General features: G+C 41.1%; 5 protein-coding genes across 16 annotated transcripts; 3 read left to right on the forward strand and 2 right to left on the reverse strand.

Moving 5' to 3' along the window:
• Nucleotides 1–2,952: 2,952 nt before the first annotated feature.
• NMU (neuromedin U) lies at nt 2,953–17,608 on the forward strand. 6 transcript variants are annotated; one of them, XM_033061018.2, is made up of 10 exons: nt 2,954–3,138; nt 5,882–5,940; nt 9,139–9,186; nt 9,285–9,344; nt 9,876–9,905; nt 10,015–10,065; nt 12,928–13,002; nt 15,123–15,176; nt 16,524–16,563; nt 17,155–17,608. In XM_033061018.2, exons 1-9 carry the CDS (start codon nt 3,003–3,005, stop codon nt 16,557–16,559), a joined length of 549 nt encoding a protein of 182 aa, XP_032916909.1. In that variant the 5' UTR covers nt 2,954–3,002; the 3' UTR covers nt 16,560–16,563; nt 17,155–17,608. The 6 variants fall into 6 exon arrangements, with proteins under 6 accessions (XP_032916912.1, XP_032916914.1, XP_032916909.1 ...); XM_033061021.2 differs by lacking the exon at nt 12,928–13,002 and having other exon boundaries at nt 2,953–3,138; XM_033061020.2 differs by lacking the exon at nt 10,015–10,065.
• A 2,236-nt stretch (nt 17,609–19,844) lies between these two features.
• PDCL2 (phosducin like 2) lies at nt 19,845–24,513 on the forward strand. Its single transcript, XM_042779308.1, is given in 6 exon segments — nt 19,845–19,870; nt 22,027–22,132; nt 22,134–22,183; nt 23,719–23,894; nt 23,897–23,962; nt 24,407–24,513. Coding segments are annotated over 6 exon segments (531 nt in total).
• A 2,502-nt stretch (nt 24,514–27,015) lies between these two features.
• CLOCK (clock circadian regulator) lies at nt 27,016–96,820 on the forward strand. 5 transcript variants are annotated; one of them, XM_033060004.2, is made up of 24 exons: nt 27,016–27,158; nt 36,932–37,030; nt 39,609–39,695; nt 58,764–58,874; nt 61,109–61,199; nt 62,828–62,887; nt 63,292–63,440; nt 67,528–67,619; nt 68,934–69,023; nt 71,259–71,379; nt 72,945–73,058; nt 75,627–75,745; nt 80,714–80,796; nt 81,016–81,122; nt 81,539–81,686; nt 81,891–81,966; nt 82,822–82,963; nt 83,342–83,442; nt 84,317–84,406; nt 86,301–86,459; nt 87,703–87,861; nt 88,859–89,067; nt 89,353–89,629; nt 91,160–96,820. In XM_033060004.2, exons 5-24 carry the CDS (start codon nt 61,153–61,155, stop codon nt 91,334–91,336), a joined length of 2,520 nt encoding a protein of 839 aa, XP_032915895.1. In that variant the 5' UTR covers nt 27,016–27,158; nt 36,932–37,030; nt 39,609–39,695; nt 58,764–58,874; nt 61,109–61,152; the 3' UTR covers nt 91,337–96,820. The 5 variants fall into 5 exon arrangements, with proteins under 5 accessions (XP_032915895.1, XP_032915894.1, XP_032915891.1 ...); XM_033060003.2 differs by having other exon boundaries at nt 86,313–86,459; nt 87,655–87,861; XM_033060000.2 differs by having other exon boundaries at nt 27,017–27,158; nt 87,655–87,861.
• A 2,918-nt stretch (nt 96,821–99,738) lies between these two features.
• TMEM165 (transmembrane protein 165) lies at nt 99,739–110,409 on the reverse strand. The gene is made up of 6 exons (XM_033060859.1): nt 110,245–110,409; nt 108,445–108,670; nt 105,923–106,098; nt 105,142–105,324; nt 102,944–103,049; nt 99,739–100,644 (listed from the first exon to the last, which is right to left on the reverse strand). The coding sequence occupies exons 1-6, from the start codon at nt 110,407–110,409 to the stop codon at nt 100,568–100,570; spliced, it is 933 nt and encodes a 310-aa protein (XP_032916750.1). The 3' UTR covers nt 99,739–100,567.
• Nucleotides 110,410–111,990: 1,581 nt separating this feature from the next.
• SRD5A3 (steroid 5 alpha-reductase 3) lies at nt 111,991–120,849 on the reverse strand. Of its 3 annotated transcripts, XM_033060132.1 has the most exons (6): nt 120,784–120,849; nt 119,704–120,726; nt 116,865–117,016; nt 116,270–116,464; nt 113,912–114,034; nt 111,991–113,500 (listed from the first exon to the last, which is right to left on the reverse strand). In XM_033060132.1, exons 2-6 carry the CDS (start codon nt 120,048–120,050, stop codon nt 113,241–113,243), a joined length of 1,077 nt encoding a protein of 358 aa, XP_032916023.1. In that variant the 5' UTR covers nt 120,051–120,726; nt 120,784–120,849; the 3' UTR covers nt 111,991–113,240. The 3 variants fall into 3 exon arrangements, with proteins under 3 accessions (XP_032916023.1, XP_032916024.1, XP_032916022.1); XM_033060133.2 differs by having other exon boundaries at nt 119,764–120,833; XM_033060131.2 differs by having other exon boundaries at nt 119,704–120,833.
• Between the last annotated feature and the right edge of the window lie 22,650 nt (nt 120,850–143,499).

Genomic DNA, 143,499 nt, shown 5'->3' on the forward strand with positions numbered 1-143,499 from the left:
GTTTTGTTCCTGCAATAGTGTAACATTAATTTCATCAAGCAATTAAACAAAACAAAACCAGATACAATAGAGAAAGACATATTTTTCTCCTCTTTACAAGAATGCTTACTTGAATTTCAGTGAGTTCCTTGAATAAAGATGACTGTCATAAACCGTACAAGCTTACTATAAATTCAGATATAAACTTGGTGAACTTGCTCTGTCAAAATTTGAGCCAATTTCAGTAGAAATATAATCTTAGTATAATATATAGCCTGAGCTTAATGCAAATGTACATTTTTGTTAGAAGTTACATTGTTTTTTCTAATATATTACAAGGAGGATTATAACTATGCCCAAATCAGTTTCTCTTACCTTACCTTCTCTTACCTACTTCTCAGTATCAGGATGTGCAAAACTACACTGATATTTTTAGTAAAAAGGCATGGTCTAAAAAGAAATGGAGTTCATAACTGGGTTGGAAATACTGGAGGAGTGTAGAATGTTAGGATTCAGACACTGTAACTCATGGCACAAATAGGATTGAGTGTGTAATGGCTACTGCTTTTGCTCATCTGCTGAATCTGGAATCTGCTAAAAACAAAATTCATATTTCAGATTGAAGGATTATCAAGCAATACAAGTCCAAGCAAGAGAGAAATATTAGATTTTTTTTTATGATAAATGGAAGACCAGAAATTTTCTATCCACAAATTTTTTCTCATTATCTTAAAAATCTCCTGACACGTTTTTGTACAAGTGGACTCACTAAAATTTTTCGGTTTGCACTACTAAAATACACTGTGCGAAATTGCAACTTCTGGGCTAATCAGAGCCCTTTCACCTGAAACTAAAGTTTAATTGAAGATGTATCTTTTTTTCAGTATTCTTAAAACACTCTGCACCATTCAACAGGTCCAGAATATTTACAGGTATCCTGTGCTCAAATCATAATAGACTGTAATTTATTTTAGTTCACAATCTATTAAATATTTAACAAGACTGTAAAAATTAAAATGCATAACAAATTAAATCTTTCCTAAGGCTAAAGCTTGGGACACTGATTCATGCAGTTAAATCAAGATCGATTAGGGAGGTACCTTTCAACACTGATGACTCCCCATTTATGATAATTTCTCCAAATAAATGTGCTCTGCTTGTATTAATGAAAACCTAGAAATAAATGCAACCCCTGATCAAGATTTTTTTTTTTTTAAATCTTTTAATTAGGTAGATAGAAATACAGTCATAGGTACAAAACACAAGCTTCTTCAATTAATGTACTAGTGTGACAACTGGCTCTCCATTGATATGAGGATTAGCTCTGTCCCCAGACATATAAAGGAAAGCTTTGCTACTGAATCTTATAGAGAAGATGCTTCTATTACTAAAAGAATTTTATAGCATCTTAGCATGCTGCTTGGCAAAGCTTTTGCAATTTTGATGGCCTGTCAAAGTGTCCAGGGTGGCAGAGCCCACTTTGTTTCACATAAAACTGATAAAAGTGAAGGCAAAGAGCAGACGTCAACACCATGGCTATGAATCTAAGGTTTGTTTGGTTTCACAGTAACAGCCACTGCTCTTGTCAGGCAGATTTACACCAGCATATACTATTTAACCCTCAGTCAAAACCCACTGAAGTGGTAGGAAAGTGCAAGTTGTTTTGGAAAATGACAATCTCAACATTGTCTCATTGCTGGACTGTGATGTACTAATTTCCTTTGACAGAAAAAAAAGCAACCAAGCAAAAAAATACGAGTGAATGGAAAAAGAAGGGGGAAAAAAAATCCTAAAGATAGGCTCTAAACTGGGATCTTCTGTCCTGAAACCATCTCTGGAGCAGCACCTCAGGATCTTCCTGGAGCAAATGGTGAGAAGGCAGTCAGACATGCACCATGTGTCAAAGTCAGACCTTGCTGCTGGGCTCGCTGTGAGGAACAGGTCAGCACCAGCCTGAGCATCCCGCTCACCCTTGGCCGTGGCGATCATCATTTGTTGGATCTGATAGCAGGAGAATGGTAGACTTGGGTAGCCAAGGTAAGGCAGACCTTGCTGTGCTCCAGGCTGGACTAAACTGCCCTAGTGCCTTAACAGATCTGGAGTTCGTGTACTTTTGGCTGCCATATAATGTACTTGTTTTCATTATCTTCAGGCATAAATAACAACTGGGACCAAGGTCTGCAGCTATATTATAAGCGAAATACCTTGCTAAGCACAATGTTAGGATTTTAATCGCTAAATGCTACCGTATGGCTGAGCTCTGTTTCGTGGTGCGGCACTGTGCGTGTATTTGAGGCACAGGAGAAGTCAGGAGTTACACCCCTACAGCCGGGGAGTCCTCAGAGAATTCAGTGCCAAGGCAGAGGGGTGCCCGTCCCCAGAGCCCCGCATCTCCAGAGCCCCCCAGAGCCCCTCATAGAGCCCTGCATCCCAGAGCCCCGCGTCCCCAGAGCCCCGCGTCCCCAGAGCCCCCCAGAGCCCCTCATAGAGCCCTGCATCCCAGAGCCCCGCGTCCCCAGAGCCCCGCGTCCATGAGATTTACTCTCACGTTCAGCTGGGGGCAAATCAGCTCGTGGGTCCGATCTACCCGTTTTAAATCACGGCTCTTCTCCCCGGTACCCCGGGCTGGGGCGGTGTCCGAGCACCCCCTTGTCCTCATTCCATCCCTGCGAGCACCCACTGCAGCGAAGGAGCAGCCAGAGCCTTCCGCTCCTGCAGGGCTCCGGGGGATTCAAACAGGGATCTTTATTTTTATTTTATATTTTTTATTTTTATTTTAAGGAGGGGGTTCAATAACGGGCCGGAGCCCGGCCAGCGCCTGTCCCCGGTGCCGAGCGAGGCACCCCCGCCCCACGCCGGGCTCCGGGGCGGAGCGGGCTGAGTCACTGCCGGCCCCCGGGGCGAGCGGGGCAGCCCTCCCGAGCCGGCCGGGGCTCGTCCACGTGTCGGGGGATTTAAAGAGTTGTGGCAGGGAGCGGGGACATGGCCAGAAGAGCGGCGGGCAGCGCAGGAGCTCAGCGGCCATGGGACAGCGGTGCCAGCAGCAGCAGCGCCCCGCCGCCAGCCCCGAGCCCAGCAAGGCAGGGCACGGCAGGGCGCTGCCCCCGCTCCTCCTCCTCCTCATCCTCCTCCTCGCCTCCTCCGTTTCTGCTGGCCAAGGTGAGTATCATCCCGCCCGCATCACCCTGCGCCGGCGGCTCTGCACATTGTCGGGGAGCAGGGAGCCCGCAGCTGCCGGGCACGGCTTGGGGAATGGCTGGGGGTTCTTCCCGTGACCCGCCAGGACTGCTCTGTCCTGGCAAAACACTCCAGCAACTCGGGAACAGGCTTTTGTTGAAAGAGATTTAAGTGCCACTTACTCTGATTTTAAAAATACATGAAACAACACGCGTCACAAAATTGCAGGACAAATTAGGACCCTCTGGCGAATATTTATCAGGTGAGGAATCCTGAAAGATGCCGTCTTTGTAGCAGGGCACTCTTGTGAAACATGACTGTTTAACAAACCATACTCTCTTTTCTACTCTATTTTCCCATCTCCGATAGATTAACTGCTATTTACTCTTATAAAGTAAGGTTACAAAATGCCGTGGAAGGACTATTTATACTTTGTTTGTATTATATTTGTATGATTTGCTTTAGTTGTGAGTTTTTGTTCTGCTTTGTTGTGGTTTTTAATATCAATAACCAAAGAAATCTAATTGCAGCATACTTACTATTATGTTAAGAATAAGTTCAGAAGATGTGGAAGGGGGAGGGAAGGAAGAGGAGCGCAATGGAGGGCAGTGGTACACGGTATTTCACCATTGTTCTTACACAAATGATTGCCGGGAGCTTGTTTAGGGATGCAGTAGAGGCCCGAGAAGGTGTAAGCAGTAAGCCCCAGGCTGTGCATCTGGCATTCTATTGCCTTGAAAGAAGTTTAATTTCTTAAAGATGCCAGAATTGAAGGATAGGAGAGCAAATGTGCTGTGGACAATGTTGATTTTGTAGAATAATTTTCTCCTCCACGTTCCCTTTAAACAGGACTCTTCATGCTTCTTTCTTTCTCATCCTCCTCTCCCTCTCCTCCCTCCTCTCTCTCTTCTCTCTCTTGCCTTCCGTTTTTTTTTTCCCTTCCCCTATGGTTATTTTGTGTATGTTACAGAAAACCTTAACGTGTCACTGTGTGTGCTGTTGTGTAAATGAATGAAGTCCTGTAGGTACTGCAGCCCTGTTCTGGGTGGGGTGGTGGAGGAACACTGCTCAGTCTTTGGAGGAGCACAGTCCTAGGTGCACAAAACAGATGGGATTGCTCATGAAATAAAAATTTCTTAATATATAGAGAATGGTAAAGGAAAGTGAGGAATGGGTGAAATAATTTATCTTTTCTCTCCAGAAGTTTATGCTACAGGCCAAAAACATAGGAGAAAGTTATAAAATCCAGGCTTTCCTGCCTATTGCCTTGAGGTTTACTAATTCATGCTAATGAATTTCTTTAGCTCTCCCTGAAAAGCTTTGGGAATCAGTCAATGGCAGAAGCAGTGTTCAGAGACAGGCAGGTAATGCTTTGATGGGAAGGTGTGCTAATTTGAAGTGTTGCCCTGTTCCACTCTTTGAACCAGGATACTAATCCCAGGTAGTCCTCCAGTTTGAATACACTAATTTAAGATCAGAAGACAACATAAGACAACTACAGCACCTTTAATATATTTGGCATTTTTCTTTGAAATGAAACAAATAATTGGAAATCAGATGCCTTTTTATGTGAACAACTCAGAGATTTAAAAAATAATCCCACTTCTATATAGTGTGAAATTAAGATGCCTCTAATTCTTTTTTGGGGCAAAGCAACCATCCATAATAATTAGTGACTCTAAATCCATGCCAATACAAAAATGTGGTTTTGAAATCCATCCCATTCCATTAATGCCTGGAACTAACTACTATTGTTATTATTCTTATTAGGGTTAAATGTAAAACAAATAACATGATGGGCATTTATTCCCTGCTCACTGGACATTCTAGCTAGGTCTAGAGGTCTAGCACTAGTTTTCCTCCCACGGGAGTTACAGCACATCCCCTCACTGATACCGTTGCGTGCTGTCTGACGTAGTCACAATTAAGTGATGCTCATTTCTGTGATTTACAGAGACTCTAAAAATACACTGCTATCAGAAATACACTGCCAGGTAAAATAACAGTGTGATAAGAGGGATATTCTGGACACTGAGCTGGAAGGGACCCTGGGGCAGTGACTTCCATGCCAGCAGCCCGGGTGGGTAGAGACAGAGAAAGGAGCTGCCCCAAGTTAAGCACAGCTTCACTGCATCATTATGCAATTAAGAACACATTTAATCTACTGAGGGACAAGCTTTTCCACATCACACATATGAGACAGGGGAAACAAATCCAGTTACACAGGTACTGTCTATCAGCTTCTCAAAAAATGTTCAAAATAACATGGGCACTATTTAAATGCAATCGTATATTGCATAGTGCATGTTCAATTCTACAGCTGTAGCATACAGGCAGGGAATAATTAGACTCCAGAACCTCAACTCACAGTGTGTGCACTGGAGGTGAGCAGAGTCCTCAGAAAGCTTGAGGTTGTAGGACCTGGAATGTGATTTTCTGAGCAGGTCTCAGTGACAGCTAAGTAACTTCCACACTGTTTATTGCTCAGACATGTGAGTGTCCATACCTGCTGTGAATTTGTGAAAATGTGTCCTGCTGTGTTGCTGAAATAAAGCAGGCAAAAACTACTGGACAAACTACAGAGCATCCAGGGTCACCGACTCCCTTGGACCAAGCAGCTCTCAGACTTTGCAGTTAGTAGTTGTGCTGGGTATGTTCTGACACGGGACACTTATACAAATGACTTTTGCTGTACAGCATTGCTAAACACAGTTTGTGCTTCCAGGTGCACCGGTGCCATCCCAAGCACTTGTATCAGATGAGGATTTGCAGCTGTTGAAAGAGGTAAGCATTATCTGCCATGTGGTACCTTCCCTTTTCTTCTGTGCCCATCCTTGCTACAGTCCCACCTCACTATCCAGTATTTCTCTTGCACAAAGTTCAGCTGTGTTTTCCTCTAGCACGACTTCCTGTATGTCTCCTATCGTGGCATCAGCAAAGAGGTGAAATATCTAATTTTGCAGATATTCTGAACAGTTGCTTCAGGAGGATGTTGGGACTAAGTGTTGAGATGTCATTCTGAGAAGAGATTGTCTTGCCTCAGTAGACAGCTATGTTTGATGACTGTCAATGACCAGGCAGACTGTCCCTGGAAGCATCACAGTGTCCCTCTCATTTGGTAGTTTTGTACTCTGTGCATGATACTCAGGAATTGTTTCAACTTATCCAGTCTTGCTTCTAGCATCCTCTGTTCTGCACACAAGGCTGGGACTGTTTAATCCTATCCCACCCTCTAATTTACTGGGTAAAGGACAATGTACTGTGTCAATTGGCCCCTCTAACATTTGGCTGCTGATTGGTATCATAACTTCCGCTCTCATCTCTGAAACGAGCCTTTGTTTTGACTCTGGAGTGTGACGCATGTGTTACCACAGGCTCTCCCCTGCCCTTTTGGAACAGATGGAGTGGCAGGGCATAACATGTGGAGAGGGTTTATCCTGCAACTTGCATGCCCTGGTGTAGCTGCAACTGTCAACTATTGTGTTGACATTTAATTTAGTAGCTTTTGATAACACTGGAAAATAAGTGACTCATCAGGGGGGTAGATGCAGAGCAGTAAATTTCTTCTGATTGAGACCATTACAGGAGACATTCTGCTTACTGTCATCCCCCCACAGTTCATATTGGACATAGTGACTCAAAACATAGCGTATTCCAAACTGGCACTTGAATGAGCCCTAGTGCTGTTTATCACCCAGGAAAGAATGGTCTCTTGGGAAGTAAGATCCTGAAAACTATAAGGAGCTTTTGAAAATGAGTTATTTACATTCCGGATTTTAAAAGCTGTTTTATACATTTCTTCATATCTTGATAAGGTTTTCTAGCTGTAAGATTTGTCCCTGTGGTGACTGAAAACCAAGACAAAAGTCCTGTTGATTACAATGAAGAAAATAGTATGCACAAGATGCTAAATTTTGTAAAATTTTGTAATATAAGCAATATAAAAGTTAACCATTAGAATAGAATTATGCTGGACGGGAAAGGGTCTGAAGAAACAGATATATAGCTATATACCCTAAATCAACCTAACTTCTCACTTTTACTAGTTCACTGGGGTTTCATAAAGTGCAAATAATAATTCTTCCCTCTTTGCTACTTTACTAGTGGATCATTCAGGAGAAATCCTGCCTGTAAATGAACCCAGTATGTTCCAGGAATGGCTCTGAGTTTATAAATTTGAGAACTTTGTAACTAAGTATTTTGTTTCTTTACTCATCTCTTACTTCCTTTTGTTTCTTTATGTTATTTAACCAACCCCAAGCAACTTGAGGTCTTCTACCTGCAGGCCACATTTCTGAGACAGGAGAGAAAATTTTGGAGAGATGCATAACAGATAGAAACTATTAATTTTTTTAAAAGGAATTAATAGAAAATGTGGCTTTTCCTCAGCCCTTGCTTTGTCTGCAAAGATTTTAGCTGAAAGATACCATTGTGTTGAGCAGTCTCTGCTGCTGAATTATGGTAGTTCTCTGCATCAAGTAAATAAAACAAATAAAACCCAAACACAAACAATCCCCAAGAGAAAACAGCCCCTTTATAAACATAAGCTTCCAAAATTACTTCAGTTTGTTTTTATCTCATTCATTGCTGACTTCTTCCTCTATACTTTCTTACTCTGAAAGTAGTGGAGCTGAACTAATACACTCAAACACACACAAGAAGGAAAAAGAGAACAGAGAGGATGTGTTACCAACAAAACCTATTTGAAAAGGGAATCCTGTGAGCTATTAGTTTTCCCACTATGTCTGCCAATGCTTTCTCATAGATTGTCTCTGGAGAAATGAATCATCTCCTGTCCTGAAGTGCTCAGATATGCATTATTTTCTTTTATTTCTTTTTTTCCTTTAATGTTTTCATTGCTAATGCATGTCACTTAGAGCTTCTTATCTATAAAAAATTTGCAAGAACAATTGCATTGCCTGCTCTATCAAAAAAACCCCCAAGCCCACGATGTTTTTTATGTAGTCTGTGAACACCAAGAGTGGCAAAGATTTTTTTTTTTATCTAACACTACCAAATATACATGGGAAAAAATAGCATATTCTGATTGAGGTTACTATTGATACAACTTTGAAGTTTCTTTTTGTCATCGTTATTAAACTGAAACTTCAGTTGCAGTGCTGGAGACTTTTCCTTACAGAATACTCAGAGCTTTCAGTGCTGGTACTATTATTTCTCTGAACTCAAAGACCTTTTATTCCATTTCTTATTCTTTCTCCATTAATAACTCCCTAAAAATTAGTCAGTATTACATTATTCTTTCATCTTGGAAAAGAGACAGGAGGAGGATGCAATTATTACAAGGTTATGAATTGTAGGGAGAGGAATCACTGCTAGGAATCACTTGTTCTTCCAAGACAAGACCATGACAGCACTGGATGAAGACAGCTTTGAAAGGACTGGTGAAGGCAAACAGAAGTGGTGTTTCACACAATGTTTAGGAAACTTCTTGCACAAATCAACTGGTGTTCATAAGATGTGCCACCACATATCACTTGAGGGATGCACAAGTCGTACACCTGTAGGGATGCCATAATCCAACTGAAGGAGTTGTGTTGGAGGATTGATCCTTGAATCCCTCGCTTTACTTTTGTCATTTTCTTCAGTTTTCTATAATTCAAAGATATTGGAGGAGAGATTCAAATTCATAGTTCGTGCCCCAGATGCTTGCAATTATAACTTAAAATATGACTTAGTCTGAGAAGTTTCAGTTAAGAGGGTTTGTGGTGGGTAGAGAATAAAGGTCACTGATACATATGTTTATTTAGATCAAGCAAGTATAAGTTGTTGTTGTTGTTGTTTTTATGTGGTTAAGGCCCTTTCCCCCTTTGAATGCAAAGTATTTAATGAATGGACCTAAAAGGATGCTTTACAGTAGGCAAGCTTGCCATGCCATTAGCTGCACCTACCTTTTTCTGAAAATATGCATATTGCACTTGTTTTTATTACTCTAACTTCCTAAAAAAGTGTAAACTCTTACAGATAGATGATGCATGCTCTGCTTACCTGTCCACAGATTCTCAGCCTCAGGTGAGTCAGACAGAGGTAACTCTACTATTTTGATACTGTTTGCTATGTGTAGTAGCATTGGAAATGTGATACCCGAGTTCCTGTTTTCTTTGCATTAGGTGTCCAGTACACTAGAAGAACTTTGTTTTTTGGTCATGGGATTTCTCCAGAAAGCACAGGTAACACACACAAAAGACTGCTTAGCATTTTTGAAGCCTGATCTGTGCCATTGTCTGCAATGAATTCTGAGGACCCAGTATGCAAAGTGTCATTCAGCACTGGAAGCACTTCCATCAGTTTTTACTCTGAAATGCCATGTGCCAGAATGTAACACCTCATAAAGATAACAGGGATATGTCAATGTTTGAAAAATTATCTCCAGGCTGGGTACAAGGTGTTAGGTGATTTTATTGCTCTAGATTAGAAAAGTTATGAATTCTCATCAGACAAAGAAATCGACTTAGGAGAGTCTGGAGATGAACAAGGGAACATCAGCTAAACTCATCTAAACTTCTAGGGAAGAGTAATCAGTGCTCTCTACAGAGTCTGAAATGATTAGTTATATTGATTAGCAAAGACATATAATAAATCTGCCAAGGAAGAAGGATATTTCAACCCAGTGCTGAAAAGATTATGTATTTAATCAAATTATTCATTGCTCTTTATCTTTTAATGAATAAAAGCCTTTCTACCAACTATTATTCCCACAGGGTTTAGATGAGAAAGAGAACACCAAAAGGGTAAGATGTCTATGTATGTCCTACAATAACACCAAAAAAAAGGGCAAGAAAGGAATTAAATTCTTGCCCTTTTTTGTAGTAATACCCACTTTTTAATTTTTTTGAACAGTTCTTATTTCATTATTCTAAGACTCATGACTCAGGCAACTCGGACATCATGGTAAGTGGCATAGCACCTCCTTATGAGTGAGTACCTCTATACTCACTTCTATATAAAACCAAGGCTTCTATATAAAATCAAGGCAATATTCCTTTCTGCAGTAGTCTCTCCAAATGTATGACAAGCTCAAGACTGGGAGTTGCATGTTTATAGTACAGAAGGTGTTTAAATAATAAGGGAGTGATGATCAGAACTGTACAGGCATGGACAAAAAAAATCTAACAAACTCAACCAAACATTCATGGAATCCCAACTGAATCTTAATCTTGCAATTTCAAATTTTAAGAATGAGATCAAATACTTTTTTCAGGCATTGAAACATAGCACATGCAGTGAAACAATATGGATTTACAGGACCTGAGAACATGACCATAATTATTAGGTAGTCTTGAAGCATTTTAATTAATTATTAATTTAACTGTATTAATTCATTTGCATGTCATAAATATGTATCAGGAAAAATACTATTTTAGTCTCACTTGGACTTTGGATTATATTTTGAATGAAAAATACTGTTTAAACCATGGCCAAGAATTGTTGCTCTGAAAGTATTGTCATAAACCAACAAGCCAAGCATGTGATCCATTCTTGCTTTTGAAGTGCAAACATACTGTGTTATCCATGTGCTTCTATGCACCACAGGATTTTAAGAGTTAAGCATATTCATATTTTCGTGTTTTTTAACAATCACTTTTACATGCCAATGTCCATTTTTGCCTTGTTCTTTACATTTCTCCAGAAATATGTGCTGTGTTTCCTAGAAAGTGATATCGCTCATATTGGTGTCAATGTTTTTGTGCTACAGCTGCTTTGGAGGCTTTAATGATAATTAAGGCACAGTGAAATGACCTATTTCTGCTGCTGCTCCTGCTTAAAAGTTACTGCATCCCACTGCACCACGATCCTGAATACCTTTGCCACTGCCCTCGGAGATTACTGCTTTCTCACTTCTTTTGGTTTAGCTGTTCAGATGACAATTTTCTAGTCAATCTCAGAGATACTAACTTAGGTGAGATCCATCATTCCTTGGCTTTATAAGCTCTCTACACTGGCTGCAAGACAGAGCCCAAGTGGACAGCTGAGATGTTCATTAATTACTTCAATCACATCAGACTCATACTTTTTTTAGGTATTATGATCCCATATTGCCTGCCTTAGGCAGATAGCACAAAATTGGCTACAAATAAGCAAGTTCTTTTTACCTATTAAGTACAATAACACTTTGGTAACTCTGGTTACTCCGTATGTTACAGTGTTCTTAACTGCATTTCTATTCTAAGAAGTATTGTAGCAAAAATGCATTGTTTTTTAAATTGCTTTTGTATGAGTTGAAGGCTTAAATTGGTTAACGGAACACAGATTTTTTATACTTTATTTCTTCCCATGGACCTCTCTTCAAAATCACACATAGTTTTGTTTTTCAAGGGTAAGCACTTGGCTGCACACAATGACACTGTGTAAAATTAGGCTGTCTGCAAGATTAAGGTCTTGTTGAACATAAGGAATTTCATGACTGGAGCTTAGAGTGACCAGTCTCATGTTTACAAACATCCCTTGAAAGTGGATTTCTACAGTACACTGTTCTTTAGCAAAAAATCCAAAAAAATAAGTGTTGCCACTTATTTTGAAGTAAAATGAATTTTTTGGTACAGCAAAGGTTGAAGCTGCTAACTTCTGCAGTAGAAAATTGTCAAAGTGTTAGTAGGAATTATTGAAATATTCTCAGTACCACTCATAGAATTTGAATACAGTAATTTCATGATCATAAGGCGCACCGGACTATAAGGAGCACTTTTTTGCGCCGTGAAGATCCGCGCTGCGTGCAATAAAGTAACAAATTATTAACAGAATCCCACGATCGTGGAATTTACTGGCATGCGCTCAAATTGGAAACATTTTAACAGATTGGTGTAGCCTTTAAACGCAGCCCCAAGTGCCCTCCCCGTGAGCGGGGCCCAGCACTCCCGCCCACCCCCGGCTGGCGAGGCGGGGCTCGGGGCAGCTGTGGTTCAGGTCGGCCACAGCTCACACCTCGGGGTTGCTGCGGTTCAGGGTGGCTTGGGGCCGCCCGCGGCAGTGCTGCCCGCCCCCTCTCTCCCTGTGTGGCTGCCGCTGGCTGGGGGCTGGGTGGTGCCTCTCAGCCCGTGCGGCCAGCGCTGGCTGGGGGCTGGCCGCTCCTGCCCCACCTCGCGGCTGGGCTCACGGCTCGCCCTTTTTTTTTGCAGCGAGGAGCTGAGCCGTGTGCAACAAAGTAACGAATTACTGGCAGTTTGCAAACATTTTTCACAGACTGGCGTAGCCTTTAAACACTGCCCCAGGTGCCCTCCCCGTGCCAGAGCCAGGGCTGGGGCAGCTCCCTCTCTTCCTGTGCAGCTCCTGCCAGCTGCGGCTGCCTGCTCCTGCCCCGCTCCCGACTCGGTCCTCCCATGGCACCGCCCCCCCATTGCAGCTCACACTTCCAGGTTTGCAAATTTTGCAACTTTGTCCATCAGATAAGGCGCACCAGACTATAAGGTGCACTTCCGGGTTCAGGGGAAAATTTTAGTCAAAAGGGTGCGCCTTATAGTCGTGAAATTACTGTAATTCCAGGAGTCTGTAAATGGTTCTGAACTTTGAATTAGTAAAGGTGAGGATACATAGCTTTTCCCTCCATCATCACTCTGTGTAGTGTAAATATAAATGTTGATGCCTGTTTGTTGTCAAGTCAAAATGAAAAAAAAAAAAACCAATAAGTTTCTCAGTCTTCAGTCCTATTTTGGTGCATATTTGGTCCACGAGCCAGTACTGCAGAAAGAGACTTTTTTTGCATCATAAGGGCAAAATTTCACTGTTGCTCATGTGTGTGTGTTCGTGTCCTCTTAGTCGTCTGTCCTGCATCCTTTACTGCAACTCGTTCCTCAGCTTAATGAGAGAAGACTGAAGAGATACAAACTGGACGTATGTAACCCTTAACTCTATGCTTATGTTCTCACACTGTGTGGTTCATTAGCTTTTCTAAAAATGCCCTTGTAGACCTTTCTGCTTTTGTATTTTGGTTGGACTACACAAATCTCGATGACACTGAATGTGCTTCAGGAAGGGTTATCTTGCTGCTGATCTCTTTTCTTCCTCATACTGGGAAGAAAAACAGAACCTGCTATACATGAATACATACACCTCTCTCCCTGACTGCATAAGGAAATGAAAAGGTGGATGGGTGAAGGAGGAAACATGCTCTATTAAATTCATTCTTTCTCCCCACTTTGAAACAACACCAGATTTTTTCATGGCTTTGATTCCTCTTTTAGCTACATCTTGCCTGGTAGGATATAATCTAAGAGAGTAGACTCGAGCATTTTCTTGGCTAGTCAATATGAGAGATTGAGCAAAATACCTTCTAGGCATTAAAATAAAACTCCAAGTAACATCTTCATGAATACATATTTTTCTATGTACATATATACATGCAGGTTTGTGAATAAAATTACATATTTATTACGGCAGGCATTTTTTTTTCTTTTTTTAAGAACTCCAAACCATTAGAAGTTTAGAGTGTGGGTGTTGCAAAAATGACAGATTCTTAGCTTCAGCTGTTTTCTAATACCAAACTTCTGACATGAACTCAAACAAGAATAGGCAATCTTTAAGAGGTGTCTGGTTGTAAGGGGAAAATGACATTAACATAATTCACAATTTCTCACTATTAATTTTACTCTTGATTCCTTTTCTGTTCTGGATTAATTTCTTAATCTTGCAAAAGCTGCCCATTTTGTTCCTGTTTCCAGTTTTGTTCACACATTGAATAGAAAAAGTAGAAAAAAATTGCATGAGAGTACCATAAGACTCAAATGGCAATGTACAGAAAAAAAATTACCCTTTTGAAATACAAAAAATTATAATAGTGATGATTTTATGAATCCAAGATGGATGCTTCAAACACAGATAATGCTAGAATGAGAAGAACAATAGAAATAAAAATCATACAGATGTTTTATGTACAGCAAGAAACTGAATATAATGTGATGAACTGAAGTCAGAATTAAAATCAAGACTCAAAAATTATGTATAGTTTAAACTCTACTTCATTTGAAGGCTTCCCTGTATTGAATCTACATCTGTAGTTTGGAAATTATGGGAGTCATCCTCTTTTACACAATTCTCACAGCATTAGAATAGAGCATGGTGCGATTCCTTTCTATGACACTTCACCTTATGATAGTTACCCAAGAGATCACAGCATCTCAGTTTTTAGTTGAGAAATACCCTCATTGCTAAATAAAAGCCATCTTCATTTTATGTTCTGGTAAGCATAACACTGAGACTATTTTACTTCTCAGATTTGCAGTCTCCCCACCTGCAGAACGGGCACATCACTCCTATTTGATACCAACAAAAGGAAATGAAACACTGTGATTATGTGTTCTCTAATCATGAAGGTCTCATTGAAGCAACTGGATGCTTCATGCTTTATACTTATTATATTTAAATGGAATTTCTATTTTCTTCATAATTTGTTACCCTCCTTGCTATATGGATCACTAGGCAGCTATTTCACCCTGTGTGCAGCATGGACAGGATGGATCATAAGCACTGCTCTTTGGGAGTTAATGTGAGAGGGGTGGTTATGGTACACCTCTGGGGACAGCCTGGGGTTTCATTCCTGGGAACAGCCCAAGTATTTCTGATATTTAAACTTTGTATTTATGTCCTCCTGCAAGACACAAAAAGCAGCTCTACTTTAGCTGTAGACACTCTGTTATCATGAAGACACTCTTGTTATGCCTGGGTAATGAACCCTGGAAAATCAGAGGCAAAGGCTGTTCATCATTTCTAGTACCATTCAAAAGCAAACTGAGCTGATCTAAAACTTCAGGTGGAATTGGGCTCCTTCATATATTCTCTGCTTTTTCTACACAGCAACATAAACTTTGTGTTACTGACATGGAGAAATGCACATAAAACATTTAAGGAGTAAGACTGTAAGCAGTACTGAAGAAATATTTTTATATATACACAAACAACCTCTGTATGTATTAATTTACAACTGTAGATATACTTTAAAACACTTTTTTTTTCAGGAAGAACTTCAAGGACCTGGAGTGATTCAAAGTAGAGGCTACTTTTTCTACAGGGTATATGGTTTACTTGATTTTTTTCCTTTTTGTTTTGTGCTGAGAGTCACAAAAAAAAAAAAAAAAAAAAAAAAAGGGTAGAGAAATAATTGAATTACAGAAATAATTACTGTGATTGAGGATACTTTTTTCAGTAAGAGCATTCCACCCTACAGGATATCTCCAGGTCTGCTCCTGATATTTCCTTATATTAAAATAAAAGCATTGTAGGAATTTTTAAAAAATCATATTCCTAGGTTTATGTATATATGATACCATTCTATGCCTTGAGAAGTCATTGGTTATTTTGAAAGCTATTTGTCAGAGAAAGTTCTAGAAAATATGGCATCTTGGAAAATCTTCCTAAAGCATTGTTCAACAGGGTACGTTTGCACATGATATAAATACGATTCCATGCTTACACACTGTGCTAGGTCTGACCTTGCCATTTTCCTTCTGTTTTGACCAGTAAGGTTAGAAACTGGATACAGAAATTCTCATGAGACTGAATGTACTGTGTCCATCTTTTATGCCATAGAGCCTTTATACTTCACCTTAGCAAACTGAGGTGGGAAGCCAGATGTTTGAATAGTTTTCTTGATTTTGGTTAGTATTTCTACTTAAATAAGAAAGTGGTTAATGGCTTTAAATAAAAATGTGGCTAAGGTTGTACTTGATAATCTTAAAGGTCTTTTTGCAACCTAAATTATTCTATAACTCTAATGAAAAGACCACAGATTTGTATAGTTACATTTCCTGTGTATCAGGCTTGGATCCTTAGAGTTGTTATGACAGGCCAGAGTTATGGGTAATATTAACATAGCATTCATGCTTCCAGAGAAAAAGACAAATCCTTATTAAGCCCAGGAAGAAATTTTTTATCAGCTTTAGTAGAAGTTGTATCAAGTTCCTCACTAGAGCAAAATATTTCTGAAAAACACTACAGTGAAAAGGGAGGAAGTCCTTGCCTATATCAAAGAATACAGTCTAAAAAGAAAATTATTGAGAGTGACATCTATTTGTTAATAGCAACAAACACTTATAATGCAATAATAACAAAAATCAGAAAGCATATTTTAAGAAAATGCAAAATGAATAAGGATTAATGATAATTTCTTACAGTTTTGTCTATCATACAAGATAGACAATTCATTCTTCAATCAATATGCAATAAATTTTAGTCTATAATTCTCCTCTGGAGGTAAATATTGATAAAACAATAACTTACCTTAGGTCTATCTTTGATAATAATCACAATGACACTACTGAGAAGTCCACCAATTTCTATAAACACCAAGTGTTTTGGGCTTTGTTACTCAATTCTGTCAGTTTTATACAATATAAACTTACTGAGTATTTGTCTTTCAGCCGCGTAACGGAAGGAGATCAGTGGATTTTCGTTAAGGAGGTACTTATTTAATGCTTTTAATCATTATCTACAAGTAAATTAGTTCATTTTTATCCCAATAGACCACAATATTTTTGTTAAGAAGTTGTCTTAGAAAGCCTTTAACTGCGTAATTGGTTTAGATTTCCACCTGCAAACTTTTCCCAGATGTGTTAAATACACTTAGGTGTGTTAAATACACTTACCTTCAGATAAGCTGTAGATATTCATTTCCCAGAATAGAGAGCACAGAGGTGTTTCAGGTAGCAAGAAATGGAAAATATCCCACATTTGTAGACAATTTAAAAGTACTGATGATGATAAGTAAATCTAAGAAAGAACTGAGTCAACCACCTGTCAAACGAATGCTGAGAAGTAAACTGACATCCTGAAGGTAATTCCCTAAACTTATGAAGATAAAAGACTCACACTGAAGCTGAATGCAAACTTCAGGATTTAATTTCAGTGTCTGCAACTATTTGGAGAGATGTAAAAACATAGACCAATACTATAATGCTCTCTTTTCTAATTTATTGTATACTGCCATCATTTTAAAATATTATCTCCAATTTAGTGTTATATCAACAGCTAATGCTCTATTTTATTTTTCAGGATTATAGATTCCTGACTTAGAACTAAAACTGCAGGAATTCTGAGTACATGGACATCCTGTTTCCCTTACAATAATTATTTGTTATTAATGTACAATTAGAAATCACTTGAATGTAAATATCCCTCAACCAGATTCAGTTAAGAAGGTCTTTACTATCTTGATTATATTAAAAGCATATTAAAATTATTTGTTTCCTAGTGTTATGATGTTTACAACCACATGTAATTCCACTGTAAAAGAGTCAGTGTTTGCATGCAACAGACATTGCCTCTAACAACCCTGTTAAGCAAATTTTCCCTTCTAAATAAAGGCCCTCAGCCAGACAGTTGTTTCAATGAGAATGTTTGCAATCAAGACTACTGTGTTTTGTCCAGAATACATTGTGATTTGTGTTTCACTCTCTGAAAAAAAGAGAATCCCCTTTCTCTTAATAAAAGTAACCTGAACAAGTTGCATGTTTTGAAGATATATCATTACTTTAATTCAACTAAAATATAATGGCATCCTTTTTTAGCTATTAAGAGCACAGATGCACTATGGTTCTCATTTAGAAGAAGACACAATTGCAACTGGGATCACAATTCACTTGAAAACTCAAGTGCTTCTGATGGAGACTGCAAGAAGTTCTTACACACAAACTCAAGTTAGCCTTACAATCTTCCCAGCTTCTCTACATGAGTTTATTTTCACACCAAAATTGCATTAAATTATGTTGTTGAGGTTGCAATTATATTGAAAGTTACTCAGAACTAGATGATCTTTAAGTCCCTTCCAACCCAAACCATTCTGTGCTTCTATGATTCATTCAGTTTAGAAGTTTTTAACATTGTATTGGCCGGTCATGGTTTGTGTTGGCCTCAGCATTACTGCTCTTGCTTCTGCACTTTTGGATGAGCAACTTCACAAGGTAGCTGAAAAAATTACGGCCTCAGAGGAAGCCAAATTGAGAAGACCTTTTCCTCTTCTTGCCCACTTGTTTTTGTTCTGCATTTTAATAATAAACACTTCTTACAACAAAATTTGTTCAATATTTATGGTTTAATTTTAATGATTTTCACTTGGTTATTTTAAAAAGGATTCTAAATTACAGTAATTTCATGACCATAAGGCACACTGGACTATAAGGCGAACCCCCCTGGGAGTCGGCAAATTTCGCAACTTTGTAGATCATATAAGGCGCACCGGACTATAGGGCACACTTTTCTTTGCAGCGAGGATCCGCCCCCAGCCCCCCCCGCGTGGCTGCTCACCGAGGCCCCGCCTCAACTCGGCAGCCATTGGCCCCTGGGCCCGCCTGTACCCGGCAGGGCTGGGGTATGCCCGCTGCCGCTCCATGCAGCCTCCCCGGGGGCCGGGGCATGCCTGCCGCTGCTCCGTGCGGCGTCCCCGGGGCCCCGCTGCTCCGGGAGTCCCCTGGCGCTCCAGGTGACCCGATGCCCGCAGGCTCGCCCCGCGCTGCCGCTGGCCTGATGCCGGCGGCTTCCGCCAGCCCCCCGGGCTGCACCGCCTCCCTTTCCCTCCCCTATGCGGCTGCTGTCCCGAGGCCGCCAGGCTCGCCCCGGCCCGGCACTGGCCTGATGCTGTCGCCGGGCAGGCTCTGCTCTGCTGGGGACTTTGCGGGCTCGCACTTCCGGGGTGGTAAATGTCGCAACTCTGTCCATCAGATAAGGCGCACCGGACTATAAGGTGCACTTCCGGGTTTGGGGGAAAATTTTAGTCGAAAGGGTGCGCCTTATAGTCATGGAATTACTGTAAACATACAATGCAGATAGTGACAAGCAGTATGACATCTAACATGTACAGATAACTAACATAATTTCATAAGGGAGCCAGTCAGTGTAAGGAAAATTACCATTCTGAATTATTGGTAGCAATCCACTCCTGGATTTCTTTGTTTTCCTGTATAGTTATAATGAAATAGTTATTTATTTTTTCTCTTTTTCCCCCTCTCTCTTACCCAGAGTGATGGCAAAGTTAACTGATTTCAAAAATAAATATACATTTTTCTTTCATTAGTTCCACATCTGCTTATTACTTTTCATACATTTAAAATGTTTGGTGACTCTAGAGAACAAAAGGTGGTCCAAGCCCCCTGCTCCAGCAGGGTTATTCCAGAGTACACAGCACAGGATTGCATCCAGACAGTTCCTGACTATCTCCAGTGAGGCTGACTCCACAACCCCTCTGGGAACCTGCTCCAGTGCAAGGCCACCCACACAGCAAAGTTCCTCCTCATAGTCAAGGGGAACTTCCTGTGCATCACTTTCTGCCCATTGTCTCTTCTGCTCTTGCGAAGAACCCCTGAGAATTTGACTTGGCTCCATCCTCTGACACCCTCCCTACAGATACTCATAGACACTGATGAAGTTCCCTCAATTTTCTCTTCTTGAAGCTGAACAGACCCATTCCCTCAGCCTTTCCTTGTGGGATGACAGTTTGTAAGGATAGTGCAGAAGGCAATTTTCCTGAATGAATTACAGCTGTACTGATTGCTGAGAAGTGGAGAAAGCCTTGCCAATGAGGATGAGTGTTATAAAAAAGAGGGTTAGCTAGTTGTGAATGAATTGGAGCTTGGGACTGAGAGTTTGCTGCAGTTTTTGTGCAAGGGATAGCTAAGGTAAAAAGGTGCTGTGTGAAGGATAGACATGATAAGGTGGCTGGGTAAGGGACAGGTTGGGGTTAGCCAGTCATGCAGAAGAGAGAAGGAAACTCGTGGTGAGAATAAGAAAAGGAGTCAGTGCTGTGTGGAGTTGCTTGAGAGAAGGCATGAAAAGCTTTTGCTAAAGGACTAATGATGGTCTCAGTCCAGTCTATCTGGACATAATTACTATGTTTCCTCATAAGAGAGATGCTCTAGTCACTAAGCTTGTGTGGTTTTAAAAGACAGCTGTGGATCCCTAATAAAAAGGTGTGGTGTTTGGCTTGCCTCTTATTCAAGGTAGGCTTTAATAGGTTTTCTAGTTCTTACTTCAAGAAAATGTTCATTTGATGTTTGTGTTGAAGGAAGGTTCACGGGAGACTAAATCAGTGTCTATAAATACCTTAATGGAGGGTATAAAGAAAATAGCTAAGATGTTTCCAGTGGTGCCCTATGACAGGACTAGAGGATGTGGGCACAAACAGAAATGCTGGATGTTTCCTCTGAATATCAGGAAACACATTTTTTTTTTATTGTGAGGATAAGCAACTGTAATGTTGCATGGTTTTTTTCCTTGGTTATGTTCAGAAGCTGGGTGGATGTGGTTCTGGACAGCCTGCCCAAGGCTGATGCTATTTGAGCAGGAGGGTTGAATCAGGTGATCTGCCTTCCAAACCCAGCCATGCTGCAATTTTGGAATTCTGTGATACACAGCGCACTGTTCTTAGGCATAATTGAGACACAATCAACCTTATTCAACTATTTAATAGGACTACACCAATCATTGTACTTACAGTACCATACAGAGTTAAGGTGTTTATGAATTTGGGTTCAGAAGACTTTGGCACCTTATACTGACTTCAGCAATTGTTGCCATACCAGACATACACATGTATTTTTTTGTACATATTTAACAAGGTACTCTGCCCAGTTGTGGGGACTCTGGAGTTGTGCCCGGTTACATTCTATTGTAACTGGGAGAACTGAGACATGCAGTTTACACAAAATAAAAAGCTAATGCAATCAAAGCACTTCTGTCTGGATTCTACTTGTACTTACTGCCGTTGAATTGTTAAAATGATTAAATTCTAAGACTAACACAGTGTATCTAGTAATGTACTCTCAGAAAGAAAATAACTCTCATAGATATATGGAAGTTGTGAATCAAAACTATAATGTGTAGTTGCTAGAGTATAATAACATTGTATGTTTATAATTTTTTTGGGGTAAAAAGTAATTCTACAGTGGCTCTTGGTTACTGTAATTAATAGCTGCTTTCAGTTCAACAAGTTTCAGTAAAGCATTTTCCTTTTCTACCTTGCAAGTATTTTTATAGATGAAGACTGCCATCTACTGATTTTACATTTCAATTTTCATTAATTTAAAACTGTCTGGTAAATACTAGTATAAGTACTGTAACTTCACGATTATAAGCTGTACCATTTTGACTAAAATTTTGCTCCCAAACCGGAAGTGAGGCTTACATTCAGGGGCGGCTTATATATGAACAAATTTTGGAAATTTCCCAACCTGGAAGTCCAAGTCAGCAGCAGCCCCGAGCCGGAGCCCGCCCTGCCCCGGGTGACAGGGCAGTGGCGGCGCTGCCCAGGCCCAGGGGACGTGGTGGTGGCACTGGCCGGGGACGCCCCTCTCCCTCTTCTCGGTGGCACCAGCCGGGCACACCACTCCCCTGCCTCCCGACAGCAGCGGCGAGCGGGGCTGGGGCTGCTCCCGGGCGGCTGCCCTGAGCAGGGCTGAGCCAGTAACCCCGTGATCCTGTAATTCTGTTACTAATTGGCAACTTTGTGAAAGTTGCACGCAGATCCTCACTGTGAAGGAAAGTGCGGCTTATATATGGACAAAGAACGAAATGTTGCAGACACCCAGAAGTGCGGCTTGTAATCGTGAAATTACTGTACTGTAATTCCTCCTCAAACTAATCTCATGTGCAGGATCACACGAATATAGTGTACCTGCTCTAATGTTTCTTGGCTCATCTCAAATGAGAAATGTTTGTACAATTTGTTTGTTACTCAAGGTTCCTAAATCTGATACTGATGAATTAAGGAAGTGTTATATTATTGAATAAATATTTGCATAAAAGCCTTTCTAGCACTAAAATTTTAAGACTGCATGGTCAAGCGTTACTTAAATAATTTAAGTAATTGAGATGCACTAGATATTATTTTAAAATGAATGTAAAATGTTCCAAAGATGCTTATTATTATTTTAGCTTTCTAATTAGGCAGCAACACTTGCAGGAATGGAAATGTCTTCAGAGGAAGGAAAAGTATGTGAAGCTAAAAGAAAGTTGTGGAAAGCAGTATTTAAAAGAAGTTTACAAATGCTCCAGAGGATGTTTGGGTTATAATTGATCTTTATTGGTCAAGGTAATTACATTCTGGCATCAGATGTAGAATATTTCAATACAAAGAATTTAAGTGGTAATTAAAAAAATTGGAAAAATTAAATAAAAGACACTAATGAAATAGCAATTTTTTGGAAGCAATTGAATCATAGAGCTTCTGACCTACTCGATTTGTTAATTTACTTTCTGAGAGTTAATCGTTCACTTTTGTTCAAATATGTGGAAGATTTATTTTGTTATTCATGCTTATCACCATGTATGTAACTTTGCTGAGATCTGAGTTTCACTGAGAAAGTGCTGCCCACTATTTGCAGTTTCTTTTCTCAGAGGTAGTGGCCTAATAGGATTATTCTACCTTTATTTCCCCTTTGACTTGAACAAACCAAAAGCCCAGCAGGAAGTGTCTCAGTTATGCAAGCTGAGGAAAGCTGGGGGACCTTCTAGTTTACTGATGGCCCTGGAAAATCTCTAATGGTAGCAGAAGTTGTGACAGGATGCAGCAGCAATGTCAAAGGATTCCCATTATTAGTTCTGTATATGTTAGCAACTCTATTAGATGTTTTTGAAAAGCACTGAGAATTAGTACAGAATGTTTAATCATTTTCTGGATTCAGAACAGTTTTCTCTTTTAAAATTTTTTGGGAGGCAGTTTCTTCTCAATTGTCAGGAATCAAGTATTTTTTTTGAGGAGCAAAATGGATAGGACAACCAAATGAAATAGAGTTACAGTAATTTAAATTTCAAGATCGGAAAAAAAAAATAGTGGCCTTTCTTGATTTTCATTTGATTTATACAATGGGTAGAATCAATTCTGCAATTGACCATTGCATAAATAAGAACCTCTGGGGAAACTTGTAACCCCTTAGGAAGGCGTATGAGTAGCCCCAAAGTCTCTCATCCCTATTAACAAAACTGGCTTACCTGACTGTGACCTCTAAGGCCCACAGGCCACACCTGATTTAAATTCAGTCAGATACAAAAGATCCTAATTGCTCAAAGGCTAATGGGCTGGAAAGGAATAAGAAAAACTCCGTTGCTTTTGGTGTCTTCTGTGTCTGGGTTTTCTTCATTGGTTGGTTTTTGGGGTGTATATAATGAGACTGTATTTTAAATAGCAACTATGCAAACAATGAACATAGTAAGGCTTTATACAAATAAAAATATACAAAGTTTCTCTGATGTTACCTAAGGAATGGAGAAATATTTAAATGTTAAACTGAAATCTAGTTTAAATAAAGTAAAATGTATGTTACAGATTCAAAAATCTCATTTAACTCTACAATGGACAAAACAGGTTTCAAAAACCTTGAGAGGAATGAAACCGAGGCACAGTGCTTGAAGTGTCTGGTAGCTTTACTAACATATTTTGTAGACTGTGCCTGCTATGTATTTTTACCTTAACAGCTCTTTAAATCCCAATGATCTTGGAAGAAGCTAAATAAAAATTATCCTGCAATTCTCTTAGTGAATTAAAGCAGAAGCAGACTATAGGGAAAGGTACATGTATTCTTCAAGTGCTTTAATAACTTCAGTTATTTTACAAGTATTTTACACCAGAAGTTTCGTTATATTTCCTTATTCTTTTCTATCATCCCAATCTGTTTTACTGGTTAATGAACACCTCAACCTACTGGCCTGAAAGTTTCCAGAAGGCAAGTTTCTCAAAGCCATTGTAAACTGCTACATGCAGAATTGCCAGGACGGGTGTTTACCCACAATTCTGGGTATATATAAACTGGTGAAATACAAGGCAAGTTCCTTGGAGTAGCTAAACATGGGGGAATATATCTGAAAGCAGATGGTACTAGAAATATTTCTAAATAATTCACATTACGGAAATGTTTTATACTGTTTGTAATTTTTTAGATCTAAAGGCCACTTAAAGGTTGAAAAGGTGTTTGATTATTTTTGAAAGGAAAAAATATCTGAAAAAAGTGAAGAATTTGGATAGAAGTGATGTAATTCTGTGGTAAGAATATTGCCTAAGAACAGGTATTTTGCAATTTCATGGTTAGATATTTTACTGAGATAAAGTTGAGCTGGCTCTAATTTTTGTTGTTGACATGTGTCTTGGTTTTTATAAAGAATCAGTTCTCTTTTCTCTTGTGAGAATTTATTGCAGTGTCAGAATAAATTGTTACATGTTACTACAGCAGAAGTTGGACAAAAACCAGTGCAGTGATAAAAACATGTATTGCTCGAAAAAAAAAATTTAATTAAGATCATGTGCTCTGACGTAATTTAGTTCAAATACGGTTTTCTACTCCTTTGGTAAGCCTATTGGTTGATACCTACCGGCAGATACCACTGCTGGAAGCTTTTATTTTGCAGATTCGAAGAGATAACTCGTAGATGCATTTTGGAGACAATCGCTTATCTGCCACTTCGAACTAGAACGCCAGCTAGTAGTTTTAAATGTAAATAGGTCATCGGGGACTTTAGATACGATTGCGCAGTCCCTTCAAGTATCAAAGCTGGCTGCTATAAAAGTAGCATTGCTTCCTCTCAGCAGCGAGCCTCCCTCCCACTGTGGCTGCTGCCAGGGACACAGTGTGTGACAGTGGAAGCACATGAGACAGGAGAAGAGGAAAACCTCCCCTTTGGTGACCCTGCCTTTGTCCAAGCAAAGTGACCATACGGTTGTAATTAAAGCCATCAGATGTGACAAAGCGGCAGCAAAATCCAAGGCACTCTGCGGGTTAAAACCAGATGTTTCTGGTGCTGAGTTACACCGTTTGGAAGAAAAGGCTCCAGGAATGTTAGCCAGCCTTGCTTTACAAGGATTATGTGGATTGGGACAGGCTTTCAAATCCATATCCGCTCACTTTAGTATTCCGGAGTGATTGAAATTTTAGTTCCAAAACAAATTCCTCACAAGCCAGTGTGGATCAAAAAGGAACACGCTAAGCAGGTGGTCATTCTGTAGCTCTGAAGTGCATCATGCACGACGGCAACGGCATTTCTCTAGGAAATATAGCTATAGTTAATGCAAGTGCACTGCAAATTTCTGCATTGCTGGCCCAATGCAGCCCCATCATTCACCAATTCACAAGTGATCTGCTGCTCCGAATTTGGCATTGTTTTAAAAGTCATGTCGGCTCTCATATAGCCAGTGTGAGTGAATCAGAACTATCGTTGCACAGCAAAGTTACACTGATGACAAAGAGCAGAGCAATGGTATTTTTAGGAGAATAGTCTCATAAAACCAATTCACCATCTCTAAGCTGTCCTGTTCCTTCAGGATCCTACAAAATACTGCCAAAAGAGTTTAAAAAATGACCTTGCTTAGGCCACAGCTTTGGCAGAAAATGCAAATGTGTATCATTTCCACAGCTGTGTTGCTTGTTTTGATCTGACCAAGAATAATTTGTTACTGCAACATTGCAGTAGGGAGATGTTATGCTCCCATTCATGGAAGGGGTGAAGTGATAGTGCAGCATCCCTACTCGTTCCGAAGAAGGATCACTGGTCATTAAAGATCTTCCGGCAATTTTGGTAGAAACAGCCTGATTTTATTTGTAACCTCCTGGTTTCTTTGCCATATTCTAGTTCTGGTAATTACACATTTTTGTTGAAAGCATTCCTGCAGTTTCTCCTGGATGTTCCATTCCTGCTGTACCCTATTATCTCTACTACATTTCATTGTAATAGTGTTATCTTTTGTGGGAGCGATAATACTGTTTTCCTCATGTCACATTTTACTCAGTGAAAGCTAGAACTAGAGTATTTCGAAGCAGTAAGCAAAATAAGTGTTTTCACTAACGCTTTTCCGAATTCTTGCAGTGGAAAAGCTCATGGTTAGCTCTTGGGGAGCATTACTGGTAAAGAAGCTTCTGCCCCTTAGGCAGAGAAGTCTTCGCACAAGACTTTGGTTACAAGTGTGAATCAAAGGGGGAAACTGAACTACTTGAAAAGAAACCCAGAAAGGAAATCCATGACACTTTGCAGTCAAGTTCTTTATTTCATTCTAGACACAATCGCGACTTAAACTTTAATAGATGCCTTTAGATACACTGCTATTCGGGTATCAACTGAAAAATAAAATCCTTTCAACTAAGAGAAAAAATGGGGATTACTTGCACAATATTATTCCTAAGCCTGTTCATTTTATAGAAAACGGTTCACTGTAATGTTCTGCTGTAGGTGTAACAGGTTAATGTTTAAATAGTCGCCGCATATTTATCGAATGGCATTAAAAGCCTCGTACACACAAAAGGGTTGAGGCAAACACGTCTGGTCTCTGCCGCTCTGGGAATTTCACCAGTGTCTGCGCAGGAAAGAAGAAACCACGGCCCTCCGCTGGGACGGGTTCGTTGAACCCCTAAAGACCTCGGGACGCATTTCCCGGAGAGCACCCGCGATGGCGCTTGTTCCGCTTTGACAATGCGCGTGTGACCGCGCTCTGGGCCGGGTTCACCGTGCCGGTGGGGGAGGGTGTCCGTTCAGCGCAGCCCCTTGCGCGGGCTCGGCTGGCGGCTCCGCGCCTGCACACGGCGCCCGCTGTCCCGCCCGCTCCGCGCCGCCGCCATTTCCCCGGGCGCGGGGTGAGGTGAGGCGAGGTGAGCCGAGGTCAGGGAGGCGCGCGCCCACCGCGCCTGCGCAGCGCTCCCACCACGCCCCCTCCTTTCCCCCGCCCCCCTGCGCACGCGTGGCGAGGCGCGCGCGCAGAGCGGGGAATCACCTCCCCGGTGTGCCCGTTCCTGCGCACGCGCGGCGGCGGCGGCGGCCCCGGGGTGCCGCGGGGTGCAGTGCGCGGTGGCGCACGCGCGGTGGCGCGAGGCGCCGCGGCGGCCGGCGGCGGTGGGGGCTCGGCGGCGCAGGCGCGGTGCTGTCGGGGGGACTCCCGGGCCCGGGTGCTGCTGTGCCGCCGCCGGAGGAGCAGCAGGAGGAGGACGAGGTTCAGTCAGGCAGTGCCGGCGGGCGGCGGGCGCGGGGCTGAGCGCGGGGAGCGACGCTCGCCGAGGCAACGCAGGCGGGCAGCGGCAGCGCGGGGCCAGGTGAGCAGCGAGCGCGGCGCGGGGCGGTGCGGGCGGACCCGCCGGGCCCCGGTGTGCGGCGGCGAGGGGAAGGCGAGGGCACGGCACGGAGGGGAGCGGTGGAAGTTTGACAGCGCCGGCGTGCCTCACGCCGCGTACCGGGGGGCGGGAGTGCAGCGGCTGCCCTTGGGCGGGCACGGCCGCGGCCGGGGGCGGGGGGCGCTCGCGGGGCACCCGCTAGGCCCGGTGACCCACTTTGCTGTCACAACTCCCGGGCGCGTCGGGAGCGCTGCCCGCCTGGCCCCGCGCCCGCGAACCGGACAGGGCGGGCGCGGGACTCGCCGGCATCCCCCGGGCCGGGCCGGGCCGGGCCGGGCCGTGCCGGACCGACTAGAGCTGCGGGCGGCACCTCCCCTCGCGGCCCCTCCGCCGCCGCTCTCGGTGGGGCGGCTCGTCCCGCGGGCGCCGGAGGGACGCGCCCGGCCCCGCCGCCCCACGCGCGGGGGAGGTTTCCGCGGCGGCCCTGCGGAGCGCGGGTGTTTACACGGCGGGCGGGCGGCGGTCGGTGCCCGCTCGGCCCCGGGCCCTCCCCGCGGCGGGACAGCTCTGCGGGGCCTCGGGCTCCGGGCGGTGGCGAGAGCGTGCCCCACGCTCTCCCTGCGGCAGGTGGGCTGGAGCTGCGGGCTTGCGTATGCACTTCCTAGGCTTTTCTTTTTTTTAAATCCCTTTTTTTTTCCTGGTTCCGATAACTTTATTGCAATTATTATAGTGTGTTCTTGCTCGTTAAACCTGGGGGATTCTCAGTAGCCCCAGGTCCTTTTTCGAGTTATTGCGGCCTTAAAGTCAGTGTGTTAAATACTTCGTGCATGCAGGTGTGAAATACGACCAGCGAGGGACTGGAAATCCGTGTTACTTCAATTTTGTGTTTGGGTTAAGGTGGATCAGGATTTTTGGTTGGTTTCACTTTCAAATTCCAGCTACTTTAGGCCTCGATATAAATTGGATTTTTTTCCCCCATGAAGAGGAGTGCTCGTGAACTAATCATATTTGCAGTGAGATTTTTCTAAGGTCGTTGGTAAGAGTTAACCTACCAAGAGGCCCAGGGAAAGTCAAATATGGTTTTGCCTGGAATATAAAACTGCATGTAGAGGCAGAGTGACCGAACACAGAATGTGATCCTCTAAATCCTTAAAGTATGTATTTTTTCTTAAATGACTTGTTGACAAGCAATGTTTTTGGTGGCAGTATTGATTTGACCTGGCCTGCCTCTTCCTTGCTTGAGCTGTACCAGCACAACGCTTTGTGGAATTGTGTCCCATAGCTGGCTTGAGGAAATGATCCAGGTTAAAATTAACTACCTTGGTTTTGTGTTTTTATTTTTTCTTTTTAATGTGGTTATGTTTAACCTATATAATTTCTCTGGCTAACAGGTGTGTCAGGATGCAAGAGGATTGTTTAAGCAAATACCCTAATGAAAGAAGTACTTGAGAAATACACCTCGACTGTGATAGTCCTGGCAAAGTTCAGTATGAACAGTGGCAGTTATTTCACAATGTTCAGTTTTACAGAAATAATATTGACTTTGTTTATAAATATCTGTGGGGTTTGGGTATGTTATTTGAAATTAGAGACCTTTAGATTGTTTTAATAGAGGGATTCTATTTGAAGGTAACTGTGCTTTTTAATTTTTTAAAATTAAGCTATTAATTTTCATATGTATCCACTTAAGACATTTCCTCAAACTCATTGCAGACACTGCTTTCAGATTACCAGGCATAACGTATTTGGTTTAGGTCCTTTTTGTTGAATACAGCAACTTGGTCTGAGAAATTTGTTGGTAAGGCAAGGGTTACTGCTTCTTAACAAACAATTCAAACAGGGAAAAAACCTCCAAACTTCCGGGTTGATATTTAATAGTGTAAGGTGCCATTCAGCCATGTCTTGTTTTTTATTTCTTCCGCTTCATGTTCTTACATGGAAAAGTTTAACACATATCGGCAAAATAAAAGAGTGTGAGGAAAGCAGAGTGTTTTCGTTACTAATGCTCTTCTAAGGACCCCAAAACCTCTGCTGTAGGTAACTTTACTCTCTGTACTAAGCAATTTAAAACTGTGTGGTAATTACCTTAAATTTAATTTGTAGTGTTGGTTAATTAGCTCCATAGTGTAGAATTTCACAGAAGTCATGAGTCTTGGTCTTGCAAAAGAAATTGCTACTTTTAAGATGCTTTTAAGAGTTTTAAGCTTTTCCTTTCCCCCCCTCCCCCGTATTTTAAACTTCTGCAAAAAGTTGTCAGTGCCTCATGGTTTCAACTTACTTTTATAGATGGAGATTGTGGATAGCTCTCCTCTTAGAATAGAAACCTAGTATCCTGATACAGTTTTTAATACAAAATACGATTCAGAAGAAGTGGAATTACAGCTGAAAGGTGCCTTTTCATCACATTGTAATGAGTTCATTTTTCTCGAGGCAAAGGCTTTAGTAGATCTCTGAAGTAAAGAAAAGTTCATTTTAGTATTTCAGCCTTTTAAAAGCACTAGCTTCTCTGTGAACACTGCAAACTGTGAAGGTCAAATGAGAAAGCAGATGTAGAACTCTTTTTCAGAATTTGGTGATATTAGTAGGTAGTGGCATAGTAAAGTCAGTAGTGATTGTTCCTGTCATTCTTACTTTCTGTTTATTTAGTTTGCAAAGTATTTTTAACCTTTCAGTGTTAATGAACTGGTTCACCACTGAAAGGGTGGCACAAGACCGGGGAAGTCACCAGGCTGTTAGGAGAACAGTAAGTGTTTTACAGGAGCTTTAGAGGAGAAAAAAAGTATGAGACTATAGGTAGTGGCCAAACCATTCAAATGTTTCTCTCATCTTAAGCTAATAGTGAATTATTTTTAGTAGCATTGGTTTTATTATTTTGGATTTAGTGGTCTTTCGGAATAAAAAGATGTATTGGAACCACACCTTCAGTTCCTGAGCAGAATCTGAAATGAAAGATCTCAGTGTCTCTTTGTAACTGGTGCAAGCAAATTTGGCTATATCCATTAGGAAGGTGCCTCATTCACTTCTGTGCTGGTGCCCCTGGGGAAAGGAACTTACTAGTATAATTGGTTATTTTGTTACCTCAGTTGGAATCTGTAATAATTCAAAACTCTGACAGACATTACACTGTTCATTTCTTGTAGGACTTAAAAGATGTGAAATGCAAAATCATGGAAGAGGAACGAGACTCAGGGTTAATGCAGCTGCCCTGAAGGATTGAATTCTCTATCCCTACTGCTGCCACAAAATTCCTTTGTCATGTGAAAGCCACTTTAATTTTGGCATACCTCACCCCTGAGTGTTTAAATTTATAGTCTTAGTGTTCTCTTACCATACCTTTTGTGTATGCTATGAATTCTTTATTGTAACCACTTTTAGAATATATAATCATATACATAAAACATTTTGGTCCTCTGTGGTTGTCATATATTTAATATTATGTGGAAATAACAAGGCTTCACAGATTCTTTCAACAGTTTAGAGCTGCGCACTTTGGGCTCTTTCCAACTGTTACATTTTGTCATTAAAATCAGTGATTAATTTTCATTACCCTGTACTGATGTTCTGAGTATATTATGAAATCATCATTAATAGCATAAATATTTTATTAAATATAGATCCTTAAAATTAGATATATATATATATGAGATTGAAGACCATTAATGACTTATTTAGAATATGATGCTTTTGAAGCTTACTAGATACTACAGGCATTCCTCATATTCATGATAAAAAAGTAGCCAAATTAGGCATAAATGTGGCTACTTCAGTGCTTTGTTCTTAAAACGGTGTGTTTGATAATCTCAGAGTATGTGAGAAAGCTTCAGTTTTGAAGCTAATGTCGTTTTACCACTAATGACAGCCTGGTATCACAAGATAAATGGTGTTAGACTATTATCCTTTTGTTAAAACAAAAGAAAACACTTACTGGAGTAAGACAGATCCATTTAAAGTGGATTTTTGAAATAAATATGTGACATAATTCTTCTATAGAGGTCCTTCTAGAATTCCATTGAAAAGGATATTTGCAGGTACCTCAGATAGTTTTTGATGTATGTTATTTTGGTATATGGCCAAATCCATAAAATAATATGGAGGAGTCAAAATTGATTTAGATGGATTTTGTGTGTCCAGCCCCAAAAAAGATTTATACCCTTGTTAGAGGTTTCTAGGTTTTCACTAGTAAAGTTTTCCAAGGTTGAACACTGAAGTTTTGTTCTCATTCACTTTTTCCAGAATCTTATCACAACCGAGCATCTTGGCATCTAAATCTGTTTACTATTCATAAATTAGGCAATCTGTAAATTAGGCCTTCACTTGTTCAAAGGCATGTTCAAACTACACCTCAGGCACACCTATGGAATTGGACTTGGACCAAAACCCTGTGGTGACTCTCCCTTTTGTTCAGAAGCACAAAAGAGTGAGGAGGAAGAGGTTTTGTTCATGTCTCCTTTAAAGAAAGAAATGCCCAAAATAACAAACCAACAAAACTCCAAAGCTTAGAACCTCACTTTTCCTTGCAGGCAAGATGATTAAAGTCTAATTGGGCTGAAGAGATATACTGGGCCAGTTGTTTTCTTGGAGGAAAATGAGATTATATATATATACACACACATCCATATTCTGGCTTGTGTTCTGTTTAAAATTTTGAATGCCATTATGAACTGGAACCCATGACTTATGTCTCTTTTTTGCTGCTGTTCTCCTTAGAGGGGCATGCATACTTCTGGTGCTGCTCTGTCCAGTAAAGCTTTACTTTTTAGTTTTGCTTCCGTATTCTGAGAATTACCACTGAAATGAAAAGCTGTGAGTTGATGTATCTTCCCAGAGTGATCCACAGCCTGGTGAGAGATTACGGTTTGAACCCTGTTTGGCAGACTAGAGATTAGCCTTCCAGTTTCTGTGTTCCAGGTTACTGTGCTGTAACCCTGTGCTGCTGGACAAAATGAGAGCACATCTTTTTTTCCCTACTGGCATGTTAAAAAAGTTTAGCTATGTATACAGTAAGGACAGTGAGCAAGATTGTGAGGACTAAACCTTACCTATGTCTTAGGCTTCAGAAACAGGTGAAGGCAAAATACTGTGTTCACTGGTTACTTACAGAGTTTGCATCTCTATTAACTTTTGAAAAAGTCTTGCTGAATGATGCAACTCTCCCTGGCTTTGGTACTTAAGAATTGTAGATCCTTTTGTATGGAATCCCCTTTTTGTGGCCTGTTTTAGAAGACTCTGCTGCTTTGGGGTTCTGCTGCCTATTACAGCCAGAGCAGGCCCGTTGCTTAGTAGTGGTCTTGCTGTGGGACACTTAGAAAAGGAAGAATGTCAGGGAATGGGCTGATCAGCCAGCATGATGCCAGAATTTTAAGTGCTTTATAGTAGAGATTAGTATTGCTAGCGACCTCAATTACAAGAGTTTTTAGCTTGCGGCACCACAAGTTTGTATCTCCATTGCTTGAAGAAGAATGATCCCAGATCCCATAAGCATGTCATTCATTATCTGCTGAACTGGTGGTTCTCCAGAGAGTTTCAGCACTTTCTTCATTGGAGCAAGTATTTGTGAACATAGAGGAGCCAGGCTGGCCTGTGAGAAGTGTCTCTTGTGGGAGGTTAATGTGTGAGTTTTCTAATGTACATTAGAAATACTGAGGAAGTTGAGGATATATATATTTTTACATTTTAATTTATGATCTTAATGAGAGTATGAGATAAATAAGCTGCCTAATAAAAAAGATATTCAAAACACATTAATACAGCTAATTTAATATTTCAAATTCTGAGAATCCTGCTGCTGTTATAAATAAAACATAAGTCACCATTTTTATGTTTGAGTAAAGTTTTTAATGAAGTAGTTGATAATAGTTTCTGACATTTAAGAGCATTTGAAGTGTTTGGTGCCTATTTCATTGCATCTTAAATGCAATGTCAGTGACTGCCTCTTGAGTTTTGACCATTACTGACATGGACCCTGGCAGAGCAATGTTGCAAGAGTTTAGAGGTTGCTGTTGAGAAGATGGTTGTGAGTACAGAGAAGGTAGTCTCCTGCTTGTGTGCTAAAATAGAAGGTAATTTTTCAGATTATTCTTGCTAGAGAAATGTTAAATGCTTGGATTTTCACCAGTCATCCAAAAGCCTCAAGATACATTTGGAGAAAAAGCCTGTCTTGTTTCATGTGGTAACTTTCCCAGACCTTAGTTCCCCAAAGCTTAATTTGAAACCTTTGTTTGAAGTTGTAAAAAGATAAAAAATATTTTGCCAAAATCTGCTTATTCCTTTGGCTCAGTAAGCAACTAGGAAATGTTTCTCGATTAAAAGCTGTAGGGAGTTGCCTTTTTGTAAGACTCATTTCCTAAGAAAATGTGATTTGTGCTTTTTCCTTGTTTTCTCTCATTCTTTCCTTACATATTCACCAGTAACTTTTGAGATTTTTGATCAATTGTATCCGTGTTTGTAGGAAGGATGGAAGTCACAGACTGTAATGTTACCACAGGTTTTGGAAAAATTGGCAAGCTGTGTAGTGAGAAATGTGTCACTGCCCTCTCTTGAGAGAGAGATAACGCAATGGGGTTTTGGTACTGATCTGTTTTTGTCAGGATGCACTGGGTCTGTGTTGGATAGGAGAACGGGAGTTGTATGTGTCATCAGGACATGAAGAGGTGTATTGGGCTGTTTTGGAAAGGGGTGGGGACCAACAATACCGTAGTGTGGCATTATAGCAAAATAAAAATAAGATTTTTTCTGTCAACATAAGAACAAAAGGCAGCATTTCACAAATCAGAACTCCAGTAAGCCCACTCCTCAGTCTTGTAACACAGTTACTTGTTGAAAAACAGGAGCTGAATTTATGTCTAGAATTGCATTTCTTTTTTCTGATCTGGCCCGTATTTGCATTACCTACTTATCATAATCAACAGCAGACTGAAATCTACCTCATTGTATTCATTGAAGATTTTTATCAAGTCTCAGTAGAGAAATGTAGGGTGTCCTGCTGGTTGGTTTAGAAAAACTGAAAAACTTAATAATGGTAAAAGTGAGTAAAACTTTATTAGCTTGTGCTGCTTTTGCTTCTAGATAATTCTCTGCTGTATAATATGAAATATACTTGTCAAGTAACCAACATAATCTTCACAAATTTTAATTTATTGATTTCAAATATTAAAATATTTCATTTTTAAAATATCATTGCAAAATAGGTGTTTCTGATTTGTGCTTATTTTAAAGTAGTTTTCATGGTAACAACAAATACTCTAAAGGAAGCAGGATTTTCCTCTACTGTGAGTAGGAAAGAAAGTAGCAGCATGAATCACAGCTTCCAAGAACTGTCAGAATAGGAATGCCGATTCTCTCTCACACACATACACACACATGCTTTTCTGTCAGTTTTAATGTAGTAATGGGATTTAATAAAGTTTTCTTACCATCCATAGCAGCAACATCCATTATGTGTAATCAAACTACTACTAGCAGTTATGTGTTTGAGAACTACAGTTCAGAGCTAGTTCCACTGATAGTTCTCTAACATCACAGCAATTTTACATCTAATATATTTTTCTGGAAGTGTTTTGTTATTAAAATGTTCTACTTAATTTTTTTATATAGTCTTTTTTTTCCAGCTCAGAAGCTGTAGCTAAACATTTTATGCTGCCCTAGAGCTTTTCATGATGTTTCATAGATATTAAGATAGAGTTTCAGCCTTGAGAAGCTTGTGATCTGAATTTCACTGACATAGAAAATGATGACAGTGACCTCAGAAAGGGGGACAAGGATTCAAATTAATAAGCGAGTCACAGTGAGTGAATTAAACAAGTTCTCATTTCTAAGAACACGATAAGATGGATCAGCAACAAGTAATATGAGAATATCGAGGTAAAAGTCAGCATAAAGCAAGTCCAAATAATACACAGATTTGGAGGAAAAGAAGCAAAATATTTTACAGGAGCTGGAAAGCCTAGTGAAATCAGAAAATTAGTCTGAATCAAGAGAAAGAGTAACTAGGAGGTTTTATGAGAAAGCAGGAACAAGATCTATAGAAACTTACAAATTACATTGATGGGTTTAGCTCCTCTGAAGGAAAAAAATGAGACAGGAAAAGATTTGAGGATATGCTGTTTTGATCAGTTTTGTTATGACAAAAATTCTGGTACTAAGATATATATTTTTTAATCCTTTAAGAAATTTAGCTGTCACTTGAACTTGCTTTTAAAGTGAGTGGCAAAGTAACAGGCAGTGGTTCCTGAAAATTTCATCTCAGGCATTCCTGTTGCTCTGTCTCTACCTTCTGTTACAATTTTTCTACAAGCTGGAGTACTTTGTGTAAATTTCAGTACAATTGAGAGTGGGACTGTAGAAGTTTTTAACATCAATGGTGATTGACATACTACCATTTTATCTAAGTCGAAAGGATCACAAACTTTTTTCACAAAAGTAACTAGAATTCATTTTTCAAATTATTTTAGTTAAATTTGTACTGCCTTTATAGAGACAATTAGATGTGTGGTTGATTTAGATTGAATTACATTACATTAAAACTTTATGTTGCTAACATAACAAGTAAAAAATAATCTTTCATAAACTGGCAAAGATTTTTTTAAAAATGCACCTAAACTTCCTGCCCTGTAGAATATAGTTTGCCATTTTTTATCTGATAAGAAATATACATACTGATATTTGATTCAATTAATTGATTTCTAACACTAAAATATTTCATTTCGCCACTTAGGGAAATAGGTATGTAAGTGATAATGGTCTACATTTCTTATCCCATTAGACTTGGCAGTAGATCTTCCTCAAACATTGGCATTCTTCTTCTCCAGGCTGACAACTTCTTCTTTCTATGTTATATATACTGGGGGACAAGGTGGTAAAGAACAGGGATTTAGAAGTTACTTTGTTTTGATTATTTTTTGCCAAAGGAAATACGCCTATCCTTGCATACAATGGAAGGGAATAGGTTTATGTATGCCTTAAAGGATATTCTTTGCCACAGGGGAGTGCTGAATAGAAAACACCAGCAGTGGGTAACTAGGAGTAGATTTTTCCAGCAGGGTTATCATCAGTTGGATATTACCAAGTTGGTGCATGTGTATTTAAAACACAGCATGGTGTGCAGGAATACAGAATTTATGATCTGTGACAGGTGGAGAACTTTTTCTTCATTGAATTAGTAGAGTGTTTGCGTATAGGTATCTCTGTTGTATAGTTAGCTTTTACTCAGCACATCTTACTGAAATTGTTTTTTTTTATGAATGAGGGGAGTTTTATTAGAGAGGGGAATCTTGTGCTATTGCATGCCATGTTCTCTGAGTTTCAGGTTATGTTCTGAGATATTTCATGTATCCTGTTTTAACCATAGTGCACACAGTTAAGATTTTATTGATGCATTTCTTTCCAGAAGTTTGCATAGTGTATTATTGATGTTCTACAAGATCATAATGCAATCCAAAACAATAATTGTAACGTTAATTTTTTGTAGACATCATTACATCTGTAAATTTCGTGTTACCATTGGGCTATTGCATTTGGCTCTCAGGTTTGGATTTTGGACAGTGCCAGAGCTACATAAAAGGTGGTGTGCAAAGTTGAGTATTTACATTATTCTATTGAATAGAAAAATTGGAGAATGAAATTGTGAGCAATTTAAGCATGCATGTAAAATGACTGAAGTGGCAGGAGAGAAAACAGAAATAATCAAGGGCTCATCCCCAAGTTTTTTCAAACAGATTAATTTTCATTAAACTGTGGGGCTTTTTGTTGTTTTCCAGAAGACTGTGCCAAAGACTTTTACTCAGATGACATCACGTTTGGACTACTAATGCTACCCACCCACTCTACAAGGCACAATGTACTTCTAGATAATTTAAGTAAGTATGTAGATTTTATTGCTACAAGAACAGTAATGCTTTAAACAGAAACATCTCTTTTTCAACCTCAGGCAAGGTAGATATTCCACTTCAATTTGAGATTCAAATTAATGGTGTGTGTGGGCAAGAATAAACTTCAAATAAGCTTTTTATAAGCATTTATCCTGTACACTAGAGCATGGAATGAAACAACTGAACTGTACCTGAGCTGCTTTGAAAAGTAGAAGGAAAAAAAACCCCAGACCTCATGAAGGCACTGTCCCAAGCAATGCAGTGTGCTAATGTGGCCCTGTGGTTTCTGGAGACTAAACTACTATCTCCCAGGGATGTGTTGCAGTGAATGAGTGTATGCCACGCTTACTGCTATTCTGAGTGGGTTTTTGTTTGTTTATTTGGATTTTTTTGGTGTGGTGTGTCACCTTATTTTTGAAAGTGGACTTTGGACACTGTGTATTGTCCAGCTGAGGATGCACCAGGAAGTGCAGATTTTCATCTTTGCAAGATTTGTTCATGTCTTATCTTGCAGTAGGTTTGCTGATTGCTTTATACATCACTCAGAGAGAAGCACAAAACTGCCGGGTAGTGCAACAAAGCACTTTGAGCAACAAAGGGATTTTGATTCAGTGTCTCATGAGGATCATGGCCATGACCCTCTGTAGACTTAATGTATGTGTTTTTATGTTTTATCTTTCTAAGTAGGTGTTATTGTTCAGATGTTCTCTTGTTTATTGACTGGGTCAAAACATACACTTTTATACTGGGTCAAAAAAACCCCAAGAAATTGATCTATTTATGTAGAGCAGACATTGTGCCAATCTTGCTGAGGTGAGATTATTTTGTCTTGCTGGCAGAAAGTCTTCCTGTATTCCTAGAGGCTTATAATGCATTGGAGGTGCTTGGTCATGCATGAAGTTTGATCATGAATGGAATTACAGGTAGCAATGCTTGTAGTTAATGATGCTTGACACTTACTATTCCAGAACCCTGGTTTTAGTTGCTTATAATTTACTAAGATGTAAATCTTATATGTCTCCTTCACCTAAAATCCATACATCACCTTGTGTCTGAGAATGAGTTGAGAGGGAGGAACAGACTGTTTTCTTGACACAGAATGCAGTGAAAGTGGAAAAATAAAGCACTTGCATATGCTGGAGCAGGCACTCAAGATTTTAGGAGAAACAAATTGTTAGGCTGCAGTATTTTTTCTGCTATCCCACTTACATTAGGTAGCATGATAGATTTCTGACAATATGTTTTGTACCAGTTCAATGAATTTCCTAAATCCATTTCATCTGTCCAAATCAGATGAGGTAGATATATTCCAAATCCTTTTAGTCATAAGCAGGCAGAGTTACTGAGCATGTTCTAGCTGAACTGTGAGAAGTAAATGGGTCTAATCTCCTTGGCTCCATTGTAGTGTCAGGTACAAACACTGAGTACTCTTTGTGCTTTTTCTTAGCTTTATCACCCATCTACTGTTGATTTACTTCTTCAAATTCTGCTTCAGCAGTATATATCCATAACTGTTTTCCACTTTTTCATTCAATTTTTTTCTACTTTGCTTTTTTGCTTTATTGCTTTGCTGATGTTCACAAGAGATCATGATAAAATGGATTTTTTTGGACAGTGCAGGCTGTGTGGGGTTAAAAGTTATGAAATATTTCTTTTTGAGCCTCCTGAAAACCTCTGTGTACTGTGCATCTTTGATGTTACTTTTCAAGTAACATTTTTAGAACATGAAGACCATATTTCTTCTGAAATGGAAAGGCAATATACAGTAATTTCACGATTACAAGCCGCACTGACTATAAACCGCATCTCCGGGTGTTGGCAAATGTTTAGTTCTTTGTCCATACACAAGCCGCACCCAATTATAAGCTGCTCTGTCGTTCGCAGGGAGGACCTGTGTGCAACAAAGTTGCCAAATAGTAACAGAACCGCGGCATGGCGGGGTTTACTGGCTCGGCTCGGGCCGTGAGGGCTCGGGGCTGCCGACAGGGCCAGGTGGCCCAGCTTGGCACTGCTGCTTGGGGCTGGCTGCTGCTGGGCTCTCTTGCCCCGACCCGGCGCTGCGGTGGCAGCGGGGCACGGAACCCGCTGGCACCCGCGGCGGTGGTGGGAGGCGGGGATGGAGCCCCCCCGCTCCCGCAGCGGTGGCAGGCGGGGACGGGAACCCCCTGCCTCCCCGTGAGCCACGGGGCCAGCAGGAGGGAGCCCCCTGCCTCTCCCAGGCTGCGCTGCCTGAAGGAGGGAGCTCCCCTGCCTCCCACAGTAACCAATTCGTAACAATTGCGTAAAGCAGGGTTTTACTGCCAGGTGCTCGACTTGGCACTTCTGGGGTTGGAAATGTCAGAAAATTATTCACATATTGGCCACTCCTGAGCGTGAACCGCATTTCCGGGGTGGGAGCAAAATTTTAGTCAAAACGGTGCGGCTTGTAATTGTGAAATTACTGTACTTAAAATTTTCAAATCATGTACATGGGAAAATTTATATCGTGTTGTTTTTCTTAAAAGACAGTTTTTCTTTAGGAATTGCTCTAAAGAGATCTGATATTTTTGTTTTCATCTAAATGTAGCAAATGTAGAGAGAAGCCCATTCTTTCATTTGCAAAATCTTCTGGAAGTTTATTTGGATGTTGTATACTGAACGTCAGTGAAACTAGGTGAGTCTGAACAGTTTGGTTATTCTGAGCAACTTATGAATTAATTGTATGTGAAAAAAAGGATTAAAAAATTCTATTTGTAACTTAGAGTTCTAGGAGAAACTCTGGCATATAACCTAAAGTCTAGAGGATTAAATTTTTACATAAATTACATAGCCCAGAAAAAAAGAGCAGAGATTAAGCAATATATTCTTGGGTTTACATCTAAGGTAAAAAGCTGTGTATATACCAAATATCTAGTATTTATTAAATGAAGTTCTTGCATTCCATAAATTGTTTGATTATCTTCCCTTAGTATTTCTTTGTTCCTGTGGCTGTTCTCTGAGATGATGTTTAGAACCGAGCTAATTTCAGTCTTATAGTAGATCAATATTCCTATGTCATTAATCTGATTTTTCTCAATTCCCATAGTTGGATAGGGATTTAGAAATCAATTTGAGTCATTGCAGTAAAGCCATGATCATCTTTACCCCTTTTAAATTTTGTTTGATTTAGGGCAAGTTAAATCACAGTAGTAGTGCTTACAAACCTGTCTCAGACTATGCTACCTGAAAAAACCAGGGAAAAAACAATACTGACACCTCTGTCTGAAGGTTCAGAAATGCAAGAGTATTTTATCTTACTGTATTTAATATCGCAGGTAATAGAAGGAAATGAATAAAAAAATGAGAGAAGGGCTGAAAGAAATAAGGTAGAAACGAGAAGTAAAATATTTGAAGTGAGAAAACAGGACATAAAAGATGAAGTAAATAAGCAAGACAAGAGAAATGAAGCCTAAGGAATAGGGATATCTAGATTTATGTCTTCTACTGAATTCTGGCACAGAGGAAATAAATTTTTTGTGGAAACCAGTAGATGGTCTTTTATCATTATTTTGTGTTTCAATTGTGAGGCATTATGAAGAATGCTTACAGAAATCTTTCAGTGCCATCAGGTATTCCGTTTGTGACATGACATCTCTGTTGGTTAGTCTGATTTGAAAAGGTGGGGTATAACCCCACTGTATGCATTGCAATTGTAATTTGGATGATTAAAGCTGCTTTGGAAAAAATCTCACTGTTGTCTCCCCTTACCACTTGCTTGGCTCAGTGTGTTTGAACTACATTCCTTTTTCAAAAAACTAGTCTGTGAGTTCTGGTGCAGGTGTAGAGTGTTCTTCTGTCTGTATTGGGAACATGGAGTTCTGCATCAATCATGAAATTCCTGGAAAAAATTGAATGGTCCATGTGATAGTGATGTTTGCTTCTGGAGACCAGATGAAATCTAATCCAAAATAAACCTCTTGAACAGCTAGCATAGGAGTGTCAGCACCAGCTGCTTTGGTCTACTGATCCATTTCTGCGGTTTCAGATTACTTTCTAATGGGGACAGAGCCATAGATGTTCTCTTTGGTTATAGGTCAGTAGATGGGGGCAGTGAACCTCTAAGATATGTGTCTATGTTACAAGTCCAATCAGAAGTTTGGGTGCTGATTTTGAAAAATTTTGAAGTGCCAGGAATACTTTTTTCCAATTTTGGTAATACATGCTGTCAATGAAGCACATAAATACTATAAATGACAGTGGTTCAAACAACTAAATTTTAACTGCCTTTTGTAATTCTAATGGATTTGTTTGGGTTTTTTTCCATACTTATATTTTTAAATTGTTGAAGAGAGTTTTCTAATTTCTTTCATTTTTTAATTTTAGTATAGAATTCAAAAATACATATGCTTCCCACCCCAAATGTTTTGCTTGAGCTTCTTATCTGCTTGATAAAACCCCAAGGCCAGTGTTTTATGGCAGTCATTAGGTAAGAGCAAGACAAAAAATGAAAAAGAGATGGTCTTTGCAGGTTTTTGCAAACCCCTTTTCTTGCCTTAGCTGTCATGAATCATGACAGACTTTTTTTTTTTTTTTGCCTGGAATGAATTCCTGAGATGTTAAGGTGTTGAAAATCTAAGTAATATTTAGGTGCTGGTGTCAAATCATTTTATCTTGAAATAGCAATTGGAAGAGTGCTCTCCATCTGCCCTGTTTAATTTTAAGTTCTGAGTTTCCCAAGAATTTTGCATGCTTAACTGTAGTATAATATCCCACATATCTAAGCCAGTAATTAGGACTAAATTCAGCTATATTTCTTGTTTATTAGATATTTGCAGAATCTTGACCTTGGCTTTCAGCATTTTTTCCAGAAAATTTCCAACATTCAATTAAGATTTCTGTTGACAGGAATGTTTAGACCTACAGTCTTTTAATATAATCATTAAAATCCACCTGAAACTATTAAACTTGCAACAGCATAAGCTGCAGCAGCATTTTGAAACTGTTTGGAAAAAATCACTGACTTTGATGAAAACAACAAAGTTATTTGCAGTATTATTTAATTTGATCAAAATTGAGATATCAACCTCAATTTCAAATGAAGAAAAATGTTGACAGTCAAAATGTGAGTTGTAAGCCAGTAAGTTTTGAAGACTCCTCATTATTTTAAGTAATCTTGGCTTAAAAATATTTCACTGTTATGTTGAAGTACCTGTAGTTTTTTAATGTATTTAGTGTAAGTAAGATGTTTCAAGCTTTACCGTGTGCTTAAATACAATGTGGCTGTTTTCATTACCTTGTTGGCCTGAATGTAAAATTCATGTTAGTTTCAGGATTTCCTGTAAATATTGGTAACTTTTGGTATCCCATTCCACAATACTGGTGTTTCATAGACCACTATGGTCTTTGAAAGCATTCTCGCAATGTAGTGAGCAGAAGCGACTTAAATAAAACCTGATTGTAATTTTGGTTACTGATACATTAATTGTAAATTGAAATAGCTGTAATACTTATTTATAAATATTTTTAGTGTTACTTTAGAGCCCTATGAGGGATAGAACCACCCACTGTGAAGGGGCCTTCATCCGAGCAGTGAAAGTCTCTGATGGTGGGAGTGACTGCCAGAGTGGCTTCTGGATAGTCAGACAGGAAACTTGCCTTGACGTTGGGATCTCAAGAGTGCAGAGAAGACTTTGAGGGGCAGGAAATAAGCACTCAGAAGCATGTGTCTTGGTACATAGCAATAATGTGGTCTGATTGTTCTGTGAAAAATCTTGAGAATTGTAGAAGATAAACATTTAAAAACTGAGGAAGGGAGTTTAAAGTCATGCAAATGTAGCAAGTGTGGTCCTAAGTAGTTGATAGGATTTTTTTGTTGAGTATTATAGATAGTAAAAAGGACTAATAGTTCTCACAGAAATAACTTTGAGGACTCATTTGAAACATTTTAGGGTTTATATGGGGTGTCAGGATAGAATCTCAATTTCCAAAATACAAAAAGGAGCTGAATTTGTGACCTTTTCCCCACCCTTAATCTAATCTTGAAAATTCTTATCTTAAATATTGTAGCTGCAAAGTTTATAAGAACTTGGTGTAGAATTTCCTGATGCATGTTGTCTTTCAGTATCATGATTTTTAAATATTTTTGAAATAATGGGAGACACATGATAGAATTCTGCTATGAGCATTGAATTAGTCTGCAAGGTTGAAAGCCTTCATTATAAAAATTCCCGTGCATGAAGAGTAATATGCTCATCATAATTAATCAGCTTAATTTACAGTTAAATTGACTGGGGCCAGTATTTTGAAGATGATACTGATATATGAGAAGAAAGAATTTATTTGTCTTTTGCTATTTCACTGGTGACCCTCAGAAGGTGATTTCTGTAGGTTTTCTGGACTTAGCTTAGCACAAGCTCTGAAAGTTCAGAGGAGGGAGTGCATGCCTCTACTGCACAGGAGAATAAAGAAGAAGTGAAAAAATTTGGTATCTAAATAAATAGATAATGTTTTAGAAACACAGAATGTTAAAGAAATGTTAAATGTTACAGTGTTACTTTATACTACAATTTTTCTTTGAGCTTTGTTTACAGAACATTCAGAAATTGTTGTATTCAGTGCTCTAATGTTTGAAACAAGTAAAGATACTCTTCTTTTATTTTCATATAAGAATATATGCAGAGTGATCACAGTAAAATTGAATTAAATTTGGAGTTGATTTTATAGACTTTTTCCTGTTACCGTGTCGCTGTTTCTGTTTAGTTCATGCAGCACTATCTCTTTTGTTACAATGATGTATCATCTTTTCTACCTGAACGAGTCCAATACCGACTAAGGGCTGGCTGATTCTATTTCCTTTGAATACTTCCTTGTAGCAGGGTGGCAAAAGGATACTTAGCATCTATACCCCAAGTGGTTACTGAGTGTTTTGCCAAAAGTTTCTAGTGACAATAAAACTAAACTTGTTTTGTCTTAGTTTTAATCATTCTTGAGCCAAGAGTTATTTCTTTTATGTGTCAGTTGCAAAACTCTTCTGGTTTGTTGCCTTTTTGGGGCTTTCTGTTTTGGTTTGGTTGGTTGGATTTGTTTATTTGGTGGTTTTTTTTGCAGGGTGGGTAGTCCCCTTTCCCTGTTAAGGCACTTCTTGCCTTTGTAATATGGAGTACTTGTCCTTTGTCTCAAGTCTTGCAATCACTGGTATTCCAGTTAAACATAGATTCTTCTGTTGAAAGTTCTGACAAAAGAGTAACTCCAGTATTTACTTTAGTGAAATTCAAGTCTGGAATTCTGTAAGTATAGTGTTGAGTTTTTGTTTACAGTATAAGCTTGTTTTTTTAATAACAGGTAGTTGTATTGAGGGTTAAACTGAAGGACCTGGCAGACACTAGAATTCTAGAAAATTAAGTTCTTTATTTCTGTTAAAGCTTGTTAACTGTACTATTATATTAAGCATGCTAATGCAGAAGTGTATTTTGCCACATATTTTTTGGATGAAATCATAGACTTTGTTTGGAAGAGATCTTAAAGATCATCTAGTTCTAATCCCTCTCCCCCGTGAGTAGGGAATGCCATTCACTAGATCAGGTTGCTCAGGGTCACATCCAACCTGGCTTCAGACACTTCCAGGAAAACCTGTTCCAGTGCCTCAGCACCCTTTGAATAAAGAATTTCTTCCTAACGTCTAATCTAAATCTTTGCTGTTCTAATTTTAAACTGTTCCTCCTTGTTCTGTAATTATCTGCTTGTGTACAAAGCTGCTCTCCCTCTTTTTTAAAAGCCCCCTTCTAGTATGGGAAGGCTGCAGTGAAGTTTCTGTGGAGCCTTCTCTGCTTCAGGCTGAAGAACCTCAGCTCTCTCAGCCTGTCTTCAGTAGAAGAGGTGCTACAATCTTCTGATCATCTTTGTGGCTTCCTCTGGACCTGCTCTAACAGGTCTGCGTCTTTCTTGTGTTGAGGATCCAAGAGCTGGATACAGTCATCTCTTGTTGCTGACCTTCATCTGGACATAGAGTTATTGACCACAAACTCTTCTGGCTGTGTCCATCCATCCATCTAGTTTTCCCTCCAATAGTCCACCATTTAGACCTGTGTCTCTCCTTGGTAAAAAGGATGCTGTGGGGACCATGTCAAAAGCCTTACAGAAGTCTAGTTAGATGACATTGATTGTTCTTAATCTTGTCAGCTCTTGCTTCATCATTGAAGGCCACCAGATTGGTCAGGCATGATTTGCCTTTAGTAAAGCTGTGCTAGCTGTCTTTGATCTCCTCCTTGTGTTGTATGTGCCTTGAAATTGCTTCCATGATCTTCTCAGACACAGAGGTGAGGCTCATTGTTCTGTGGTTCCCTGTATCTTCATTTCTCCCCTTTTTAAAAAATACTACTGATGTTTCTGTTTTCCCAGTCAAGAGGGTTTTCATCTGACTGCCATGGCTTTTCAAATATTATAAAGAGTGTCATGGCAACATCATCTCATCAGGTCCCATAGACTTGTGGATGTTCAATTTAATCAAGTGGTCCTAAACTTGCTCTTCTCTTACAGTGGAAATACACTGAAATGACCATCCCCTAGTGCTTCCCATGTTTTGTTTTGTTCTTTTTTCAGCTACCTCATTAATTTTCCTTTCATTACCACTTTGTGGTCTCCAAAATGATGTGCAGGAGTTCTGGGGAAAGTGGTGGGTGGAGGTGAGGAGGAGGAGGAGCTACTTGTTTGGTAATTTTTGTCTTGGGCTGCATTTCAATGTTTTCGCTTAAAATTTTCCAGCTTCTCATTTTATGGAAATGTGAAGTCTCACTTTTTTCTTTTTGAAGATGCTTTCCAGTGAAGTACTGCCTACTCCATTTTTCAGGCAGGCAAACAGTCCACTCTTTACAAAAGCTTTACAGAATAATTTAGCTGTGCATGAGTCACCCATGCTGGGAAATTTAGACACCAGAAGCACTTCCACAGCTGCACAAATCATGGATTGTGCAATCAACTTGTGAAAAATAAAGTGGTGACTAGCACTAAATATTTTTGAAAGTGTTCTACTTACATGTATGCATGTACGTGATACAGATAATTATGTTTCATATGAAATACTAGCTTTCTGAAACACCTGTCATACGTTCTTTGGTGTTGCTCTTAGCAACTACTGTCATTTTTAAAAAATTATGTCCATTTGATATACCTGTATGGTTATAAGTGTTACAAATAGCTGCTGTTGGTGTAACTAATTTGTCAGATTTTCTTAGTTTCAGATTATTAATTTAGAGGAATATCTTTGTATAAGTATCTGTAGTAAGAATCATCCTAAAACCATCCAACTTGATGCTAATTAACATGGTGTTTTGGTAAATAGGTTGACTAAGCAGCACATCAGGTATATATATTTACATTTTGCATGAGATTCCCATTGACTCTTGAGTTCTGAGTTTGTTTTCATATCCAGAAGCTGATCCATGAGTCTGGATCACTGAATGAGAATGAATCGCATTCTGCCCAGAAGTTTAATTTGTCATGGATTGTCATGTGAGAGACAACAGCATATGGGAGACTAAAGATGTTTCACTTAAATATGATGCAGGCTTCTCAAGTACAGTAATTTCACGATTATAAGCCGCACTGACTATAAGCCGCACTTCTGGGTTTCAGCAACTTTTCATTCTTTGTCCATACATAAGCCGCACCTGATTATAAGCCGCATGTTACAATACAGAGTGTGATAAAAGGTATCTGTTCTGTCACCATCTGTTGAGGGTGGGGACAGTGATCCTTATCTCAATGGCAGATAATCTGCTAATGGGTCATCCATCGAAACCAGGCAGGGCATTGTTCTTTATCTTTTCACAACCCATCCTTCCTTCAGCCAGTCATTGTCTGCTAATGGCCCATTGAGTCCCACTGTGTGACTGATAAAGTTATTGCATCCCATTGAAAGTTGCTCCAGCCAGGGGGAAGAGCCCAACATTTCCTACCAAGATAAAAACAGAGGCTTTGGGACACTAAGGTAGCCCCTTTCTCCACTGGACTCCAGTGGAAAGCCGGATTTCTCCACATCATCACTGGACCTCCAGAGGGAAACTGCACCTTGTACAGGAGCACTGCTCCAACTGAATCACATCTGTCACTGCAGGAGGATGCAACCACCATTTAATGGGACTGCTGCCAACACCCTGCCTGACAGGGTGTCAGGTTGTACTCTGACTTTGTCAGGGTTTGGAGTTTGTTTCTTTGTAGTACTGTATTTCTATTTTAATTTCCCTAGAAAAGAACTGTTATTCCTAATTCCCATATCTTTGCCTGAAAGCTCCTTGATTTCAAAATTATAATAATTTGGATGGAGAGGGTTTACATTCTCCGTTTCAAAGAGAAGTTCCTGCCTTTCTCAGCAGACACCTGTCCTCCAAACTAAAACAGCAACTTTTTGTTCTTTGTCCATATATAAGCCGCACCTGATTATAAGCCGCACTTTGGGTTCGGACCAAAATTTTAGTCAAAATGGTGCGGCTTATAATCGTGAAATTACTGTAGTAACTATAGTGCTCATTTCTTTGAGCACAAATATTAAGCTTGTTTTTTTCCCTAATTTTGCTCTCTGATTGTGAATTAACAAATGGTGTAGGCCAGCATGAAATGCCACTGTTGCTGAAAGATGTCTAACCTGGTGATTTGCTGCCTCCCCTTTCCCTGTGCCAACACAGCTTTTGGGCAGTCATATGGTGAAACAAATGTAGTTGATTTAGCTGAATGAAACAACATTTGAGTTAGTTTGGGACTTGACCAGTTTTCAGCTATGTTGACTGATCACATATTAATGCTAGCTGAAAAGAGGGAATTTCATGTAGCCATGGAAATGAGTGGTCAGAGTAATGATCAAAGGCTAACATTACCCAAACTTTTGGCTTATCAAGGAGATCGGTAAAAGTGCTTGCAAATACAAGTAGCTATTAGGTTGCCACATGCCTGGTCTCTGTAGCCATGTAGTTACCTGTGTGGTCTGTGTATTGCTCTTGCTGTCTTTCATGTGGTAATTCTTCATCTGTGGACAGATTCAGAGGAAGTACTTAGTCTTCCTTCCCCCACAGTCTAGGTAAATACGCTGACCACGAGTTAGGAATAAGCCTTTGTCTCCTATTTAGAGAAAACCAACCAACCAAAGAAGAAAGGGCGAAACAAAACAAGGAAAAAGCCCACAACAAAACAAAACCACCACAAAAATGCCTTGAATTCACTTTGTTTAGTTGTCTGGCACAGTGTGCCAGTTCCCCTCTGACCCATCCATCACTTTTTCATGTGGGCATAAGTGAAAAGCAGAAAGATGTTTCTGGATGTGCTAGGTAATTGTAGCTTAAAGGAGTAAGTTGATGATATAAGATAATTTAATGTCCCTTTAAATTGATTTAAGACTCATAAACTATATCATTTGTGGACTGTAAAGGGTGAGGATGAAGAAGGGCAGCAAGTAAGATTACAGCCATGCACTTCAGGAGAGCTAACTTTTGCCTATCAGGGATCTTCTTAAAGGAATCTAATGGGAACAGGAATCCAAGGGAGCTGGTTGATATTTAAGCAAGTTGGACAAATGGGGGCAGGAGACCTGCATGAATGAATGAATGAATGAATGAAAAATGACCTGGTGTCATTTTTCAAGTGTAATCAGGAAACACACAGGAGATGGAAACAGGGACAAATTGCTTGGAATCACTGTAGAGTGCTTGTCAAAGCAGAAACAAGACAGGAAAGGCCAAGACCCACCTGGAATTAAATCTGATTGAGGATGTTATGGATAGCAAGAAGGGCTTCTTGAAATGCATAAATAACAAAAGAAAAGTGTAATATAATGAGACCCTCTTACTAAATGAAAGGGGACCCTGGTGACAGAGGATGCAGAGAAGGTGAATGGAATGCCTTCTTTGTATTGGTCTTCACTGACAAGACCAGCTGTCTGGAATATCTGGCTCAGGAGACCAAGGTAAAGGAATGTTGGAAGGAAAACTTTCCTTCAAGGAGGTCAAGGAGGATTGGGTTAGAGAACATCCAGATAAACTGAACAGTCACAAGTCCATAAGCCCTGATGGATTGCATCAACAAGTGCTGAGAGACTGGTGGACACAATTATGAGGCTGTTCATGAGATGTCAGGGCAATCAGGAGAAGTACCTGTGGACTGGAAAAAAGCAAATGTCATCCTCATAATCAGAAATGGCAAAAAGGAGAGCCCAGAGAACTACTGGCCAGTCAACCTGATCTCAATCCCTGGAAAGGTGATGGAATGTCTCGTTCTGGAGACTGTCTCTATCCATGTGGGTGACAAGAAGGTGATCAGGAGCATGTATTCACGAAGGACAAATCATCCTTGGCCAACTTGATTGCCTTTTATGATGAAGCAGTTACCTGGAGAGATGAGGGGAGAGCAGTGGATATTGTTTAACCTCAACTTAAGCAAGGCTTTCAACACTGTCTCTCACAACATCCTGGTATGTAAAGTCAGGAAGCATGGTCTGGATGAGTGGACAGTGATGTGGATTGAGAACTGGCTGACCCCAGAGAGTCACTATCAGTGACACGGGTCTGGTTGGAGGCCTGACACTAGTGGTGTCCCCTGCTATTCAATACTGGGAATTGTTTAACTTATTCATCGATGACTTGGATGAAGAGGCAGAGACATCCTCAGCAAGTTCACTGATGACACAAAGCTGGAGGAGCAGCCAATACCCCAGAGTGCTGTGCTGCCCTTCAGAAGGGCTCAGCAGGCTGCGGAGATGGGCAGAAAGGAAATTCAATGAAGGCAAGAGCAAGGTCCTGCACCTGGGAAGGAGTAACCCCATGCACGAGCACTGGAGACTGACCTGCTGGAAAGCAGCTGTACAGGGAAAGACCTTGGGGTTCTGGTGGACACCAAACTGTCCATGAGCCAGCCATGTGCCCATGTGGATGAGAAGACCAGTGGTGTCCTAGGGCACATTGGGAAGGGCATTGCTGGGAGGCTGAGGGAGGTGATCCTGCCCCTCTGCTCAGCCCTGGTGGGGCACATCAGGAGTGCTGTGTCCAGTTCTGGGCTCCTCAGGACAAGAGAGACATGGAGCTCCTGGAGCAGGTCCAGTGGAGGGCAACAAAGATGATTTAGGGACTGGAGCAGCTCTGTTGTGAGGAAGGGCTGAGGGAGCTGGGCCTGGAGAAGAGAGAGCTGAGAGGGAATCTTAAGAATGTATGTAAATACCTGCAGGGAGAGTGCTGAGAGGATGAATCTCAGCTCTTCTCTTGCCTAGCAGTGGCACGAGTGGCAATGGGCAGAAACAGATGCACAGGAAGTTGCACCTGAAAAGGAAGAACTTCTTTGCAGGTTGTAACGTTGACTGGTGCCAGGCCCGAGACAGAGACCTGGCACTCTAAGATCCATGTGACAAAAAGCCCTTTATTGTTCTCAACTTCACCTTAAATACCCATCCTAATGTTCCTTGGCAAGCACTTACGATTGTTTGAAAGTTCAGGCTGCTCAGCTCTGTGACCAGTAGCTCCTGCAACTTGGGCTGGAACTCACTGAGTCAGATCCCTGTCTGGTTCCAAATCTGTCCTATCACTGTTCCCTGGAGGCCTGTCTTTCAGACCAGGCTGCTTCTCTCATGTCTTGCCCAGCAACAAACCAGCTTGTTCTGTGACACAGGTGAATGAGCACAGGAACAGGTTTCCAGAGAGTTTCCCTCACTGGAGATACTCAGGAACTGCCTGGACACAACCCTGCGCCCTGTGCTGTAGGATGATCCTGCTTGAGCAGGGAGGTTGGATGGGGTGACCCACTCCGGTCGCTCCTAGCCTAACCCATTCTGTGATTCTGTAATAAAGGCATTGGGTGCAGAAGTAATTTGCGTAACTTCTTGCAGACCCTCTTGGCCAACTGTTGACTTCCTTGATTTCCGAAAGTTTGAGAATGGCATAATGAGAACAGAGCAGGAAATTTTGACTGAAGTTCTCTCTTGATTAGTCAATTTTTTATCTAAAAACTGTAAGTGTTAATTTGAATGTGAAAGCTAATAAATCTTCATTGGGTGTTTTTTTTTCTGGTCTAGGATAGAATTTTAGAATTTGTGTGAATTTCATCATATCTTCTTAGCATCCTTTCCCTCCTTTTAAGACATATCTGCGTGCTAAAAGTCTGGCAGTTGACGTACTCATGTAATGTGTAGGTTTGTAGGTTATTTCAGGAAGAGTAATTGAGGTGGATAGCTGAACGTTGTTGCAGTAATAATAACAACGATGAAGTCTCATTTTCTAAACTTAAACCTGCCTGTTTATATCAACACCAAACAGAAATTTTGCATGGAATGGAAGAAGAATGTCCTTGGTGTTATCTTGCTTTGAATGTGTAATAATTATGTCTGTTGAAATTGATAATTAATTTTCTCCAGGACGGTTTGCAAAAAGTAGTTGACTTTCTGTATTTAGTAATTCCTCCCTTTTATTATTGGGATAGAGGAAAACCAATGTTTGACTCTTTGATCTGTCTGATTTCTTGGTGAATGATCATGTTTATTTTCCAATATAGGAGTTAAATGTTTAATAAATTTTTCTTCTTTGGTTTGATTTCTTAGGATTCTTTCTAGTATTTTTGCTTTGATGAAGATGTGACAAACCATTTTAGACAAATTGATTGTTAAACTAACACTTGTGTCTGATACAAAACATCTAAAAATTCATAATGCTCAGTTTCATAAATGTACAGATTTTTAATTGGATTGATTATTTCAAAGTGTTTTTAACTCCAGGATAGATATCTGTTCACTGTATTTTAAAGTTTTTTTTCTTCAAATTTCTGTTAATATTGAGAAATCATTTAGTGAGGATTTTTTTTTTATTGTCTGGTAACTTTATTCTGTAGAAAAAAAATTATTTGTGTGTAGTGAATAATTTCATGGGATAGTTATAATATTCTTTGGAATTTAAACTAGAATGTACATGTGGAATTTTTTCACCTTTTGAACTTCTGACAAAAAGTGTCAATTATCTACCTGCTCAGTTCCATCTAAGAGGCTGGAAGAAGGAAGCTTGGTTTTATTTGTTCATTGTAAAATGTACCAAATGTACGTGGGTCCTGTTAGAGAATAGCAGACTGCAGATTTTATACCATCTATAGCACTTTTTTCCTCAGCACAATAAACTTTAATTTAGGATTTGTTCTTCAGCTGGCTAGCTGACTGCCGGTTACATCTGCCAGAATTCCATTAAAGGAATTTACACAGGGATGTGAAAGTTTTCAGATTTGGATTGTAACACTAACAGGTTAGTAATTAGCTTCTCTTGACCTGAACTCCTATTGTGAAGTACTGGTTTTGGTTTAAGCACTATTTAAAGAAACACTAGGTGTACTTTCAAGCCAGACTTGATTATGAAATATATATTGTATTTGAGATGTGCAAACACAACGCAATGTACCCTGTTACAGAACTAGGAGTGGGAGATGTGGCTAAGAGAGATGTAGCTAACAGTACAGAGGATACTGTTTCTTAGCTGTGCCAATTTTCAGAGGTAGATGGAGTCACACTTTTAAAATACAATCTTTATTATTTTGTTCTTATTAAAACTGTGTGATATGTGTGTTCTTTTAAACACATAATTTCACAATCTGCTTCAGTGTGTGGCCAGACATAAAGGGGTGTGCACCTCCAGTGAAAGCCAAGGAGGGGTGGAGCCTTAAATAAATGGGAACAAGTGGGATCATAACATGTAGCCTCTGTCTTTTTTGTACACACTAGTTGCACATGAGCTGCAAACATTATTTCTGCCACTTACTCTTGCAGCTTTATTACTGGAGGAAGGGAATCTCTCATAAGGAACTGTATATACAAATGACTCAGAAAATATTTTAAATGAGACCACAGAATAATAGCAGCTGGTTAGCTATTTCAAATTTATCTTATAAACTTGGGTTTGTACTATTTTTCTGATTTGGGGAGCTTGTTCACTGATGGCTCCAAAATTTGTATTGTATCACTTTCTTTTAGTATCTTTGTTAGTAATTTGATGCAGGCTTGTAAACAACACCTCAAGTGTTTATAAGTGTAGTTAGTTGGAATCTTGGAAGGCGAAGATAATACAGGCAGCCTGGAAAGGGATGGAGGGGAAAGATCCTGGTAAGTGCTTCAGGACCTCACAGCCAAGGACCAATTATTAGACACCTGGCAACCTGCTGAGTGCTTTCCTGGTCACCCTCAGGGAGCTGGAGGGAAGCCAGGCTCAGGCAAAGAGCCCAGATTGCTAGTGAATTCCTGGTGAGGTGGCAGGTCTGAGGATGTTTTGAGAAGTCAGTTTGGTGAGTCAGAGACCAGGTCATTGGGGTACATGGACAAGTGTGGGCTACCTTTGAACGTATCATAAAATAGTTCAGGTTGGAAAGCACTGTAAAGAGCATCTGGTTTCAATGTTTCCTTTTTTCCAGTCAGCTGGAACTTAGCTTGATTGCCATGACTTTTCAAATATTATGGAGAATGGCTGTGCAAATACATCAACCAATTTCCTCTCGGCTCCAGGATGCATCTTATCAGGTGTCATGGACTTAAATGCAATCCGGTTCTTCAGCTGATCATGAATCTGATCTTCCCCTAGGGGAAGGAACCTTTTTCTCTAGTTTCTGTCTTGCGGTCCACCCATCAAGAAGTGTGGGAAGAGATGTTGCAAGCTAAGACGAAGCAAAAAAGTTATTGAGTTACCTTAGCCTTCTTCCCATCTGTTGTTACCAGTTTACCAACCTTGTTTAGAGGGTGTCACTCTCTTCTTTGATCTTCCTTTTCTGATTAATATACTTATGAAAGTTTATCTTGTTATTCTTTGCATCCTTTGTCAAGTTCAGCTCCAGCTTTGCCATGACCTTCCTCATTCCATTCCTTCACAACTGGACTGCATCACAACTGGACTGCATCCCTCTACTCTTCCTGGGATACCTGTCCTGGAACAGAGTAGAGGGATGCATTTATGTCTTGCCCTTTAATTTGACCAGCAGTCCCTTCTCATCCTTTCTAGACTCTTGCTCCCGCTTTCTTGTACTTGGAGATCATTAACTCTTGTTCCCTATGGAGGACATCCTTACAGATCTGCCAGCTCTATTGCTCTCCCTTGTGCCTGAGGCAGTTTCCCTGGGATTCATATTGGCTAGCTCCTGAGGCCTAACTTCACATCCCTCAAAACTGCAAGCTCCAGCAATAATCACTGTAGCCCAGGTAAAGGTCTGAGGCTTATTTGCTTGCATCTTCACTGCGGTCTGGACAAGGACTAGGGAACTGCACTGTATCAGGGAGGGAGCTTACAGAGCCATCTCTGTGTTGAGTAAGGGGAAGGAGATACAGACTGCAGAGAAGGGTAGAAGAGTGGCCACAGAACAACTGGTCTAGCAGAGATCAGCCCAAATGATTTGGAGCAAAGGAGTGATGGGCAAGGGTGTTTTTCTGTGAGCTGAAGAGATGGAAATTACAAATGTCAGTCAAAACTGTCATCAGTCCCAAGTCCTAGAGAAATCTTTCTCCTGATGGTGGGACAGTCTAATACATGAAGCATGCAGGAGAGAATTGCTTTTTCTTGTAATCCTCGTAATTCATGTTTTTATGAAGATATTATTTGCAGTCACTTTTGAGCAAATTTGTTTGAGCAGCTTGTTGAGGCCCATTACCTTGTCAGGGAATAGACCAGGGCACATCTGTGTGACAAACTATTTCTGAGAACTTAACCTCTCTTTGCCTCTGTTATCATGTTTTCTGCTACTCAGGGTGATGTAGCCTCTTCTAGCTGCTGTGGACTTTGTATGATGGTATGCAAGTAGTATTCACTCTTTCAAATGTCATTATAACTCAGCTGAATCGGTGATATCACTAACTACTACCATAACAGGCCTTCTGACAGGCATTTAACCTCTCCTGTAGACTGCTTGGACTTACCCTCTTCCCAGAAGTCCTTCAGTAGCAGACATGAGACTACCGTTCAGGTAATGGCAACTCACACCACCAGTCTTCTGTTCTACTGCACTTTCTCCATTATATATCCCTGAGTACTCCCTGAAAAGGTGATGACCTAAGGAAGCTGCTCATCCACAGCAGACTACTCAGGGCCACTCACAAATTTTCCTATTAAAAACCATCTGGGATACGTCCATGCTAGAAGCAACCCTTTCATCAGTTGTCCTGTGCAGCACTGGAAGATGAACACCTGCTGCTATTGCCTGTTTTACCTCAGGAAATGACATTTCTAGGATGTGTCATCGCTTCTGCACAAGCACAGACCAAAACTGATTTGTTGATGTGGTAGAGAAGAGCTTGCAATATGTGACTATTCCCAGCTGCTGGAATAACCGGTTCAGCTGCAAAGTTTGAGCAATGTTCCTTGAAGTTCCTTTTAGCCCTATCTTTTGATTATTTTTTTTTTCTGATTGCCTTTTTTTTTTTTTTTTGGTAAAAAAGAAGACATGTCAGTTTTAAAAACATAGTATTTTCACAGACAGCCTTTGATTAGCAAGAAAAGATTAAAGATTAAGTCATTACCCTAACTTGCTTTCTACTGGTGTATGTACCATTGGAAGCAAAGGAGCAATCACCTTGAAACCTTCTTGCTTGTTCTATTAGACCAAACTATATGTGACTAGAGGGCAGAGCAGGTGGTTATGGTTTATCTCTCTAAAAATCTCTTGCTCTAAAAAATGCTATGGGTCCTGGAGGGAAACTAAACCAGAGCAAATTCTTTCTGTTCTCCTTCCCTCTACCCCACTTCTCAAAAAGAGAAATGTAAAGAGAAAAATGTCTGGGCTGGAGGTAATCCAATGAAGCAAAAAGCAAAGTGGAAAAGATGAATGATAGTGATGGGCTGTTCTGGGCAGGAGAAAATGACTGGATCTCTGCTTGCCCTAATTATGGTATAATGTCCTAGTAGAGTAAAACCTCAGAAATTAATAATCCAAATGATCAGAAGGTCATGGAAAGAAGTATCAGGAAGGTTTGTAATTATCTTCAGAATCTCTGTAGTGAACAGGGCTTCTGATGCTGTGCTTACACTGGGAGTCAGGTTCTGCTCAGCTGTTTGCTCAGTGTGATGTTTCTGCTCTTGCTCAGTCTTACCCTGGTGGGTGACTAGTGTTAGAGCTCTGCAGGGCACTGGGTGCTGTGACTTTGAGTCTTTAAACAAGATCTTCTCTACAGCTAATCCTCAGTGATTTTAATAACTAGTTTGCTCCCCCTGACAAAATTGGTTTATAGTACAGAAATCAGGTTGTATTAAAGAAGTTAATATATTTCTGTTTGAAGAAACTGTAGGATTGGAAAACTGTATTGCTTCACATATTCTTCCTGTGATACTCCTGGTGTGAAATTTTTTGTCTTAATAATACAAGCCACCTCACATTATTTCTGAGGGCTGTAATCTGCGAATACTTATTCTTCTTCAAAAATAATTGTCAGTGTTACCATTATGGTGAAGTGCTGGAGACGTAGGGATTTCAGTTACTGGCTCTATACAAAATGAAATACAGGCAATACATTCACCATTGTCCCACTCATTTTTCAGTCCAGTCCTGACAGAACATCTGTCATTAGCAAGACTGTACTGTAATTTTGTAGTTTTTTCAATCTTTGAGTATGTTTCCAGTATTTTATATTACCAGTGTGCATTTCAGTATTGATAATAAAATTGGACTGTAGTACTGAAATTCTTTCAGTCTAAAAAATGGAATTTTTTACCAGATGGTGTGGGCTTTATTACCTTAGGTTGGATTATGGCTTTTTACCCTGTAACTTATTCAGAACCTTTTTTATGTGGCCAAGCAATGACTTGAGACCCAATAACTTATTTCCTCTCCATGAGTGGCAAGTCAACATAGTGCAAAATTCACAGTATTGCTAGTTTTTTGCAATTTTTCTGCAGATTGAGCAATTTTGTGTAGTAATGCTTTGCATATCCTTGGCAGCAGGCTAAGATTTTTGATTAAGGATCTCAGCTTCCTTTAAGTTAGTAAGTTTCTAGCTGCCTTGGTTACAGAAAACTTAGAAAACATGTCTGAATGTGTTCAAAACACATAGGATCAAGTGACAGACACACAATTTATTTTTTTTTAAATCAATGAGTTGTGGAGACAGAATGCTGACCTTTGAACACTTGTGGCTGCCAGTGCTGGCATGTAGGCGTTTTAACCTTTCTGCTGGCTTTCACACACATGCCATTTCTACTGAGTTAGAGATCTATGTGGTTTTGGCAACAAAAGCTTTTCCACTGTGATTAGCTTCTCTTTTGGTCTGACTTAAGCTCGCTTGTTTCATTTATGATACAAGCATATTCCTTTCTTGCTCTTCTTAAAATCCCTTTTTGAAATGTGTGTAAGAGCTCCCTTTTTTGACAAAGATGGTTCTTTGATTAAGATCTGTGATGTTTATCTTAAGTGTGTAACTGTTTTAAAAGAAATGTACCTCTACATGCTGCAGACAGGAGGTCTAACATTTTTGTGATTAGAACTCTGTTAGGCACTGGGTGAGAACTGGCAGAGTTGTTGCACTACAAGCAGTTTAAAAACACTGGTTTCATGTTGCAGACTTCCATGGGACTCTTTGTCACTATTAATGTTTGCACTTGTCAAATGGAACAAAACAGAATAGGAGAGGAGGCTGTAAGCACCTAAAAAAGTAGGTCAATGGGCCAGCAGGTTATTTGGCCAGACAAGAACGAGTGGCTTCATTGAATCATGCTGCAATTATTTCTCTCCTGTTGGCAGATTGTTCTGCTATGCTTTAACTTCCTATGTTAATATTTGCATCTGTATTTTAACCCCTTGAGAACCTCTGTTAGGTGCAGGAGAAGGCACTTAACTTTTCAAATCAAGGAAGTGATAATTCTGGTGCTTTCTGTAAAAATCATCAATTAATTTCTGAGTAGCATAACTTTAGTTTGTAGATCCCAGCTTCATTTTTAGAATTTAATATACTTTTAAATAAAATTTTTCAGAAATGGAAGAAGTACATGTTACAGTGAATTTGTTTTATTTTAAACCAGTAAGCAAGACAGATGGAAACAGGGATGAGAGGAAAAAACCTGATTTCGTGTAGCTTAAAAATGTGGAAAGCAGCATAGTTCAGGGGAAGTAACTAAATAAAATGTAATGGTCTGAAGAGATTGGAAGTAGGTGATCATTTAGGTGAACTCAGTGCTGAGTTTTTGTTTGGAAGAAGTGCATTTGTGAAGCAAGTTTATGGTACATTCTAGGAATTGATTTTGAAGTGGGTTTTGAAACAAAATGCTAATAGCTGTGTTTGAGGGAGAGGCAAAAGTGCAATGGGCCAACTTTGCTAGTTGTCAGCAGCAACAACATTCTACATGTACTGGAGTCCTGAGAATAGCAATTCTGGAGACTTGGAGAGGAGAAGATGCAACAGAGAAAGCAAGAAGAGACCGTAATAAGAACTTCAGTGAAATGATGTTTAAATAATGGCGTATAAAAACCACTTTAGGTAGTAAGTGGACGTGAAGATGTAGATGGTATGTGTGATACCAAATTCAAAAGTGGAAAGAACATCAAGACTCAAGATAGATGTAAAGTGATGGCTTAAAGCCAAAATAACACTGTGTCAGAATTTCCTGCTTATCAAGAAGAGCTTTAAAGCAATGTCAATTCAGACGTAGTGAAATACTTGAGATATTTTTCATAAGTAGAATATTGCATTTAGAGATTGCTCTCATTGAAACAATTGCTTGTCTTTATTAAAAAAAGAAGTAGATAATTTTTAAATTTGCTGATTTTAAAGCTCTCCATTGTTATTTTTTGACAGTTCAGAATTTGTGTTCTTTGGAAGAGGATACATCTAATTCCACATTGATCTTCACAGGAAGCAGGTTTCGTCCCTAAACATCATACTTTAACAAGTCCCAAAGTGTAAAAGGTAAAACTGTGTTCCTATAATTAATAAGGTTCCCATGGCTTTCAGTTATCAAAATTGACAGACTGAGTAGCAGTGTTAAGTAGTGTCTTTTGTTCTCCAGAACATGACTGAATTTGAATCTTGGAAATAGACATAGTCCTTTATTAACCTAGTGTTTACTTTCAGCTTGACTGGTTTTGGTGGCATTATCTCTGCAGTCTTATCCTTAGCCTTTATAATCACTGAGAGTGTTCAGTGTCTTGCAAATTTGGATGCAAAGACAGAAGTATGAGACCTTGATAGATGAAAAACCAGTGTGCTACAGGTGCATTTCCTGTACTTTTCAGTACTTTAAACTATTTGTCTTGGATACCAGATCTAGGTTGCTGTTTCTGACATAGGATCTGTAAATTGTAGTGAATGATTTTGTTGAATTCTGGGAATTGAGTGCTCTGTTAAAGTGAAAAATACTGACTTTTAAATATTCTAATTCTGCATAATGAGTATGTCAGTTATGTCACAGATAAAAGTTTTCTGTATTTAGCTGTACAGGTGTTTTTCTTTTGCAGATTAGGGAAAGCGTATAATTTATCTTACAGAATTTCATATTGCTCTCAGTCCCTATAGTTTTAGGTACCATTTTTATATAGAAATTAACATAGGGCTAGAAGTGTAATTAATGCATGGCTACATTAGTGCTTACCGTGTAAGCTAAATGAAAACAAGTTTATAGCTCTAGTCTTGGTTGTAACTTAGTTCCATGCCAGTCATGATAGTTAGCTTTTACTGCTGAGCAACCTGTCTCTTATTGCCCACGTTTGACAAAAATTCAAACAGACACTTCTTCATAATTTACTTTTCTCATACCATTTATGGATGGTTTTCAAATGGCACAACTCTGTTACTTGGTCTACTAATTTGGGGAATTTAATCTGCCAGTATGTCCAGTGCAGTTGTTATTTTGAAGAATTGGAGGGAAGAAGTGGTTTGCTGCCAGTGTGTCTTCATAGCATTAGATTTTGGAGGATGAAGGCAAGACAAGGATGGTCTGTACTAATTGAAGAAGTGGAGTGTTTCGACAGAAACACCAGCATACTTTGTGATGTGCCTTGAAAGAGATTCTGCTGCAGTACAGTTCTCCCATTTTACTTTCCTGTTGCACTCAAGTTATGAAAATTTGTGGTGAAAATGCTATTCTTGTGAAGGAAACCCACACAGTATGTGACTGTTATAGATGCAGAGACAGTTTGGTTGAATCACAAGCTTTCTTCCTCAGTTCCCTCATCAGGCATTTGCTGCCATATTTCTTCTGGTATTGACATTGCAAGTTCCACTGGTTTTAATACTCTCAGAAACAAACAAATGTTTCTCAGAAAATATTGAGTCACTAAATGGACTAAGATAATCTTCTTTGAAATAAATAGCTTTTTTACTATTAAGTTTGTAGCGTACTAAAATTCTTGAAGATCAGCAAGTTCAACTCGTTTAAAACTTGCTGCATGTAGTTGTTCTCTAATTGCTGCCAGTGTTAGAATCTTGCTGCTCCATGACATGCTCCATGCTGACCTCTCATAACTGACTTCTCCGTATGAAAGAAACCGGTTTAATTTTGTGTTTGAATTTAACCTTTTCATAACCTGTGTTATATTCTTTTTCTCACTATTAATATTTCATTCGCATTCTTAGCTCAAACTCAAATGCACATCTGGAAAACCAAGAGCTTCCTGTCATGAGTAAATGACTGCTTTAAGAAATGGTCAGATTAAATTTCTCACAGTACAGAGATCACATTCTAATTTGTATCTTTATGTTATCTTTTCACGTGTCTATGATAACAATGTGCTCAAGAAAAAGTACAGTAAGAACAAATTAGAGTTGTAAAGTACTGTATTCCAAATGCTTTCTGTTTGCGCTGTTTCTAAATAGAATGTACTGCTAAGTGTATTTAACATCTGTTCAACCTTCAAACTTATGAGGCTTCTTTAGGAAAAAGTGAAAATAAAAATTAAAAGCTATATCTGAATTCAGAGTCATAAAAAGGTTTGTATTAGTTTAGTACAGACTTATTTACTGTAGCCTTTAATAATGCTCTCTTGAACTCTGTCATGTAAAATGAGATATTAACGCCCAGGTTATGCTGGTAATGGAGACTGCTTTAGAGAAGGTTGGAAGAGAGGGGAGGATTAGGAGTATGCTCTAATCAAGAACACTTGTTTTCTCTCAGTCACATTTTGATATTTTTTCTTCTCTTATAGGCAAGCGTACAAATGTCTACCACAAGACTAAAGTGTGATATGTTATGTTTTTTACCATAAGCACCCATAAAATGAGCTCCATTGCAGACAGGTATGTTAATGGATGTGGAGAGTTTTGGGAGAATTACTGTTCAGTTCTTTTTTAAATAGTCTTTTTTGTATGATTAATACATTTAGATGTTAACTTATGCAAAAATTAAAGTATGAGGTTTTGGTTATTTTTGACAAATTAGTTTGGGATTTGTTAGATGTGTCATTTTGTAGTCACTGGAAATAGTGATTTCAATTGCTTGAGGTTAATCTTAAAATGCATTACTTGTTTTCAGCCATGGAACAACATCTGTGCAAGTTGAGCTGGTTTTTAATGTTTACTTGAACTTTTAATTTTTTAGTACTTCAGTTTTTGATTAAGAAAAGCAAATACACTTAAATGATTAGTGCTGCTGTAGATGATGGTAAAGTGACCTGCTAACCTATTTCAAGGGAAAAGTAATAGCTGAGGTATGTTTTCCAACTTGATTCCTTGAGCTGCACTCTCTTAGCAGCTTAGATGAACATCTGTATTTAATATCCTGTATATTAGCATTTTTGAGACTTTGGGAAATGAAACTTGCATCTAATTTATGTCAAGCTAAACATAATTGAAAAAAACAAGGATAAAAGTAAAGGGTGAAACTTCTGTAATGCTTGTCTAACTTGTCAGTTGTTCTAGTGAAATTTTGTGGCATGTCACTGAAACTTCAGCTTTTTAAATATATGAATTGCTTCTAAAAACTTGATGTTTGTGTAGTAGCATACAAAATAGTAACTTCCTAACATCACTGCTTAAAATAATGTGCAGTACAATTGCCTGATGGTTTATAAATCAGAGAGATGAGGTAAGCATTTTAGAAAGGTTGTTTGGCTTAAGGGAAGGAAATATTAGGATAAGAGATTCCATGATAGACGCACAGAGGTCAGTGTGGGCAGGACTAAATAGACTAAAAGCAGGGAGAAGTTAGCGAAATAACATGTGAAAGTCCATTATACAGCAGTTTTGGAAAACAGAACTGTTTTTGACTTGACTTTCAAAGCAAAAGGAAGTGAAACAAAGGAATTGTACGATGGATACTGAGGCATCTTCAAAGGAAAACACATTCTTATTTTGGTATTTTAACACCTCTTTAGCAGTAGATGGACATTTGTCAAGCTAAGAAAGTTATGAGATACATACCGAGGAAGCAAATACAATGTGGATAAAGTATAATGTATTCCTTAGGTCTCTTCCACTAACAATATTTCAGCATTTATGAAAAGTACATTTTCAGTGGTTGGATTAGAAATTGCCAGTAAGTAAAAATAAATTGCGTATGTCCTCTCTCATGTTTTCAAAAGGGAATGTAATGCAAGTAATCAAATTTAAACCTTGTTCAATTAAGTGTTTGTATAGGGCTGTAAGTTCTTTTGAGAAACAGTCTGAGAATCCTTTGAGCTCTGTCAGAAGTATAAGGGGTTTTTTTGCTTTTTATTTAGTAAATGCAAGCAGAACGTAGAAGACAGCTTCAGGTTACTGATGATGGTCCTCATGAGACATCACAGTAAAACAATTCCTTGCTTTCTTGATGTGATGGAGGTGATGATGGGGAATAGTCAGTGCTTTCCCTTTCCTCCTTCTTTGTGATTTGACTTCAAAGGAGAGGTATTCCCACTTCAACAGTTATTTCTTTATGTTTCTTTCAGAAATGACGGAAGCATTTTTGATGGGCTGGTGGAAGAAGATGACAAAGATAAGGCAAAAAGGTAAATTTTAAAGTTATTTAAAGCTAAGCAATGTCCTATACTTGTATGCTTTAACTTACCAGCATGATTTCTAAACAATAAAAAGGTTATTCTTACAAATAAACATATTGCTCAACAGCATTCCTTCTACTGTGATTTCTCAGATATATTGTATATTTATAATTGTGGTTCAGTTATTTGTGTTTTGTAAAAGGATACTTTATTCCAAAGGCATTGCTGCACTGTTCCTTGAGGAGGAAGCCATTCTTCAAAAATAATGTCTGAGGTAGTGAGGAGGTGTTTTTGTAAGAGTTATCACAGCAGAAATTCTTAAGGGGCTGTTTGCATCAGGAACCTGGCAGTAATATGCAGCTTATAAGAAAGTCTCATGGTTTTTATAAAACATTTTCTGATTTGCTTTTCAGAGTGTCTAGAAACAAGTCCGAAAAGAAACGCCGAGATCAGTTTAATGTACTTATCAAAGAGTTGGGTTCCATGCTTCCAGGAAATGCTCGGAAGATGGATAAATCCACTGTGCTGCAGAAGAGCATTGACTTTTTACGGAAGCACAAAGGTAACAATAAACGTTATTTATAAATTCTTTACTTTTTAAGAGATACTCAGATATTACATAAAAATATTAGAAATTTTGCAACTTCTTTAAGGAATTTGTCAAAAAAATGTGAAGCACTCCTGGAGAAAGATATTCTTAAGCTCATCTAGATAGCAGAGATGTAACTGTGTTTCTGCTAATACTTAATGAAAGCTGGCACAATTTGTTTTGTCCCATAGTTGTTAATGAAATCTGTTTGACAAAGACAAGATTTGTTTTTGAATTAACCTCAAAGTTTTTTGTTCTGAACAGAAGTTGGTGCAAGTTGTTGAAGTTTTGCTTTACAGGAAAACTACTGATCCGTTTCAGTAGAAGTGCTTGCTAGAAATACTTACTTGGTTATTTAGATAAGCCTGGATTGAACAGTTGATCCATCTCTCCAGGTTCTACATGAAACAAGATAAATCACTAAAAAGCTAGTCCAAGAGAAGTTAGTGCTCCTTATTGTCGTGTAAAGTGCCTACACAACTGTCTGCTTAAACAAAGTTGATAAGGCAATAAGGCATTGTGGTTTCCAGCAATGTTTTTGGGTTGGTTGCTTGACAAGAGAAAGTGAAATACAGGGGCATAGAGACCAGGAGTATGGGCATTTTGGCTTGTTATTTTTTTCCTTTTAGCCGGGAAAAAATGCCAGAAAAATCTATAAATACTTTTAGCTATACTCTTAAAGTTTTAAAATGGATGTAGAAACCACTGAGTGTATGTGTGTGTGTTGTTCTTTAAAAATCATGTGAAATCTCAGAATGATCAATATCCTTGGACATCCTTGCTATGCTTTGTTCCTCTGGCTGTTTGCATCAGCTGATGGTGGCATGTACTCAAATATGTTGTACTGAAGTTTGTTACAGGTTGTTACTTCTGTCATCAAAAAAATTCTTCCACGAAGTGTATGCTTGTTTATGGCTGTTAGGTATTATATATATATAAAAAAATCCCTGTTCCTGCTCCTACACTTTTTCTTAATCTGGTCTGGCACATTGTGGTTCACACTGCCAAAAATAAGATGAAAAATGAAGAAAATGGATTCTTTTGCCAATTAAATAATTTCCTTGGGTAGTTTCTTGGAATACATACTAACTAGAAAGCAGTAGGGTCAAAAGAAGTAACTATAATATTGTAAAAAAGTAAAGCTGTTAAGTGGATGCATAGTTATGTAATTATCAACAGTATGTGTGTCAATTTAAGGTCTGAGAAATGCTTTTCCATGCCCTAGCATATCTCTTCCATGAATGTTATGCTTCCAGTAGTACCATATGTGTGCTGAATTTTGCTATTAAAATTGTAAACATAAATGTAAAAGGAGAGGGGTATAATTTGTATGAGAATTAATAGGTCTGGGGGTTTTCTTACAAATTAAATGTTGATTATGCTGTTTTAATTTTCTGAGATACATCTGTCTCGTAAAAAAAAAGAAAAGCAGTATGAAGGCCCCTCTTCTGTAAAATTCAGTTCTTTAGGTTATAAGACCGTTGTGAAAATCGGTTCTGTTTCAAAATTGTTTTATCTTGTATTGGTGATTCCTGACATAAAATATAGAATGCAGAACAAACAAGTGTCAATCAGCCAGCAACGCCAGTAATTTTTTTTTCTTCAAAGTGCTGAGATGTTTTGTTTTTTTTAAATAAAGGGACATAAAGCAGCACTGGTGATGGTTGCCTTTTAGGGCATGGCACTTTGTCCTTCACTTGGTGTGACAGAATGCAGCTCTGTGTGACTGCACATATTATATTAAGTTCCCTAAAGCTTTGGCTGCCAGTGCTTACTAGCATTGCTGTGCAGTGTTTTACAGTAAAATGTTTTTGGACAAAATGTTGGTAAAGTTCAGAAGAACATTTTATTTCCTGAAGTACTTGGATATGTTACAATAAAGCAGAATGACCTAGCAATAAATGGGTTGTTCAGCACTGAGTAGCTGCTTTATGGTTGAAATCCTACTGAGTTCAGCCACCAGGATTTAACTGTGTTGCTTCTGATTCTTTCTGAACTATTTCCATGTTATCTGAGTTTGGTACCCTGTCACCAGTTCTGTCACCATTGGCTATTGGCCAATGTGGATTCTGTTTCTCACTGGGAAAATACAGGAGGTTAAACACACTGGGAACTTCTCCTTGACTAATGCTGTCATCTTTCTTTGAATTTGTAAACAAGAAATTTTTTAAAATTTGTAAATACTGAGGAATTTAGCTGCAGGTAGAATAACTGGAGGTACTCCTCCAACCCACAGAGAAATGGAGCAGATCTTGGCTTAGCTAGCAATTTCTTTTGAGAATTCTCAGTGCTGATGTAATTACTTCAGATACAGAACTTGAAGTTTAATATGAAAGTTTGGTTATGCTCCTCTTTCTGTTATCTAGCTCAGGATATGTGACCTTACTGCCATTTATCTATGAGTGCAACCTTCTGACAGAACTAGGCATTTCTCTGAAGGTACCAAGTGAAACAGGTTCTTTCTGTTACTTTGGCTGTTTGCCTCATCATACTTGTTCTAATGATGGAAAATGTAAAAACACCTGTGCTTGTGGTGTTTCAGAGTGGTTTGTTAAAGGCATGAATTTCAGCTTTTATTTAGCATAAATCCATTCTAATGCAAAAGACAGTCTTTTAAATTCTGAAGTAGGATGGTTTTAAGGGCCAGAATGAGCCACTGAATCAGGCTTTTCCAACTTGAAGTGAAGATTATCTGTGTTCTGTGGAATGAATACACTAAATTCCTGGAATTTTACCTCCACTTTGGTGGCAGAGCTTTTTATTTTCGTGTCCTTTGACTTGTCCCTCAGTGTTCGGTATGTTTTTGCTGACTGAAAAGCTACATTTGGGGTTACACTTAGGTTTTCTTTATTCACCAGCCCACTCCTTCTGCTTTGTGCTACCATTTTGAAACAGAATGGAAGAGCCTGATGAATTTGTTTTCTGAGATTCGATAATTTGAAACTCTTATTGGTTGATTTTTTTTTTTTTCACCTCTTCTTGCAGCTTTCCACTTTTGGCCAGTTTCTTGCATGATGTTGCTGTTGTTTGCTGTTCTTTTAGTTATGTCTAAAGCTTTTTTTGTAAAGTTTTCCCCCTTCAATGTGATAAACAAAATTGCAAACTGCTCCAGCCCTTTGCATATTTAACTCAATTCCAGGTTTTCTGGCTCTTTAGGCCATCTGAACTAAGACTCTAGCTTATGGTCTTTGTATAGATATGTCCTTTAAAAATCAAAAACCTTAAAGAATTTGGTTCTTTTGATTTGTCTAAATACTTGATTACTTGTCCAAGATTGTTCTTAAAACCAGCACTTCTGTGATACCCTTATTGTTCATCAAAACTGAAGCATTATGAGGTCTTACTTCTTGTTTCTGTTATCAGTTGATAAGGAAAGACCACTTTCAGAACCCAGGGTCAGGCTTTGCTTAGCAGTTGTTGATTCTCTCACCTCTATATGGAAGTTAATCTATATATTTCTCAACTCCTGCAGGAGTCTACTTAAGATTCATCTATGTCCAAATTAATCTCTGTGTTTGTAACAGGCAGGAATTCTAGAGTGGAGTCTGTCATACAACATTTAGCAATCTTTGTTGAAAAACTACTCTTTTTAAAGTGTAACCAGAAGAGAGCAGGAAGAAGGGAAAGGACAATGACAATTTTTTGTGCGAGGGTTAGAATGACAAGGATTTGCCAAGATACTTGAGTGTTAGCCATTTTAATGACATAAACAGATCAGGAATTTTGGCTTTCTGAATCTTTGTAAACAAAACTTAATAAAACATTTTATTATAATCTCAGAGGAAAGTGTAGTATTTTTTTCATTATCAAAATCCATTACTTCAGTATTACCTTGAGGTTTGTCAGGACTGTAGCAAAACTGGTTGAAGGAAAGAGAAGACAAATTTAATTATGACATGGGAGAAGACATTTATTTTCTTTTTAAGGAGCAATGTCTGCATGTAATGAATGAACAACAGAGGAACCTGCAGAACTTTCTGCTTTTCATAACTGTGTATATGTAGCTTAGGGGGAAAAAATTGAGTATTAATCCTTTTACTGTGTATGTGTTTGATTGTAGAAATTACTGCACAATCAGATGCCAGTGAAATTCGACAGGACTGGAAACCGACATTCCTTAGTAATGAAGAGTTCACACAGTTAATGTTAGAGGTATATGATGTCTGTTTTTCTGGGTATAGAATAACTCCTCACCAGGAGTCATTCTATTATGAAATTTTTTGGTTTGATGACATACCTTTTTATTCTCATATGTGGGTTGTAACTATAATGTTTTCATGAAGATAAACCATGAAAAAGCCTATGTATTTAGAGTTTCAGAATTTTGTTTCAGAAAAACGGATTTACTTTGAACTACATTTTCAATTAAATAAACATAGAAACAGAGCAAGTCCATAAATGAATGTGTTTACTGCCAAAGTGGATACTTTAAATTATCAACATAAGGTACTAGAGAAAGAATTATTATGTGTAAGTTAAAATCCTAACTATGAAAAAAGCATAACATATTCATGTGATTTGTAAGCAATAAGTAAGTGTTTAATTTCTTTACTTGTTATGCTTTCCAAAACTGGTGTGAGAGCATTACTTTGCTGAAGATTACATGAATAGTTGCAAAAATTCCAGAAAAAAATTTTAAGGTATTTCATTGAAAATGAACATAAGTCATTCATATCTTGTTAGTGAAACAATTTTTAATAATAGTTAAATGAAAAATATTACAAAGTAACAAACACTTTTAAATTTTCATTCCATAGCTAAACCTTTGCTTTGATGCACAGATACAAAAAAAGTTCTGAGTTTTGGTATTTTAAACATTTTTAAAAAATCCTCTGATATAAGGCTTTGAAGATGTGAGATTTAAAATTTCCTGTTTAGAAATAAGTTCTGACATGCTTTTGTTGGTAGCTTTCAACTGAAGCATTATGTTATATTCAGTGGAAAGAAATTTGAGTTCAGTAGAAGATAAGGCAGTCAGAACTGTATCTCACAGGTTTCAAGTCTCAATAAAATCTCACTGCAAGCTTCTTTCTTTGAGATTTGGGGATATTGAGATTTTTAAATACTAAAATTCATTGATTTTGCTGGCTCTTTTACTTGTTCTCCTCATCGTTTTCCCACATCTTCTTGCTTTTGCCTCTAGCTCATTTTTATGAGCTTTCTGACATCTAAAATGGTGAAGGAATTAAAAATATCAGGCAGGCAGTGTGGGAGTTGGAGGAAACAGTGGCTGTCTATATATGTACTTTCTTCTGAAACTAGGGATTATTTAACAACAGAATGGTATGGAAATTGTAATGCTTTTAGTGTAAAAACAAGATTAAGGATTTTTAGTAGGGAAAGACTAATTTCTGTAATAAATTAAACTAAGATTGGTCTGTATTATTTTCTGTATTGAATATAGCTTAACATTTTTGGTATGCTCTGTTTCTTTTTAATTTAACTGCCCATTATGTTTAATTTCAGGCTCTTGATGGTTTTTTTTTAGCAATTATGACAGATGGAAATATAATATATGTGTCTGAAAGTATAACTCCCTTACTTGAACATTTGCCAGTAAGTAACAAATTGCTTTCAGTAACATATCGGTTTGTCTGTGATTGATTGGTGTTCTGATATAAGTACTAATTAATTGTTGGCCTTTTTGACATTGTGGGACAGATGTATGCTTTGTTTTGATGTTTCTGTTTGTTATTCAGCACAACTGCTTCCTACTGTTCTCTCTTCTATATTAAACATTTCCTTTGGAAATGCAGAATGCAGTCAGCACTCTTGTTAGAAAGGATTATGAAGTGCCTACCATCAGTTTCAATGTAACTGAAGTAACAAAGTTGTTTGCAGGAGACCCTTTAGAGGTCACAGCCTGTGCATGAGTCAGAAGAGTATTAAAAAAAATATAAAATTAATTGAAATTTTTTAAACTACTTTTTTACTTCTTGACAAAGCACTCTGATAAATACATTGCTGCTAGTTCTGCTTTTTAAGTTCAGTATATACTTTTGGGTTTGTCATATTCACTTATCTTTAATCTGGGTGACATTGCTCACTGGTACATGCAACATTCTAGTTTTTAAAGTTACCTTTGAATAATGTTATTCTGAAGTGAGGCAAATTACAGTAATTTCACGATTATAAGCCACACCATTTTGACTAAAATTTTGGTCCGAACCTGAAGTGCGGCTTATAATCAGGTGCGGCTTATATATGGACAAAGATCGAAAAGTTGCTGTTTTAGTTTGGAGGACAGGTGTCTGCTGAGAAAAGCAGGAGCCTCTCTTTGAAATGGAGAATGTAAACCCCCTCCCTCCAAATTCTTATAATTTTGAAATCAAAGGGCTCTCAGGCAAAAATATGGGAATTAGGAATAACAGTTCTTTTCTAGGGAAATTCAAATAGAAATACAATACTACAAAGAAACAAACTCCAAACCCTGACAAAGTCAGAGTACAACCTGACACCCCGTCAGGCAGGGTGTTGGTAGCAGTCCCATTCAATGGTGGTTGCAGTCCCCTTGCAGTGACAGATGTGATTCAGTTGGAGCAGTGCTCCTGTACAAGGTGCAGTTTCCCTATGGAGGTCCAGTGGTGATGTGGTGAAATCGGGTTTCCCTCTGGAGTCCAGTGGAGAAAGGGACTACCTTAGTGTCCCAAAACCTCTGTTTCTATCTTGGTGAGAAATGCTGGGCTCTTCCCCCTGGCTGGAGCAACTTCCAATGGGATGCAGTAATTTTATCAGTCACGCTCAGTGGGACTCAATGGGCCATTAGCAGAAAATGACTCTCTGGAGGAAGGATGGGTTGTGAAAAGATAAAGAACAATGCCCCACCTGGTTTCAATGGATGGCCCATTAGCAGAATATCTCCCACGGAGATAAGGATCACTGCCCCTACCCTCAAGAGATGGTGATAGAATAGATACCTTTTATCACACTCTGTATTGTAACATGCGGCTTATAATCGGGTGCGTCTTATATATGGACAAAGAATGAAAAGTTGCTGGCACCTGGAAGGGCAGCTTATACTCAGTGCGGCTTATAATTGTGAAATTACTGTAATTAGTTTGAACAATTGATGCGTTAAATTGAGTGCTTTTCCAGAAGAGAAGGACAAACTCTCTTTAGAGGCTAGTTGTCTTACTGTGGTAAGAGACAAAATCAGTTCTCTTAAGGCATGCCTGATAACAGTCTGAGAATTTTTTTTAAATATGCAGATAATTGTGATTTTTATTTTTTCTTTTAGTAGAATTTGCCAGGTTCTCAGAGCCACATTTGTTCTTGGCTTATAGGTGTGATTTATGAATTCTAAACATACATTTTATGATTCCTCTTTTTTTGAATACTTAACCAAATGCATTTATGCATATAGACACTTGTTCAGTTTTGCTGAATATCCATCTCTGTTGATCACAGTTTTGTGTACACAGCTATGGAACTGATTATAAAATATGGTAACTGGCAACTCATCCTCACCTAGCAACTCACTCATCACCCCTCAGTGGGATGGGGGAGGCAATTGGAAGGGTAAAAGTGAGAAAACTCATGGGTTGAGGTAAGGACAGTTTGATAGGTAAAGCAAAAGACGTGTATGCAAGCGAATCAAAGCAAGGAATTAATTTACCACTCTCCATGGGGCAGGCATGTCAGAGTGAGGTTTTCTTGCAAAATATTAATATGTATTCCAGCAGGTGGCTTTGTTGAGCCAGTAATGAACTGTGGAATTGTTTTGAATTAAAATAGTAGGCTTTGTGACATTGTACATCTTAAATTAATGCGTATTAAATCTTTCTCTTTCAGTCTGATCTTGTGGATCAGAGTGTATTTAATTTTATCCCAGAGGGGGAACATTCAGAAATTTATAAAATATTGTCTTCTCATCTGCTGGAAAGTGATTCCTTGACACCGGAATACTTAAAATGTAAGTAGTTATTTTGAGCTAACCCCTGTAGGCAGCTCAGCCCCACACAGCCACTCACTCCTCTCAGTTGGATGGGCAAAGAATCAGAAGACTAGAAGTGAGCAAACTTGTGGGTTGTGATAAAGGCAGATTAACAGGTGAAATCAAAAGCTGTCTGCACAAGCAAAGCAAAATAAGGAACTAGTTTGGTCTCTCTGGTCGGAAGGCAGTTGTTCAGCCGTCTCTAGGAAAGTAGGGCTATGTCATGTATGATGATTACTTGGTAAGACAAATGCCATAAATCCAGATGTCTCCCTCTTCTTCCTTTCCCCAGCTTATATTGCTGAGCACAGTATGGGATATCCCTTAGTTCATCTCACCCTGCAGTGTCCCCTCCCAGCTGCATGTGCGCCCCCAGCCTCCTCACCAGCGGGGCAGAGTGAGATAAAGAGAAGGCCTTTGCACTGTGTAAGTGCTGCTGAGCAATAATGGACACATCCCTGTCTTAGCAGCACTGTTCTAATCCAAAACAGAGCATCATGTGAGCTACTGTGGAGAAAATTACCCTATCCCAGATAAAACCAGTGCAGTAGTTGTATTAAAACAATCTACTTGGAATTATACATCAGTTTTTCCAGCAGAGGCATATACTTCAGCCCTGAAGAACAGAAGTGTTACTTTGTGTCAACCCTGCTCTAAAGTAGAATTTTCAAAATTACATTGCCTTTCAGTCTGTAACTTCCCTGTGTATTAGAAATGTTTGTATTGTTTATAGAGCTTCTATTTAGACAGTTTTAGCAGTATAAATAATAATATAATATAAATGTAAATAATAGCAGCCTAATGGAGTTTGGGAGCATGTGTTTTAGTGAACTTAAGTTCAGGGCATTTTCTTTAATACAGCTCTAGTTCTCAGAGGTTTTTGTTTTACTAATATTCAAACCCTTTGTGCACAAAATCTAAAGATGTTCTTTAGGTTAGTTACTGTCACACTGGTTAAAAGCAGATGCTGTTGATGCCTTAAGATTTTAGCCATTGCGTTTTTCAAATCCTCTACTGCATTAGTGCATAACTCTAAACTCCAGCTAAAGTGTAAGTTAACTGTCTTCACATTTTGGTCAGACTAAACAATCCCTCTAGGCCTGAGATTCCAGGACACCGTAGAGCATCAGACCCTGAAAAGTATAAACAAAAGTGAATTGGGGGAGGAAACAAACTGGGGGTATATAATTTCATTACCCCAAGCTGTAATTGGAGGATTAACCCCTGATATGTTAATGGACCAAACATATTTGTCTGAAGAACTCATGACCATTGTCCATCTTGGGTATAGCCCCTGGGAGGGTTCTGAATGCCCACTGTGTACCTGTTTGAAGGCCTTTAATAAATATCTACTTTATTCTCTTAATCTTGTCTAGCCTCTGTTCTAGGTAGCCACTCCAAGGCATCTCTGTAGCCAGCTGTCATCACTACACTTACAGTACCTCAATATGTATTCAGCTTCATTATTCCTGCTTTCCGTTTCATATTGCCTGTGTACTTCATCAAGTATATAGCTTATTACTTTGTTTATTTTTTTTTCCTAGCAAAAAATCAGCTAGAATTCTGTTGCCATATGCTGCGAGGAACAATAGATCCAAAAGAGCAACCTACGTATGAATATGTAAAGTTTATAGGAAATTTCAAGTGTTTGAATCACGGTGAGTAATTTCAGCAGTGTTGCAACGGAATACCTAGGCTGCTCCACAGCTAAACTTGCTTGGGACCATGGTGCAAAATGTAGATGAACTAAAATCAGGCTTTCAGAAGATCTTGAAGCAGTTTTATCACTTCTGTATTGGTGTAATGGAAAAGAAGAAAATGCAGTATGAGGTATTACATATTACATATCTGTGTATTTGAATGCAAAATGTAATTATGCTTAATGCTTTCAATTAAAGAAAACTAGTATTTTGTAAAACATGGTTTCAAAGAGTGTAAGAGAAATTTAAGCAAGTGCTTTAAAATAAAGCATGTGAATTTAGTTCAGCATAAACCATATTTATCAGGTGACTAACTTGAAGATTAGTGGTACTGAGTACCTGCAGTTCTCATTACACAGGCAACTGGGAAGGAAAATGTGGCTATTCCCCCAATTTCAGATCTGTGCTTTCACTTGACAGGAGTTGCCACTCACATGATTGGGTGGACTGTACAGTTTTCCACACTGAGTTCCTACTCCCTTCCGTTACAATTATTTGTATAATTATTAGCTATATATAATATTCTTCCTGCATCTGCATCTCTAATCTCTTCGGCCAGGCTGTGCTTACTATTTACTTGAGAAGCCTGTTTATTTGTCCAAGTGAGTTCTGCAGTGTGATCAGTAGTAGATTCTTAGAAAGCTCACTCAAAAATATTATGAAAGAACCAGTATGTTGTAAATAAATCTGTGGGGTTTTTTATCTGGTATCAGTATTTCTCTCACAAAATGGGAAGAGGTTGAGTCTTAATGCAAATGCAGTGATATAATATTATAGGAAAGACAAGAAACAGTCCTGAAAAGGCCAAATATCATGCTTGTCTTGGAATGAGGAGTTGGAAAACTGGTTTCAATTCAGTATTTGGAAATACTCTGGAACAAATAATTAAACTATATATGAGCTTCAGGAGGCTAGCAGGGAATTGAATGGCAATCACTGTGGATTTTTCAGGTAGCGAGAGCATCAAATCAGTTCAGCTTCCTCTACCTTTTGGTAACACACTGTGTGGATAAGAGGAAAAAGCACAAATAAATTACGGATTTTTAAAAGATGTTTTTGTTATCATGTTCTGTTCTCACAAATATGCAGGGGAAGCACATGTTAATTGAAATTGCTGGAGAGTGGCTGCAGAAACTGATTGAAAAGCTTATCAGTGTTGGACATCAATGTGCATTTGAATGGACAACTTCTGGATGTGATCAGTGTTTTCATTGATGTTATGAACAATGGAATTTAGTTTGCAGTTATGAAATAATCCACTAAAAACAAGAGAAGAATTCATACCCACATCTAGAAAATAAGTTATTTTGGGCTAAAAACCCAGAAAAATGGACTAAGGGAAAAAAAAAAGCAAGTTACTACATTTAGGAATATTAAACTATATGAACAGGGGTGGTTACAGCCAGCTACATAGCAGTCCTTTAGGAAAAGGAGTTACTGTGGAATTTAAACTGAACAAGACCAAATCACCTTGACCAGCCACCAAGCTGGGAAAATGCAAAAGTCTTTCTAAAATATAGTCCAAATCACATGAAATAATTCTACTGCACTTCTTAGTAGCACTTGCATGTCCTCATCCAGTTTTTGGCACATATTTGTCAGAAGTAAAGAAATTGGAGAGTTCAGAGTAGAGTAACAAAAGCATGAGTAGTTCATAAATCTAACTTACAAGGCAAGATCAACTCTGAAGAACAAAGGACAAGAACTAAGATAAAAATGAAAAAAGCTTCCAGTTTTCTTTCTAATGGAAAGAGCAAGGAGCTGTAAGATGTAATTGCATGAAGGAACTTCAGTAGGAGTTCTAATCTAGAGCTGAATTAAAACCAGTCAGGCTTCAAAAAGCCTCAAAGTGTTTTGAAATCACCATCTCTAGACCTTACTAAATATAAACTAAATTTGGTAACTGCTGGAAATGAAAGAGAAGGTTAATCTGTTTTGAGGTCTAGTCCATCCTTTGCCTCCTTTTGATTCCATTTCTGTGATTCATTAAGTGGAATTTGTTCTCATCTCAGTATCCTGATTCTTTCACTTCCATAACTATGCCTTTGATTCTTCTGTTACTCAGTATGTCTTCAGCATGTGTTGCTTAAATGTGATGGAAGTCTAGAAAGTAAATACTTACCTCAGAGTTTAAAAGAAGAAGTTAGCAAAACCTGATACAAAAGATTAAATTTAAAGATACTTTTGAATTAAATGTAATCCAGTCATTTTTACCAGTTAGCAAGGATTGGAACTGTTACTAGTTTCTTTAAAATGCTTTGTCAGTAATAATATATTAACTGTAGTTTTAGTTTTTTAAGAAAGTTATTTGATGGTTATGTTCCCATAACTACTATGTAACTACTCCTACTATTGTGGTACTATTTCTGCACATATAAGTATAGATATGTAGCATTTTTCTTAATACCTGTTAAGTTACAGGCAAACAACAGATAAATATCAGGCCACTTGTCTTCTGCTGTTACTGCAATTTTCCTCCATACTTACATTGTCATCTGTGTTGTCATGTCCTCTGTCTGCCCTCAGTTCCCAACTCAGCGCACAATGGTTTTGAAGGAACTATTCAGAGATCACACCGGCCTTCATATGAAGAGAAAGTTTGCTTTGTAGCCACAGTTAGATTAGCTACACCTCAATTTATCAAGGTATGTACAAATGAAATCACTTTTATATCATTCTTAAATGGACTCTGTATGGGAAAACTTCAGAGAACATGCACGCAATATTTAAAATATTAATGAAAACCATAAGGAATTCTGTGATATTAAACTGTGTCTTTTTCTTAGTTCAAATAGGCTGTTTTACGTGAAGTAACAGACAAAGTTATGGTGAACACTAATTTAAAATAGTAATATAAAAGAGAAATTTGCAAGAAATTAATTTCAAAGAAGTCCACAGGAATATAATTTAGCAAGATGAATGTAAGCAATGTGAAAGATTACATCAGTATTCCACTTTCACTGGAGAAATTATTGATTTTATTTGAAACTTGGATGTGAATTTTTTTGTTGCTGATCATCTTTTTGCCATTTGACACAGAAGTAAATCTCGGAGGGCTTAATGAAAGTTTTTCATTACTTGTCAGTAATGAAGAGCTGGGTTTGAGGTTATAGAAATTTTTTGTTTCAATGCAGTTATTTAGTTTACACCCAACATTTTGCTTAGCTGCTAATGTACAATGATAGGGTGCCTTTCCAAGTTTGGAATTGAATGCATATGATAGTTGTAGTTCAGCAAGTATAATCCTGTTTCTCTCCAAAACTAGTCAAAATAAATATTCAGAATACAGTACAGTGTAGTCTGTGATTGTGATTTTGATTATATATTTCACACATATATATGAATCAAGATTCAGGATAGTCTGCTATCTAACGATTGTTTTTGCAGTTCAGCTGTAAAGTAATGCCATAAGATGTATGTGGCCCAATGTTAATGTCTGTAGTACAAGAACTCTGAACATGTAAACATTTTGCCTCTTAAGTTTAAAGCACTGATGTATTAAGCTGAAGACTGTTGGTGGTAGGTAGCACCTGAAGATGTGGTTTATGTACTTTTCACTTCTAAAGCATAGTAGGGAACCTGTGGAGAAATCATACCAACTTTTTCAGTTCTGTCAGGCTAAATAGGAATTTTGTGTCTCCAGAGTCCACGCCAGAGGAAATTTATTTTTTCTGAAGCTATGGGAATCTTTCATCTGACACTTTTCTTCCCATGCAGGTCTAAAAAATATTCTTCCTGTTATGCCTGCAGTTGGTAGAGATGTTATATGTGGGATTTTTGCTTCATGAAATAATTGTGAAAAAAGACCAACCTGACATTTGCACTTGCTTTTGTTATTTAAAGTCTGACAGTTCATAGTAAAACAACTATGTTTCCTATTTCTGGAAGCTGAGAGACATTCATTTAGGATCTTCAAGTGTCTCAGTCTCCTGCCAGCTAAAGCCTTGCAGATTATACTCTGGCCAACATTTCACTCCTGTACTTGAACCTCTGAGCCCTGAGTGCCTAAGGAAGCTTCCATGTTACAAAAATTTTAACATCCTCTCGAGACTTTCAATTGATGCTATTTATTTGAGAAGTCTTTTGAAGAAGAGTTGTATTAAAGACTTAATCTGGCAATACATGTTTATGCTTGTGATACCCTCTATTATTATTGAGGCTAGCACTAACTAGACTTAAGCAAATCATGTACAGTAATTTCACGACCATAAGGCGCACTTTTTTTTTTTTTTTTAGCGAGGCTCCGCCCCCAGCTCCCCCCGCGGGGTTGCTGGCCAAGGCCCTGCCCCAGCCTGGCAGCCATGCAGTGGCGGGGCCGGGGCATGCCCGCCGCTGCTCCGTGCGGCGTTCCCGGGGCCGGAAAATGCCCGCTGCCGCTCCGTGCGGTGTCCCCGGGGCCCCGCTGCTCCGGGAGTTCCCTGGCACTCCAGGTGCCCCCATGCCGGCGGGCTCGCCCCGCGCCGCCACTGCCCTGATTCCAGCGGCTTTCCCACCCCGCGCGGCGGCTGCGCTGATGCTGGCGGGCTCCCCCTGCGCGGCGGCTGCCCCGATGCTGGCAGGCCCGCCCCACGGAGCCCCTCTCCCCTCACATCCTGATGCTGCTGTGGGGCCAACTCCACACTCACAGCCAGGCACAGCCCCGCGGGACACCTCTCCCCTCACAGCCCAGCCCTGCTGCGGGGCCACGCCCCCTCGCGGCTCGCACTTCCGGGTTGGCAAATTTTGCGACTTTGTACATCAGATAAGTCACACCGTATTATAAGGTGCACTTCTGGTTTCGGGGGAAAATTTTAGTCAAAAGGGTGTGCCTTATAGTCGTGAAGTTACTGTATATGTCAAGAATTTTACCATCCCAGTAACTTCACTAACAAATGTGTGATGCAGCCAGTAAGGAAATTTGTGTTTTAGTGCTTGACTTACTTAAGGTAGAATCCTCCTGCTCATCTCTCAATTAAGCTCTTTCAGCTCTTTTTTTCATCCTCAAATGTAATTTCTCAGGATATGCAATGCTTTTTGCACCTTTACAGTTCATGTTTTTTATTTTATGCATATGACCCTACCACTTTTGCAACAAAACATGTCACAAATATTTGTTCCCTAGTGTCAGCATTTGGTTTTAGATTCTGTAATTACATTACATTTGGTACATGTTCTTTTGAACATTTGTCTTGCATTTTGGCTAGTTGATGATTGCATCCTATCTAGAAGGCAGGATCAATCCAACCGAAAGGATTCTACCAGAAATCTTTTTGTTGCAAACGAAAGTCCTTTCTTTTCTAGATGCCTTGTTGACAACTTCAACAAGACGCCTTGTTGAACAAGCTGGCTTCTGCCCAGGGGTATTTTACAGTGGAATATCTGCAAATCATTAATATAAATGCATTGAGTAATTGGATACTAACCTACTACCATTTCTTCTCTAACCATGAAGTTTTTACTGTGATTGTACTGCCTGCACTTCAGTGATTTTTACTTTTATTTTGACTTGTGCCAAAATAATTAGATCAAAAGAAACAACAAATCAAAAGTATATCTCAAGGATATACTCTTGCTCTGTCATTTCTCTTACTTTGAGTGGTGCTTTATTAAATGCTGTAATTTTAGAAAAGTACATGAGCTTTGGATTCTAGGGGTAGTTTTGGGTTTGAAGCTTAAGTCTTGCTAGCTGGATTTCACGTCAAGAATCATAAATTTGTGCCCAGGGTTGTTTAGTTCATTGCCTCCATCTAATTCATCCGTCATTTAATAATTTTCTTGAGTCATTTTCTTTGGATTTTACAGTGATGAAGGTGAGCAAAAAACATTGCCCTAGGTATGGTCACTTTTTCCTTTCATAGAAAGAAAACGTAGTTCTAGTAAAAAAAACTGTGAAGTATCCAATTACAGTAATTTCACGACCATAAGGCGCACCGGACTATAAGGTGCACCCCCCTGGGAGTTGGCAAAATTCGAAACTTTGTAGCTCAGATAAGGTGCACCGGACTATAGGGCGCACTTTTTTTTGCAGCGAGGCTCCGCCCCCAGCTCCCTCCGCACGGTTGCTGGCTGAGGCCCCGACTCAACCCAGCAGCCATGGGCCCCCGGGCCCGCCTCCACCCGGCAGGAGGGGCACCACGGGCCCCCAGGCTTGCCTACATCAGGCGGGGCCAGTCTATGGCCGCCGCCCCTCCGTGCTACCTCCATGGGGCCGGGGGGTGCCTGTGTAGGGGCCATGCCGCCTGCACGGGGCCGGGCGTGCCTCTGGAGGGGCGGCTCTGCCTCCACGGGGCTGGGGCGTGCCTGCCGCCACTCTGCCCCGCCTCCACCTGGCAACCATGACCCTGCTGGCTCCCCCTGCGGCTCGCAACTCTCACTTCCGGGTTGGCAAATTTTTTTAACTTTGTCCATCCGATAAGGCGCACCGGACTATAAGGCACACTTCCGAGTTCCGGGGAAAATTTTAGTCAAAAGGGTGCGCCTTATAGTCAGGAAATTACTGTAAACTCTTTGGCTAATAACCTGAAAGAATGAACATAAAGGTGGTCAGTCCCTCTGTTGGTCTTCTACTGTATTTTTCTGCAGGACTACTTTAGTTACAAATATTTACAGGGCAGAAGTATGCTCATCTGCCCACACTTGTTGTGAGTATTCTGCCAGTGTAGCAGCAGTTTCTGCATTGCAGTTTTCAGGAAACTCTTGTAGCTGATCAGCAGTGGATTCCGATGTGTTCCTGGCACTGGGAATATCATTGCAAGCTCCTACAAATGACAAATGTGTGCAGGTCTCCAAGAAAGAAAGATTTACTTATCTCTAATTTTAATATAATTTTCTGAGGGGTGTATTTGTATGCATGTATTCCATCACCTATCTTCCTTCCTGTAAGGCAGTACTAGAGGAGTTTGCAAAAGAATTGGCTGGCTTGGGGTGCATGGTGTTGTGGCTGTCTCTGCACGAGACACAATACTCAGTGGGGCATCTTTACTGTTCTCAAAGGGGACAGTAGAAGTTGACTGATATGCTCGGAACACATTTGAGTGGAATGCATTTAGAATTACGTGCAGAATACCTTAAGGTTTTGTTGTAATGGAAATACAGCCATTTTCTTACTTTTCATGTGTTCTAAACATAAGAATAGTGTGTTATTTGCAGTGCATGTCTGTGCACTCAAAGAGGTTTAGAATACTTTGTGTTCACTAAAGGGAAGAACTATATTCCTAAACTCAGACTTAAACAAGTGACCATCTCACTAATGTTGGGTTTTACCCATTATAAACACACTGTAATCAGACTGTGTGGTGGGCGTTTCACCTCTTCTTTTGTGTGTTACAATTTAAAAGCGTAACTGCAGAAACTATGGATTTCTGCTTGTGCTACTGTGTCTCTAGATAATGAGTTTGAGTTTAATCTCACGACATGGTTAGTCCATTTAAATCAATTGAGCATCACCTTGACACAGTTGAGATTAGATTCTACTTCAGTACTGTGCGTCTTAAACAAGCCAAGCCAATGAAACTGTCTAAAATAACATAACTATGGTGGAATTGTCTACTAACTTTAGGTAGGTCTGAATTTTGAAAGAGTTTAGGTACTAGAATAGAGCAGTTTTAAGAGATTTTTGGTTTTTTCCTTTTTAGGAAATGTGCACTGTTGAAGAACCCAACGAAGAGTTCACGTCTAGACACAGCTTAGAATGGAAGTTCCTATTCTTGGATCACAGGTGCAGTTCTTTCTGTGTAGTAGCAACAGCAGCTGAATCACAGTGGTGGCTGTAGTATTTGGAGTTCACTAATCTGCATTAACTACTCATAGCTTGTGTTGGGTTTAATTTTTTGGGAGCACATACTGTAAACAAGAAAGCTTATGTAATTAATTCTGGTTTGTTTGAGATTCTTTCATGTTGTGAAAATAAAATGACATTGATTTCTTTATTAATTAGGGCACCTCCAATAATAGGTTATCTTCCATTTGAAGTTTTGGGAACATCAGGCTATGATTATTATCATGTGGATGATCTAGATAATCTCGCAAAATGTCATGAGCATTGTGAGTACAATTAAGTCACTAAAACTAGCAAGTTTGTTAAATTATACAACTGTTCTGGTGAAATTTTGTGATATTTTGAGTTTTTTTACTTCTATTTGTTTGACATTATTATACTGCTGTTCTGTATCTCTTTTTCTTTTGATACAAAACTATGAACAGATAACTTTATCTTACAATTCTGGGGTTTCATTGTGGTAAATTGGAGTGCACAGCTCTATGATTAATACTTTTCCAGTTCTTCCAATGGCATTTAAAAGGCTTTATAGTGTTTAATAAGTGCAAAAATTGGAAATTATCTTAATACTGGATTTAGACATGGGTTTGGGCTATATGAACCTGGGAAATAATATTCTTTCTATCTAATTGGAGTATTTACAACCTGGCAAGACAGTAAACTTTATTCTTCATCTTTGTAGTAATGCAATATGGGAAAGGGAAGTCATGTTACTACAGATTCCTTACAAAGGGACAACAGTGGATTTGGCTGCAAACTCATTACTATATCACGTATCACCAGTGGAATTCCAGGCCAGAGTTTATTGTCTGTACGCACACTGTTGTAAGGTAGGTTACTTTTTAATGTAGTCCTACTGGTATGGGAGCTACCTTGATGGTGTTTTGGAGGTAGAGAAATTATGGCAGTGTGAAGAATCACTGGAAAACTTCTGGGATAGTTTGTAAACAAGGTGGTTTGAGGAGTTTAGTCTTTGAGGTTCATTTTTAAAATCATCCTATGATATAGTACTCATCCTTGGTTTGTTCTTCTAGTTATGCAGAAGTTAGAGCAGAAAGACGACGAGAACTTGGTATTGAAGAATCTCTTCCAGAGATATCAGCAGATAAAGTGAGTGTTTTATATAATTTTTTTTTACATCTTCACATACTAAATATAATGCGCAAGCAAATATACATCAGCAAAAAGTGTTTTGTCCCACTTGTCCCCAAATAAAGTAATGATTTGATCTCTAAATAATGTGACTATTGAAAATAATCAAAGAAGTCTAGAAAGAGTGTTTAACTGTACTCTTCTCTTTTTAGGAATTAATGTGCAAGTAGTTATAACATGGTAGCACCCGTAAGTTTTTATTAATATCTGATTTCTGGAGCGTTAGATTCCTAAATAAATGGTCTCCCTTACTGGAAGTACTCATAATCTGAAAAATCAAGGTCAACACACCAATAAGGAGTTAACAATAGGAAAGTAGGAACTGTTTAATTGTGTGACTCTCTCCCACTTCTTAAAAGTATACAAAGTTCATTTTGAATTAATGTCCTTGGAAGCTCAATTTGTCTTATCAGCTTGTGGAGATGATCTGTCGTGTTGATCTGACAGTTCAGAAATGTTTTCCTTTGGTGTTTTCACAAGTTTCATCTGTTGGTGCTCCTAGTGGAATGAACTCCTTCTTTCTCTAAAGAATAAGCAGTTCACTCATTGCACTGTAGTTCAGAGTGAATTGAGTGGCTACAAAATGAGGGCCGCTCAGGAGTCAGTTTGTGGCCTATGTCTGCATGCATTTTGATTTCCAGGCTTATATAACTTTGGTTTTCAAGGATAAAAGCCTCAAATGGAAACAGCTTACAGCCATCAAACAGACCACTACTTCTGCATGCTCACCTGTGTAAGGTCTGCGATATTTTCTAACATATACATTGTGTGCTGGATTAGATAAATAATTGTTGTTTATGTGTGTCTCTTCAGAGTCAGGACTCTGGGTCTGACAATCACATAAACACAGTGAGTCTCAAAGAAGCACTGGAAAGGTTTGATACCAGTCCCACACCTTCTGCTTCCTCCAGGAGTTCAAGAAAATCTTCACATACTGCAGTATCGGATCATTCATGTAAGCATCAATCATTGCAAATAGAATTGCCTTCCTAATGAAGGCTTTCTCTACTTAATTTAATTAAATGCATAAATGGCAGTTAATAATCATGTTATGAGACGTGTGCAAGTGAAAATACCCTTTTTGAAAGGCTCAGAGGTCTGCAGACTACTCTGAAAAAGACTCATTTCTAGGAGTACAGTATCAGACACTAGTACACCCTATTTCAATCCATCAGATTGCACTCTATCACCAATCAGATTGGTGGATAGAGGGGGGAAAAAAGCCTTAACAGCTTTTTTATTCATTAAAAACCTCTTGTAATTAGATTATTGCAGTGCAGAATTGAGATAACAATTAAATGTTTCTTTCTGTTCTAACTCTCAACATTGCCAGCAACACCAACTAAAATGACAGTGGACACTAGCACTCCTCCAAGGCAAGGCTTATCAGGTCATGAAAAGACTGCGCAAAGAAGATCATCTCTGAGCAGTCAGGTAACTGCAGAGAAAAATGTACTTAAACAGTGTAGTTCACCTTTAAAAGCTATTATTGAATCCATATAAGCTTTGTTTTACTTCTTCTAAAAACACAATTTAAACTGTAAGAGTTTCTCTTGGAATATGTCTCTTAGAATTGCATCATCAGTGTGCAACTTTGGTATAGGAGATTTTAAAGGAATACAATAATTAAGCATGTATGCATTTAGGTTTTGTCATTAGGATTTGCAAGAATGTGAATGAATGTCTGCTTTCACTTACACAGAACTTCTTTCTGTGATTCTGGATACACACACCTATCTAGATATATGTAAAATTGCCAATGTAATGCTGTATGTGTCCCTATAAAGAACTCATACAGATTTATGACTAAGAATATTAGCGGATACTTCCATATTCTTTCCAAAATCTTCCTAGTATGAGAAATTGTCATTTTTCATGTACTTGGTGCTTATTTTCCTGTTGAACTAATACATTCAGTTCATAAACAGAATGCTTATTAAAATATGTATTTCTAAAAATCGTTAGTTTAAGAATAAATCAAAGGTGTCAACTTCAAAACTTGTTGAAAAACTTGTTCCCTTAATACAATTAAGAGTTCTAAAATACTTGTTGTAATTTCTGTTTTATACCTACTGCCAATATATATTTTTAGCAGTGGAAAAAATCATGTATATATTATGTAGATAATAAATTGCTCTTGTTTTCTTAATTCTCTAATAATTAAGGTTAGATATTTCAGGAAACAATTTACTAGTTTCTATTATATGTTCATATGATGCTGTTTTGGATTTGACACTTTAAAGAAATACTTCATGTCAAGTATAAAGTTCATTTTCTTATGATTATGAAACAATTTTTTTAATCCTAGTCTTTAAGCTCACAGTCTCTTGGACAACCAGTAACACAGCCAGCAATATCTCAACCTGCAACTTTACAGCTCCAGTCCGGAATGACTCAGGTACAGATTAAGTCCATTTATTGTTTATTATTTTTTAGCAGTCTCGTTCTCCTAGAGAACAACATTCTCCTGGAGTAATGGGCTGCCTGTGGCTTGGGTGGATGCACTGTTCACTGAGTGAAAAACAGTTTGGATGGCCAGACCCAGAGAGTGATGGTGATTGGAGTTACATCCAGCTGGCAGCTGGTCACAGGACTCGGTACTGGGCCCAGTCCTGTTTAATATATTTGTTGATAATATATTGATGATATTGATGACAAAGGGATTGAGGTCCCCATGAGTGAGTTTGCAGATGACACACAGTTGGGTGATCTGCTGGAGGGCAGGAAGGCTCTGCAGGGGGATCTGGACTGGCTGGATTGATGCGCTGAGGTTCGACAAGGCCAAGTGTGAGGTCCTGAACTTGGGTCACAACAACCCCCTGCAGCACTTCAGGCTGGAAGAGTGGCTGGAAAGTTGCCCAGCGGGAAAGGACTTTGGGGTGCTGCTCAGCAGCAGCTGAACATGAGCCAGTGTGTGTCCAGGTGGCCACGAAGGCCAATGGCATCCTGGCCTGTATCAGCATTAGTGTGGCCAGCAGAACCATGGCAGGGTCCCCCTGTATTCAGCACTGAGGAGGCCACGTCTCAAGTGCTGTGTCCAGTTTTAAACCCCTCAGTGCAAGAAAGACATTGAGGTGCTGGAGCAAGTCCAGAGAAGGGCAATGGAGCTGGTGAAGGGTCAGGAGCTGGTGAATCAGACATGGAGTGGCTGAGGGAGCTGGGGTAGTTTAGCCTGTAGAAAAGGCTCGGGGGAGACTCCCTGAAAGGAGGTTGTATCGAGGAGAGTGTCTGTCTCTTTTCTCAGGTGACAGGGACAGAGTGAGAGGAAATGGTCTTGAGTTGCACCAGGGAAGGTTTAGACTGTGTATTAGGAAAAATTTGGGCACAGGCTGACCGGGGAGTGGTGGAGTCACCATCCTTGAGGGTATTTAAAAGCCATGTAAATGTAGCATTTAGAGACATGGTTTGGTGTTGGACTTGGCAGTGATAGGTTAGTGGTTATCCTTGATGATTTTAAGGGTCATCTTAAACAATTCTCTGCTTCTATATTCTGAATATAATGTTAATTTCTCTGTTAGAAATTGAGTCCTTTGGTGCCAGATTATTGTCTTGAAATGAGCAAATTCTGTAATTTGACGCTTTTCCTTTATTTTTTTCTTCCTGTTATTTGTGTGGATGTAGTTTTCAACCTTGTGCGTTAGCACCATAGATATAAAAAACTGTTAAAGCTGAGATATTTTAGGGCATGAATTAAAAAAAATCCATCAATTCTGCTGGTAGCTTTCAGGCATTTACTTATAACACAAGGCTTCTTGGTCTGTGAAATGCTTCTGTGTAATTAGAACAGGATATAAGTATCAGAAGGTCATACTGACTTGGGGCCTGTAGCAAATGTCTGAGGAAGATAAGAATTGGCAAATAGTTTCTCTGTGGGCTCAGCCTTCAGCTTTTTTGACTGAGGGTATTCCCAAGTTATTTGTATGTTTTAGCTCTGGGTGAATCTTTTTTTCTAAATTGGCACAATTCTAATTTTTAATATGAGATAGCTTTAACATCCACAGTGCCGTGTAAATTACTAAGGTTACACACACACACAACATACATATATATATGTGATTTGGACACCAGTCAATTTCTTGTGCAATGGATTCTTTTAGTTCACCATTTCTCATGCATCAATTAAATGTTGATTTTGTCATGTTTTCGTGCTCATGAATTGGTCCTCAGATTATAGTTTATTAGTAATTTAAAGAGCAATGCTTGATTTCTTTGCTTCTGTGGAGGACTGTACTTATCTCTTGTAAACAAAATGTCATTTTTGCTCAGCTTTTAATTTATTCATTGCACTACAGCCTGTGTTTCAGTTTTCAGCTCAGTTAGGAGCTATGCAACATCTAAAGGACCAGCTAGAGCAAAGAACACGCATGATAGAGGCAAATATTCATCGGCAGCAGGAAGAGTTGCGTAAGATTCAAGAGCAGCTTCAAATTGTTCATGGTCAAGGACTCCAGGTGAGTTAGTGTATCACTTAACAGGTTTCGTCTGTAGAGAATTTAGGTATCTGAAATGTGTCTTGAGTACCTAATTCCACAACATGATCCTCCATATTCCCTGTCAGCTGCCATGTGGGCCTAATATGTCTAAAATCCATAGTATCTGAAGCTGATGTTTTGCTTCTGAATGTATCTGGAAATGCCCCAGTGTTGAGCATGCCAAGCCTAGTTTATGACTTAACCTAATTGAATGTTGAAAGGATGGAGTGGTTATTAATTCTCACAAAGTATTGCAGCCATTAGAATATTAATCCAAAATCTGCAAGATGAACATCTGTTTTTCTGTTTTAGCTCTGAGAATGTTAAATTCATGTTTCTTTGTTTCTTAAACTGTCCTATCAGGCTGAATGGCTCTACTTTGCATGATAAACTGGAAGGAGTTACTGGATTGTCTGCATTGTGACTAAAGAGTAGAAAAATACTTCCTGGAAGTATTGAGTATGTTGCTTAAGTTCTGTTGGAAGAGTAGGAGTTTCTGGCGTGTGCCATTTTCAGTGTTGTGTGATGTCTAGTGTAAACATGCCAGCAGTATAAGGCAGTTGCCTTATCTGTGTCTCAAAAGGAGAGATTCACAGCTTTCCTTCCCAAGCAGTGTGGAGAGACCTTGTTCAGAAATGTGAAAACTAGAGAAAATACTTCAGTGCTGCACATTTTGCCTTGTTGTAGGCTTGGGCCTAACTTCTTCTAAAGAACCTAATAATTTTGTGCTGAGTTCTGTTTATTACATTGGAAAGTTCAGTATAAACATTATGATTTCCTTATTGTCAGGAGTAATTTCACGATTATAAACCGCACCTGATTATAAGCTGCACTTCGGGTTCGGACCAAAATTTTAGTCAAAATGGTGCGGCTTATAATTATAAAATTACTGTACATTCTTGGTGCTATGCCTGAGATCTACTAATTCAGAGATTTTCTTCATCTGATTTAGTGTTACTGTGGAAGGTCCTACAAATACAAGTGTCATCTCAAATAAGCTTTGTCTTTAGATAGTTGTAGACCTGCATTACTGGTTAGTCTCTAAATGGTGCTTTTTCTTTAAGAACAAATATTGAATGTTAATGTTTAGAAGTCTAGAAATCAGGATTCTGATTCTTACCAGTTAGAGTTGAACCTCTGAATACTGACCCTATAACTTGTGGAATTTTTTAAGATGTTCTTGCAGCAGTCAGCTTCTGGACTCAACTTTGGTTCTGTGCAGCTTCCTTCTGGAAATTCTTCAACTGTTCAGCAGCTTACGCCAATAAACATGCAAGGTCAAGTTGTTCAGGCTAATCAGACTCAAAGTGGGATGAATACAGGCCACATGAGTACTCCACACATGATACAGCAGCAGCCTTTGCAGAGTACTGCAACACAGGTAAAATTCTATTGCTGATTTTGCTGGATAGAATATTTGCTGAAAACCCCAGCTGAAACACATCAGCTTCCCTGACATTCCCCTGTTATGAATGAGTGTTTGAGATTGCTTAAAAGATCATCGGCAAGGGTATCAGCAAAAGCCTTTTTTAAGTGGCAGCACAACAAAGTTTGTTGGCAAGATTCTCTCTGCTACTTACAGAACAGTTAAGGCACAAGAAGAAAAAACAAACAACAACAAAACCAAGCAAAATCCAGGCAATCGAAACAGAAGTGAACTGAGAGCTATCTAGGGGAGTGTCTGTGTTTTGGTGCATGTGACAAAAGGACAGCAAGGGCAAAGATAAAAAGGAACATGGCCTAAAAGCTTAACAGCACTCAACTTATACATTAAACTTTATAACGTAACAAAGAAACAGCTCTTAAGGTATACCATAAACTTAACCTTAACAATTTAGCAGAGGAATAACACTCAACAGCATGTATCCCCACAGAAGCTGGTTCTTCATGCTGAACACTTCAGTGGGTTTGACCATTTTGTCATCCTTCTCTGTACCCTTTTCCACATTCCATACTTTCTTTTTGAGATTTGTGAAGAGGCAGACTAATGATGCATTTACCATCTCAGCAGTAGGCTAGTTCCAAACTTTCAAGTAAGAAATTCTTGACACTATGTACATGTTTTAGTCTTAAGTTGGGCACAGAGATACTAAAGGAGAAAAATTATCATTTTGAACAAACAATATGCAAGTAGCTGAAAAATTCAGGGAAAAAAATAACCTGAACAGGAAAAGAAGTTAATGTAAGAGACTCAGATGTCCAAGGTCCAGTCCAACCTCTAAATCCTCAGTCAATAGAAATACCTGTGTACTTTGAATTAAGAATTCATTTGAATAGAAAAGAAACACTGGTAGTTTTGAAGTGTGGGCAGTGACAGTGAGGAGAACAGCTGTAGTATCTGGCTATCTTCAACTTACTATCTCAAATTTTCTTTTCAGCATAATCAACAAAATGTACTTAGTGGACATAATCAACAGTCTTCTCTTGCAAGTCAGTCACAGAACACAGTCTCGGCACCTTTGTACAACACTATGGTGATTTCTCAGCCAACAGCAGGAAGTGTGGTGCAGGTTCCCTCTAGCTTACCACAGAACAACAACCAGAATGCTGCTGCAGTAACCACTTTTACACAGGACAGACAAATCAGGTAAATCTTCAAGACCTATATTTAAAATGACTTTTTATAATGTTGATGCAGCTGCACCATATCCAAAGGGAACTAAAGTAACATTAAAAAGATCTTGTGATCTGTGTTTCAACTGAATGGATACAACCCTTGAAACTAAACTGCCCAAAGTAACATGTTTGCAGGCTTCCCATGTTGTTATAGCACAATATGACTTTGAGAAATCTGCCTGTCTCAAGTGTATGTGGTGCTTCATATATATTTTTTTTTCCTGAAGGGACTCCAAATGTCTTTTTCTATTAACAGATTTTCTCAAGGTCAGCAGCTTGTAACAAAACTTGTCACGGCCCCAGTAGCATGTGGAGCAGTAATGGTACCAAGTACTATGTTTATGGGACAGGTGGTGACAGCTTACCCCACTTTTGCTGCCCAGCAGCAGCAGACACAGACTTTGTCAATAACACAGCAACAGCAGCAGCAGCAGCAGCAGCAAAGTCAGCAGCAGGACCATCAGCAGCAGCTCACCACAGTGCAACAGCCAGCTCAGTCACAGCTGACCCAGCACCCCCAGCAGTTCCTACAGGTAATGAACGTAGAGCTGTCTACAAATTCTTCCAAGTCCTGGCACTTTCAGCATTGCTAGGTTTTCCAGGGGTGCTTTACCTGAAAACAAAGCACTTAAAATAGTAACCTGTGAATAAGCCTGATGCATGAGGTAAGTTTATTCTGTAGCTGTTCTCTAATTAAAGGAGAAGTGGTCTTTCCTGCAGTGTTACTCCATGCATCTATCTTACATCTTTTTCCCTTTGAATTGCTGCTCTTAATTGACTGTGGAATGAAAACCCAGATGTTCCCTTTAAAACAGTTAACATTTTCTTTCATTAATTTTACATGTTAATGCAGTAAGGTATGAGAGATGATGGTTGGTCTGGAAAGCAGCACACAACCCAAAGCAAGACATGTCCCAATAACATAGGAGGCATTCATTTCAAGGCATGAAATTCTGTCTAGGCTACAGGGGAGGCTTAGCAACAAGTAACTTTGTAAGCAGAGAGTAGGTAAGAACCTTGTTTTAGTGGAGGAAGAAAAGGGGTCAAAAGAGAAGGAAGACAAAACCCAAGGAGTTTAGAAATAGGAAATCTCTAAAAGAACCAGAAGATAAAAGGAACTGATGGGGAAATCTGTTGCCATTTGTTGATTCCAATTAATTACTGGTACATGGGTCATCCAGCATCTGGAGTTGGTGAAGGAGATGTGGTAGTGGCTAGAATATTAGAGAGTCTGTTTAGTAGATTCATAGTGTATGTGTATCTGTTTCTAAATTTAAAAGTTTATACAACTTTGACTTAATTCTGATGAAACAGATATGTGAAATATGAAGATCTCAAAAGGTCTGCTCCTAGTCTAAGCAAAAGTCTAGTATTTTAATATAAACTATTAAAGTGCTAGAATTTGAGGTGAAGCAAATACTCTTCAAAAAGGACAAAAGTGTTTTTTCCTGCCTCTGTTTACTGGGGCATCTTACAGTCTGATTCTGTATGTGGAGCAGTTGATGTACTTTACTTTCTGCTGCAGAACATTTCAGGATTGAGACATCCTAGTGCATTTGTACCCATCCTTCATTGTTTTTCTTCAGTAACTTTTCTTCTTAGAACAAAAAAAAAAATTCTGTTAAAACTAAGTATCATTTCCAATAGTAAGTCTCCTTCAAAGGGGTTGTTTGGGTCTGCAAATGCACCATTTTCTTTGACTGTGCTTTTTGTCTGTGGGGAATAAATGTGATCTGTGCCAAATCATGCTCTATTTTTTCATTTGACTGTAATGACAGCTACCTGCACTTACTCAAATAGATTTCTTACACCCTGCTAGGCTTTAGTGGTTTGAAATAAAGGCAAATTGCCATGTGTTCTTACCTATTACCACAGAAATTACAAAGACCAATTACAGCTGCTTAAATGTATTAGTATGAACAAATCTCTGCATTGTTTGCTCAGCTTAACTGGCCAAATCTGAAGTTTATTTTTATTGAACCGTTATGAAAAGTTAAAAAGTAGCTAGGCCCCTGTTTCTCAGTGCAGCAGGAAAAATATTTTTTTCTATTTTCGTGTTTTAGACATCCAGGTTACTTCATGGAAATCAGTCGGCTCAGCTTATTCTCTCTGCTGCTTTCCCACTACAACAAAGCACTTTCACTCAGTCCCACCACCAGCAGCATCAGTCTCAGCAGCAGCAGCTGTCACGACACAGAACTGACAAGATGACTGATCCTTCCAAAGTTCAACCACAGTAGTGTGGGCGCTGCCTCTTTTTGAAGCAAACTGCCAGCAGGGGCTGCCCCACCAACAGTTGCACTGAAGCTACAGAGGTAACAGTATGAAGGCTTTCTAGCACCATGGTGTTGAGATCTGCTTCTAACTTCTGGAATTTGTTAAGAAAAGCCACAAGATGGTGATGGGGACATGGCCAACTTTGAGAGTTGCCCCAGTTTCTGTGTTTTAAAGGATTTGCTGCCATGTTGTAATTTGTCCAGGTGAAATCTCCAAATGTGACTGAAATGAGAGTGATGCTGAAAATATTGGTATTTTTATCAATCCTGTACATTTTTAAAGTATTAAAACGGACATGGAGCAATTGTTTTGAATTAGCAGGAAAAAATGCCAGAAATATAGTCCAAAAACCATCTAATTTTTTTTCAGATGATTACAGGACAGTAAATATTTTGAAAATGTTGTGTGAAATCCAGTTCTCTGTTGTACAGATGCTGTAAAATATTGTGTATATGTCTGCATAAAAGGAGAAAGAGCGAAATATTTTATATGATGCATGAAAATGTAATCTGTTATTTGTAGGTTTGAATATGTTTCCCTAAATTCTCACGCCATACTCAGACTAATGTTTTTCCTCTGTTCTACCCTTTTGTTTACAACATGATGCATCATTATTTTCACCCTTAATGTGGGCACAAGTCTCTTGTTTGTGCTTTGTCCGTGATGTCAGGGTCTGTTTGGTGAGGTACAATGTGTTGGTTAGTTGACTGCTTGAAGTTAAATTATTGATGAAGCTGTTTGAACTGGTGATCATGCATCAGGGTTCAGGACATTCAGATTCATAAATATCATTCATCATTTCATAATTAATTCATCATTTTATTTGAAAAATAGGAATTTGCACTGCTTTCTTGAGGATGGTTTGGAATTTTATTCCCCAAAGCTATCTTTTGATATAGTTCATAGTTGGAAATATTTATGTAAAAGGTTTAAAAAAAAATGACAGTAATTTTCAAGAATGTTTCAGTTATAGAAGTAATTTGCACAAAAATATATTTACATTTAATAACCTTTTGGGCACTTTTTAACCACTTTCTTTGTGGTGAGAATTGTAACTTGTTAAACCATGTTGGAATCTTTTTATTCTCCTTCAAAAATTAGTCAGAACTAATTCAGGGTCATTTTAACAACAACAACAAAACCCATAGTGCCTTGATTTTAATTCAGGTGATAATGTTGAACATCTTGAATTACAATGTCTTGAATCTGTAACCATTTTCAATTTTGAAGTCTTAGCACATTGTCAACCAAACTTGTGTATCTACTTCATAGATATTTCTGTATTGTGTTAATTTTAACAGTGGTCTGAGTTGAGACCATGAATATTTTTGACTGGTACTCCCCCTCAGACAGTATCCAGAAATACAGGAGTGTCAAAAATCTCAGATCTTTAAGGTAATACTCTTTAAAAAAAAAAAGAAAGAAAAAAAAGCAAACTGTAAAAGACAGGACTCCTTTTGCAGAAGGAAGAATAATAAGTTGATTTTTTAAAAAAAAATCATTTTTTGAAGCATTTAAACTGTGTTTTGGGGGAGATCATGATTGCATTTAACACTACCAGGTATTGATTTAAGAGCTATCACTGAACTAAGACTTCAGAAGGCAACTTCACTTTATAAAGAAAATAAAAAGTTCCAACAGATATGTGCTATTTAAGTAAATGTTGGTAGGTTTTTATGGTACTAGTTTGTGGAAACCAGAACTTCAGAGGAAAACTTAAAAATGCTGGTAGATCTGATAATTAATTTAAAAAAAACCAAAAAAAACAGCAAAAGCAGTTAAAACTAGTGCTAGGGAGAGAAAGCTGGATTAATCTTGAATACTAAGGAGGAGTTGAATGAATGTAACCAAATGGTGATGGTCTGTTTTGTACTATGGAACAGTTTGATTGTATTACTGGATGAACCAAACCCGCAGGAGATAATGCCGGTTTAGCCAAGCCTTCGATGCCGTTGGTTATGTTTTGGGGCAAGCCTTTGCCTCTGCACGTGTCCCAGCATTAGACCTTTGTTATTCCCCAGTCATAAAGCAAATGTTTGGCACCAAAAAGCCAAGCAGTGAACAAGGAAGGAGAGTGTGAGAAACACAGTACCAAAGAGAATCAGATTGCTCTGTGCTCCAAGAAGCCTATTGCAACCTGGAGCAAGGAACAGATGCCAATACCAAACATAGCAAGAAACACTTTCCCTTCTTTAAAGGGATTTCTGGCATTCTTCAGACTGGGATAATTGTCAGAGACCTGTTTCTGTAAAAGTTCTATGTAAAGAAATCCTGCCTTGCTCTGCTATCCCTACCACTCCATTCCACCTGTTTCTATATGAAGCTGCATTGACTACAGGTCTGTGCTATCACTTCTTTGCCTAATGGAAAATACGTTAGATACAAATTTCTTTAACCAATTACAGTAAAAATATAGCACTAATAAAACTGGGAGAGCTTTAATAGTGCTGTTAGAACTACTGAATAGTGGTAAAATAGGTGTATTAAACTATTATAGTAATGATTATAGAAATTAGAGATACCATCCTGACAGTTAATGATGCAGCTTTTTATATGAAGCTTCATTTCAACTTCCCATTCTCCTCTCCCCATATACTCTGGTGTGCTGCTATAGGTCTGTCAGTAAAAAGGCTAAACAAAGAGAAATTAGATGATGGGATAGCATGGCTGCTGAAAGAGAATATAGAAATGTATGCTTTGATCAAGAAGCTTTTTGTAGCCTCAGAGAGAGGTCATTCAATTACAGAACTACCAGCTAGTAGAGAAAGGATAGAAGATGGGGAAATTCTAAGGAACTGGAAAAATACAGCACACATTTGAAGAATTCCTGACCTGAATCAGGGAAACTTTACAAAGGCAAATGTATAGAACTTGGTCCTGATTGTGCGCAAGTATGGAGATGCTTTGTTCACAAGTAGTGACTAAAAAGTGTGTTTAACAGGTCTGTAGCTTCCCCTGTTGCTGAATCAATTGATGAACTGTCCTTGAGTTTTAGTGAGAAGAGGACTAGGCTGTTGCCTCTTTCTTAATCAGCCTTTTACTTCTGCCAGACTCATTTACTACAAACTTAATTGCAACATCCTGATAAATAGAATGACAATGAATGCTGTGCTGCTGCAGGTTCTGGAGCAGAAATGTTGCAGAACTACTCTGACAGAAGGGAAGGAGTGTGTTAAGGAGAGGATTGCATTTGTGAAGAAATGGGCTGGTGATACATAATGAGTGAAAAGGACGGCATTTGCACGGAATTTAGGAGACAGACATTGTCTGCAATGGGTGAGGCTTTGAAGATAAGTGTCTGGGATAACTTCAGAGAGAAAAAAGAATATAGCTATTTTTATATTATATTTAATATATATTATATTTGTATATAAATATGAAAGGATTCTAGTAGGAGCTCTCCATATGCCTTCCACTTCATCTAGAAGGTTTACCTTCTGCACTACGGTTCCAGTGTGTCACCACCTTCTGTGGGCATCTTGCCTACTGCCAAACACCAAAATTAGTAACCCCGCATCCTTACAAGAAATAGGTTTCATTTCAGCTTTATGTAAAAATGAATAAAGTAAAGATGTATCAGGCAGTTTTTTCACAGGAAAAAGAAATTATCTTAAGACTTAAATAGCACTTTCTCTTTTGGTTGTTTTTTTGGGTTTTTTTGGGGGGTTTTTTTGAGTAATAACAAGCACTTTACTGAAAAGACTATTTGAAAAACAGTTTATTTCTTTAGTCAGTGAAACTGTTAAAAAGGGGGGCACATCGTGGAATAACACATAAAACTGTCAAGAGAGACATTTCTGGAAAATGTTTCTTTATTATGGTGATCCTTTGAGGTTTAAAGTGCAGGATTAAAAAGGCTTCTAAAACCAGTTGCCTTTGTGTTTTATATGGCCACGGGAAGAGATTAGTGATGATAGCTTCCTTGGAAGGAGGCTTTTTAAGTTGCACAGTTGCCTATGAGAGAGAATCATCTGGAGGCTCATTTGCCTGCTCAAAAATTCCAAGTGTCCCTTAGGATTATAAATTCTGTGAAAACATTCTGAAGGTGTAAAGATGTGGCCTTTTTCAAATGTTAAAGTTGATTCAAGAATCATTTATATTTTCAGAGATTTAACCCAGGTATTGTTATGAGTGTTTTAAATGTCAAGGCATCAGGAGATGTCAAACGTGTCAGATTCATAAGCTTCTCTATTTGAAATAACTATTAAAATTAGGTGTACAGTCAGAGGGCTGGAAAATGGTTATTTTGATTAAAAGGGAAAAGAGACTAGTTTTAATAATTAACCTTTTATTTTTTTACTTATCCCTGGTGGAAAAAAATTGAAGAGAATGAAATGGATTTGGATTTAAAAAGACATATTTAAACAAATCAGAGTAGATGAGACAACTGTGAGAGAACATTTGAAATTGTCTTGGTCGTCCATGAGACTGGGTAGTTGCTTTTTCACTACCGTGATTTTTAACACTACATTCCTTGTCTTTTTCCTTTTTTTTGTCTGTTTTAAACAGGTGATTTTAAACTCTGCGATACTTCATGCTATGCCATCTGCATGAATTTTGCCAGCATGATATGCTATATTCAAAGAAAATGTACCTAAAATAAAAAGGAAGGGGGGGGGAACAAAACACTGTGTCTGAAAAAAAATATTTTATGGCCTAATAACAGAGACCCCAGCTATATCTGAGAGATGCTGCATTAATAGACAATCAATCAATGGGTAATTATTTATGAAACACTTTTGGGAATGGTCTTAAAGATGTAACTGCTTTGAAAGCAGTTGGTGAGTTGTCTTTTTCTAACAAGAAAGGTAAAAAATATTTATTTTCAAATATATCAGATTGAATTTTGAGTTTTTAAGCAGTGTTGATTTCACAGTGTCTTGGGTTTCAGTTTTGTTTTGTATTTTTTTAACTGGCATTAGATTTATATACGTAAAAGAAAACAAACAAAAACCCTAGTGCCGTTCATATTGACGTCAGGAAATGTAGATACAGTTCCCTGGTGTTCATGTGACCATTACTAACTGTCAATTTTTTAACTGAATAAATGTAACTCGTTTAAAATTTTGTTTTCTGTAGCTTCTAAGGTTCTAGAAGTTTTTTTCTGAGTTGCTTGATGTCAGTTTTATCCAAGTTTCACAGTGAAGCGCTCTTACCCTTCCCACGACTGTACCAAAGGCACTCTCTCTCCCCCACCCACAGAACTGACTTGTGAGAAGTTGCTTGATGTCACTTTTCTCTCCCCTACCCAGACAAATGACTTGTGAGATTTCAGTAAAAATGCATACTGTATTTTTTCCTTGTCTTCTCTCTGTATCTCTTTATAAACTGATGCCCCACTCTAAAGGCTAGAGACCTCTGATTTGTGTATTTACATTACTGCCTTGGAATTTACTCACACAGCACTTGACTGAGTGTGCACAACTTAAAACTGCTTTTGTACCTTCGTGTCTACAGTCCCTGTTCTTGGCAAAGACGGGGCAGCACTGCAGCGGGTTTGGATGGGCAGAGCCCTTCCCCCACTTTCTGTCATGGGCAAAACACCCCTCTCTTTAAACTGGTGCCACTCCCCTCCCTGGGTATTTCTTCTGCTGAAATGTCAAAGAATAGTATTTTTAAAGGAGTAGAGGTGGTCTGAAATGTTGGCTGTGCCACTGAGCTAGGAAGCAGAGACTTGCATTTAGCTGCAAGCACAACTTGTTGAGAGCATGTAGCTCCTGCCTGGAAGAGCTGCATGGTAGTATGTAACCTGTCAGGGTGGTCTGACCCTCTTTTCACTGATCAAAGTGTAAACATTAATAATTCCAAATGAATTAAATGTTCAGGGAAAGGAGGGTGGGAAGAAAACTGTGTAATTGAAACTGAATGCCTGAAGAAAACGATAAATACACTTAGCCATTTTTACAGTCTGCAGTACTATTTTTTTTCTGTAATATCGCACTGGATGCCCAGAGGAGGATGCTGATCTTTCACCTTTGAGAATTTAATACTTGTGCAAGTTGTATATTACTTCTATATGCCATGAGACCCCTGTGGCCCAGGAGTGAAACAAAATCAGCTGTAGAATAGCTGTAGTTAAGAACTGTCACCACCCCTCCATGATAAGACTGAAAGCATTTAACAAGCAAGACTGTCAGTTTTCTTAGAATTGAACTTTGGAAATAGTATATTTTTCCATAAACTTATCATGAAGAAGAGTGGTAATTACAACTGCTGCCACACCTGAAGCAATTCTGTTACATGGCATTTTGCCGTCATGCAAGCTTGAAAACAAAACCCGTGTTTATATGAGAATGGAGCTGTTAAGTACTTGTAAAGATTAGCAATCCAAAGGTTAGTTGCACTTCTGACTCTCAGGTGTTAGTGATATAAATTCCAGATTTCAGCTGTTTGAGGGTAACATAAAATTGCAAGAGCCTCACTAGTATTCTTTGTAGCACACAGTCTGTGTCACTCTCAGACCCTTTGACAAATGCATTCTCCCTGGGGAAGTAAATGGAAGTAATGCCAAAGAAAAGCACAGCTATCCTACATGCCGATGTTAGTGGGAAGTGCTACGGAAATGGACCCTGCATCTCCAATAGCAGAAGCCTGTAGCTGTAACTTGCCAAGAGTGCTGACTTCAGGGGCCATACAAGGCCATCTCTGGAAAAATGCCACGTCAGTACACCAAGTGCCATTACGTCATTATTTCCATGGCTCTGGAAATAAAGGATACTCAGATTATATTAGGATGGAACAGTCTGATCCTCTCAGTTCAAGATCTGATATTGTTTTTTAAATACACAGTTATCTGGGACAAACATGGAAGTATGCTGAGCTACCAACCTCTTTCTAGAAACAAAATCGCTCACAGGCATATGGTGGCAGCATTCCAGAGCCAGCCTGAGCTGGAGGGGTAGCTGAGGTGAGGGAGAGCCTGCACGGCAGCAGGCTGCCTCTTGCAGTGCTCAGGGAACACAACCCCTCTCTCACTTCCAGGTTTTCAGACTTGGTGTCTAACTCATAGATCTCAAAACAGCAAGCCCAGGCACCAGCCCAGCACACACACCTGCTGGCACTACCCTAGGAAGATCAGGCTTGCTGGTGACCTGGTACTGTACTTCACTTCAACAGGTTTCCTTTGTAAAACTTTGTCCTGGCAGGATGGAAGATTACGTCAGTCTTGGCTCATTGCGCTTTGCCATACACAGAGTAATAACATGCTTTACCCAAGGGATTGGGAATAGGCACCTTTGAAAATAACAATCACAAGCATTTCAGTTGATGGGAGAATTTTCCATCCCAATAGAACTGACCACCATCTCCATTTTACTTTTATTGCCTGGAAGTGAGGAATTTCAGGCAGTGTGCACTTGCAAACCTCTTCTTTGCGCAATGTGCAGTCAGATCTGTAAATTCCTGCTTTAGATGCTGCTTTCGAGGTTCTTTTGGCAGCAGCTGAAATCAGGTGCATCTCACCCCAGCAGGGAGAGCTGCAGGACGGATGGTAACTTGTGGTGGACAGTTGCCCATTTCCCATGTTGCAGACAATGGTTAGCATAGCCTTCCCTTCAACACTTGAGCTCTCACTCACTGTATTTCACATTCTCCAGCTACAAAAGAACAAGGAAGCGCACAGGATTGTGGCAATCAAGGCTTCAGTAAATTCCCATACACTCTATATTGTTTATTTCTCAAGTGTCCAGGTATTTTGAGACAGAACAGCAGCACGCCCCTCTCCACTGGCACTGCGCTACAATGACAAGAAGTCTGATTAAAATCCCAGCCCCTGAACCAGCCAACAGGCGAGAGCTGGCCAAGGTGCAAGTTCTTTGAGACACCGTGGAGGGACAAGGCCAAGACGTGAACATGTAGAACTGGAGCCTGAAATGGCAGCCTGTGTTCATACCACTGTGCATCCCTGGCATTGCATTGCTATGGTCTTACAAGTTTGAGAAATGTGGCATTAAGGGGTTTTCTGGAAAGAGAAACCTAAGAGAAGGATTAGGAGCTGCTCTCTTTCTGATCTACACATGGCATGGAGTCAAATCTGTAATGCTGCATAGTACTTCACCTTCAAAAAAGGCAGATTCATTATATTAGAAACCATGTCTTCTATCCTCCAAGACCGCAACAAGGTAGAACTTAGTGGGTTATACAGGCTCAGAATCCAAATCACCATTGGAGAGCAGAGATAAGCATGTATTTTTGCAACCCATGTACCTTCAATGCACAACGTTTTCAAAGGCTTTATAACACTGGCTTTTATCAGTAACCAAAATAAATTTAGCAAACTTTCTTCACCTAAAGTACATAATCACTAGGTAAACCTTTGTGGCAGGAATTATGGCAGCTGTAAAAAACAAACTGAAAATATCACAAATGGAGACACTATGTTTTATTAATACTCTTCCAGATTACATTTCTATTCCTAAAAGGAAAAATCAGGAATACATCTAAACCTAAGAATTCCATTACTGCTCAGTCCTGGGAATAGAACATGGTTAAGTTGGACCACTTCATTACTTTCTGTATACCTTAATATAAAAAAAAAAAAAAGAAAAAAGTCAAATAATACCAGCTCCAGCCAGATTGCATATTGAACACAGTAGGTTGTTAATCACCCCACATCAGTTTCCTGATAAAAATCCCTGATTAAGAATTTTCCCACTAAATTAAGTTTTTAACATTCTCTGTTGGTTGACTCAGTCACTGGGTGGCATAGGGACTGCTCCCAGGTTTCTTGTTGCTTAGATTATCCAGCCTCAGGTGCACCATGGAACCACCATCTTTGGAGGTGGGAGCCAGCAGTTTTCTCCTTAACACAGTCTACTTCAAGAGGCCTGAAGAATCAGCTCTTGAAAAAACAGGAAATGTGGTTGTGTGTATCAGAGGAAGAAAAGAGGAATTCTCAATACTTTGGAGAGTAGATCCTTGAACTCAGCTGAGCCAGGTCCAGCAAGCGAGAAAACCACTCAAATCCCACCATGGGAGCAGGCACCACAGCACAAACAAACCAGACAATAAGCAGATCTCCACTGCAGAAGCTGTCCAGAAATGCATCAGTCCCCATGAATCATCCGCTATAAAAAAATTCAGTGTCTCATCTTCAGCACTTGTTTAACTAGTAATTCTGTACATTATATACAAAAATGCACAAGGATAACTGCTTGATGCTTCCAATCCTTGTTCTTTTACAGCAATGAAAAATTTTAAAAACCAGAGTCTGGACTTATAAATAGTGCAGAAAATGCAAATGCTAAGAAGACAATGCCTCCTATGATTGTCACTGAAAACAAAACACAAAACAAGAAGAAATTAGATACAAAAAGGAATTATCTTCCATGACACATTACAGAATTTTTTTTTTTTAAATGTCCGATTCCCAAATAACCTTACTTAAAAATTCATGCTACAAGCAGTGGATGTTGCTTCTAGCTCATGACTGGGATGCCCATATGCCAACCCACTGTCTAACTGCATCTCCAAGAATATATATTCTGGCTCACAGAAAGAAGCTTTGTTTTACTCACTACTTGAGCCAGTATAAAACTAGGCTAACACCTGCTGTTGAGTATTTGGCTGTATGGCAGAGAATAGGACAGAATATTCTCAGGCCAGAGCAAGCCATCAATTGGGACTGACATATACAGTAAATTCACGAATACAAGCCGCACTGAGTACAAGCCGCATCGCTGGGTGTTGGCAAACATTTTGGTTTTTGTCCATAAATAAGCCGCACCCGAGTATAAGCCGCTCTGTGTTCGCAGCGAGGACCCACGTGCAACAAAGTTGCCAAACAGTAACAGAATCGCGGCAGGGCGGGGTTTACTGGCTCGGCTCGGGCCATGAGGGCTCGGGGCTGCCGACAGGGCTGGGTGGCCCAGCTCGGCGCTGCCGCTCAGCGGGGCTGCTCAGGGTCGGCTGCCGCCACCGCTGGGCTCGGTCACCCCGGCCCGGCGCTGCCCCGCGGTGGCAGGGGGGGCACAGAGCCCGCTGGCACCTGCGGCGGCGATGGGAGCCGGGGATGTAGCCTGCCTGCTCCTGCGGCGGCGGCACAAGGGGACGGGAGCACCTCGAGCCGCGGGGCCAAGCGGAGAGAGCTGCCCCTGCTTTCCCCGAGCCGTGGGGCCAAGCGGAGAGAGCTGCCCCTGCCTCCTCCAAGCCGCGGGGCCAAGCCTAGAGAGCTGTCCCTGCCCCCCCCGAGCCGCGGGGCCAGCAGAAAAGAGCTGTCCCTGCCTCCTCCAAGCCGCGGGGCCAAGCGGAGAGAGCTGTCCCTGCCTGCTACGAGCCGCGGGGCCAGCAGAAAAGAGCTGTCCCGCCTTCCCCCGAGCCGTGGGGCCAAGCGGAGAGAGCTGTCCCTGCCTCCTCCGAGCCACGGGGCCAAGCAGGAGAGAGCTGCCCTGCCTTCCCCACCCCCCGTGCTGCCTCACAGAGCAGCTCCACCTGCCGTGCAACAGAGTATCAATGTGTAACAACCGCGTAAATGCAGGGTTTTACTGGCAGGAGCTCGACTTTGCAGTTTGCACTGACTTGGTTTGCACTCCCAGGGTTGAAAATGTCAGAAAATTATTCACATATTGGCCGCACCTGAATATTAGCCGCTTTCAAGGTATGAGAGCAAAATTTTGGTCAAATTGGTGCGGCTTGTATTCGTGAAATTACTGTAATTCGTGGTTTTTGCACATTTTAGGCAACTGTATTGAAAGAAAAAGTATCAAAAACATTAACTGCTTGCAATGGCCATAGTTTGCTACAGGCTGGGACAGAATTCTGGGAAAGCACCACTGTATATGTTCCCCAGCTCTTTAAACAAACTACCATGCTGGGAAGGATCTTTGGTTTAATATAAGGCTGCTTCCTGTGGCTCAAGATCCACATTGTGCTTGCAGTACATGAAACCATTGTTAGATGAGCATTTTGTCACCAATTTCCTCAGCAAACAAACACAACTGAGAGTATGTTTCACTTTTAGCAGTGAAGTTTGTTTTTACCACCTCTGCAACTACAGAACAAAAATTCTGAATGATCATATATACGAAACAGCTTCACAGCTGCTTCACAGGATTATTCTTGGAAGAAGAAATCTCACCACATCATAGGATTAACAGTGGAAGCAAGCTGCAACCTAAGTGAAGGAAAAACAAACAACCTAATGTAACCTTACTGGTCCTGCCTGTTGCAGTTAGCAGGTATGATAAAAAAACCATTAAAGCCACACAGAGTAGCTTTTATGGCTTTTAAATGGCTGGTGTAAGTCATTAGGATGTAGTTCTCTTGCTCATCTGACTAGATTCAGAATCGCAACAGAATTTCTATTATCTACTGTCAAACAATAAATACTGACCATTTAAAATAGTGTATTTCCTTCCTCTGGTCTCCTAAAAGGAGTAGCTAATAGTGAAGCAAAATTAGGTGGGATGTAAGACAGACTCAAAAAAAGACATTCCCAAATAATCCAAAACAAACCACCAGTTTTTATGGGTTTTCCAAAAGTTTTGAGCAACACTGTTCCCAAGCACACAGCTCTTTACACCACAAACATTATCAGCATTACATTTTTTTGGTTGGAGTGAGTTTTCACTTACCAGTCCTAACAGAAATTTTTTGTGCTATCATTCTCCCTCCAATAACTGCTAAACCAGTGCATAAGCAATGTCCCACTGTTCCTCCTACTGCCACACCATAGGGGTCCTAAGGGGAAAAAAAAAGCACAAAGGGATAAATCAGCACTGTTGAAAACCCACTAGTCCTACAACAACCTCAGAGCAGAGCTTTAATTCCCTGTTTGCAGACTGCCAAGCACGGAGGATACTGTCTGGTGATTCCTCTGCTCTGCTGTTCAGCACTGTCTTAAAGATTAGCAATAGTGAACATCATCTTGAGAAACAGACTTAAATCCAGTCTAAGATAGGAGCATACAGCATGCTTCAGCCAAGCAGTATATTTAAGTTGTAATTATAGATCCAGAAATTGCTGCTGTAGTTAAACCAATAAACAACCTCTAGAGGGAAGGTGGCAGCTGTTGACAAATACAATATGCATCACCTGGAAGAACACCAATCTCTCTATAAAGAAAGAGAGATAAGTCCTTGAACTGCAAATGAAAGCTTTCAGCAGCTCCAACATTCCAAGTTCTTTGCCCTGCTTCACCCACTTGTGCTCTACACTCTGCCCTGCTCTATCATTCAAAGAGGGAAGCATGAAAGATCTGAAGTCCAGAGGATAATAAATTATTTTTTAATTTACTGTCAACAACAGCTTTTCACATCACTGAATAACAAGCAGCTCCTCAGTGTGTGAACAACTGCACTACATAAAGAGGTTTCTCAGATCTCCTTAGAAATTACATAGTTAAGGACAGCATATGTCCCCTGCTCATCTCTATATGACACTTCTAGTTCCAAGAGGACAAAAAAAAGGCTGCTGCCATCACCTGAGGAATGAATGAAATCTCAAAAGGTGAAGAGCAAAACTGTCTAAGATATTCTGTGGTTTGAAGACAACACTGACTGGCCCAAAAGAACCAAAACCACAAGCCAGCGAGAAAAGGTGGTGAGTGCTAAGCAGCTGGCAGGCTGGAAAGCACCAAGAAGTGCAGGAAGAAGCAGGGCTGGGCCAGCAGAGCAAACAGGTCCCCAGGACAAGGACCCAGAGTCCCTGGATATCCCTACAGCCAGCAATTACCTATACAGCCCTCACTGGCAGAAGGTGGATCTCATCCCCCCCGCACCATGCCATCATAATTATACACTGATTTTGAAAACCAGTATCAAGATACCTTCCATTTATTCTTTGTTTGGTAGCACTCTTATGAACATTTCACAACTACAGGTACAGCCCACAATGCTCAGCACTTCACAAACCAGACTAAAGAGTCTGACAGACACTTCTCTAAGGGGACACTTAGGAAATGCAAACAGAAGTCAACGATCCCCCATAAAAAGATGGGCTTAAGCAACTTGCCTAGCAAATTGGGCAGAGGCTGCAGTGCTTCCTTTTTTTTTCCCCAAGAACAATGAGATCATCCTCTCCTGCTGTTAGCTCTAAACATCTTCCCTGCACTGTAACAGAGACAAGAATTTCCTGCAGGTTACAGCCTCCTTCATTACACAGCCCTGGTTTATCCCTAGGGAACATTTGAAAGTGCACCTGAAAGAAGCATGAGTCCTAGGGAAAAAAATGTAAATTATCTCAATGCATGAAAGAGCACAGGCAAGCTACTTATGTTTATTAAAAGCTTGACTACAAGCCTTCATCTTCCTTTAAGTATAATACAGTTACATACATTCCAATCACCACAGTGCATATACTTTAATTTACAGCACTACTTAGCGCCCAGCAGTTTCGAGTTTATTGTCCTTCTATACACTGTACCACATTAACTCATATTTTAACAAGAGGTATCTGAGGATGTATCTTTCTAACAGTTTAAAGCTTGATGGAATGGAAGTATCTTTTAAAGTTACCGTGTTAAAACTGAACTACCACAAAAAGCGAAGAAATATCTCTTCTGTAACATCTCTCAACACTGTAACAAAACCCAATTGATTTCAGCTGCATGAAGCAGCTATTTCCAGAAATGCCAGTTCCAATCATGTAGCAGTAGTTTTAATACTACACAGAGTTTCAGTGCATTTACTGTCAGGTCTTGACACAAACTACGTAAGGCACATCAAGGCAGCAGGTGTGAATCCGATACCTCCTGTAAGAGTATTTTGCCTCTCACCTCTCTATGAGCAACCCAAAGAAGGCAAAAGAACAGCAGGGATTCTGCAACACTCACCTCTCTGGCAGCCAAGACTATGGTTGTTAATTGGGAACGATCACCCCATTCTGCTAAAAATGTTAACGTGAAAGCTTGAACAAAGATTGGTGAAATAAAGTGTAGCCACTTCTTCTGAGGTATAGTGGTGCCTGGCCCAGATTCCACATCTCCTGGCCCATTTAACAGTTTAGTTCTCTGAAGCTGTGGAGGTCAAGGGAAAAAAACACTAGAAATAACAATAAAATTAAAAATGTCATCTAAACAACGCAAATGAAACACTTAACAATAAAGCTGGACATTCAGATTCTAGAATGTTATTAGCCACTGCCTGCTGCATTATCAACATATTTATACAGTCACCATTACAGAAATATAGTTAAGTATATGCACACATATATGTGTGTGGAAATACACACACATATATATAGATGTAATCAGCTCTAACCTCTGATTATTGTCCATCTTGTACTGCTTACAAATAAAGCATTTGACCATAAAAAGCAAAGTAGAGCCAAGAATAAACTGTTGGTGTCCTCTTGGCAAGTAACGCATTAAAAACATATCAAAAACACCCACGCTAAGCAGAAGGTCCCTTCTCTCCTACGAAGCCAGACTTGCCACAGGACTGGAATCACCTGCTGAAAGAGCTTCCAGGGGCCACTTTCATCCCACCTACAACACATTTTCTGTGGCATTTTCTCAGTCACAGACACAACAAATATGAATGACAGTGCTGCTCTGCAGCTTCACAGCTGTAATTCTTCCACCAGCTGTAACTAACAGCAATTTTATTACTTACTTCCTCATCTTTTTTTTTAATTTCTGCTTGAACTTCCTCCAGCTCTTCCTGACCCTCATCTGGACTCATTTTCAAGCCTTCCCGAAGCATTCGGATGCCAAAGATTGCAAACAGTGCTGTCGACACATAGTATGTGTATACACGAGGAATAACCGTGGTGGCATAGCCAAACAAAACTGAAAAGAAAACAAATGTGTCATTTAAAAAAATAAGCATGAGGATCATAATTGTTTTTCCCACATCTAAGAAATGCTTGCTAGCAAAGTCTGCAATCCAAATATCCGCTAATAAATAAACATTGCATCTTTTGTTAGTTTTGTATAATTTTCTAAGTTTTTGAAAGGTAACACCCTAGAAACTCCAACCATTACTGGTCATGCCAGAGACTGAAGTCCACTATGACACAGATAATGCACTCCAGCCAAAGTCGAGGTGCCGCTGCTCCTGAAAGCCAGTCCAAACAAAATTATCTTTCCTATCAAGGTCTATGCAAGTCCGGCCTTTTTCCATGCACACCATGAAATTACCATCTGTAATCACGTTGGATTAGTCACAGTGTACCTCAGTTAATTCCATTTACATATTGGATAGCATCTCTTTCCAATAATTTCACTTATCAGATAAAGTCAGAGTAAGATTTTCAACAAGGTAAATCTAGCCGGCATATCTACAAATCATCCAGCTGGATGAATCCATGCCTGTCTTCCTTTTGCCAAGTGCATTCCCTTGTCCCTCATATTCCCCACATACACACAATGTGACCAACTTTGACCTTTCTTTATTTCAGAGACAGATCCCACTTACAGACCGAAAAGCAACCTTCACAGCATGTCTTTTAGAGGTACTGAGGGTGATCAAACTAAGCCAAAACTAGTTCTTAAATAAGAAGTATGTAACCAGGACAAAGTACTTAGCTTTCACAAAGTAAGACCACTTAGCGTTTTTTAACAGAAAAAGGCCTATATAAATGGGAAGAAATAAAAAGTCCACACTTTATATTCAAGGTTGCTTGGACCATGCACTCACAAGTGTTTCTGCTACTCTATTACACAATCAATTAGCTAAAAGGAAGCGTATTACCAGGTGTGCTTTTCTGTACACACCTTTTTAGCACTCAGAATTCACTACATAATCTAGAAATATTTCTGCACTGCCACAAGCAAGAATGAGACCAGAATTAATCAGCTTTATTACTCATAAACACAGCATATACACACACAAATAGCAGTACTATTTGCAAAGCTAAATAAACCAAGAGTTAAACCAAGGATCTTTAAAGACTGAAAATAGTCAGATAAAACAGTGCAAGAAAGCTAGAAAAAAAAGCTAGAAAAAAAAGGTATCTTTTCCTTAGCATTTCTTACATATATAAGCACACGCACAGTGAAATAATCAGAACTGTAAGACACCTTATTTTGTCAAGTAAGACAGCTTGAAAAAATATCCCAAGTACATTACTTAGAACTAATGAGTTTAAGTGAGTGTGTTGTCATGAAATTAAGGTGGGCAAACCCCCCAGGAAATTCCAAAGTCAGCTTGCATAAAACAAGGGCAAGAGACAAGAGAAGGAAAGGGTATGGAGGAGGAAGAACCCAACAACAAAAAAAGTTCCTTTCTGAAAAGGGAAGAAATAATTGGGAACTCCTAAACTGGAGTATAAAAGCAGAAAATGAAGCTTTTATGAGAAAGCATTAAAAAAGATTTGAAGAAAGAAGTTGTATAGAAAAAGAGAGCCATAATGGGCAGTAGAAGTTACCCGCAATGCAAGTGGAAACTGCAATAATCGCAGCAGTGTACACAGCAACAGCTACACACCCAAAAACCATTCACAGAAACACTTGCCAAGCAGCCTGCACCAGTGAACTGGCTGTTTCCAGTGTGTATGAACCAAACATTGCTATTTCAAGTATTTCTGAAATGGGCATGGTTAGAAATGAGCACACAGACAAACTCCGTGCTGCATCGGATGTACCTGAAGGCCGCTCCATTTCACAATCACAGCTACGTTAAGTGCCCATGGCCACAGGTTCCTCACAAGTGCTACCTGATAGCTTACTTCCTGCTCCCTACCCTCCATCTTCCACTTACACAGTTCCCAGCACAAATCCAAACAGCTACGTGTGCAGGAGTACAAGTAAGATGAGGAAAATGTGTCATCATATAAAGAATCTTTCGCCTTAGGAGGAAAAACAGAAGCCACTCCCACATTCCCTTTAGGCACACTAATTTAACAGGAGAAAAAAAAAAAGTAAATTGGCCCAAAAATCAAAGGAAGTGCTTAGGTTCCTCATCTCATTCCCCTTCCTTAAACTCCAGTTAAAGCCTAGGGAACACAAAGACTTCATTAGAGGAAAGAGTCTAAATACTTGATTTGAGATTCCATGCAGGAAAAGCTTCACACCCTCCTCAAAAGAGAAAACTGCATATATGTACTACCTGCATTCCAATTAAGGTTTTTTGATAAATACACACCCATCACTACTTAAGAAATACAACAAAATGGAAAAAAGCAGAGTGCAAACCTGATAAACACGTCATCAGTCCCAGGGCAAGCATAGCCCCAGCCAGCACAGTCAGACGGTTGTAGCGCATGGCCATGATGGCCGCGATGAAGAAGGTCTTGTCCCCCAGCTCTGACACGATGATGACTGATATAGCAGCCACAAAAGCATGAATAAAGCCCAGGTTAGTCTTGTCAGGTGACTCTTCACTGATAATGTGGACTGGAGCAACAAGTGAGGAGCCTTTCTGTAAGAAGGGGGGAGAGAAAGACAAAACAAATCCTAAACACTTGTGAATTAGGCTTGAATGCATAGTACACAGAAATACAAAGCCGTGTATTTCTCCTGTCATACCATCCTGTGTAGAGTGACATTTTAAGCAGATACACCTCTCATGCTCATTAACGATTATCAACTAGTTCCTGGCTGCCACCCACCTCAAATTGTCAGTTAGGCACTTGGCAAGAGGATCAGATCTTGCTGATTAGTAAAACATTACTTCACCTTGCACGCTACTACCAGAACATGAGAACCCATTGCAAAAAAACATGGTCAGCTCAGGTCTAATACTGCCGTCTTTAAAATCCCTACCTATTTTATGACCTCAACCTTGAACAGTTTTCTGATATAAATAAGTGCTTCAAAATAAATCTGGGTGACTGTGATACCCTTAGCAAAAAAAAAGAAGCCCATTCAAAAATGCTCAGGATCATTTTCTTCCCTTGCAAAATCTTTGCATCTCAGACGCATTAGAATTTTACAGATTCATAGAATGGGTTGGGTCGGACAGGACCTTAGCAATCATCTAGCTTTAAGACCCCTGCAACAGGCAGGAACATTCTTCACTAGACTAGATTGCTCAGAGCTCCATCCAACCTAGCCCTGAACACTTCCAGGGATAGGGCATCCACAATTTCTCTGGGCAACCAGTGCCTAAGCCCTCTCACATGGAAGAATTTCTTCCTAATATCTAGCCTACATTTCTCCTCTTTCCGTTTGAGCCCAAGCCAAATTTTGTGCCAGTTTTCATCAGCTTCTTCTGCACTTGCTCTATGTTTGTTGCAACTAACCTTAAGACTCTGCAGTGGTGAAACCAGACCAGCACACTGCAGTTCCCACTCACCCACCGAAGTGTTTACTTCTACACACAGCGAGGTATCTGTGATCAAAAGCAAGGCCCAAGATGTCTATGCCGATGTTCACATCCCTGACCGGAGACGGCTGAGAAAGCTTGTTCCAGCACATCCACCAGCAGAGACAGCTCACAGCGTGTTTTGACATGATGGCTTCCCAGCATTCCACTTTCAGCAGTGCTCCAACTTTCCCGGGGTGGATATTTAGCTCTCACGCTGTGTGTGACACATTGTGACTTCCCAGAGCTCCTTCACCTCATGCAGCACTCTAATGTTTCCTGGTTTGGGTATGTGACACCTGGCGCGCTCCATGTGCTACACCCAGCCACATGCGATCAGTGGAACTAGGACCCCTCACCGAGAACACTGTTCGGTAAGTTTCAACGTAAAGGAATTGTCATTAATTGTTGAGAGAAAAATACCTGGCACCATTGGGGAAGCAACAAAGCCTGCTTTCAGCTGCTTCTGCGGGGGAAAGAGAGCACTGACCCCTTTCCCGTGTCGGACATAGATGTCCCTCTTTTAGCAGAAAAAGCGGAGGATGCGGCGGCCCTGCAGCCCTCCTTTTTTCAGCTAAAAGCGGGGAATTTCGGAGCCGATGGCCTCCGGAAGGCGCAGCGCGGCGCCGGCCGAGCGCTGCCGGGGGGGGCACGGCGCGGGCAGCCGGCGCGGCCCGTCCCCGCCTCACCTCAGCCCGCGGCTCCGCTCCCTGCGCCGCCGGCGGTGGCGGCGGCTCCTTCTTCCGGCCGGGCTCTTCCTCGGGAGCGGCGCGGAGCCGCGCCGGGGCCGCCAGCAGCAGCGCGGCCGCCAGCAGCAGCGCGGCGGCCCGCGGGAGCAGCGGCGCGGACCCCATGGCGGCCGAGCGCGGAGCTGGGGGGCGGCGCGAGCCCCGCTTCAGGGCGCCGCGTCACCGCCCGCGCCGCGGCCCCGCCGCCGCCCCCGCGCGCGCCGCTTCCTGCCGCGCGCACGCCCCGCCCCGCCGCGCGCTGCCGCGGTACCGGGGCGGGCCCGCAGCGCCCGGGGCCAGGGGCGCGGGGGGACGGGCAAAGCTGCCTGCGCGCCGTGCCCGGGCAGCGTCCAAGCGCCTCCCTTCCCCGCTCGGAGTTGCTGGCGGGCAGGGAAAGGGCGCAGCGGAAGGGACGGGGAGCGGCTGCGTGGGGCGGCAAAAAAATGCGCGTGGGAACGGCCCGGACACGTCTCGGTTTCGTTGCACCGAGCGCACAGCAGCGCTTCGTGTATGCGTGAGCCCAGCAGCGCCGTGCGCCGCGGGCACGGAATGAGAACGGGCCGGGCTGGGAGCGGCCGCAGCGCTCATCCCCTGCAACCCCCGCTCCATCCCAGGGCACACGGCACAGGGCTGCGTCCGGCAGGTCCTGGGCATCTCCGCTGAGGCAAACTCCGCAGCCTCTCCGGACTGTCTGTTCGGTGATCAGGCACCTGCACAGTAAAGCAGCTCTTCCTCTTACTAAGGTGGAACTTCCTGTGTGTCAGTTTCTGCCCATTGCCTCTAGTCCCGTTGGTTGACAGCACTGAGGAGAGCCTGAATCCATCCTCTTGGCACCACCCCCTTCAGATACTTGCAGACATTGACGAGTTCCCCTCTCAGTCTCTTCTTGACGCTGAACAGGCTCAGCTTCGTCCTCCCGCCCTGGTGTAAGAGATCCAATCCCACAGTCATCTCTGTTGCCCTTGCTGGACCTGCTCCAGGAGCTCCAGGTCTCTCCTCTACTGAGGAGCCCAGAACTCGATACAGCACTCCAGATGAAGCTCTCCCTGGGGACCCCAGGATAGCTGTGTGCCAGGATGCTCTCCACAGAGCAAGGACAGGAATGTGCTTCCTGAGGTGCAATTTAGGAAACAGGACAAGAACACCATTTAAACAGAAGACATTTGGACACAAGCTCAAGGAGTCTCGAGAACCACTTAAAAAAGTTACACAGATAGATGCAGTTCCAAGACACGGCTGCTGCTGTTCGTGGTGAACTGAAATGGGAGGCTGATGGAGAGAGGGATGCGACAGCCAAGACAGGCACAACATTTTGTATAAAGTGATTGCTCATGTTTTCAAATACTTAAGCTCAATCTTGAAAAACCATACCAAAAGGAAACAGAGTGTAATACGCTTTTAATTAGGCAATTAATAAGATAAAAATTATACAGTACAGTAATTTTACAACTATAAGGCGCACCCTTTTGACTAAAATTTCCCCTTGAACCCGGAAGTGCACCTTATAGTCTGGTGCACCTTATCTAATGTACAAAGTTGCGAAATGTGCCGGCTCCCGGGGGGTGCACCTTATAGTCCGGTGCGCCTTATGGTCCTGAAATTACTGTATATGAAAATACTTCTTATATACAAAATAATGCATGCATGTAAGTAGGCAACATGCTGAAACTCCAGCACCCATGTAACTTCATCACACTGTGGTAACAGACTGATAGCACTGTAGATTTAATTAGCATATGCAGTTTGATAACCAAGATGCCCTGGCAAGAGCAAACAGAGCTTTGAAGATTACAAGAAGACTGGATCAAGACCGGCTGACAGGAAAGAAGATTTAAGTAGAAATGTAAAGGTTGTCTGTGTGATGTTTAACTCAATGAATATAGTAAAAAATTAACTAGCCTTCCTGAAAATGGTATATAAGTATATGTAGCTCACAGTAAAATTCAGATTCTGATCACAAATCAGTAGTCCCTGTCCCTCTCTCAATCGTCGATATCAGCCAAACTGATCATTTACACCAGTACCATGAGAAGGACCAAAACATTCAATAGTTAAGTGCAAAAACAGTGCCTGAGCTGAGTGACATCATCTTTTCCCAAGTAAAGAATTTCTTTGCAATGTCTGTCAGGTACTGTCTTCTGTGTGTGCTCTGCCTTGGCAGTTCATTACACCTGTTTGAAAAACAGTGTAGCTGTGGTCATGGTCATCCTGCACAGCTGTCCCCTCTAACATAGGAGGGACTCCAATAACCCACTACAAAGACAACAGAACCACAACAAAGAACATTAATTTTCTGCAAATTCTCTTCTACTGTCTTTTTAGTCAGAGAAGCTTCCACTGTTTTCCCAGTTTGGGGATAAAGCAGTCTTCATCAATGAACAAAACCACTTTGGTGCAGAATGGATAATGGAGCAAATGGGTCTGTTTATCTCCACTGCTGAGCATGAGTCACTCCTCCACAGCAGCTTTCTCCATCACTTTTTGTGCTTACAGTTGCAAAGCAGTGGCTGGTTTTCATTGTCACCAGGGAAGCACAGAAAGACACACAATTTGCCTCTCTCTGAAGTGATTCAAAGAAAAGAGACTTGGAAAGAAATATGCTTAAATATTAGTCAAGACATGAAATTCAGTAGTTCAAATTATTCCCTCCTTTTAATAGCTTTCACATATATGAATTTGGACTTGCTGCGCGTGTTTTATGCATAAAATATAATTATAAAAGAGAAAAGACACAATTAGCATCTATCCACTTTGAATTAAGGCCTCCAGTAAACCTTTTTTAGCTTGCATGATATGCAGAGACCTTAAACTTCCTCACAATTTCCTCACATTGATGAGATCATTATTAAAATTATGAGGTTTTGAGTTAGAGAAAATGTGCAACTTTACCTTGGTTTTAATAAACCATTAATATCTTATATTCCCAGTTTGAATGAAGATACTTCAGAAAAAGTTCTCTAAAAAACAAGTGGTATAAATGCTTTTCGATGCTTTGGGTAGGAGCTGAAGTTTTTCTGATAAAACTCATGACACAAAACAGCAGCCAGTGCCTGGTTAAAAAAAACATACATCACTACACACCACCACGTGACATTGTGAATTCCAAGTGTGATGGCCATAGAAACATATATCAGGAGCTCTGCAAAATAATGAGGGCAAGAAACGCTCTCAAACCAGTCTCCAAAAGGTACACTGTAGCTCAGACTTACAACCTTTCCTGCAAGCAAACAGAAAGAAATTAATTGGGAAGATGCATTAAAACAAACTCTTCTCCTCACAATTACAGAACAATATGCTTATTAATCATCATCATCTGCCTCCATCTGATCTGGCAGCTTTGCACTTAATGAAACAATATGCCACCTCTGGCTGTGCAAACACAGAGCACGGAAACCATGTCTATGCTTAAGATGTTAGAAGACAGAGCTTCATTTTAAGTGGGAGAGAACTATGTATACAGACATACCACACCCTCTCCCCCCAGTTCAGCCATCCAAACAGCCTTGTTTAATCTACACACTATAGGAACTGAGAAACACTAATGTTTCAGATATTAGAAGCCATAGAAGCCTATTGAAACAACAACAAAAAATCTAAGTAAACAACTGACAGAAATGCAGTATCTTACCTGATCTACTTTTTCTAAGATCAGCTAAAATTGCAAGGCATCTGTGTTGGTGAAGAGAGGCCCAAATGTACATCATAACTCCTATAATGTGATACCAGCAGATCTGCACAGAAAGGTTTTTTCCTGAATGAAACATGTTTTATTAATATACGGCCAGGAAGTAACTTCTCAAGCATTATCCCAAAATACTATATACATTTTTTTCAAATGTGTCTTACAAAATTCTAGTAGTGAGCCTCTAATTCCTTGAAAGATGCTTTTAAATGGCTGTATCATTGAAGTACCCAGCTAGCAGCTCATTTCCCTTGACTGCTCTATACTAAAATACAGTAAATTCACGAATACAAGCCGCACTGAGTATAAGCCGCATCTCTGGGTGTTGGCAAATATTTCGGTTTTTGTCCATAGATAAGCCGCACACGAATATAAGCCGCTCTGTCGTTCGCAGCAAGGACCCGCGTGCAATTAGTAACAGAACCGCGGGAGGGCGGGGTTTACTGGCTGAGCTAAGGCTGTGCAGGCTCGGCCCGCTAGGGGCCGCTGACGGGGCCAGGTGGCCCAGCCCGGTGCTGCCGCTCGGGGCTGGCCGCCGCTGCCCCTGGGCTCGGTCACCCCGGGTCGGCGCTGCCCCGCAGTGGGAGGCAGGGACGGAGCTTCCCCCGCTCCTACGGCAGCGGCGGCGGGCGGGGACGGAGCTTTCCTGCGCCCGTGGCGCCGGCGGCGGGCGCGGACAAAGCACCCCGCCGGCTCCCCGAGACGCGGCAATGGCGGCGCGCACTTCCCGCCCCGCCCCGGGCCGCGGCAATGGCGGCGCGGGGCTCCCGCCGGCTCCCCGAGACGCGGCAATGGCGGCGCGCACTTCCCCCCCCCTCCCCGGGCTGCGGCAATGGCTGCGCAGGGCTCCCGTCGGCTCCCGGAGCCGTGGCAATGGCGGCGCCCCCCCCCCCGTCGGCTCCCGGGGCCGCGGCAATGGCGGCGCCCCCCCCCCCCCCGTCGGCTCCCGGGGCCACGGCAATGGCGGCGCCCCCCCCCCCGTCGGCTCCCCGAGCCGCGGCAATGGCGGCGCGGCCCCCCCGCGTCCTCCCCGAGCCGCGGCAATGGCGGCACCCCCCCCCCCCCGTCGGCTCCCCGGGCCGCGGCAATGGCGGCGCCCCCCGCCCCCCCCCCCCCCCCCCCCCACCTCTCCTCCCCGGGCCGCGGCAATGGCGGCGCCCCCCCCACCTCCTCCCCTGGGCTGCAGCAGAGGAGGAAAGAGAGCTCTCCCGCCTCTCTCCCCGCCCCCCGTGCTGCCTGCAGGGAGCCAGGGCAACACGGTAACACTGTAACAATTGCGAAATGCCGGCTTTTACTGGCCGGTGCTTGGCTCGGCACTCTGGCTGGCACGTCTGGGGTTGTAAATGTCAGAAAATTATTAATATATTAGCCGCACCCGACTATTAGCCGCACTTCCGGGTTTCCACCAAAATTTTTGTCAAATTGCTGCGGCTTGTATTCGTGAAATTACTGTACCTAATTATTAATCCAGCAGCTTGAAATACAGTGTGATGTACAACGATACATAATTAGCAGTGTAAGACCTCAATATTCAACAGTGTTTGTAACTATTACTATCCTAGTTAAACATGTTGTCATGGCTCAGGTCAACATGCAAGCACACAGTTGTCTTCCTCACAGTGATACACATACATGCACACACCTACATCCCATCCCCTGCTCAATATGGTTCAAAGTGCTTAAAAACTTCACCAAACTTAGTAATGACTGCCTCACAAAAATTAATCATTGGAGGAATGCTACAGCCAGCTGATGGTTCATCTATGGAGGGGATTTAGCAGCTCAGTGGTGACACTGAATGGAATGTGTTGGCACAAACAAGTCATATAATACAAATTTATCATGCATTAATGGAAACATTACAACACCAAGGGAAAGGAGACACTGCCTGAGTCAATGCAGAGCAGTGGAAAGTCCTCCATGGAAGAAAAAGGAGGTGGCCAAGACAGCCTTGCAGACTCAGCTTGCAGGTAAGCTTACAACAAAAAAAACTCCCCTTCAGTTTGAGAACTAAAGTTGTGTAGTGCCATTATTACTGTCCTTCACAAAGCATACGATCTATCCTTTCGGCAAATAACCATGATAGTTGACATGAAAGTGTATCCCTGTCTGTGTCTGCATATAATGTTGGATGATTGTATGTTATACTGAAATGTAATTACTTTGAACTAAGCCAGAAAGTATTTTTATGCCTCATGAGTTAACACACTTCTCAAACAAGCAGCCCTCCACGAAACCATTTGCCGCAATGGAAACAAATGAGAGCAAAACTGCATCTTTGATGATAACTAAGCAGGCACCTACCATTCCTGACACTAGTAGGCACTTGACACAGCACAGTTGAGCCAACAGCAATGTAGTAACCAAGTCCAAAGCAATACTGCACGATATGCATGACACCACTGGAAAACACACTGGTCCAGAGGCATTCTGCAAGTCTTCGACAGCTATGCAGCCAAAGGAGCAAGAGAACCAGGAGTGCCGAGAAGTGCTCACTATCTGCTTACAGAGAAAAAACAGCAACTTTAAAACAGACAGGAACAATGTAACCCTGACAGCGCTTCAAAAAGACTGTTGTTCCCTCTTCCGACAACAGAATTTCACCCTCATTTTCAATTAAGTGGGAAAAATATTTGTACATTGCTGACCAGAGCAAGATTTCTTCCAGAAGGTGCTAACCTCCTTTCTGTTAAAAAGACTGCTGAAAGCCATCATATCCATAAATTAGAAGTGTTCTATCTTCAATAATGACAAAGGTACTTGGTGTACCACGAAAGTAATTTGGAACGTAGTTGAAAAGCAACCAATGAAGTAGCACTTGGATGCAAATTCAGCACAGTGTTGGTAATACAGTTTTGAAATATTTATATGGCTACATTATAATATCTGGAATACTTGCCCGTGTCCTTGCTCTGAGAACCTCTGCCAAGAGCATGATGCATGTCCTGAATCCATGATGGGAGTGACTCTCCAAGGAACTCAGCTTGGAAAAGACAGATCAGCAGAAAACCATTCCAGAGCACAGAAACCACATAAAAGTGAGTAAACCACCTGTGGGAACAAAAAAAGGGTTTTCATTAATGTTCTCATCATTCCTTGGAAATGTAGCTGCAGGACATGCTTGTCTGATGGTGAGTACATTCCATTTTGGTCCCCACATCAAATGTCGAAGTAGAGAACTCAGGACTTCAGTGTCAAGGAATAACCTTAACACATTTTACCCCAGTGAAATGCTGCCTGCAATAACCTCTGACTTAGCTTACCTTACTAACCGTTAACTGTACTAAAGAGGAGATAGTGTAATCCACACATTGCAAAAGTATTCCTCAAAGCTTACAAATAATCGTGATGTATGTAACATTTTCTTCATCATTTACAGCCCTCAAAGCACATCCAAATTAGTTTTCTGCTTATTTCCAAGCGGCTGCACTTCACAGCACTCCCACTTTTCTCAGTTCCACTGGGTGCATTACATGACATGCTGAAGTTCATCAATGGAACCCATAAGTAATTACCCTGCTCTACATTAAAATATCTTGTCCTTCTGCAAATTCAAGGCCTGCAACAATCATAAAGGAAAAAAAGCAGTGACCATCAACACTGCTGGGTGATTACAAGGGAAGACCACACATTCATTTTTTTAAGAAAACAAAGAATCTCCCAGTCCCGTAACGCACTAATAAAAGCATATTATGCATTACCAAAATGCAAGCCAAGGCAGGTAACTGGGCTGAGTTAAACAGCCTACAGCTGTTTACAGTATCCAGCCCAAAGTAGATGATCCAGTATTTCCTTTTGTTTTTAAAATTAAAAGTCCTTCTGGCAGTGAAGAAAAATCAGGACTTCTAGAAACATCTGCAAAGAGATCAAGTACGTCCCATGGGAAGATGCTGATGGCCTTGACAAGGTAGCTTTAAGTACAAAACTAGGATATAACTGTATAGTCAAGGGAAGGCCATATTTCTGTTAAACATGCAAACTGTTCTCTTGGGGCAGTGAAGGGGTACAACACCCTTGTTTAGTGAAACCAATGGAAGTGACCCCTCCCAGAGCAGCTCAGGTATCTCTCAAGAGTCCAAAAGAGATAAGTCAGAATCACAGCAGGAGTGAGCATCCCTGTGTGCTCCAAAGCACCTTGCCCATTAGAAGCTCTTTCCCTATAGTTTATGACTTCTTCTCAGTTCCTTCTCCTACCAAGCAGAAACTGCAACATTCCATCTGCTGATTCGCAACAGAAGAACTAAAATTTAACCCCTCTCCGTCACCTTCTGTTATTAAGACAAACAGAATTTGTATATTGATAAAAACTCACCATTATATCCAAGTTTCAAGCTCTTTTCCTGCAGTCCTGCTACTCAGTTGACTCCTACCTTGTCACTTGCCAGGGAACTTTCTCTACACACTGATTTTTGCTACCAGCACACAAACAAGCCCTGGCAACTTAAAAGAGACACACCCTTCGAGCTTTCAGCCATCCCAATTACACCGGGGATATATCTGACCTACAGATCAAACCAGCACTGCAGTAAGTGCACGTGCCATCCCTCCGCAACAAGAGGAATTTTCACTACTTGCCAAACTAAACTGAAATGCAACACAACATTTTACAAGACAGAAAGCAAAGTTAAAAACATGCCCAGGCTAATGAAAATACCAATGCTTGTTTGGAAATACACAGATTAAAAGAACAGAAAACACCTCGGTGGCTGCCTTCAGTAAAGATCTCTATTTCTTCAGGTAGAAGCGTTATGGATTCACTAATTAAGTAACAGAATTGCTCTGTATGTGTTGAGACCTTGAGACCAATTCCCTGAAAAAGTACATTCTTCAGACACCAATCTCCCTAAGAAGGGGTGTTGGAGAAAGGTCAACTCAGACGAGAACCTGCAGTATACAGTGACTAAGACAAAGCCTTTATGAATACTTATTTTCACTCAGGGTACTGCACATTTTAAACACACCCCTGGGTATTTTCTGTATCAAGTTTGATATCCAAGATACTACATTATGACTTTTGCATTAGTAACATGCTGTCCAGCCTATGTTCAAGTAAAAGACTAGTTTTGGTTATGAATCTTAGCTGGTTAAAAAATAAGAAATCTCATAATATACAAAACCAGAAACATATAAAAAGCTGTAAATGGGGGGGTGGGGGGACACACCGGCCTCCTTTCTTGATTTCACTTAACATCTATTTAACTTCATTATTTCCTTTCATTAAACTTCTAAACATATACATCTATTTAATTTCATTTCCTCAAATATCTATTAAGATGGATTTGGATAACGCAGCGGCTCTTTTGCCTTATCAAAGTCTGTTCATTCAAGGTCTAGATTGCTGTGTTCCCATGCTGTTATTGGCCACATTTCAAAAAGAAATCTTGAAGGGAGAAGGCAAGGACTGAGAATTGGTGTAAGACAACCTGCAGCATATTTGCAGTCACAGTTACTCAGGATCCCACGTTCCCTGGTGCCTGACTTGAGCCTTTGCAGGGAGGCTCATTCTGGAGGACTGAGATTCAGGATCGGAACACAGGGATTCTGTATGATCGCTCGCAGTCTGCACGCTCCTCGGCTCCCCATCTGCAGAAGCAGAGTAACACTTGCAGCAGAGCTGAGCCCAGCTCCACAGAAGCCCTTCGTGCCCTCACCCACAGCGTGTGCTGCTCACTGCCGCGACCCCGGCTGCGGTAACCGAGACTCGCCCGGCCTGCCCCGGCGGCAGGCCCGCCCCTCACCTCTTGGGCACCTGCAGCCAGCCCGGCAGCTCCCTGCACCCGCGCTTCGTCTTCCCGTACCGAAGGAGGTCCTGGAAAAACTCGGAGATCTGGCTGCCTCCACCGCGCCGCGTCCCAGGGCCCTGCTGCAGCAGCGTCAGCGCCCCCAGGAAGGCGGCGGCCAGCAGGGACCACGCGGTGGCCAGCACGGACCAGGTCGCGGCCAGCAGGGACCAGGACGTGACCAGCAGGGACCAGGCCGTGACCAGCAGGGACCAGACGGCAGTCAGCAGGGACCAGACAGCGGCCAGCAGGGACCAGGCGGTGCCCAGCAGGGACCAGGCGGCGGCCAGCAGGGACCAGCCCATCGCCCCGGCCCACGCCGCTCCGCCCCGGCGCTGTCCCTTCCGCTTCCCGTTCTCGGGAGCAGCGGGGCTCCCGTGGGGCGAGCGGCGCTGCGGGCGCTGCGCGGTGTCCGTGCGGCTGCTCCGGAGCAGCGCCGGCGGTGCTGTGTGCCCGGCTGCACAGAGCCTTCCCCCTTCCCCGCGGTGATCTCCTGGAGAGGCTGTGTGCCCGGCTGCACAGAGCCTTCTCTCTTCCCCGCGGTGATCTCCTGGAGAGGCTGTGTGCCCGGCTGCACAGAGCCTTCCCCCTTCCCCGCGGTGATCTCCTGGAGAGGCTGTGTGCCCGGCTGCACAGAGCCTTCTCTCTTCCCCGCGGTGATCTCCTGGAGAGGCTGTGTGCCCGGCTGCACAGAGCCTTCTCTCTTCCCCGCGGTGATCTCCTGGAGAGGCTGTGTGCCCGGCTGCACAGAGCCTTCCCCCTTCCCCGCGGTGATCTCCTGGAGAGGCTGTGTGCCCGGCTGCACAGAGCCTTCTCTCTTCCCCGCCGTGATCTCCTGGAGACGCTGTGTGCCCGGCTGCACAGAGCCTTCTCTCTTCCCCGCGGTGATCTCCTGGAGAGGCTGTGTGCCCGGCTGCACAGAGCCTTCTCTCTTCCCCGCGGTGATCTCCTGGAGAGGCTGTGTGCCCGGCTGCACAGAGCCTTCTCTCTTCCCCGCGGTGATCTCCTGGAGAGGCTGTGTGCCCGGCTGCACAGAGCCTTCGCTCTTCCCCGCGGTGATCTCCTGGAGAGCCCACAGGTGTACCCTGTTGTGAATTCACGAGAAATTATGATCTCTCCAATGATTATTTATGAATAGAAAAAGCAGCAAGCAGACAGCGCCGGGTACGCCGGCGAGTCACCGCTCCACCAACGATGCACGCCGCTCAGCGTCAGTTCCACTTTTTTATTCATTCTGAGTTTCGTTTTCCCGGTATCCCCCGCCTTCTTTCGTTTCCTTGATTCCACATTGATGGCTGCCTTCTGCGCAGGCACTGGCTGTTGCTAGAGGGTCGTTTGCCCTCTTTCGGTGGTGTTTTGAATAAAGGCTCATCGTCTTCCTCAAGCAAGCATTTCTCTTAAGCAGGCTTGATTACAATTTATCTTTTGTTCCGTACCGTATTTGACTTGCTTAAAATTGGTTTTTATAATCATCCCAAGCACGTATTCTGCTCAACACACAACATTCGCACGGTTTTACTTTTACTATTGCCTCGTAACACGAATCACACATTTTTCACAACCCTTCACTGGGCTAAGACCTGCCTGGGTAACCGGCCCCTGGGAGAGGTGGTGAATGGTGCTGCATAAAGCTGTCACCAGGGCTCCAGTGGTGTTCCCCAGGAATGAGTGTAGAGCTCAGTCCTGTTTAATATCATTGTTGTTGATCTGTATGAGAGAGTCGAGCATACTCTCAGTAAATTCAATAAGTGGGTGATAGAGTTGATCTGCTGGAGGGCAGGAAGGTTCTGCAGAGGGATCTGGACAGGCTGGACCATGGGCTAAGATCAGTAGCGTGAGATTCAACAAGGCCAAGTGCTGGGTGCAGCGCTTTGGTCACAATAATCCCCTGCAGTGCTACAGGTTTGGAGAAGAGTGGCTGGAAAGCTGCTCAGCAGAAAATGACCTGGGGGTGCTGGTCAGCAGCAGCTGAGCATGAGCCAGATGTGCTCAGGTGGCCAAGAAGGCCAAAGGCATCCTGGCCTGTCTCAGCAATGGTGTGGCCAGCAGAACCAGGACAGTGATTGTCCCACTGTACTCAGCACTGGGGAGGTCACACTTTGAGTGCTGTGTCTAGTTCTGGGCCCCTCACTACAAGAAGGAAAGTGAGATGCAAATTTTGTATTTTACCAATGTACAGAGGTATAAACCCTGCCTAGATTATTTTGAGGTATGGCTTCATTAATCAATCCCATCAGTGAATCCTTCAAAGTAGCACATGCACTGCTGGAGCACTCATGATGTCAATAACATTGCTTTGGGAAAAAATAATTGAAGTTCACATTTCCTGATAAAATGTGTTGGTAGCACTCTGGTTCTAGCTGCATGACAGGTTATAATAAATACGTTTAATTCAATATAATTTATACCAATGCTTGGCACTCAGTCTAATCCTTTTGTCAATTCTGTATAACTGAAACCTAAATCTGGTTCAAGGATTTCATGGCCAAATGGTTTTGGCAATTAGCGGGAGATTAATACATCAGGCAGGTGGGTGTAAATCTTTGGGGAGTGAGAGGAAGGAGCTGGCTATGTGTGGGTAGTCCCCCAGCTGGTGAGAGCAGGGGGAAGGAGAGCATGTCCAGACTGTGCTGGGCAGGAGGTAGGGGTGTCACAATCCTTGCTTCCCAGCCCTGCATCTGGAGAGCTCAGTCAGCAGCTGCCTTGCTGTGCTTATCTCTGTGTTCCACATGGACACATTTCCAAAGAGCTGCTGTGATGACTGGCTCTGACAGAGCAGGGCTTGTGTAATCGGGGAGCAGCCATGCTTTCTTTGCAAGCAGTGATGGCACAGGAGCTGTCTGCACAGGAGCTGCAATGTGCTTCTGAAGGTCCTGACTTGAGGCACCCTGTCCTCTTGTGCTGCACATTCCCCTTGTCTGGACATTGTCCACTCTTGCACGTGTCTCTCTGAAACACAGCAGATGTACCTCTTTCTTTTCAGCCTCATCTCCTTTCTGAAACAAAAAGGAGACATCTTGCAGCCTTGGGTCTGTGGTCTGCTCCTTTTACATCTTTCTCAAGTGTCCTGGTTTGAAAGACAGGTGTCTGCTAAGAAAGGCAGGAGCCTCTTTTTGAAATGAAGAATGTAAACCCCCTCCCTCCAAATTATTATAATTTGGAAATTAAGGCGCTCTCAGGCAAAGATCTGGGAATTGGAATAACAGTTTTTTACTAGGAAAATTAAAATAGAAATACAATATTACAAAGAACGAGTCTAAGAGTCAGAGTACAACCTGACACCCCATCAAGTCAGGGTGTTGGTAGCAGTGCCATTAAATGGTGGCTGCATCCTCCTGCAGTGACAGATGTGGTTCAGTTGAAGCAGTGCTCCTGTAGAAGGGTGCAGTGCTACTCCAAAGGTCCAATGATGATGTGGAAAGGTCCGGTTTTCCTCTGGAATCCAGCGGAAAAGGGGCTCCCTTGGTGTCCCAAATCTCAGTTTTTATTTGGTAGGAAAGGCTTGGCTCCTCCCCCTGGCTGGAGCATCTCCCACTGGGATGTTGTAATTTCATCAGTCCTGCAGTGGGACTCAATGAGCCATTAGCAGACAGTATCTTCCTGGAAGAAGGAAGGGTTGTAGAAAAGATAAGGATTACTCCCCCACCTGGTTTCAACAGATGGTGATAGAATACATACTTTTGTTCATATCCTGTATTGCAACCTAAGACATCAAGACAGGTCAGACAAGGAGAAGCAATGGTCTGGCCTATAAAGCAAGTCCTTCCTTTGTCTGAGCAGCAACCTTCTAAAACTTGAAACAGCTTTGCTCAGCAATTTTGGTGGCCAGTGCAGTTGCCATTTTCGTGAAGTCACGGTCTAAGGACTCCTGTCTAGGTGTATGGCATGGTTCTGCAACAGTGTGAGTGGATTCTTGGCTTCCACAGCACTCAAGATACATTTTTCTCTAGAGTTTGGGCTTTGGGGATGTTTGCAAAGTGAAGGGTAAGGAATGGGGCTGTGCCCATGAGACAGTGAAGGCCAGAGTGCCTACAGGTGTGCTGCTGGGAATACATTTGGTGGATGACAGCAGGACTCCGGCAGGATAGTCCCATATACCCAAAGACATGCAGTGCATCTTGCCATGTTCTTGTTTAGGGTGACAGGTACTCAACTTTTTGGCACTTCAATAATCTTCCAAATTTACCTAACCCAGTGCTTTAGAGGTACAGCTCTCACAGAGGTCAGTGAACTATCAAATATTTAATATCAAATAGCTCTTTCATGAACTAAGCTTTAAGGAATGAAGACCAGAAATTTTCTATGTGTGGGTAGGAGTCTGTGAGGCACTAATTCTACATGGCAAGCTGCGTTGCCAGCCATGATGTGTTGACTGCAGTGTTACTAGCAGCAAAGCCAGGCAGAGGGATTTAGTAGGCACGGCCTAACACTTGTTCTACACTCAACCAGGACACGAAGGTGGGAAGGGAGAGAATTAGTGTTTGAGAAAACTGCGGCCGTAACAGGTAGAACAGGTCTCTCTTAATACCTTAACAATCAGCTTCAGCACGGCTGCCATGTGGGATTTCCTATGGGGCAAATAAGAGCCACAGCATGAATGCTGTCCCCATGGACCGACACATGGCAGTGAGCATGTGCAGAAGCTTAAAGGAAAGTGCTGTGGTGCATAATGTTTTGGTCAACACTTACTCAGAAATTACTTTAACCTGCTTCAAAGGGGTCGCAGAGTCCACCTGTCAGCAGCACTTCCCTAAGCTCCATAGTGTCCTTGCAAGTTATTGTCATTGCTGTAATCATGGTAAAACCTACAGGTTGTAGGTGGCAGATTTAATGATGAAAGAATTACAATGATTTATGTTTATGCTTGAATCCTTCCTTTGCTTGTGGATGCTGGCCCTTTTCCTGCTATAATGCAGAACAGATTTAAGTTACACAGGAAGATGCTAGACTCCAGATGGATCATTTGGAAAAGCTGGTGGTCTTCAGAGGGCTGTGGAGCTGCACCCCTGAGGCTTTCTTGACCACATAGTCAGTGTTTCCTGGACGCCCAAGGCACCCTCCACTCCAGCTGGCTCCAGCCATGGCTGTTGCTACAGAAAAGCAGGATCCAACCTTGTTTGGGGTTGGGGGAGTTTTTTACTCTACTGTTACAGCCTCCTGCTTCTGAGAACAGCGCTGAAAACTGGAATGCAAACGGTAAATGGAGTTTCCTTCACCCTTCTCCCACCTGAAACATGGCCCTGCCACTGCCGCCTCGCCTCCCTGCTCCTGCAGCTGCTACATCAGCCATAATGATGATGTAGCAGCTGCTACGCCTAAGGGACCGTGCGAAGAGTGCCTGTGACTAAAAAAGAGACTGAAACTGAGTTTCATTCTGTTTTGTAACTGATTTTTTCATAGCTAATGTTCTTGTTTGTCTTGTAAATATATCAGTAAAGAACTGTTATTCCTAAACTCATACCTTTGCCTAAGAGCCCCTTAATTTCCAAATTATAGTAAACTAAAAGAAAAGAGATTTTCACTCTCCGTTTTAGAAAAAGCTCCTGCCTTTTTCCTAGCAATACTGTCCCCTAAACAAGGACAGCTGGTGAGAAGCCCTGCCTTAAAGGGGAAGAATCCAGTGATGCTGCAGTGGAACCCATAGGTGTTACATCTACCCAGGTTCCAGCTGAATTGCAAGGGCACTCACAGCCAGCAGCAGTCGCCCCTGTAGAAATTAGGAAGTCTAAGATGAAAACAAGACACATAGACAAGGAAGACCAGAGAGGAGGGCCCTCACAACCAGCAGGGGAGCCACAGGTTGAAATCACCACTGAGTCCCTGTCTTATGAAAATCTCCGCAATCTGCGGAAAGATATTGCACGACGGGGCCGGGAGGCTTTGACAACTTGGTTACTTCGGGTCTGGGACCTCATGGGTACGGGTGTGCACTTGGATGGTACAGGAGCAAGAAATTTGGGATCCTTGTCCCAGGACTCAGGTGTGGACCAGATATTCGTAAGGGAGCCAGGCCCCCTTCCCCTCTGGGAGCGGCTTTTAATGAGTGTAAGAGAGAGGTTTGTCAACAAAGAAAGAATGCAGGAGCACCACAATAGAATGCATTGGAAGACCTTTGAGGAAAGAATTCAACAGTTGAGAGAAATGGCAGTACAGGAGGTACTCTTTGGGAGGGATGGACAGCATGACAATGACCCTGACAAGGTCAGGTGCACAGGGAATCTGGCAAACCTAGGGCCATTTCAACATATCACCTTCATTGCAATAATTAATGCTGATAAACACTGAGAAACAGTGAGCTCTGTTGCTAACAAGCTTAGGGATTTTCACAGTATGATGAATGGCGCAATGCAGCCCCAGGTTTCTGCTGTGGTCAAGGATTGCATACAGGCAGGGATAAGAGAGGAGATGAAGGAGGTGAGGGGGATGAGAGGTGACATAAGTGAGATGAGGGAGGAGATCAGGAAGATCAAGGCAGCACCAGTGCGAGCCTCATACCCCAAGGTTACAGCCCAATGCCCCCCAGCTAGTAGAAGAGGGTACACCCCACGAGCTGACGTATGGTTTTTTCTGTGTAACCATGGGGAAGACATGGGAAAATGGGATGGGAAACACACTTCTGTCCTGGCAGCACAGGTGCGTCAACTGAGGGAGGGAAATGCTAACCGAGGGAGCTACACTAAAGTGAAGGTAGCCTCAACCTCCCATGACCAAGGTGCAGGGTATTACAGAAGGGAGGATGATCTGTCAGACCCACTTGAAGGAACCTCCACTATGTATGTTCAGGAAAGGAATAATAGCCAGGGCTAGAGGGGCCCTGCCTCTAGCCAGGGAGAGGCACGGGATAACAGGGTCTATTGGATGGTGTGGATCTGATGGCCTGGCACATCAGAATCACAAGAATACAGGGTATTAGTTGATACTGGTTCACAATGCACCCTAATACCATCAGAACATGTGGGGGAAAGAGCGTGTTTCCATTATTGGAGTGATGGGGGGATCACAGGAATTGACTTTGCTGGAAGCTGAGGTGAGCCTGACAGGAGAGGGGTGGCAGAAACATCTGATTGTAACTGGCCCAGAGGCTCCACACATTCTAGGCATAGACTTTCTCAGGAGTGGCTACTACAAAGACCCAAAGGGATACAGATGGGCTTTTGGAATAGCTGCTGTAGTGGCAGAGGGCATTAAGCAGTTGAACACCTTGCCTGGACTGTCAGAAAACCCATCTGCAGTGGGACTCCTGAAGGTGGAAAAGCAGCAAGTGCCAATTGCCATCTCAACAGTGCACCACCAGCAGTACTGGACGAATCGAGATGCTGTGATCCCCATCCACAAGATGATCCGTGAGCTGGAGAGCCAAGGGGTGGTCAGCAAAACCCACTCACCCTTCAATAGCCCCATCTGGCACGTGCACAAGTCTGATGGAAAATAGAGATTGACTGTAAACTATAGTGCTTTGAATGAAGTGACTCCACTGCTGAGCGCTGCCGTGCCGGACGTGCTGGAGCTCCAGTACGAGTTGGAGTCCAAGGCAGCAAAGTGGTATGCCACCATTGACATTGCCAACGCATTTTTCTCTATTCCTCTAGCAGTAGAGTATAGGCCTCAGTTTGCTTTCACCTGGAGGGGTGTGCAGTACACCTGGAATCATCTGCCCCAGGGGTGGAAACACAACCCCACCATCTGCCATGGACTGATCCAGGCTGCACTGGAAAAGGGTGAGGCTCCAGAACACCTGCAATACATCGATGACATCATTGTGTGGGGGAGCACGGCAGTGGAGGTATTTGAGAAAGGAGAAAAGATCATACAGATTCTACTGAGAGCCGGCTTTGCCATTAAAAAGAGCAAAGTCAAAGGACCTGCCCGAGAGATCCAGTTCCTGGGAGTAAAGTGGCAAGATGGACGGCGCCAGATCCCCACAGAGGTCATCAATAAGATCAGCGCGATGTCTCCACCAACCAACAAGAAGGAAAAACAAGCTTTCCTAGGTGCCATAGGCTTTTGGAGAATGCACATTCCCGAGTACAGTCAGATGGTGAGCCCTCTCTACCTGGTCACCAGCAAGAGAAACAATTTCCACTGGGGTGCTGAGCAGCAGCAAGCCTTTGCCCAGATCAAGCAGGAGATCGCTCATGCAGTAGCCCTTGGCCCAGTCAGGACGGAACCAGAAGTAAAAAATGTGCTTTATTCTGCAGCTGGGAACCAAAGTTTGTCCTGGAGCCTTTGGCAGAAGGTACCTGGGGAGACTCGAGGCCGACCTCTGGAATTCTAGAGCCGAAACTACAGAAAGTCTGAAGCCAACTACACTCCCACAGAGAAGGAGATCTTGGTTGCCTATGAGGGAGTCCAAGCTGCCTCAGAGGTGATTGGAACGGAAGCACAACTCCTCCTGGCACCCCGACTACCAGTGCTGGGGTGGATGTTCAAAGGAAAGGTTCCCTCTACCCACCACGCCACCGACGCCACATGGAGCAAGTGGATTGCCCTCATCACACAACGCGCCCGCATTGGAAACCCAAATCGCCCTGGGATTTTGGAGATAATTACGAACTGGCCAGAAGATGAAAATTTTGGTCTCACTGATGAAGAGGAGCAGGAACAAGTGACCCGGGCTGAGGAAGCCCCACCGTATAACCAACTGTCAGCAGATGAAACACGCTACGCTCTTTTCCCCGACGGCTCCTGCCGCATCGTGGGGATGAACCGGAAGTGGAAAGCAGCCGTATGGAGCCCCACACGACAGGTTGCACAAGCTACCGAAGGAGAAGGTGGATCAAGTCAACTTGCTGAACTCAAAGCAGTTCAACTGGCCTTAAACATTGCTGAAAAAACAAAGTGACCAAAGCTCTCCCTTTACACTGATTCATAGACGGTAGCCAATGCTCTGTGGAATTGGCTGGAAAAGTAGAAAAAGGCAAACTGGTAACGTAAGAAAAAAACAATCTGGGCCGCTGATAAGTAGAAAGACATTGCCACTCAGGTAAAGAAACTACCTGTAAAAGTTCGTCATGTAAATTCCCATGTCCCAAAGAGTTGGGCTAATGAGGAACACCGACACAACGAGCAAATAAATCAGGCCTCGAAAATAGAAGTGTCAAAAATAAACTTAAATTAGCAACACAAGGGAAAGTTGTTCCTAGCTCAATAGGCCCGTAATGCCTCAGATCATCAGGGCAGAAACGCCACATATAAGTAGGCACGAGACCAAGGGGTGGATCTAACCATGAACAGTATTTCTCAAGTTATCCTCGACTGTGATACGTGCGCTGCCATCAAGCAAGCCAAGCGAGTAAAGCCCCTCTGGTATAGTGAGCGTTAGTCCAAGTATAAGTACAGAAAAGCCTGACAAATTAACTACATCACACTGCCTCAAACCCACCAAGACAAGCGATACATGCTGACCATAGTGGAAGCCACCACCGGATAGTTAAAAACCTACCCTGTGCCTCATGCCACTGCCTGGAGCACCATTCTGGGCCTTGAAAAACAAGTCCTTTAGAAGCATAGTACCCCTGAAAAAATGAAGTCAAACAATAGAACTAATTTCAAGAACAGCCTCATAAACAGCTGGACTAAGAAACACGGCATTGAGTGAGTGTACCATATCCCCTACCATGCACCAGTGGCTGGGAAGGTCAAACGGTGCAATGGCCTGCTTAAAATCACCTTGAAGGCACTTGATGGGGGGGACTTTTAAAAACTAAGAAAGTACAGTAATTTCGTGACTATAAGGCACACCCTTTTGACCAAAATTTTCCCCCTAACCCAGAAGTGCATCTTATAGTCCGGTGCACCTTATATAATGGACAAAGTTGCGAAATTCGCGAACCCGGAAGTGTGAACCGCAATGGGGGGGCGGTGCCGTGGGAACGCTGAGTCGCAAGCGGGGGCGGGAGTGGGCAGCCGCAGCTGGCAGGAGCTGCGCAGGGAGGGAGGGAGCTGCCCCCCAGCCCCGGCTCTGGTGCGGGGGGAACGAGAAGCCACCGGGCGGCGCCAGGCAGGGGAGGGAACGAGGAGCCGCCGGGCAGCGCCGGGCACAGGGAGAACAAGGAGCCGCTGGCGGCCACAGCCTGGGCACGGGGGGAAGGAGCCACCAGCGGCCATGGTGGCCGAGCCGCAAGCCGAGCTGCACCAGCAGCCACCAGGCAGGGGAAGCCGGGACCTGCGGCCGCGTGGTAGTAGCCAGGAGCTGCGAGCCGCAACAGCCGGTGCCAGGGGCAGGTGGGACTGCCGGGGCCCATGGCACGGGGAGGGCACCTGGGGCTGCGTTTAAAGGCCACACCAATTTGTGAAAAATGTTTGCAAACGGAGTACCTGCCAGTAATTCGTTGCCTTGTTGCACACGGCGCAGCTCCTCGCTGCAAAAAAAAAGTGTGAGCCGTGAGCCGAGCCACGAGGGGGGGTGGGAGTGGGCAGTCCCCGGCCAGCAGGAGCCACACAGGGAGAGAGGGAGGGGCAACGCTGCTCCACCCGGAACCACGGGAGGCCCCGAGCTGCCCTGAACGTCAGCAATCCCAAGGTGTGAGCCATGGCCGCCCCAAACCGCAGCAGCCGTGAGCCGCGGCTGCCCTGAGCCCCGTCTTGCCCGCTGGGGGCGGGCGGGGCACCGGGGCCTGCCTGCACACGGGGAGGGCACTTGGGGCTGTGTTTAAAGGCTACACCAATCTGTTAAAATGTTTCCAATTTGAGCACATGCCAGTAAACTCCATGATCGCAGGATTCTGTTTCTAATTAGTTACTTCGTTGCGCGCAGTGCGGATCTTTGCTGCAAAAAAAAAGTGCGCCTTTTATTCCGGTGCGCCTTATATGATCTACAAAGTTGCAAAATTTGCTGACTCCTGGAGGGTGCGCCTTATGAAATTACCGTAATCTGCCAAAGACCACGTGGTTAGTGAATACCCGAAGTTCCACTAACCAAGCAGGCCCTGCCCAATCTGAACCTTTGAGATCAACAGATGGAGATAAAGTTCCAGTAGTACGCATGAGAAGTATGCTAAAAAAACTGTTTCAGTACACTCTGCCTCCAGTAAAGATAATCCTGTCTGTGGAATAGTTTTCGCTCAAGAACCAAGTTGTACCTGGTGAATAATGCAAAAGAATGGAAAGACCCGATACATACCCCAAGGATACATACCTTGTTCTAGAGTGAACTACCTATGATACTGTGTCTATAACTGCATGTATGTATATAATTTAAAGGTTCTAATTTGACGTAGTATGTTAGCATATGAAGAATTTGGAGTAGATAATGTTAGGGGTTGGGGGAATTTTTTACTCTTTCTCTCAGTAGAAAAATTTTTCCCATTATCATGCTAAGAAAGTTGGCCAGGCGGCTCCCTTAGCTCCTAATTGCTCAAGACAAAAGAAATGGGTGAATGCTCTCAACGTCTCAATCGCTGTGGGGGGAAGGAGTTGAGCAGTTGGGGTAGACAGTGGTGGGTTGCTTTGTGCTTCCTCAGGAGACACGCTCTTGCCGGCCACAATGTGAAGAAAAAAGGTTTTTCTCTGCAGTAAGATCTGCCCTGCAGCGCGGCGCTGCTACAGTCTCCTGCTTCTAGAAACGGTGCTGAAAACTGAAACACAAACAGTGAGTGGAGTTTCCTTCACCCTTCTCCCACCTAGGACAGCCCTGCTGCTGCTGCTTCGCCTCCCTACTCCTGCAGCTGCTACACCTAAGGAAGCCACCCCGCCCCGTTCTCCACTGAAACCGTGCGAAGAGTGCCTGTGACTAAAAAAGAGACTGAAACTGAGTTTCATTTTGTTTTGTCACTGATTTTTTCATAGCTGATGTTGCTCTTGTTTGTCTTATATCAGTAAAGAACTGTTATTCCTATACCCATACCTTTGCCTAAAAGCCCCTTAATTCCCAAATTATAGTAAACTAAGAAAAAAAAATTTCACTCTCCATTTCAAAAAAAGCTCCTCCCTTTTTCCTAGTAATACTATTCCCTAAACCAGAACAAGCCTCCAGTGTGGTCAACTTGTTTGCTATTTCCTCAGAGTTCAGATAATTGGAGGAAGAATGGAAGGAGTACAGCTGTGTGGCTGTGTGGGAAATTTTTTCGAGGGAAGAGGAATCAGTAGTCCACTGTCTTGACTTACATATATATGTCTGCATTTATAATTTCAAGTTAAAATGAGATGCGGGTGCAAGTTTTGCACTGCTAATGCTCATATTGTGCCAATAGTTTGCACAGCAGTAAAAGAGAGCCCTTGTTTCTAAGATTTTTTTCCCCAAGTGCCGTACAGTTGTGGCAAATTGTGTGATGCCATGTGCAGTGAGGATTTCCCTGTTTTTCAGGTGAGTAATTCCCTCTAGATGGCACCAGCACTCTTTGGTTTCCCGAAACCCGCCTGCCCTGCGCTGGAATCTGGCTTCTGCTGTCCAGGAGTGCCCTGAGGATTCCTCCAGCATTCTCCAGCATCCTCCCAGCATCCTCCCACCTGGCAGCCTCTCCTCATGTTAACTGTCCGGAGCAGCTGATTTTTGCATGTGTAGGCTTTGCACTTCAACAATTGTAGACGTTTGTGCTTGCTTGTTGGCTTTCTGTGGCAAATACTTGTTCTCAGCTCTGTGACACTTATTCCATCTAGTGGGGTAGTTCAACTGACCTAACATTAAACATCTGAAAATTAGGTAAATAGATGAAACTATTTGGGTAGGTTCCAGATATAACTAATGGAGACAGGTGTCTCCAGAGTGCCAATATTTTTCCTCCTGAGCATGGATGTCTCAGCTGTTGAGCTGCATTGTCCTCCCTGCTGAAGATATGCTTGAGGGAAAGAGAATCTTAGAGGATCCAGACTAAAAGTGGGTATAAATTATTTATGCTCCTGGATCTAGTGTTGGTTTGATGAGTGTCATGGAAAGATGCTTTCACTAAGTTAAAAAAAACCAAACAAAACTTTTCCACAAAAGCCCGGATCATGCAAGAGAGTTAACTGTAAATGTAGCTGCTTTGAGTTTCCTGCCTGTTAAAGGAGGCCTATCCAGACAGTTTATAGGCTTCTAGGCTTCTGTGAGACATCACTTATAACAAAACTTATTAGGTTTTAGTATATGGAGAATGGAGAGAAAGCCTGGAATGATGGTGTGCAAAAGCAGAGAAGAAGGATCAAGGCTTGGCTGTGAACTGTATTGGAAAAGCTGGAGAGGTCAGACAAGAGCTCAAATTTCTGTGTCACAAAGCTGGGCTTATGTGGGCCACTGTGGACCATAATGTCTGATAGAGCTTCATGAAATGTTATAGGGTGTGGGGCAGGAAAGCTCTGCTTTGGAGATTTTCAACTCAGGCCATCATATTATTTAAAGGAATTTGTCTGCATGAGAGACAAAAATCAGCATCATTTACTGGCCAGCCCACAGCAGATTTCACTGCAACTCCAGACTTGATAGACTAACCCACCTATATTACATAGTGATTTTGTTGGGGCTTTTTTGTTTGGTTTTTTTTTTTGGTTTTTTTTTTTTTTTTGGTTGGTTGGTTGGTTGTTGTTTTTTCCATTTATAAGGGAGAATAGGGAAATGATTCAGTTACTCAGATACTTTTTGCTGGTTGCTTTGTGGAGACTTTTCTTTCCAACAAATGTTTTTGTTTGCTAATGAAACCCAAAAACTTTGTGAGCAAAATAGCTACAGTTAGGTTTCTTAGTAATCTCTGAGACAGGATTCAATGTGAATTTAAAACAAAGATGATGTGAAAGTAGAATTAGAGTCACAGTTTTTCAGACTTGTATCAAAATGCTTAAAGCCAGGATGGCTGAGGGTTTTAAAATCTAGACACTTGTTTATAGGATGTAATGATGCGTGTTTAGTTGGTTGATACTACTGGGTCTAGAAACCTTAGTTGTCAAAACATTCTTTGATTCAACTAGTTAACACAGTCATACATTTCTGTAATTTGTGGGCAAGTAAACCAAGAAAGCCATCAGATTGCTGCATTTTGAAGTTTAAAATGCTAACCTGTGCTCTACTGGTTTTGATCACTGACAGAATATACTGAGATACTGTGGCCCAGAAAACATAAATCACAGAGCACAAGAAACCCAGGCTTAGAGTTGTGAGAAGCTTGCACTGAAACACACTCCCCACCATTCAAGGGATGACTACGTGCCCTTGGCTTTCAAATTATAAAATGTGAGTGTTTCCACTAGCTGATGTAAAGCAGGAATCAGTCTCTGATAAGATGAGAGCTCCTGTTCAGGATTGGTGCTGTGCTCTTGGGATAAACACTGTTATATTTGCATAGATCTTCATTCAATTCATGCACAGGAATCCATAGACTTCAAGGTGTAACTTCTACACATCTTTGAGCCATGATACCAAGATTCATGATTTATTCACCGTCAGCTGTATTATTCGCTGAGTTTTCACCAAACACAGCTAGCCAGTATCTTGGCAACATAGTCAACTTGGAATCTGAGACAGTTTGGAGTTTCACCCTGGAGACAAAAGCAGCATTATTCAGCCTGTATGATATGGTATTGATCTCAGATTGGTAATGTGCTATGAAGGCTAAGTCTGGGCAAATTGTTGTTTGCTATATGAACTGGCATTTGGATTTTTGAGAAACTATCATTATCTAAGGAATTTTGTAAGGGAGAAAACTGCCTAAAGCTCATAATTATCACTTGAATTATTTTGATTTTCAATATAGCTTAATGAAAAATAAATACACCTTTACTTAAGATTATAAGTAAGTTGTGGTTAAAATGAGAGCAGGGAAGATAACTTAAAATTCTCAGGAATGAGTCCTTAATAGTTTCTTTGTCAAAGGGCACTGGTCCATGCTACAAACACATGGCTTGGCAGGGGCAAAATTCAGGCCCTAAGAGTAGCAAATAATTATCTCACTCTGTACAAAACTTGTCAAAGGACATACATGTCTGTCTTCTGTATCTTTTTTTTCAATTTATAAATCTGCTATAACATATTTGCTTGCAAATTGATTGGGATTTTCCTGGAATAGACAGAATGCATTCAGCATGGGTTAAAAATAAGGTTTCTCCCTGAGATTGTTTTTGAAACTTTCAGACTCAAATACAAGATTTGAGAGTTGAGGGGCAGTAACTGCCTGCCAAAGGAGAAAGACCAAGGCTGATAAAAGTAATGGAGGGCAGTTAGCTTTCTCAGGGATATCAGCTGAAGAGGGAAAGCTCTAAATAGACTTGGCAGGCAATGAGAAAGGTAATAACAACATTTATAGCTCACAACTGGGAAGAATCAAAATTCCCTCAAGGAAGGACAGACCATTTCTATGCTGCTTTTTATACTCCATGGAAATGGATGACATTAGTGGGCTTTTCCTACACCCCCTGGGACTGTGAATGAAAAGTATTTTAGTGCTGGTGGTACCTGTTTAATACAAATAATCTCAGAAACGGAAGGAATTTTAGGACATAGGTCCTGTTCTCTGGTGTGGCACATGTTCCAATCTGTACACGAAATCATGAACAGGAGCAGGACCCACATTTGTCATGGACTATGAGAATTATATTACTGAGTAGCAGAAGCACCTTCTCAATTGGGCATTATCTGAAGTGGGTACAGTAATTTCACGATTACAAGCCGCACTGACTATAAGCCGCATCTCCGGGTGTTGGCAACATTTTGTTCTGTGGTCATACACAAGCCGCACCCAATTATAAGCTGCTCTGTCGTTCGCAGGGAGGACCCGCGTGCAACAAAGTTGCCAAATAGTAACAGAATCACAGGATCGGGGTGTTTACTGGCTCGGCTGGGGCTGTGAGGGCTCGGCCCACTCGGGGCTGCCGATGGGGCCAGATGGCCCAGCTTGGTGCTGCCGCTTGGCAGGGCCACTCGGGGCCAGCTGCCACTGCCTCTGGGCTCGCTTGCCTTGGCCCGGCGCTGCCCCACAGTGGCAGGGGCACGGAGCCTGCCAGCACCCGCGGCAGCGGCGGCAGGAGGGGAAGTAGCCCCCTTGTTCCCGCGGCAGGCGGGGACAGGAGCCCCCCGCCTTCCCCCCAGGCCGCGGGGATGGCAGCACGGAGCCCCTGCCTCCCCCCGGGCTGCGCTGCCTGAAGGAGGGAGTCCCCCGCCTTCTCCATCCCCCCTGCTGCCGGCACCGCACGGAGCCTGGCTCCAATCGCCGTGCAACAGAGTAACCAATTTGTAACAATCGCGTAAAGCCGGGTTTTACTGGCAGGTGCTCAGCTCAGCACCTCGGTTTGCACTTCCGGGGTTGGAAATGTCAGAAAATTTTTCACATATTAGCCGCCCCTGAGTGTAAGCTGCATTTCCGGTGTGGGAGCAAAATTTTAGTCAAAACGGCGCGCCTTGTAATCGTGAAATTACTGTACCTCTCCCTTTGTATGGGAGCTAAAGAAAGTGCCTGTGTCCCAGGGATGCCAACTGCTGTAAAAAGGCAAACATTAGGTTTGAAAATGCCAGGCTACTGCCCTGTTCCAGAATGCAGATGTATCATTTTCCCTATGTTATCAGTGCTCTGCCATAACACGAAGTCGTAGGCTGAATTTATGCATCTTATCTCATACTTACCGATGATCCTGCCTTGGGAAAGATGCAGACACTCAATGAACCCTTACTGTTTGTAACCTGTGACTAGGAATAAATTCAGGTTTTCAACTACTAAATACAGCAAACAGCTGTAAAAACAGCTGTAGAAAATAATTTGCATTGCTAAAGGTAAACATGTCACAAGGGAAATGAAAGCTGTTGATGAATATTCAAAGATTTTTTTTTCATTTATCCTTATTGTATAAATATAATCTGGGCAAATTAACTCTTCCTGATTGACTAATCTAGTGTAATATTGGAAAAACAATTTAACATCTTTGCTTTCCTATTAATACCACATTGCTACAAAGGGCAAAAAAGATGCAAGGTCTATGCTAACAGTATATGGTTTGTACTTCAAACTGCTAAGTTACCTTAGCAGGACTTGATACTGAATATATCTGAGCTCAACCTTTCAGTCTGATGTGGCAAATGAGACAAACTAGTGCTGGCTTTGCAATATTTTCAAGTGAAGGTGCAAGAGAATGGAATTTTATTCAATGGAAATCAATTTTATCTGTAGTTTTTGTTACAAATCCCAGTCTAGTTCTGAATGAAATCTGGAGTGTGAAGTGAATCAGTTCCACTTTAGCTCACATATCTTCTTTTATTCTCTCAAACCCTTGGTTGTGTACTTCTTTCCTTGCTGGCATGTGCTTAAGTTTTGTACTCCTTTTTGCCAGCTGTTTGATTCATTTTTATCTTGTCTTGCTTTTCAGATTAATTTTTTGCAGGAACAGATTTTTAAAGGATTTTTTCCCCTTGTTGTGCTTACAGACTGAAAAGCTCTAGTAAATATTCATCAAGAAAGTGTTATGTTAGTAATTTTCTCAATAAATATTTATTAACACTACAAATGCCAGTAGAATTGTGATAAATACTGGCTTCAGCTAAGAGCGAGAAGCAGTGCCTGAAGAGCACTGCATGCTGCAAGCATGTTCAAAGGCAGTCAATCAGTGACAAATATCTGGTGAATTTTAGGTGGGTGAGCTGAGATTTCCATACCCACTGGGTCTGTCATACACATGATGGCACAGGATTGGCTTCTGATCTAGGGGCACAGAATTAAGAGGCAAATAACTTAAAATGGGAGCAGCAAACCAGAGGAGCTGGAGGCTGGCATTGGTTTTACAACACTTTTGAAAATATGCTCCATCTTCTCCCAGTGGAAACAGTCTTCTGGATTTGATAGATAGGTGAGAAACCAGAGTGGTTTCTTGTGATGCAGCTAGACAAGCATGTTGATGTCCACTTCATTGTGTGTATGGCTGGGAAAAAAAGTTTAAAAATAACCCTGGAAGTGTTAAAGCAAATGAAAGGTCATCCACAAGTTAATTACTTGTAGTGCCTTACCTGTGTATTTGCATTGACACATGTTGCTTTGCTGGTCTCTGAACTAAGGGCTGGAAAAATAAACAGCTATGAGTGGGTGGATATGACTGAGGCATGGGGGTCTCTGGCCATACGTAATCCCAGCCCCTGTGTTCAGATGCTGCAAGCAGCTTTGGCCAACGTCACGACTTGCTTGCCAGATTCACTGTGTGATTCAGCAGCCGAGACAGCAGTTCATAAACGTTCTTTTTGTCCCAACTCAAAACAAAGCTGAGGTCACACGGTGCTGGCACCATTACCTAGGAGGAGATGCAGGCTGTGCTTTCCAGACTGCTGTTTTCTTGGCTGTTTTAATGAAATCTTATCCTGATAGGTTTCAAATCCTTGGACTGAGAGCAACAAGATGACTGTCAGAGCAATAGGGATGTATTCTTTGCATGTGCTTCTGGTCTTTGTGCCAGGAACTCAGAGCAATGTGCTTTACCCAAGCTCTGCTGAGCTTTACACATAGAACATTATTCGGCTGAAATCACTCCTGAAGCAGTTAGAGAAGGAAGAGAGAGAAGGGTGAAAAACCACAGCAATTTGTATGTAAACTATGTAAACAATTTAGGTTTTCCTTTCCAACTGTGCAGTTCATGGGTGTGAGGAGAAATACAGCCAGATCATTAAACCCTCTAGGCTAGCATGTCTGAGCCAGTGCTCAGTGTAGACAGGGCAGTAAGTGATAAACACCTCTCCTTAACTCATTTACACCATGTCAGAGGGGTATGAGTGGCCCTGTCTCCACTGATACTGGCACGGATGTAAGCCCTGGGCATCCTGCATGGTGGGTCTGGGCATGATGGGCTAGCCTGAGAAGGTGAGCAAATGCTGCTGGCCAAGAGAGACTCTCCCTGGTTCCTTTAAATTCAGTCATCTTGCAGCTGATTTAGGTCTTATTTCAGGAGTCCCTCCCTATTCAGCAAGGGATTAAACACAACTTCAGTGGCTTTGCTGAACAGGGATAGGGTTAAGCTCAGGACCTTCCTAATATTGATTAGCACAATAGTCAGAGGTCTGACTATCATGAGCAGTGTATATAGGAACTGTGAATGCCCACTGAATGGCCAGCCTGTCACTCCTGCATTTTGTTAGGACCACCAGTGCAGTAGTCATGCAGAGTCCCTCTGCTTGCCCTCAGCCTCTGCCTGACCAGGTGTCTGGGGGTGGCAGCATTTGCTTCCTCTCCACCTCTGTAAAAATCAGCTTTAGCAGTGTCTCATCTGCCTGCTAGTTCTTAGTGATCAGAGGGTCTGTTGGAAACTTTTGGACTCAGCACTTACTACCAAGGTTGACTGTGGTTGAATTCAACTCCTGATCTGCTCATAAGCTCCCTGAAAATTCATCCTGGCTGAGGAAACATAGTTTTTCATTTCACCCCAATACAGAGAGTTTTAGCTTGCTAAATTCCCTAGTTCACCTCCAAACTGAATCAACAGCTTCCTTCTGGCTTGAGGACTTAAGGAAAAACATAGATTAATTCCCAGTGACCTGTGCTGGAGCGATGTACTGGAGAGGCAGTTGCAGTGTTTGTCTCACCTAAAAATTCACTGACAGTGGGCAGTTTTCTCTGCTCAGTTCCTTTCTTTTGCATGCAGCATTTGTTTCCACTTAGGTCTAAAGAGACTTGGAAGTGATCTGATGAATTTGAAGACACTACTTAGGAGGAAATGAAAATAAATCTATGCAGCTCTCTGTTGCTTCCTCAAGCCTTTCTGTGACTAGTACTAAGCTGTTATTGTACAGGATTTTTGAGATGCCAGGGAAGGAAAAACAAAGGGATTTCTGTGCGCATGAAGTTTCCACTCTGGGGTTTTGGATTCCTGTTTGTGGGGCTGACATGGAGCTATCCTGCTGTTGTCCACCAGCAGCCTGGAGCCCTTGCCCATGGAGGGGGCTGGCTCCCACCTTGCAGGAGCTCCAGTCCGACCCATACCAAGTTCTTGTGTGCTCCCACAAAAACAAAAGAGGATTCTTTCTTCGTTTTGTGATGGAAATGAAGAACAGGCTACATCTCAGGAGGAAGCACTGCTTCTTACCTCCATTCTCTGCTTTGGAAATCAGATGTGGTTGGTGAGTCCTGCAGCCAGGCTGACCTGCATGGGAGCACCTTGTGCTAGTCCGAACATGCCATGCTGCTGTTAAAGATCTAATAGAGTCTGCTACTACAGCTTTTTTATTTGTGTCCTTCCAACAATCTCCCTCTCTCTCTTTTTCTCTCCCTGTCTCTTTTTTCCTCTTTTTTCTTATTTTTTCTTTTTTTTTTTTTTCTCCTAACTATACAGGAAATGTTTTGGAAGGGAGAGTCAAGAGACTTAAGTCTGGAATTTTTATGTACACCAGAAACTTAAATGTGTGGCTCAAGCTGATAAACTCACCACACCTCTTTCTGTTTTCTTTATAGACTTATTACAAATACCTGACTTGGAACCTTGATTTATGGTCTGAACAGAAGGAAAAAAGAATATAGACACTAGAGACATGAAAAGATAAATCTCTGGAGGAGACATAAAAGAGTTTGTTCAGCTTTTAGAAATCTTTTAGAACTCTTAATGAAACAGAATAACAGAAAAGATCAGAACACTAATTTAAAAAATGTTTATGTTTAAGGAAACTGTTGAACATTACTGATGCCACATATGAAATATCACCTCTATTATTTTATGCCTGAGTTGAAATTGCCTGTAGAGTGCAGCCCTGAGTTTCTCATAGCACCATAGTTTGTATTGCTTTCAACTAGAGGATTTTACAGAAAAAGCACCAGCAGGCACAGAGAGCTCATGGGGTATTTTTAAACAAGAGCTGTCCAAAATTTTCCAATGGTGCGTTTAGGAGCACTTTTTGGATTAATTTCTCATGGACTGTTTTGTGAAATGTGTATATTGCCATGATGTTTAATTTAGATTTTAATTTTATTTTTCCTGTATATGACATTTTAAACAATTCCAATCAAAATGAGTCTTTGTGACTTCAGTTTTGACAGTGCCATAAACCCCAGGGCCTCTGTGGAAATACAGGATGCCTTGCTTTCCAACAAAGACATGAGATTTCTGTGGAAGTTTGACCTAGAACACCTTTCAGGGAAAAAAAAATATTGCTCTTGACTTACAAATATTCAGCAGTGAAAAATTCCCACAAATTTTGGTAAAATTTTTCAGTGATTAGTTATTCTTACAGCCAAAGAGCTTGCACTTTTATCTCTAAACTGAATTTATGTGGCTTCAACTTCACACTCTGTGGACTTATTATACCTTGGTCTCCTACAGATTAAAATATCCACCTTGTAGGCTCCACACAAGTGCACCTATAATCAAATAATCTCTGTTCTGATTTGTTAATTTAAATAAGAACTCACTGGTATCTGTCCATGAAAGACATATGTGCTTTATGGCTGCTCTTAGAATCTCTTTCAGTTGTGCAGGATTGCTCCTTGAATGCAACCACCAGAATGAATCCCTGTGCTCTGACAGCAATTTAATCCATGACACATAAAGAAGAAATCTAACCTTCCTACTCATTATATATTATATCACCGAGAATTGCACAGGGCATCCTACTGCAAGAGGAGTTCAATCAGTACTTCATAAATACCTGGATACAGTTTAGTTTGAATGACAGTGTGTTCATTTGGTCTGCCTAATTTGAGGTTTGAAACCTCAAAGATTTTAATGTCAAAATCATGTGGCACTGAAAATGCATGAGGATAATTTTGTGAAGTCAGCAGGTTTCTACTGTGTTTACATATAACCATACGATGTTCTAAGTCCACTTTGAGGTCTATTTTGCTTAGAGTGGAGCTCTTTGCCTTTGGGAAAGGAGATTTTAAAAAGTAAAAATATAACATAATACAGACTCAAGCTCACATTATGAAAAAATGGGTGCTCTAAGTTTATATATTTCAGCATCTAATTGCCCAGATAAACAAATTAAGATTTACTTTCCACTGTTAAGCTTGAAGATCTGGGATGAGGAACTTACTTGTGGTTTAGTCTGTCCTCATGTCACCAGTGAGAGTTACTGGCCCTTAATGGTTCCTGGGTGTCCCATGTGAAAGGAGCTGTAGTGTCTTATGACTGTATGTAGCCACACCATGCTGCTGCCACCATGCCAGTTCTTAGCAGGAGTTTTCCCAAGGACTGAGAAAGTGTTCCAGGGCCAAAATGACTGTGGAGACAGACCTACCCATTCATCCCCAACAGGATGTTTATCAGAAAAAGAAATGAGGCACCTCATCAGGAACAGGTGGGGAATTTACGCTGCTCCTAGCCGAGTTGTCATTCCCCTATGGCTAAATAAGATATTTGCTCCCAACTCTTTCAAGAACACTAAATTAACTTTAAAAAAAAATCAGGTCTGTATCCAAATGTAAACAGATTATCTCTGGGTCCTAACAAATGAGATTGCAGCAAAGAATTATGTAATTCTCAAATTTGACCTCCAGTAAGTGCAAACCTTCAAGAGCAGCCTCGTCTTTATGGGGATCTACTCCAAGCTTTAAAGCATCCATGGCTCTGGTTTTGTCATGAGCACATAGTAAATGTGTCTAAACATAGCTACTGTGAATGTCTGGAAGTTACCAGTGGAGGCAGAAGCAGCTAATTGGATACAGCACCAGCAGGCATAATGAGTGTGCCTCAATTTTAATGTTATGTGGAAGATTAAATACTCAAGTGACTACATTACTATTAATTGCACTGCTTATTCTGAAAATGAAAAAGATAAAGAATTACTAAAATTACTATGTTAATTCAACTCAAATGAAGGCATCAAAGGTACAGGGAAAAATGAAAACAAAGCATTACCAAATCCTTTTACTTACTTTTTTGGTAAACAAGATCTTTCTGTTCAACTGAAAAGAAATATTGATAATTATAATGTATTATGCACCAAGTGAGTATTTTCCATTGCAACAATTATTTTCACTTAGTCTGTTAATGTTGACAGAAAAAGACCAAAGGCACCCTTGTGACTTTACCAGCATGTCATAACAAAATGAAGGCTTAACCTGTTTCTGAAGGATTGACTTTCAAGCAGGAAACTGGGCTATTTTGGAAACTTAGCTAATGACACTGTTATTTTTTCTCCTGAGTGATAAGGTTGATGGATACATACCATTTGTATTTTGCTTAATCCTTTTTCTCCCATGCTCAGGACTATCACTTACACCACAGTGTTGATCAATCAATGTATATTAGTATCTAGCTCTACAGACAAATGCTCTTGCTCTGTCATTTGCAGCTGTAAATTTATTTTGACAGAATTATCTGACACAAGGTATCCTTTTTCTCCTTTAGAGAACTGTAAAGGATAAAATTTTCAGAGGAACCTAGTATAATTTTGTTTCCAACTCTTAGTGAAATCCTTGGGGTCCCAAGTGCCTGTGTGCCCCAGTAGTCCTGGACAATGTAGCCAGTTTCGTAGGATCTTCCTTATGCTCCAGAATAATGTCACAGTACAACTATTGGGATAGATGAAGTTTCTAGAAAATGTGGATATGTGAAGAGCAATAAATATACAGATTTATGAGATTTAGAAAGCATGCTAATAACAGTAGCTACCACAGGTGTTCAAACATTCCAATTTTTTTCCCTAAGGTGAACATTTTCAAGCTAGCTCACCAAAATAAACTCTTTTAGCGAGCACACCATAAAGGATATATTTGCATTGCAGAGCTCTGCAGTATCAATGCTTGGCTTCCTTATAGAATTTAAAATACATTTTAACTGATGGTGAAGAATTTCCAGTTGAAGAGAAGAGATGCTCAATAAAAACATGATTTTACCATCACCCGACACTTCTGCAGGGTCAGGAGGGCAGATAAACAACTTCCTGCAGCTGTG

This window comes from Catharus ustulatus, chromosome 5, assembly GCF_009819885.2.
Source record: "Catharus ustulatus isolate bCatUst1 chromosome 5, bCatUst1.pri.v2, whole genome shotgun sequence".
Taxonomy (NCBI): Eukaryota; Metazoa; Chordata; class Aves; order Passeriformes; family Turdidae; genus Catharus; species Catharus ustulatus.

Excerpts from the sequence above, each read along its gene's own strand:
- TMEM165 (XM_033060859.1), bottom strand. The coding sequence starts at position 110,409 with ATGGGGTCCGCGCCGCTGCTCCCGCGGGCCGCCGCGCTGCTGCTGGCG. Across the intron at positions 106,099-108,444 it reads ACTGATGACGTGTTTATCAG|TTTTGTTTGGCTATGCCACC; the intron begins GTTTGCACTCTG and ends TTTTCTTTTCAG. Across the intron at positions 100,645-102,943 it reads AAAAATTTCTGTTAGGACTG|TGACAATCATAGGAGGCATT; the intron begins GTAAGTGAAAAC and ends TTTTGTTTTCAG.
- CLOCK (XM_033060000.2), top strand. The coding sequence starts at position 61,153 with ATGTTTTTTACCATAAGCACCCATAAAATGAGCTCCATTGCAGACAG. Across the intron at positions 75,746-80,713 it reads CTACACCTCAATTTATCAAG|GAAATGTGCACTGTTGAAGA; the intron begins GTATGTACAAAT and ends TTTCCTTTTTAG. Across the intron at positions 82,964-83,341 it reads TGCAGTATCGGATCATTCAT|CAACACCAACTAAAATGACA; the intron begins GTAAGCATCAAT and ends CAACATTGCCAG.
- NMU (XM_033061018.2), top strand. The coding sequence starts at position 3,003 with ATGGGACAGCGGTGCCAGCAGCAGCAGCGCCCCGCCGCCAGCCCCGAG. Across the intron at positions 9,906-10,014 it reads AGAAAGAGAACACCAAAAGG|TTCTTATTTCATTATTCTAA; the intron begins GTAAGATGTCTA and ends TTTTTTGAACAG. Across the intron at positions 13,003-15,122 it reads TGAAGAGATACAAACTGGAC|GAAGAACTTCAAGGACCTGG; the intron begins GTATGTAACCCT and ends TTTTTTTTTCAG.
- SRD5A3 (XM_033060132.1), bottom strand. The coding sequence starts at position 120,050 with ATGGGCTGGTCCCTGCTGGCCGCCGCCTGGTCCCTGCTGGGCACCGCC. Across the intron at positions 117,017-119,703 it reads TGGCTGCAGGTGCCCAAGAG|GTGGTTTACTCACTTTTATG; the intron begins GTGAGGGGCGGG and ends TTGTTCCCACAG. Across the intron at positions 114,035-116,269 it reads GCCTACTAGTGTCAGGAATG|GAAAAAACCTTTCTGTGCAG; the intron begins GTAGGTGCCTGC and ends TGTTTCATTCAG.